We start from the raw sequence: 144,179 nt of genomic DNA, 5'->3' as shown, positions 1-144,179 counted from the left end.
ATTACATGGTTAATTTCTTCCTGTAATTATATCAACTACTGCTTTAAATTTTTAAGGTTTTTTTTTTAATCAGATGCATACAAAATTAAAATTGTTGCAGCATCTTGATGAACTCAGTCTCTCTTAATAATGTTTTTAGTGTTTCGTTTTTTATATTTTGGTCATGAAACCTATTTCAAGGCAGTGCGCTCAGAGGTCCCGCAGATCTGTCTCTTGCTTCAACAGTGTTTGGACGGAACACACCCAGGGAGGCCTCTTCCTCCAAGCCTCCGACTACCCTCCATCTTTTTTCCAGTGGCAACTTTCAGAACCAGCCCCTCAGTTATCCTCGGCCTCTGGGACCAGTCAGCACTGTTTTTCGAACTTAACTCCTTATTACCCATCAACCAGATTCCTCAGAATTATTCCATCGAGGTGGAAGCCGCCTTCACCCACCCGGTCACCTTGCATGGGCCGGCCTCCTACACCTACCTGTCTCTGGGCTTCTATTTCCACCACAGCTCTGGAGGGCTTGGGCCACGTTTTCCGCAAATTGGCTGAGAAGAAGCAGGAGGGCGCCAAGCCTCTCTTGAAAATGAAAAACCAGCGCAGCGGCTGTGCCCTCTTCCAGGATGGGCAGAAGCCATCTCAAGATGACTGGAATAAGACCCAGGACACTATGGAAGCTGCCATTCTCATGGAGAAGAAGCTGAACCAGGCCCTTTTAGATCTGCTTGCTCTGGGTTCTGCCCGCGCAGACCCTCAGCTCTGTGACTTCCTGGAGAGCCACCTCCTAGATGAGGAGGTGAAACTCATCAAGAAGATGGGCAACCACCTGACTAACTTCCGATGGCTCTCTGGTCCCCAGGCTGGGCTGTGCGAGTATCTCTTCCAAAGGTTCACCGTCAAGCATGACTAAGAAGGAGCCTCTGGAGCCCAGCGGCCTTTGAGGAGCCCTCTGGTCCAGGGCTTCTGCCTGAAGCCTCTCTGCAGCCACTAGGCAGTTTTTTAACCACCCTGGAGCCCTCCCCTAAGCCTTGGACCAAATGGAAACAATAAAGCTTTTTTCAGAAACAAAACAAAACAAAAAACTGCCCCCCCAAAACAAAACCGAACCCCCCCCATTTCAATACTAACATGACAACAAGCTTTCTTTTGGTTACTATCTGCCACATATGTCTTTTCACTTACTTTTACTTTCAACCTTTCTATGTCCTTATGTTTTTTTTAAAAAAATTATTTATTTATTATTTTTGGCTGCGTTGGGTCCTCATTGCTCATTGCGGGTGTTCTCTAGTTGCGGCGAGCGGGGGCTACTCTTCGTTGCGTTGCGCGGGCTTCTCATTGCGGTGGCTTCTCTTGTTGTGGAGCACGGGCTCTAGGCGCATGGGCTTCAGTAGTTATGGCACGAGGGCTCAGTAGTTGTGGCACACGGGCTTAGTTGCTCCGCGGCATGTGGGATCTTCCCTGACCAGGGCTCGAACCCATGTCCCCTGCCTTGGCAGGCAGATTCTTAACCACTGTGTCACCAGGGAAGCCCCTGTCCTTATGTTTTATGTCCCTCTCTATTAAACAGTATTTAGCTGGATTTTTAAAAATATAATTGTATAATCAGTCATTTAACTGGTGAGTTATTTTCTTTAACCTAGTATACCCAAAGTATTAGTTCAACCAGGTACTCTTTTAAGAACTTTACTTTCATGAACTCATTTAACTCTCATTTTACTGATTAACCTTGTTTTACAGATTAGGAAACTGCAGCAAAGAGAGGTCAAAAAATTTGGCCAAGGTCACATAGCTAGGTAGATTTCTGAGCTGGGATTTGAGCTTGAGTTGTTAACTATACTATAAAGGAGGGATAAAACCAAAACGTTTTTGGCAAAAGAAAATTTTATTTTTGCTTTTTTTAAAAAATAAATTTATTTATTTTGTTTATTTTTATTTTTGGCTGCATGGGTCTTCATTGCTGCGGGGGGGGGTGCTTTCTCCAGTTGTGGTGAGCGGGGGTACTCTTCACTGCGGTCCACAGGCTTCTCATTGCCATGGCTTCTCTTGTTGCGGAGCACAGGCTCTAGGCGTGTGGGCCTCAGCTGTTGTGGCACGTAGGCTCAGTAGTTGTGGCGCATGGGCTTAGTTGCTCCGCGGCATGTGGGATCTTCCCAGACCAGGGCTCAAACCCATGTCCCCTGCACTGGCAGGCGGATTCCTAACCACTGTGCCACCAGGGAAGCCCTTGCTTTTTTATTTATTTATTTATTTTTTTGCGGTACCTCTCACTGTTGTGGCCTCTCCCGTTGCGGAGCACAGGCTCCGGACGCGCAGGCTCAGCGGCCATGGCTCACAGGCCTAGCCGCTCCACAGCATGTGGGATCTTCCTGGACAGGGGCACGAACCCGTGTCCCCTGCATCGGCAGGCAGACTCTCAACCACTGCGCCACCAGGGAAGCCCTCCCTTGCTTTTTTTAATGCTAGTGATTTTCACGTTTTTTCATGTAGTACTTGGCTTTTTGCATTTCTACTCTAGTCTATTTTTCATATTCTTTGTCTATTTTTATCTTGGAGTCATAAAGCCTTACCACAATAACATGTATTTTTATTTAATAAAATTTTCATTTTACCAGAGATAATTTCCCAGTTAACCTTTTAATTTCCTAAGGAAATTCATCCTCACTATCAGGAAATTCTCAGCTATTATTATACAGTTTCTGAGCTCAAATTTCCATAAGGATAGCATGGAGAAAGAAAAAAAAAGCATATATTCTTCTGTTATGTATATTATATAAAATATCATTTCTGGATGGCTATAAAATTAAATAAAAAATATATTAGATATAACAAAGAACTAAATTTATTTAATATGCCATAAGCATCATATGGTATAATGAATAAATGGACACAACTATTATTTGCGTTATTTTAAGGAATAAAACAAAATTTAAAACAAAATTTTAAAGGTAGAGATTAATGATCATGCAAGATATAAAAAGGAATACTTTATTTTCAAGAATGAGCCACTATAGAGATCCTTTATGGAGAGATCCAAAGTCTTATTTGATTTTTACAACAAACAAACAAAAGTTTAAGAAATTAAATAATCATTCAGTCCCATTTTGAGGCTCTCAACATTTGTCCTGGTCAGAAACGTTTCCTGGGAAAACAGCACAGTTTAGGAAGGTTGCCATCTAGTGTTCACTTCTAGAATTGGTCCCACAAAATTAGTGTAACCTGAACAGATTATTTCAAAATGTAGTTAGAGGAAAACATAGGAAAAACACTCTTTGACATAAACCACAGCAAGATCTTCTTTGATCCACCTCTTAGAGTAACAGAAATGAAAACAAAAATAAACAAGTGGGACTTAATTAAACTTAAGAGCTTTTGCACAGCAAAGGAAACCATAAACAAAACAAAATGACAACCCTCAGAATGGGAGAACATATTTGCAAATGAAACAACAGAAAAAGGATTAATCTCAAAAATATACAAACAGCTCATGGAGCTCAATATCAAAAAAACAACCCAGTTAAAAAATGGGCAGAAGACCTAAATAGACATTTCACCAAGGAACACCTACAGATGGCCAAGAGGCACATGAAAAGATGCTCAACATCACTAATTATTAGAGAAATGCAAATCAAAACTACAATGAGGTATCACCTCACGCCAGTCAGAATGGCCATTATCAAAAAAGCTAGAAACAATAAATGCTAGAAAGGGTGTGGTGAAAAGGGAACCCTCCTGCACTGTTGGTGGGAATGTAAATTGATACAGCCACTATAAACAGTATGGAGGTTCCTTAAAAAAAACTAAAAGTAGAACTACCATATGACCCAGCAATCCCACTACTGGGCATATACCCTGAGAAAACCATAATTCAAAAAGAGTCATGTACCACAATGTTCACTGCAGCTCTATTTACAATAGCCAGGACATGGAAGCAACCTAAATACGCATCAACAGATGAATGGATAAAGAAGATATGGCACATATATACAATGGAATATTACTCAGCCATAAAAAGACACGAAATTGAGTTATTTGTAGTGAGGTGGATGGACCTAGAGTCTGTCATACAGAATGAAGTTAAGTCAAAAAGAGAAAAACAAATACTGTATGCTAACGCATATATAAGGAATCTAAAAAAAGAAAAATGGTACTGATGAAACTAGTTGCAGGACAGGAATAAAGAGGTAGACACAGAGAATGGACTTGATGACATGGGGTGGGAGGGCGAAGCTGGGACAAAGTGAGAGTGGCATCGACATATATGCACTATTGAATGTTAAATAGTTGGCTGGTGGGAAGCAGCAGCATAGCAGATAGGGAGGATGGGAGGGAGGCTCAAGAGGGAGGGGATATGGGGACATGTGTATGCATATGGCTGATTCACTTTGTTGTGCAACAGAAACTAACACGGTATTGTGAAGCAATTATACTCCAATAAAGATCTATTTTTAAAAAATGTAGTTAAGATCTTGACTCTTTGAAACTGGAGCCAGAGATCAAGAGAGAGTTTCCTGAGGTAACTGAGAATTTTTTAAATTAAGGAAAGAAAGGAGGAGGTTACTAAAGATGTGTGTACATACGTGTGAGGACCACAATAAATGAGGATAGACAATGGAAAGAGAAAATGGCAAATGCCCAGGACTCTTTAGGGAGAATAAAGAATGTGAGAAGGCTGAGGGTCAAATCTTTGAAGCAGTAGAAAAATAGTGAAATTAGTCTTTGAAATGTATTAGATGGGAAATTTTAAAAATAAAATGTATTAGATGTTTACAACTTTTGAAGGATTTCTGTTTTAGATAATAAAAAGTTACCATTTATTGAGTATTTAGTGAGTACCAGATATTCTAAATGCTTTGCATGTAATACATACTTGACTTCTGTAATTACTCTGTTACCCCCATTTTAAAGATGAGAAAATTGAGGTACAGAAAGGTTACAAAGCTGGTAAGTGACAAAACATTGTCATTTGATTTTTCTAAACCAAGAGGCTGGTTCCAATATCCATGCTCTTAACACACATGCTATACACTTCCATCTAAAATAAGTACAGAACTTGGTCTGGGGTCACCATATAACATTAGATAGAAAGTTTAGTCAACTATCCAAATAATGCTGACAAAATCTTATTATTTTTATTATCTGGATCTGGTGCTTGAACCGATAAACTCATCTAACAATTGTTCAGTTTTCCCTTTTACACCTGTGCTACGTTTTTGATAAACTTTAGTACATACAAGTTTAAGGAGAAAATAAAAAGACATTTCCTAAGGAATATTAGATAGCTCAGAGAATCTTTGGAGAACTAGAGAGCCAGGTTTGGAGGCCATGCAGTGAGAAACAATGCCCAAACCACGTTGAGAGATTGTGCCAGTAAAGGCTCCAATGAAACCAGACACTGCATTACACACCACTCACTGTGGACATGAGGTGCCAGGACTTTCACCTTCTGACCATGGAAGATAACATCTCAGAGCCTACCTGTGCCCCCAAAATGGATTTCCTGCAGCCCTGTATTGCCATGTAGCTCATTTGTGGTCTGACGTCTCTAGTGGGTGTGTGAGATTTGGGGAGCCTAGGTTCTGTGCCTGCAGCCTAGCTGTGAGTGCGTTGGGAGAGTGAGCTTTCTGACTCCTGCCGTGTGCAGGTGGATCAAAAGGCAGGAAATTGTCTAGACAGGGAAAGGGTGGTGGTAAACCAGAAAAAGCACATAAAGGGAATCCGTTTTAAAACCTCAGTAGTACGAGTCTTTGACCAGCTGCTCTGTTGGTACATTTCTCTGAGACCTAGTTGTCATTTCCTTAGTTCTTATACTCTTCTTGAATTTATTTTTATTTTCATTGGATAAAAACTCTCCCTTGTCTAGAAATCAAATGACTATCGAGCACAAATAGCTGGACCCCTCACCCCACCTTGCTGTCTACCTTTGAAAGAAAGAAAGAAATTAAGCAGGTTGATATGGAGTTGTTGCTTGCCAAGTAGTTATTCCTCCTTAGGCTGGTCAAAGAATCCCCAGTTTTCCACGGTGAATCATCCCTTCCCCCTGTCTTTCCCTATAGTTTCTGTGGGGATAACATTCCCTACTCTGCTGCTCCAGCCCAAGTTGCAGAAGCCTTAGGCTCAGTTTGGCCAATCAGAACATACACATACCAGCCCTCCTCCCCGGCCGTGTGATTAGTTCTAGAATAGGCAGGAAAATTGTCCGGGACAGACTCATGAGACTCAGTCTAAGGATATTTCCTAGAAAGACAAACTTGCCTCTCCTGGCTCCTCTCTTTCTGCTGTGGTTGCTAGGCTAGGACACAAGCGTGGAGCTGTTGTTGACTAAACTGATACTCCTTGATGAGCACTTTCCTGAGAGTAAAATCGACACAGTGGAAAGTAGAGACAAAAGATAAATAGACACAGTCCTAATATCCCTTGAGTACCTAGAACCAGCTGTGCTTGAAGCTTGCACTGCCTCTGGACTTCTCAGTTCCTTACGCCAGTAAGGTCACTTTCCGCTTAAATCCATTTGAATGTCTTCAGTCACTTGCAACCAAAAGACTCTTGACTCATTTTATTGGTTAAATAAAATAGTTAATTACTACAGATTTTCCTCTAATCATTCTGATTAACAAACATTTATAGTACCTCTAATTTGATGTCCAAACAAAAAAAAACTTGGCCTTGTTTTTATATAAGTGTGTATACACCACATATGCACACACAAACACACACAGAGTAAGGAAAAAATGGAGTAAATATATCAAAGATTTTATTCATCTTGGTTTCTTTCTCTTTAGATAAAATGACCTTTTTAGGATTTGATGAGAGAGAAAACATACTTGCATATATTTTTCTATACTTTTTTTGCTCTATCCAGGTTTTCTCTTGAATGCAACAGACAATTATTTTGCTGTTTCTTGCATCCCAGTGTTTGGAGGTCAGCATAAGTTTAGCTGCATTAATTTTGTTTCTTTTTAACATGCTGGCTTCACTTTCCTCAGGTTTGACCTTTCAATTTCTTTCCTACATCTGACTATTCCAGGTTAAATGCTGGGATGTACACACACATTTAATAGAGGAGTACTGTAAGTTCAGGCAGACTTTCATCTCTCTGTCTCCTGTAAGAATTTATGAGCGCTATCAAGTAACAATAGTACCCTGCTTTACTTTGTTTCATCTTTTAGCTTTCAGTGCCTAGTTTTAACTGTCCTTCCTCTTCTAATCATAAATCAGATCCCACTGTACTTATCTTAAGAGCAGCTGTTGTATTGAAGGAAACAGAGCAGTATCACTAATTTAAATCTAAATTTACTTTGGAGGAAATAGTTCATTAAAGTTACTGTATCTAGATATATCAAGAATCTAGTTCTCAAGTTTGTTTCTGCATAAATTATGAAATGAGACATAAATGAGTGCCCTGGAGAAACTATAGACATAAGCACTGTCTTAGTCTGTTCAGTTAGTTGTAACAAAATTCCCCAGACTTGGTGGCTTATAAAAAACAGACATTTATTTCTTACAGTTATGTATGGAGGCTGGGAAGTCTAAGATTAAGGCGCCAGCAGGGTTGAGTTCTCATGAGAGCCCTCTTCCTTGTTCATAGCTGGTGTCTTCCCACTGTGTCCTCACATATTTGAAAGGTCTAGGGATCTCTCTGGGGTCTCTTTTATATCCCATTCATGAGGGTTCCACCTGTGGAATTAATTGAGGAAGCTCAGCTAAAACTGGAATCAGGACAGGCCTGTAGGGGGAGCTCTCACATCCTGCCATACATCATCAATCATCACTTCAACTAGGAAGAGATTTCTGCCTATATTTCCAACAGGAAGGTGCCTCTACCATCCAGTAGGAAGAAGAAAACTCTCTGCCCTGTGACAGCCCAGCCAATCTGAGACAGTGGCAGCCCAACGAATAAAAAGCCTCCATACTTTGGACTCCAATGGACTCTTTGGTTACCACAGCCCCTCCCAACTCCCACCTTTCCCCTATAAAGGCAAGTTCCCCTTCCCCGTTCTCTGGATTTGCCTGTGCTCTGCCATGGTTCACGTATCCTGGATAGCGATTCCTCTGCTATTTCTGAATAAACTCAGTTTTTCTGGTAATATAACTGGCTATTATGTTTTTAAAGTTGACTACCCTTATGACCTAATTACCTCCCAAAGAAAGGCCCTCCCTCCTAATACCAGCACTTTGGATTCAAAATATGAATTTGGGGGCGGGGGACACACAAATATCAAGTCCATAGCAAACACTATGACACACTGGTTTGAAGAGCAGAAGCTTTGTCTTTGAGGCTCCATGATGCCTTCCTTTCTTCTACCTTTTCTTTTAACAACATTAACTTTGTGTTTTATTGGACTTAATGCTATTAGTGTGTCTTTTCATATTATCTTGAAATGTGTTCTTATAATTCCAAAATAAACATTTACTCTTAAATATTGGAATTCTTGTTCTACAACTCTTGCTTTCATGAATTTCATGTACTAAAATATCCAAGTGGAATAATTTTTGTGTGACTCTCTGGAAGCCATGCCCAATAAAGTTAACCAAGAATACAGCTTTTATGGAAGGAGTGAGGAGCTTGATTTGGGATCCTGTGCCTCTTATGTTGCTAGATTGCTCAACCTAGAAAGGGGCAAATCCTAAAATGGGGACGATTTTTCAGTATTACAACATAACACAGCATGGGCTTCTGACTGGCTTGTGTGAAATGACCCTGTGGGTTTCTCAGAACACCACCTCACAAAAACTCAGACCAGTGTGACCTACCTAGTATCCTGGACATCCGGGGAGAAAAGAATTAGGGGTGAGGGGAGGGCTGGGCGGAAGGGAAGGGGAAAGGAGGAGGAGGAAGAAAGAAAGAGAACTGTGTTTAACATTTCATCGTCTTAGGGCAAACCCTGAGTATCCGCAAACTTGTAAATAACAGGATAATGTTCCCTCACTGAAATTAGGACCTTGTTTTTATGTTATGAATTTATAATTTCCTAATTGCTATTGATGTATGTTGCAACTTAAAACAAGCAGATATTCTTGTAAATCAGATTTGCCTGTTATAAACTAATGGATGTCTCAGGTTCAATACAATTTTTGCTTAGTTCCTTATTGTATGAAAGTATTTTAGTTTTGTTTACTGTAAGAAATATGCATAATTAAATTGGCTTCTCTGTGATTAAATATTTCATAACTTCCTTTATTTGATTTGTAATTTTTACTGATAAAGTGGTTATTTTCAAAAGTAAATGAAGGCAAATGATTGTAGTAAACAGTGAAATTATTTAAGTATTTGTAAGTAAATATCTAATGTATTTCCTCTAAAATGGGTCATTTCTGAAGCAGACACATGTTTATAAATATAGTTTAGGCACAATATATTAAGTTTATGCAATATTTTTTCCAAAACAGTTAATATACATCTTGTTAACCTACTGTTGTTTAAAAAAATTACTTCAAAACTTATTGGCTTAAAAGAACCACAACTTTGTTATGCCTCACAGTTCGTGGATTGGGATTTGGCTGTGGCTTGTTGATTTCTCTACTTGGACTAGACTGGAATGTCCAGGATGGCTGCTTCACTCACGTTTGTCACTTGGACTAGGATGGATTGAATGATGGGTCTTACTGGAATGGCTCTCCTACGGTCAGATATTTGGGGCTTTGGTTCCCCCTGCTGGCTGCATTCCTTGGTCTTCTCCAGATAGCATTAGAACCTCTATTTCTCCACGTGGCCTCTCTCTAGTTCTTCCGGCAAAGTAGCTTAGACTCAAGTTGTCAGGTGGAAGCCTGGAACAGATACACGGTTGCTTCTGCCACATTCTGTTGGCTAAAGTAAATCACAGGGTCAGCATGAATTCAGGGTGGAAGAGAACTACACAGGGTGTGAATACCAGGATAAGCAGTTCATCATGGGAGAGGAGGTACCTTGTGGAGTTTAGCTACTTCGGTCCATGTGTCCCTTGATGGCATCATTTCCTGCATCCTCAAGGGTAAAACTGAGTATTTCTCCGGATGTATCCTTTGTGTTATCTGAGGCTTAAGAAATGCCTTTCAGAAAAAGAGCACTTAGTTTAATAATTTGGGAGACAGTAGAAATGATAGCCCTTCTCTTGGGTTTATAATGGCTTACTAAAAACAGTAAGGATTTTGCAGTATAAAAATATATGTACTTTGTTTAACCTGGCATTTCCCAAACATTTAAGTGCATAGAACTGTGCCTGGCACTTCGTAATCACTTATAAATATTTGTTGAATGAGATTTATCCCCTTTTCACAAAACATACATGTACATTACAAAGAATTGGTGTTTCCAGAAAAGAACCTTGTGAAAGGAGTATGTGATTCTGGGTTTCCTCCTGATCTACAGCCCCCATCTAGGTGCTTCCTAATAATTAATTGTTGTACTTTAGTATGACCCCATCTCCTGGCTGCAGGTGACTAGACTCGCATGGGCACCTGACTCAAAGGCAGTTGTCTACAGGCTGGCTAGCAACTGGAAAGATAGCCTGGCAAAAGAGCTTTCACCAAAAGTAGTCTGAATTGGATTGTGATCGGCAGAGTAAATTGGATCCTGTCACTTGGGTAGTTTGAATGTGGGAAAATCAGTCAGTTAGTTGGCCAGGGTAGGAGCCGTAGAAGCAGAAGCAGAGCACACATGCGTTTCCATTGTACGCAGCCCTAGGTTGCTGTTTCTTCATGGTCCTGGTTTCGTGGCTGCTGAAAACACTTCCTATTTCCCTTTCTTCCTCCATCTTTAGAATAAAACCCATTAACTGTGGTAGCCCAACTATGTCCCTATTTCTTAGTATCTGAAAGAGTCTAATATGTGATGTCAGGGAGGCCTGATGCTCTCTTATTCAGAATGAGAAAACACTCTATTCAATTATCTGCTCAGGGAAGAAATGCCACTATGACATGCTCTCTTCAAAAGCCTGTAAACACAGTGGGAACTGCTACTAGTGGTGCCAATAATAGGTAGAATGGTAGGGTAGGCTGGCACACAAATTGCTCAGGAAGTTCTTTCAACTGTTGTAGGAAACTCTTTGGCTAATAGCTTCAGAAGAAACACTTAACGAACAAATACTGATGTATTATTATTAACTAAAATCCACAATTTATTCAGATTTTCTTAGCTTTTACTTAATTCCTTTCTATGCTCCAGGTTCCCATCCAGGATATCGCATTGCATTTAGCTGTCGTGTCTCCTTAGGCTCCTCCTGGCTGTGACAGTTTCTCAGACTTACCTTGTTTCTGATGATCTTGACGGTTTTGAGTACCGATCAGGTATTTTGTAGGTTATTCCTCCGTTGGTATTTGTCTGATGTATTCCTCATGACTCGACTGCAGCCATGGGTTTTTGAAGGAGGATCACAGAGGTAAAGTGTTATTTTCATCACATCACATTAAGACTGCATACCATCAACCTGACTTACCACTGTTGATGTCGATCTTGATTACCTGGTTGAGGTAGCATTTGTCAAGTTTATTCACTGTAAAGTTGCTCTTTTTCTCTCCGTTTCCATAATGTACATTTGGAAGGAAGTGTGCACAGCCCATATTTAAGGAGTGGAGATTTATGGTCCCTCTCCTTGAGGGTTAAGTATCTACATAAATTATTTGGAATTCTTCTCCATGGGAGACTTGTCTCTTCTCCCATTTATTTATTCATTCAATCATTTATTTATATCAATATGGACTCACAGATATTTATTTTATACTTGTGATGATTCAATACTACTTTATTTTGTTGCCCAAGTTGTTCCAGCTTTGGCCATTGGCAACTCTCATGTGGCTCTTGTGCTCCTTCGACAGAACCACATGAATGTGGTATTTTGTTATATTCTGTTTTGTTTTGTTGTTCATTTTTGTACTTCCTTACTTTCTGACACTACAAGATGTCCCAGGCTCATCTCGTTTATTTCTTACCTAGTCCTAAAATCAGCCATTACTCCAAGGAGCCCTGGTTAGTTATTGGAACTGGCATTAGAAACCAAGATCTGGGCATTAGGTGTACTTGTTACTAGGAGTGGGGCATTGTTTCTCTTGAGTCTTCTCAGCTGACAGAGCAAAGAAATATACATGTGCATATCACTTACATATATACACATATCAATAAATATTTCTATATGTAATCGTCTGTATCTATAATAATTTACACATGAGTTCTTACGAGTGTCTGCAATTCTAATCCATTACCAAATGAATCACTCTAGCCTCTCCTCAACCCCTACCCCTTGCTTATCTGAATCCCACTCCAACAGTGAGAAAGTTAGCTCTCATTCTGTGCCATCCATTTACTTAATTGTTCAATTCCATTGTACATGTACAGTAGCATCAGAATTGTTAACCAGTACACTCATGGGAATGACTTTATCAACTAGAGTACAGTGCTTATGTGAAGTTCCTTTTGCGTTTGGTTTTACAGATCCCGCTCTTCCAAATTTACTTAGTTCAGCACCCACTTACCTTTAGTGACGCTGTGAAGAAATGAAAAGGATGGAGAAGTAAATTTACAGATTAAAATAGTCTTAAAGACAATATCATACTTTTTAAATTGGTAAGAATTAATTACACTATCTAGAGATGTACATTGAAATGGTGAAACAAACAAACAAAAAAGCAAAGAAGTTATGACTATAACAGTAACCACATAAAAAGTAACTTCTACTTCTGGGCAGATAAAGTGTCAGAGATTGGATGTACTATCCCACCTGAAACAGGCAAAAAACCCAACAAAATAATACGTGAAACAATGATTTTCAGACATTAGATACCAGGCAATGCAGGACAGTGAGATGGGGAAATTAACAAGGTAAGCCCTACAATTGCCTCAGCTTACTACCTGGAGAGAGTTTTGAGGCTACAGTGCAATTTACATGAGGGAGAAGAAATTAAGTCGAGACCCCAGGAGCAAACGAAATTTTACTGTTGTTGTCTGAACAGGCTCAGTGGATGGTGAGCCTTTGGGTATTTAGTGCACGAGAGAAACATGTTTGCTCTAGGGTGTCAGGATTCTTTTATTTAAAAAAAAAATAGTCTCTATTTTCAGAACAATTTTATATTTACAGAAAAACTAAGGAGATGGTACAGAGAATTCACAAATACCCCACACCCAGTTTTCCCTATTGTTAACATTTACCTTACTGTGGAAGGAAGGGGGAACCCAAGCAGAGACCAGGAGTCCCCCTGAGTTTAGGAGATAGAGCTGGGAATCAGAGAGACACAGTGGAGTGCAGGAGAGGAGATAGCTACTACAGAGAAAGCTCCAGAGATGGCAGAATGTCCACCTGAGCAGAGGCAAGTGAGGAAACTAATGTAGGCCAGAGAAAAACACCACCCAAAAGGAGCACAGGGGAAAATGCCGGGAGCTCACACCAGCAGAAATAGATAGCGTTCCCACTGACTAGAGTAGAAAAACTTGGCCTTGGGCAAAGTATTCAAAATCATGTTCTGAGTGGTAGGGCACACTTAGTCATAGACTAAAGGCTGCTTGGGTACCACCTAATGATGCTAAAAGCAAGACTTGAAAGTATCGAACTGTTTCCAAGTAACTTAACTGTGACTCAGGATAAAACTCAAGAATATTTATAGGAATACAAAAATATGCAGCATTCAACAAGGTAAAATTCACACTATCAGGGGTCTAATAAGGAGGAGGGAAGAAGTGGGGGAAAGGAGGAAGCTATGACACATCATGAGAAAAAAATGAATCAATACAAAAAAGGTGTAAACACAAATAATAGAATTAGTATATAAGGATATTAAACAGTTACATTACATACATTCAAACAGGTAGAGGAAAGACTTCTCACGTTAAATGGAGGCATGGAAGACATATATTTTTTTTTTGGCGGTACGTGGGCTTCTCACTGTCGTGGCCTCTCCCGCTGCGGAGCACAGGCTCCGGACGCGCAGGCTCAGTGGCCATGGCTCACGGGCCCAGCCACTCCGCGGCACGTGGGATCCTCCCGGACCGGGGCACGAACCCGCGTCCCCCGCATCGGCAGGCGGACTCCCAACCACCGCGCCACCAGGGAAACCCGGAAGACATATTTTTTACAAAGCCCCGTGTTGAATTTCTAGAGATGAAAAGTAAAATGTTTGAGATGGAATATATATATATATTATTCTTAGTAACAAGAGAACAAACAATTCAGTTAGAAAATGGGCAAAGATCTGATCAAACCCTTAACCAAGGAAGATACACAAATAGCAAATAAGCACATGAAAAGACATTCAACATCAGTAGACATTAGGGAAGTGGAATTAAAACCACAATGAGACACCACTGCGTACTACAATCATGACTAAAATTGAAAAGACCAGCCATACCAAGTGTTGGCAAAGATGTGGAACAACTACAGTTCTCATACACTGTTGGCAGGAATGTGAAATTGTACATCCACTTTGGAAAATGGTTTTGGCAGGTTTTCAAAAAATTAAACATATACCTACCATATGGCTCAGCCATTCTTCTCCTAAGTAGTTACCCAGGGGGAAAGAAAGCATATGCCCACACAAAGACTTGTATATGAATGTTCATGGCAGCTTTATTTGCAAAAGCCCCAAACTGAAATTACCTAACCATTCATCAACAGACGAATAAACAAATCATGGTGTATCCATGTGTTGAGAGTTTAGCTAAGCTACTCAATGGTATTGCTGTTTCAGCATTATTTTGTGTGGCTAAGAGGCTTTGGGGGGAGAGGGGACTTAAACTGACACTAGCTCCATCATGCAAGTATATGCCCTAGAAAATAGCCTGCAGAGTCACAAGCAAGTGAACATTCCTGAGGCGACTCCCCCAACAGCCCCTGTGATCAAGTCTTCCCGGCCTCCCGAGACTTTTCCTTGTGTGCCTCTTAAATAAGACCCCCTCACAGGGCTTACCAAAGCCTTACCAAGCCGCATTAACTTTGGTTTGAATTAACCAATACAATACAGTGTTAGCCCCAAAGCACTCACCCACAGACCCTAATAGAGGCATGTGCCCCAGGTCCTGCCTCTCTCTCGGCCTGCACCCTGCTTTGATCTACCAATGTGGTCCCTCAAGGTGTGCCATGTACTTTGTTCAGGATCTGTGAGTAATAAACTTCTCTATTTCAATTTCTCTCTTTTTTTTTTTTTTACATCTTTATTGGAGTAGAATTGCTTTACAATGGTGTGTTAGTTTCTGCTTTATAACAAAGTGAATCAGTTATACATATACATATGTTCCCATATCTCTTCCTTCTTGCATCTCCCTCCCTCCCACCCTCCCTATCCCACCCCTCCAGGCGGTCACAAAGCACCGAGCTGATCTCCCTGTGCTATGCGGCTGCTTCCCACTAGCTATCTATTTTACGTTTGGTAGTGTATATATGTCCACGCCACTCTCTCACTTTGTCACAGCTTACCCTTCCCCCTCCCCATATCCTCAAGTCCATTCTCTAGTAGGTCTGCGTCTTTATTCCCGTCTTACCCCTAAGTTCTTCATGACATTTTCTTTTCCCTCAGATTCCATATATATGTGTTAGCATACCATATTTGTCTTTCTCTTTCTGACTTACTTCGCTCTGTATGACAGACTCTAGGTCCATCCACCTCACTACAAATAACTCAATTTCATTTCTTTTTATGGATGAGTAATATTCCATTGTGTATATGTGCCACATCTTCTTTATCCATTCATCCGATGATGGACACTTACGTTGTTTCCAACTCCGGGCTATTGTAAATAGAGCTGCAATGAACATTTTGGTACATAACTCTTTTTGAACTATGGTTTTCTCAGGGTATATGCCCAGTAGTGGGATTGCTGGGTCATATGGTAGTTCTATTTTCAGTTTTTTAAGGAATCTCCATACTGTTCTCCACAGTGGCTGTACCAATTCACATTCCCACCAGCAGTGCAAGAGTGTTCCGTTTCCTCCACACCCACTCCAGCATTTATTGTTTCTAGATTTTTTGATGCTGGCCATTCTGACCGGTGTGAGATGATATCTCATTGTAGTTTTGATTTGCATTTCTCTAATGATTAATGATGTTGAGCATTCTTTCATGTGTTTGTTGGCACTCTGTATATCTTCTTTGGAGAAATGTCTATTTAGGTCTTGTGCCCATTTTTGGATTGGGCTTTTTGTTTTCTTGTTATCGAGCTGCATGAGATGCTTGTAAATTTTGTAGATTAATCCTTTGTCAGTTGCTTCATTTGCAAATATTTTCCCCATTGTGAGGGTTGTCTTTTGGTCTTGTTTATGGTTTCCTTTGCTGTGCAAAAGCTTTGAAGTTTCATTAGGTCGCATTTGGTTTTTTTTTTTTTTTTTTTGCAATACGTGGGCCTCTTACTGTTGTGGCCTCTCCCGTTGCGGAGCACAGGCTCTGGATGCGCAGGCTCAGCAGCCATGGCTCACGGGCCCAGCTGCTCCGCAGCATGTGGGATTTTCCCGGACCGGGGCACAAACCCGTGTCCCCTGCATCAGCAGGCGGACTCTCAACCACTGCGCCACCAGGGAAGCCCCTGGGTTTGTTATTGTAGGTCTTTTCCTTCTCTTGTGTTTCTTGCCTAGAGAAGATCCTTTAGCATTTGTTGTAAAGCTGGTTTGGTGGTGCTGAACTCTCTCAGCTTTTGCTTGTCTGTAAAGGTTTTAATTTCTCCATCAAATCTGAATGAGATCCTTGCTGGGTAGAGTAATCTTGGTTGTAGGTTTTTCTCCTTCATCACTTTAAGTATGTCCTGCCAGTCCCTTCTGGCTTGCAGAGTTTCTGCTGAGAGATCAGCTGTTAACCTTATGGGGATTCCCTTGTGTGTTATTTGTTGTTTTTCCCTTGCTGCTTTTAATATGTTTTCTTTGTATTTAATTATTGACAGTTTGATTAATATGTGTCTTGGCCTGTTTCTCCTTGGATTTATCCTGTATGGGACTCTCTGTGCTTCCTGGACTTGGTTAACTATTTCCTTTCCCATATTAGGGAAGTTTTCAACTATAATCTCTTCAAATATTTTCTCAGTCCCTTTCTATTTCTCTTCTTCTTCTGGAACCCCTATAATTTGAATGTTGGTGCATTTAATGTTGTCCCAGAGGTCTCTAAGACTGTCCTCAGTTCTTTTCATTCTTTTTTCTTTATTCTGCTCTGCAGTAGTTATTTCCACTGTTTTATCTTCCAGGTCACTTATCTGTTCTCCTGCCTCAGTTGTTCTGCTATTGATCCCTTCTAGAGTATTTTTCATTTCATTTATTGTGTTGTTCATCATTGCTTGTTTCATCTTTAGTTCTTCTAGGTCCTTGTTAAATGTTTCTTGCATTTTCTCTTTTCTATTTCCAAGATGTTGGATCATCTTTACTATCATTATTCTGAATTCTTTTTCAGGTAGACTGCCTACTTCCTCTTCATTTGTTAGGTCTGGTGCATTTTCATCTTGCTCCTTCATCTGCTGTGTGTTTTTCTGTCTTCTCATTTTGCTTATCTTACTGTGTTTGGGGTTTGCAGGCTGCCGGTTCGTAGTTCCCATTGTTTTTGGTGTCTGTCCCCAGTGGCTAAAGTTGGTTCAGTGGGTTGTGTAGGCTTCCTGGTGGAGGGGACTAGTGCCTGTGTTCTGGTGGATGAGGCTGGATCTTGTCTTTCTGGTGGGCAGGTCCACGTCTGGTGGTGTGTTTTGGAGTGTCTGTGGACTTATTATGATTTTAGGCAGCCTGTCTGCTAATGGGTGAGGTTGTGCTCCTGTCTTACTAGTTGTTTGGCATAGGGTGTACAGCACTGTAGCTTGCTGGTCGTTGAGTGAAGCTGGGTGCTCGTGTTGAGATGGAGATCTCTGGGAGATTTTCGCCATTTGATATTATGTGGAGCTGGGAGGTCTCTTGTGGACCAATGTCCTGAAGTTGGCTCTTCCACCTCAGAGGCACAGCACTGACTCCTGGCTGCAGCACTAAGAGCCTTTCATCCACACGGCTCAGAATAAAAGGGAGAAAAAGTAGAAAGAAAGAGGATAAAAGAAAATAAAGATAAAATAAAATAAAGTTATTAAAATAAAAAATTATTATTGAGAAAAAAAATTTTTTTAATTAAAAAAAGAAAAACGGACGGATAGAATCCTAGGACAAATGGTGGAAGCAAAGCTATACAGACAAAATCTCACACAGAAGCATATACATACACACTCACAAAAAGAGGAAAAGGGGCAAAAATAATAAATCTTGCTCTCAAAGTCCACCTCCTCAATTTGGGATGATTCGTTGTCTATTCAGGTATTCCACAGATGCAGGGTACATCAAGTTGATTGTGGAGATTTAATCTGATGCTCCTGAGGCTGCTGGGAGGGATTTCCCTTTCTCTTCTTTGTTCGCACAGCTCCCTGGGCTCAGCTTTGGATTTGGCCCCGCCTCTGCGTGTAGGTCGCCTGAGGGTGTCTGTTCTTCGCTCAGACAGGACGGGGTTAAAGGAGCCACTGATTCGGGGGCTCTGGCTCACTCAGGCTGGGGGGAGGAAGGGGTACAGAGTGCGGGGCGAGCCTGTTGTGGCAGAGGCCGACGTGACGTTGCACCAGCCTGAGGCACGCCGTGCGTTCTCCCGGGGAAGTTGTCCCTGGATCCCGGGACCCTGGCAGTGGCGGGCTACACAGGCTCCCCGGAAGGGAGATGTGGAGAGTGACCTGTGCTCGCACACAGGCTTCTTGGTGGCGGCAGCAGCAGCCTTAGCGTCTCATGCTTGTCTCTGGGGTCCGTGCTGTTAGCCGCAGCTCGCGCCCGTCTCTGGAGCTCCTTTAAGCAGCCTCAATTTCTCCTGTCGGTAGTGGAGCCACACAGCTCACCATCCAGCACCCTATGCTCCACTTCACAAATGTGATTTGATCAAGTCATAACAACATACAATGAAATATTAACCATCAATGAAATGGAATGAACTATTGATACACAGAGCAACATGGATGAATCTCAATAACTACGGTGAAAGAATGTAGGGAGAAGAATATGTGCTGTGTTTGGTGATGTATCCTATTACTTACTACTTAGCTACTTTAACACACAGAAATTATTAACACAGTGCTTTACATATAGTAAGGTACTTAAAGACAGTTTGTGGTTTTGATTAAATTATTATTTACATGTATAGATGACACAAATTAAGAACATAGAATAATTTTAGAGGAAGAATCCTTTGGGATAAATGTATCCAACTGCCCCCGCCAGAAGTTATGTGATTTCCCCAAGGTCATATGGGCAAAGTAGAAAACGTAGATTTCTAGCAAGTTATTTCCAGTCACTCTGAAGATCTCCTTTGAATTTTGAATGAACCATAATTTTAAAATATAATCTTTTTTTTTTTAGTAACTGGTCTTATGCAATTCACTATTTGGAGACTTTTTTCTAAGGAAAAAAAAGACAACGTTAGCCAGAAGGAAATGCTTCAGATGAAATTGAATGATGTTTCAAGGATTCTTTCAGTCCTTTCTTTATTCAATCAAATCCCCCTAGTGGAGAAGATATGCCTTTACGTATCTTCATATATCTTCAAACATAAAATGTGGAGAAAATGGAACCACCTTGACTAGAGGGGTCATTTTCTCTACAGACTGACTTAGAAATCTTCTGGCAAGTCCCAGAGACTTGAGGGGAACTTTCCTGAATCTATGGTGATTCCTCCCAGGTGGAAACGAAATATCCGTGACTGCTTCCAAACCATCACACCAGTTTCTCAGCTGGTGGCGATTTAATGAGGGAGTACGGAGGTGAATGAGATCCTAATGACCATTTATCTCTGACTTGTGTGGCATCTTTTTAATTCTCCCAGGTGAACTTCTGAGACTGATGCTCCAATAATACCAAGGTAAATGACTTACAATATTACCAAGCTTACTTACCTATTATTCTCCTACTGAGAATACCTGTGTACCCAAAGAGTTAAAATACACATTGCTCTGGGTTTCCTAATTTTTATAGCTCCTCAGTTTAGCTTAAAATATTTAATTTTTTCTTTTCAATTTTTATGGTGTTTGAAATATACAGTTAAATTACGAGAGAGATCTTAATGCCTAAGGTTAATTACTTAGTTATAGATATTTAGGAATGCCCATCCATTATTTACAGCAATAGTTCTCAAAGTATGGTCCTCTCTCACTAATGGCCTTGCTTCATACTAAGTGAGAAAATAAAAACCTTCAATGGAAATTCCCTCATCTTTCCACTACCTATACAAATGGACTGGCATCTGTGCACATCCTCTCCTTTTACTTTATTTTGCAGGAATTACTTACTGCTCATTAAAGGCCCGTCTTATGCTCTGGACTCTCAGCCACAAGGACCTCCATCCATCAGTTACCCTCTCTCTCTGTTGGATCATTCTCATCAGCATACAATTTACTCTAGTTTTTCTCCTTTCTTTTTAAACTATCCTATCTTGATTCTGTATTATCCTTCAACTATGTCCCATATCTCTGCTCCTTTTTTCAAGCCAAACATCTTCAGGGTTGTTCTCACATGCTAACTTCATTTGACTTCTAATTCACTCTTTCCAAAAAAAGTTTTTTTGTATGTGTGTCAAAATGATAATATCCAAATAGTTTAGAGTCAAATAATTCAATAAGGAATTTTAAAACAGAGAGCAATTTTCCTTCCCTGGAGGCAACCACTCTTAAGTCTTTTAGCAAATTCTCTTGGTATATATCTCCATATCTTGAAACAATGGGTGTATTGCTATTCTTGGTCTTTATGTTTTAGACAATATCTCTTGTTCTCTCACTATGGAAAATGAGGATTTATCTGTTTCCTCTCCTATTATCATCACACACACACCAACACAGACACACTCATTGTATCCCCTCAAACTCTCCAGCTAGTCATACTGCAATTTTGTTAATGTTTATATTCACAGTTTACATTATTATGACTAAATATGTGTGATTTAGAGTGGAGCCATGTAGTAAAACTATTATTAGCCCTCCTTTCCAGCATGATATTTTTCCTCTGGAGACAGTTTCTTTTCTTTTTCTTTTCTTTTTTTTTCTTTTAAGTGGGCTTGTGTGGTTTTCTTTGAAAAATTCTTTGTCTTTTCTCATCTTAAAAAAAAGTACTCTTACATAAAAAAGAAATAGTATAGAAATATGCTTTTTTTAAAAAAAAAGAATACTTCATTAGTGGCTCTGGCAAACACTTCTGGTGCCCATCCACATCCACCTTGCCCTTACTGCCATCTCTTTGCATGAGGGCTTTCTTTGGGACTAGTGCCCTCTCTATAGATGTGCATTGCAATCCAAAAGTACCAGAGAATGAACACTGCCTGGTAGTAGTCCTTGAATAATGACTGAAGGGAGTTGTATCAATGCCCTAGTTCTCTCCCTCAGGTGAGATACTCTGAAGGACATGCTCTACACTGTTTCTCAGAGTTCCCTGGTGGGATTTAGCTCCAGTTACCCACCATGGCTGCTTGAGAGCACACTCTTTTTTTTTTTTTTTTTTTGCGGTACGCGGGCCTCTCACTGTTGTGGCCTCTCCTGTTGTGGAGCACAGGCTCCGGACGCGCAGGCTCAGCGGCCATGGTTCATGGGCCCAGCTGCTCCGCGGCATGCGGGATCTTCCCGGACTGGGGCACGAACCCGCGTCCCCTGCATCGGCAGGTGGACTCTCAACCACTGCGCCACCAGGGTAGCCCGATAGCACACTCTTTATTGACTTCCTTCTTGTTCCTGTATAACTCCACTAATGGTGTTTCCTGGGATAACCTCCCAAATAAATGACTTGTACTCGAATCCTTCTTTCCATGCCTGCTTCCTCAACAACCCAAACTAAAACAATAGTGCTGAGTATTTCCTGTTACTTCACATTTTAAGGTACAAGATATCTGCTGTCCCAGTTTTAGAGATGCTAAGATTAACAAGTGGACGCAGGTGGTGTCAGCCTGATGTGTCCATTATAAAATTCCCTTTCCTACCTGTATTAGTCAGGGTTCTCTAGAGAAACAGAACCAATAGGATAGATAAACAGATAGATAGGAATTGGCTCATGTGATCGTGGATGCTGAGAAGTCCTAAGATCCGCAGTCAGCAAGCTGGAGACCCAGGAGCCAACATTTCAGTTCAGGTCTGAAGGCAGGAAAAGACCAATGCCTCAGCTCCAGGAAGTAAGGCAGGAGGAGTTCCCTCTTACTTGTGGAAGAGTCATCTTTTTTGCTCTACTCAGACCTTCAGCTGATTGGATGAAGACCACCACATTAGAGGGGCAAGCTACTCAGTCTACTGATTCAAATGTTAATCTCATCCAGAAACACAGACACACCCAGGATAATGTTTAACCAATATCTGGGCACCCCATGACCCAGTCAAGTTGACACAAAATTAGCCATCACACTACCTTTCACCTAATACTTTTATCAGTCGCTAATGGTTATTGCCTATATCAATTACCCCCTCAGGTTTATTTTTGGCCATGCCACACAGCGCGGGATCTCATTTCCCAAACCAGGGATCGAACCCGTGACCCCTGCAGTGGAAGCTCCAAGTCCTAACCACTGGACCGCCAGGGAATTCCCTCGTCAGTTGTTTAAAATGGTGATTTTTAAATGCCAACATTTCTTCTGCATTTATTAGCTAAAATTCTATCAGTCTGAACTTTCCCTTATCAACTATTTGATTACCCTGAAATACAGTTTGTACAGAAAGGGTGCGATAAATATATCCTTTTTTTTTTTTTTTAATTTGTTTATTTATTTGGTTGCATGGGGTCTTGGTTGCGTGGGGTCTTAGTTATGGCAGGCGGCCTCCTTTGTTGCAGCACGTGGGCTCCTTAGTTGCGGTAGTCGGGCTCCTTAGTTGCAGTTTGCAGGCTCCTTAGTTGTGGCATGTGAACTCTTAGTTGCGGCATGCATGTGGGATCTAGTCCCCTGACCAGGGATCGAACCCAGGCGCCCTGCATTGGGAGTGTGGAGTTTATCCGCTGTGCCACTAGGGAAGTCCCAATGTATCCTTTTTGATGACTTAGTTTTCTAAGTAGTTATCACTAATTTAATCCCAAACTCTGTCACCTATCTAAATTATTTTCAGTATGGTCATTCCCGTCAAATGCTCTATCAATTTCATCTTCCTAAACAGGGCTCTCCAAGGGCTTCCTGACTTCTTGGAGAGGCTTCTGAATGATTATCTTCTAGACCTGGTACACTGCCGTCATCCTGGGATCTCCCTTCACTAGAACTCCCTCCAGTTGTTTCCTGTGTGGGAACTCCTATTCTCTGGATGCCATGTTTTTCTCTTCCTATTTAGGTGAAGCATATCCTCTAATATTTCTTTAAGAAAGGGTGTATGATAATTCTAGATTCTAAATTGGAAATATTTTTCTTTTTCCCTTTTTTTTTCTTTTGCGGAAATACCTTTTTTTTAGAGCTCTGAAGCTACTGTTCCATTTGTCTTCTAGCTCTTGGTGTGTTTCTTGATAGCTTCAATTCATTTATACTCCTGATTCTTTCTTTGTGAACTCTCCATCTTCTCCTTGGAAGCTTGTAGGATTTCCAAACAATTTCAGAACACTGGGGAACACGGTTTGGAAATTTCATAGTGCTGTGCTTTGATTTTTATCTGTTGAGCTGGACATTCAACGAATGTCTAAAATCCTTCAGTTATAGGAAATTTTGTTGAATAATTTCCTTGGTTATTTCCTCTGGTGGGTTTTCTCTTTTTGGAATTCTTAATATTTGAATCTTAAATTTCCTAGACTGTTCTTTCTTTTTAAAAATTCTCCGCTATTTCTCATCTTTTGGGGTTTTTGCTCTGCATTCTGAAAGATATCTTCACCTTTTCTTCCACTCCTGCTATCTTGTTTTTAATTTCCAGGAGACGAATTTTGTTTCCTGAATACCAGTGGCATTGCCATTTCATTGGTAAATCTTTCAATACCTATCTCTAAAATTACTCCTTTAAAGATATAATAACAACACTATTATTATGCCAAAAGAATGTCTTTAATATCAAGAGTCTAGGGACTCTCTAAATTTCCTGTATTTAAAAATATTTTTTTGTTTGAAGCAGTGTTCAGATAAGTTCATGTATTTCAACTGCTTGATAGTTCTCATAAGTTACCTTTTAATCTTTAGTTCTTTAGTTGTTCCTATAAGTCAGGTCATTTATGATGTAGTTTTTCACAGTTTGGACTTGACTGATTGCATTTATGGTGATTTTACATCTTCCTCTTTCCTCTGCATTAGCTATAAATTGATAATGAAACCTGAAGACTTAAGATCAGTTTTAACTTTTTGGGGGGCATTAATACTTCATCAGGAAGCAGGAAAGTTCTAATGTTCTTTATTTTCATGATTTAGCAGCCATTGAGGACCATTGTCTTTATCCATTTATTTCATTTAAAGTTGTAAAATGGTGACATAAAATCTACCTTTCCTTCCTAATTTATTAGCTGTATGTCTACAAAGAAAAAGTTCCTCTCATCAGTGTAAGGCCAACTGGCCCGAGGCAGGGGAACGCAATCAGACTCACAGGTTGAAACTGACCTGGAGACCTTCCGGACCACCCAGTTCCAGGAACTGACCTGGGGACTTTCCACCCGGCCCAGCCTTCCCGCCTTTCGAGGGGCGGGACTAACAGTCCCCCATGATACCCGAAAAGACCACCAAATAAGGAATACCCAGCGTCCTCCCGGATTCACCACACCCCTTTCCCTTCTACCCCTATAAATTCTGCCCAAACCCTCGCCCGCGCGCGACTTTTCTGGCCCCTTTCTCTCGGACCAGTGAAGCTCGCCCGGGAGCGTTCCCAAATAAAGCTTGTTTAAGCTCTCCTCCGTTTTTGGTGCCGTTCCTTACAATCAGCTTTTTCATTACCTGACTTACAGTTAGTGATGGAAGCCAGGGTAAATGCTTAATTCTTTCCTTTTATTTATAAGTTTTCAAAACAATGAGTTGGTTTGTTAGCATCCTCCAAGTGTGACAATTAGTTCTTTTTAAATTGTCATCATTATGAACATTTAGATTTAAACATTCGATTTGTTTCTATACCTTATAGATATTATCCCTTTAGTGCTCTAATTGTGTAATTTTGACAGGGGAGAGCTTCAGTTTGGCTTCTGAGTCCTTTTGACATAATCCTAGTGGTTTCTGATAATTCCTTGTTTTGGATTTGACAGGATGTTTCAGGCTCATTTGCATGAATGATGTCTGAAATAATACATTTGAATTGATAGTATCAAGGTAAACTCATGATATATTTTACCTGAAAAAAGTCTTTCACTGAAAAAGTCCAGAAATATGGACTGACTCAGAAGCACTAAACAGTTTTAGAAGCCCAGATTGTGATATCTAAATACCACTCCCTTCTGAAAACCAGGAATCCTGGGACTCCTTAGAGAAATGGCTGATTCCAAATGTGGTGCTGTGTTTTCATTTGAAGCTTTGGATCCTCTTCTAAGCTCATTCCGTTATTGGCAGAGTTCAGAAATATACTGAAATTAAGTTCTATATACAGACTGCAAATGAAGAGTCCCCAAAGAAAAAGCTACAAGGAAACCATTGACAGTTTGAGGTCAAGTAACAAGATTGAAGTTTTAGAAATAACACTCTGACAGCAATGTTAAGAATGGAGTGTGTGGGCAGCAGACGCACAGGATGCCCAGATACGGGGATTAGTTGTGATTCATCCTGGATACAGGAAAGGCCTAATATTAACACAGTAGCAGTGGGGTAAATAAACAGGGAACTGATTTGCTAGCTATTAAGAATGTATGACTGTTGGGACTTCCTTAGCGGTGCAGTGGTTAAGAATCCACCTGACAACGCAGGGGACACGGGTTTGAGCCCTGGTCCGGGAAGATCCCACATGCCGCAGAACAACTAAGCCCGTGCATCACAACTACTGAAGCCTGTGCTCTAGAGCCCGCGAGTCACAACTACTGAAGCCCGCGCACCTAGAGCCCATGCTCTGCAACAAGAGAAGCCACCGCAATGAGAAGCCCGCGCACCTTAACAAAGAGTAGCTCCCGCTCGCCACAACTAGAGAAAGCCCATGCGCAGCAACGAAGACCCAATGCAGCCAAAAATAAAAATTAAAAAAAAAAAAAGAAGAATGTATGACTGTCAGCATGACTGATGGCAACTTGGGCCTGTAGAAGTTCCTCCTGTCCTTCCACTGGCCCTACCCAGGACTGCACTCTGCAGTAAATCACTTCTCTTGTCAAGGGCTTTGAAGTTAATAGATATCGTTTAATAATCATTAGGACCCAGTGGCTTCTATGCTATCTTAGTCCCCAGACAATGATGAAGACCTTTGCTGACATATTCCCAGTGCCCAGGAGACTACTTACCCATCCAGAAACCTTGACTTAGGAATGCACTTCCTGTTTCTAAGCACTACTCCAATACCCTAGGTTAGCTATAAAACTGTCCCAATGTCCCCTCAGCGGCGTGGATGCAGCCGTAAATGCTTCTGGATCACAGTCCTCCATGATCTCACCCTGTAAGTTACTGTATAATAAACGGATCCATTGATTACATGGAGCCACCTGCTTCATTTTCTCAGTCTCAAGATACCTTCTTAGTTTGCTGGGCATTTTTCATTCCCTCTTGTCCTCCAGCAAAGAGGCAGTAATGTCAGGTCTTTGGGATTGGTGTGTATTTGTAGGGTAGGGCATCGGGTTATGGAGGAGAAGCACTTCAAACAACTATCTTGGTGCCAGGGACAAGCTATGGAAAGTCCCTTAGGGTACTGGGGGTGGAAGGGGAGATAACTCCTAGAGCAGGCTCCCCTCCATCCCCAGCCCATCCTCCCGTGAAGTAGCCATGGTATACTTCGGTGAATTTGAAAATGTCCTTCACACATGGACATTCTACTCTGTGGTAACTAAGGGCCCTCCTGCAGCATGGATTTCATTCCTCTAAGGATTTCCTGAGAAGCTAATAAAATAGAGGTCTCTTTCTGGCTTACCGGGTGAGGGGTATCCGACAGAAATCTCCTGAAGAGACATCTGCAAGTGGGGAAGGAGGCACCTTGCAGATAACCACTAAAACCTGAGAGGTTACTGATGTCCAGGGATGGGGTATTGACTTTTTTTTTTTTTTTGAAACTGTGCGTTGAGCAGAATTTTAAAGCTAAGTGGAACGTGTGGAGAATGAGCTGTTTAGCAAATCTTCCCTCCGCGAAGCTGGAAAATTCCTTTTTAAATGTGGCCAAGGAGAGGAGGGCACAGATATGGAGGATAGGAAACTGGTGGCCGGGTTTACGGAGTAAAAACCAGAGGGCCGGGAGACCACGTTAATGTCTTCTGCCATCTAGTAAACAGCAGCAAGCACCCAAACCCGCAAAGAGGTGGAGGGCTAGTATCTTCCTCGTCCTTCCAGGTCGAGGCCTGGGACGCGTTTCCAGCCTCTGCGCATGCGCAGCGCAAGGCGGCGAGCGGGGGAGGGACCCTGGAAGTTCCACGACTACCTTCTCAGGCCCCGCCCCTACTTCAGAATCAAGAGGGAGGAGCGTCGTGCGCGCTCGCGTCGGTGCGCGCCCTGGAGGCCCACTCCCACCCCCTGCGTCCGGTTCTCGTCCGTTGCTTCGCCCCACCCCACACACCTCTGCCCCGGACCCATTTAGGAGGCGGGGCCGAGGCGCCGCTCAGTCGGAGCCGCGAGCACGAGCGCGTGCCTACGACAGCGCGTGCCAGCCCGGTCGCGAGGAGACCCCGCCTTCCCGTCCCGCCCCCGCCGGCCTCCAGTCCTCCGGCTACTCACTGGGCGCTGAGAACGCGGGCACCCGCGCGCTGAGCAGCCATGGAGGTTCCCGGTAGCCTGTGCAAGAAAGTCAAGCTGAGCAATAACGCGCAGAACTGGGTGAGTCGGAGCAGAGGTGCGGAGGAGGCTCTGGGAGGCTCCGGCTGCAGCTTGTTTCGTAGCCGCTGCCTCCCTTCCGCCTCCTCTGTATCCTCCCTGGAGAATTGGGGGTGGTACCCGAGGCCGCGGCGCCTTCCACCTGGGGCGGTGGGTTGTGCCGGGTGGAGTGGCGCGGCGGGGGCGGGGGTCCGATCCAGGGTCCGTGGGAAGAACTCCCCCTTCTCCAGCTCCTCGCCTCAGAGGAGACCTCGAGGACGCTCTTTTCGGCAGTGAGCTGGCGGCTGCTGAAACCTGCATCCCTCGAGGGGGTGCTGCCCGCATCCCCCTCCAGTGGCCTGAAGGTCTGCGGAGGAGGCAGAGGCAGGCGTCTTTGGTACGTTTCCTGGTTTTTCTTGGCTCTGCCAGTGCAGTGAGCCCAGGTTTGGGTCCATCTCCACGTCTTTCCATTTCTGACTTTCAGCGTGAAGGGAGAGTACCCAACAATGCGGCCATTCATGAGCTGAGACTGCCCTGAACTGAGGTTCTTTGTGATTCGGTGCTAAATCGGAATATCCAGCAAATAACATGGAAACAGTAAAGTGTGGGGAAACTAATGGTTTATAACGTTTAGCAAGGACTGCCAGTTTGCTTTGATGGTTAAGCAACCTCGGAAGGTTGCTTGCTTCCTTAATTATTCTTGGTAAGAAACAGCCTTAAGCTAAGATTTTGTAAGTGTAGAGGGGGTGGGGTGGAGCAGGTGATGTCCAGCTCTGGAGGCCGGAAAGATACTGGTTTTAAGTTTGGGTGGAAATGTTTATTTCACAGTACAGCAAGATAATGAGGTTTAAATGCAGCCTTGTAAATCGTCATTACCCTTGGTGAGTCAAAGAAAAAAAAAGCCATTTCAGACAAATGTTCAAGTCATTAATTTACCACATCTGTTGTTACCAAGTATTCTCACCCGATTCCTTTCCCCTCTTAGTTATTTAACTCTTCCTTAGGTGGTAAGGACGGAGAAGAGATAAAAGGGGAATTAGACCATTGGAAAGAGCGCTGGACTAGCGGCCTGGTCTCTGGTTCCAGCTTTGCCGTGTAGTAGTTGTGTGATCCTGAGTAAAAACCCTCGACTTCTTTAAACCTCAGCTGACTTAAAGGTATAGTAGTGGTACTTCACTGGAGAGTTTTGAGGAGTAAAGAAGATAATGACTTGGAGAGTGCAGTGATAACACTGCTATGAAACTATTGATACTGCTCCTGTTACCTTGAGGTGTTTCCTGGTTAGGGAAATACGGTTGGCTGAATTAGGGTATTTACATGTCATTTCAGCTACACTGCAACCCATTTACTGTTCCATTTGCCAAATAAGTGCGTGTTCTTTGTAGAGGCATGTGCTACTCACGGGGAAGGTGAGAAATGAGGGACTCAGTGCTTGCCTTCCAGTTGCTCAGGGCCTGGTTGGGGTTGTGATTGGCATTTGCCGAATGATGAATATATCATTATAGACCCCAGTGAGTGGGGTAAGACAGCTGTTTTATCACAGTTTAGAGGGGAGATTAGTTTAGTCTGGGTGTGATGGAGGAGAAGTGTGCTCAGATTTTTGAGGCAGAGGGGAACTGTATGAATAAGGTCTAATAATAATAATAATTTATATTATTTATAATAATATATAATATTATGATATTATTATAAATAATATAAATAATAATAATTACCATTATTTACTCCAGGAACAATGAAGAGACCTGTTTAACCACTCTGGAGGGCTTTTGTTGACTGGAGATAAGATTGAATGAGCAGGATGGGGCTAGGTTGTATAGTTGTTAATGTTTGGTTGCTGAGTTGAAACTAGATTCTGTGAGAGATTTTGGATGAGGCTAGAATTTTTAATTTTCAGGGCCTTGTAAATCTTTCTTTGCCCCAGTAGGGAACACCCATCATCTTTTCCTCTCACATACATCAACTGATAGGGACACATGTAGCGAATCCAGACACCTTTAAAGTTCCCATCTCATGATGAAATTGGTATTCCAGGAAGACAGGTCTGCTAAAGAAATTAGACACTGTTAGAGCCCAGATATAGAAGTCCTGGAGAACAAACAGGGTTATGGTAAGGTTTAAATGAATTAATAGACTTGAGGAATGCCTGGTACATGAGCACCAGTTAAGGTCTTTGTCTTGTTACTGCTGTTAATTCATACAGTTGTGAGGGTGCAGAGTACTGGACTAAGGTGGTAGTGGAAAAGCAGCATAGATGCGTTAAGAGCATTCAAGGTTGAGTAAGAAGGACCTGACAAGAGTTAGGGAATGAAAGAGGGACACGTATTAAAAGAGGATCCTGAGGTTTTAATCCTGGGAAATGAGGAGAAAAGTCACGGCATGCAGGGAATTTGGGAAGTAGGTTGAGGGCTGGAGTGATGGTGATAATAGTTAAACACTGAAGGAAAGTTTACTATGTGCTGGAGACAGTTTGAAATTTTTTACCTAAATTGACTTGTTGAATTTCTGTACCATTTTTGAGGTGGGTATCATGAGAGACAGTGGTTTAAAGCAAGGACCCTGGAACTGACTGCCTGGACTCGAACCTGGGCTTCACTGTTTACTAACCGTGTAACCTTTAGGTAGTCACTTAATTTCTCTGTGCCAGTTTGCTCATCTGTAAAATGGGGGTGATGGCCTCACAGGGATATTGTGAAGATTAAAGGAGTTAATATATGAAAAATGCTTAGAACAGTGTCTGGCATATTGTAAGTGTTGTGTGTGTGTTAGCTGTTAGAGTCTGAGTATTATGTGTGTTAGCTGTTATTGTTAGTTATTCTCTTTATTCCAATTAGTATCTCCATTTTATTGATGAAGAAGCTGAGGCACAGAGATGTCATAGAGCTTGTAAAAGGTGGACCCAATATTAAGTATGCTGCATGTAAGGGACAGATGGCCTTAGTATAGATAGTCTGTAGAACAAGGCTATCCAATAGAAATAAAACGTGAGCCACATAATGTAATTTAAATTTTTCTAGAGGTCATAGTAAAAAAAAAAGTAAAAGGAACAGGTTGAAATAAATTTTAATATTTATTTAACCCAGTATAGCTAAAGTACTGTCATCTCAATATAAAAATGAGTTTAATATTATCATAATCAATATAAAATTATTAAAAAATATACATAAGTATATATTTTAACTTAGCACACATCTCACTTCAGACTAACCACATTTTATTTATTTATTTATTTTTAATTAACAACTTTATTGTAGTATAATTGCTTTACAATGTTGTGTTTCTGCTGTATAACAGTGAATCAGCTGTATGTATACATATATCTCCATGTCCCCTCCCTGTTGTGTCTCCCTCCCTATCCCACCCCTCTAGGTGGTCACAAAGCACCAAGCTGATCTCCTTGTGCTATGCAGCTGCTTCCCACTAGCTATCTATTTTACATTTAATAACCACATTTTAAAAACTCAGTTGGGACCTGTGGACAGCACAACTATAAGGATTGAGTTAGGTTAAGGTCGAAAATAAAGATTTGATGGTTAAATTCGAGTTAGAGAATATACTAGAGAGAAGGGAGGTGTCTCCATGTACCTACAAGAGTAGTAAAGAAAATCAAGAATGAACATGCCCCTTTAGTCTCCTCTTATCTCATTCTGACGAAGCATCAGGTGTAATGAGTTTCATTTAACGTCTGATTGAACCTTTCTCTATTGGGACTGGTTTTCATCTGCCTTCCGTAAAACATTTCAAACTGTGGGTTAGCTGGCCCTCAGTTCAGACCCAGGTGTCACTACCTATTTTGTAGACTCATGTTGGGCCAAATCCCTGCTTGGACCCGGTTTACAGTGGAGCTGGACTCTACTACCCACAGAGTAGTCTGAGATCTAGCATTGCCGTTCGGAAGCACATACGACAATTTCATTCTGGTTTGCCGTTCCATTCCCCTCTCTCCTCCACGCCCCAAATTCCCATACCTCCATATCTCCAGCACCAACTCTCTTTCTTTCTGTTTTTTTTTTTTTTTTTTTTTTTTTTTTTTTTTTTTCGCGGGCCTTCCCTTTTTTTGGGTTCTCCCGTTGCGGAGCACAGGCTCCGGACGCACAGGCTTAGTGGCCGTGGCTCACGAGCCTAGCCACTCCGCAGCATGTGGGATCTTCCCGGACTGGGGCACGAACCCGTGTCCCCTGCATTGGCAGGCGGACTCTCAACCACTGCCCCACCAGGGAGGCCCCAACTCTCTTTCTATACCTTGCATCCTCAGGGTTTTTACACAAGCCTTTCCTTCTGCCCTGATGCCTGTTGACCTTTATCACTTGTGGAAATCTTAAGAGCCTTGGGCTCCTGTACTGAAACTGTGGCCTCCTGTGTCCACACACTGTTGCACATAGGCTGAATTCTTTGTGCACCTCTGTGTTATGTTGCAGTCTGCTATTATCGTGTATCATGTAATCATACTTCGTTATAGAGGTTTTGCATCTACACGGAGCTTTTCCTTATATAACAGGATGGGGATAAGGGTTAGGGTGCTGAGTAGGCCTCGGTACTTCTGTTATTAAAAGTCTTAGATAACTTACTAGTAACTTAGCACAGCTTAAGCAAGAGAATAAGCTCCATACGTGGTAGAATTAAAATTATGGTTTTGTCACTTACTACCTGTGTGATCTTGGGCATGTTGCCTAACTCCTCTGTGCCTCACTGTCTTCAAATGTAATAATGTGGATAATGAAACACAGCTTGTAGTGGAGCTAATAGGGCATAGCTCATAGGGTTATAATGAGGTTTCAGTTATTTAATACATTTAGAGCACTCTAGTGCTGGCACATGAGCACTGTTTAAGGTGTTCTTATTTATTACGTCATCGAATATTTGACACCTGCTTTGTGTGTGCCTGTGTTCCAGGTGCTGGGGATGCAGTGGTAAAAAGACAGCCAACGGTCCTGCTCTCATGGATATTACATTCTACCTGGGAGAGGGTTAATCGAAAAGCAAATAAATGAATGAGATATTTTTCCTTTTTATCAGTTCTACCTTTTCTGAACAATTTGTCCCTCATACTGTTCGATGCCTTTCATAGAAGGCCAGCAGCCCGTTCTGGATTTGGGGGAAGACTGAGGTGGTCCAAAAATGAAGCAAGCATGCAGAAATGGAACACACAGCATATGGAAAGCCATATATTCCTCCTTCAGAGCATTGGCCTGGCTGTGTGCAGGGGCAGCTACTGAGTTTCCTTCCCTGGAAGCTAGGGAGATACTGCTGGAAAAGTTGCCTAAAGGAGAAGGAGAACTGGACTTTACCAAGAATGCACTCCGTGTTGACTGAAAACAAGAACGGGAAGAATGACAGCGGGGTCTGGATCCGCATGGTCCAATCTGGTAGCCACTAGCCACCTGTGGCAACTTAAATTTAGTTAAACTAAGATGAAACGTGCCATGTTTCAAGTGCTACATTTCCATAGGAAGCTCGTGGCCACTGTATTGGACTGTGCAGTATAGAACATTTTCATCATCTCAGAAAGTTATACTGGACAGATCTAGGTAGTAACTTTGGGATGGCTGCTGACATTTTTTCATAGTTATGTGTATATTTCTGTACTCGTGTATTTGTTCTTACTTTCTTCCCCGGGGAAGGAAATTTCGAGAGATGGTAGCAACTTTGGAATCACGGTTTGGGGCAATTCTGTAGTCCTGGCTCCGGCAGGGTACCCAGCTGTCAGTTAGCCTCCCCTTTAGCATAGTGGCTTCTCTAAAGTTGAAATATGAAATAAGCTTCCCCAACTTGGCTCTATTACATTGACCTTTGAGGAGTAGTTTTCTTCTCCAGTGATTTTAAACCAGGTAAAAATTTACTTCCCCCGGGGGGTGTTTGGAAAATATCTGGAGACATTTTTGGTTGTTACGTGTGTGTGTGTGTGTGTGTGTGTGTAGGGGGGGTTGCTTCTGACATCTGTTGGGTAGAGGCCAGGGATGCCACTACAAATCCTGCAGTGCCCAGGACAGTCCCCACAGCAAAGCATTATCGTTAATGCTGAGGCCCAAAAGTCATTAATGCTGCGGTTGAGAAACCCTGTTCTATCCTTCACTTTGAGTAAGAAAAAGGGGAAATAAGGTAACTCTGAAATGCAAAACTAGTAATTTAACATAAAATCCGATACTAGCATTTTCTCCTCCACCAGCTAGGATGTTACCATCTTTTGCTCTGAGATGGATCAATTACCCATAGCATACCAACAACAAAACAGTAAAATCCAACCCTGAATTGTTTTGAAAGCGAATTACTAAGTAATTAGTTCAAATGAAGAGACTGTTTTTTTTTTTTTTTTCGCTTGTTGTTTTTATTTTGGTATTTACCTAAGTGGTAGTTATTTCCGTGAAATATCCTTTCCTAAGGACACAGTTCTCTACCAAGCAAGTTTTAGCTGAGTAAACAGTGGAAATATTGGACAGTACATATAGAAATCCAGTTAGATGACTGCAGCCATTGTTCTTACTCTTCTCTGTAGTTTCTTTGATGGTTGCATCCCTTTCCTCTGTCTTTATTTCTCATATGTTTAAGTGTTCAGTTCATTGTTTTTTTAGTATATTTACAGTTTTATAACCATCACAATATCTACTTTTAACATTTTCATCACCCCAAAAAGAAACCCTGTACCCATTAGCAATCATTCCCTATCCTTCCCCTTTCCCTCTCTGTAGCACCTGCCAACCAATAATCTACTTTTTGTCTCTGGATTTCCCTATTCTAGACTCTCCTATAAATGTAATGATATAATATATGGCCTTTAGTGTCTAACTTCTTTAACTTAGAATAATGTTTTCAAGGTTCATCCATGTTGTAGCATGTATCAATACTTCATTCCTTTATATACTTGAATAATATTATGTTTTATGGATGTATCACATTTTGCTTATCCTTTCATTAGTTGATGAACATTTGGGTTGTTTCTCCTCTTCAGTTGCTATGAATAATGCTGCTGTGAACATTCATGTACAGTAAGCCTCCTACATATGAACGAGTTCCGTTCCGAGAGCGCATTTATAAGTCCAATTTGTTTGTAAGTCCAACAAAGTTAGCCTAGGTACTCAACTAACACAGTCGGCTATATGGTACTGTACCGTAATAGGTTTATATACTTTTCACAAAAATAATAAATAAAAAACAAACACAAAAAATAAAACATTTTTAATCTTACAGTACATACCTTGAAAAGTACAGTACAGTACTGGGTACATCACCGCTGCTTTTACGCTTGCTTCTGGACATCCTGGGCTTGAAATAAAGATACTGTGCTACTGTACTCTATACAGTCCTGTACAGTAAAGTACACGAAAGCACAACCACTTGTAGAGGACACGTCCCCATCATGTTTGTAGGGAAAGCCCCGCTGTCACCATAGTGGGAGGCAGGGGCCTGTCATAGTGTAAAGGTGTCTTTCTCTCTTTATTGTTTGTCTCCTTCCCTGAAATGTTTTTTGATCCGTTTTACTCCCCGTATCTAGGAGGGATCCATCAACAAATGATGAATGAACAGGTAGTCTCAGGCTCATTTCTGACTTCTAAGAATCTCTTCTGGCTGGACTTCCCAACTGGAGGCCATTCAGGGCCCCTTCCATTAAAAGTATTGACAGTTTAAAATATCCATTAAGTAAATATTTAAGTGTTCTTTAATCTTTAAAACAGAATAGTCGGAGAGCCATAATGTATATGCGGAGTGTATGCATGACAATTGGTGATCGAATAGGCATGCCAGTATCTTAGCTCTGATTCAGGAGATCTGGGGTAGGGCCTGAGATTCACTTTCTGAGAAGCAACCAGGTCATTGCCAGTGTTGCTGTGCCCCATGCTTTGTAGCAGCAAGGTTTTAAGTGTAGCCTTTTCAAGTTGTTTTCTTAACCTCCAGGAATGTATGAGCCTCAGTTTTGCTGTTTGTCTTTGGCTTGTTAACGTTAATGTTCAAAAGATTAACTTCAGTTATCAATAACTCTGTGAACTAAAGCTTTCTTCTCACTGTATTCATTTCAATTTTATCCACGTGGTACTCTACCATGTCTCCAGTTTACTCACAGTATGTCTTGGGATATAAAAGACACACCCGTGTTACCATTTCAGGTATTCTCTTTGGAAGAATATACTGTTTGGCAGTCAGTTTAAGATGGGTGGTGGGGTGAGTGATAGATGTTGAAGTCCAGAATTACGCTTGATATTTGGTATATTTTCTGTGCCTTTACAAATTTCACTGAAAAATGCAGAGTTCTTCATAAAATCATCATAAACTCACAGACCATGAAATTCTCTAAGTAGCATCATAGGAGAAGTTAATTTGTCCCATACGGAAGTGGATAAGATAACAAAACAGCCCATGTGGAAGTTAAGGTGGGTCAAAAAGGGGCACAGGGCCACTTGTGTGGGTGTTGAGGACAGCAGTTTGTAGAATGTGTAGGAAATGTACACCACACATATGAGAGGCCACCTGACGTTAGCTTAGTAACAGGACTGGTAGTCATTTAGTCCCAATCGTAGAAAGAGAAGGAATTCTTTTGAAATGAATTGTCCCAGTTCTGCTATTCTTAAGACTTCTGAATGTCAATCATCATTTCATTTGCAGGTTATACAGAGAACACAAATCACGCTTTAAAATAAATGCCTTATATCTAACTTTTACTGAGCACTGACTAGGCACAAGAAAAGAGGTTGGGTGTTGTGAAAAACACAAAGAACTATAACTCATAGTACTTGACCTATTCTCCCAAGGAAGTAAAAATTATATACAAAAAGACACCGTATAAAACGGTCCATAAATAACAAGACAAATCCTGTGGGCGGTAAATGTTACAGGGACTGCCTTGGATATATGTACAATAAGCCAAATATTACTATCAACCACCCAGACTCTTAGAAAAGAATAAGCCTGATTTCATTGTTCTGTGAATAGAAACTAGAGCATTGAAGACTCTGAGAACAGGAATGGAGAGTTGGAAGGAAATAACTCCCTGATGCACCCACTAATGTCATGTTTTCCTGGCGGGATTATAGGAAGGCTTTGGCTAGAGTGGGTGGAAAAGGAAAAGAGGGGAAGGGGAACTAGAAGATTACATATGGAAGTGACCTTTAGAGTTTTAGTAAAATTCAGGCATACACCCACCACCTTGCAATTCTAAGAGTTTTAAAAAGTGCTCTTTGATTTATTCTGAAAAACCAGGAGGTAGGAGATTGTGGCAAATCTTTTTTTAAGTTTGTGTTTTAATATGGAAAATATCAAGCATACATAAACAGTAAGCCTCCTTGTACCCAGACTGCCATATTTACTGCCAGAATTTTTTTAAATGTAGGAGGCAGGAAGCCCGGAGGGAGCATACTTTTCTAGTGATTAAAACAATCTCTTATGCTATATTTTCTCTCAACCACAGCCTCAGCATTTTGTAGCTTCTCAGTTTTTATACATTCTACTCAATTTAAAAAGAAAAGCAGAAGATATTTTATGGTGCCAAAATGAATTAAAACTCATTAAATACATGTTTCTTCTTGCCCCAAAGCAAAGTAACTTGGAAAAAAATCCCGAAACAAAATGACGAAGTCAAACAGGTTCTGCAAGTGTAGGCAGCTAATGTGTATAGCACCCTCCTTGTCCCCCTATCCCTGCCCTGTCCCCTTCCAGCAGACCCAGCTCCTGTCTCCTCTCCTCCCTGGGAGCTAAAACTGGATACCTCAGGAAAGAGGGGCCGCTGCTTCCCGGGAGACACAGATGTCTGGGTCAGACACCCCGGGTTTTGTTTAAAATCCTGGAAATTCAGAGCTGGAAAGTTATGTTTGCTTCATCAGTTTAATTGAAAGGAAATGGTTTGGGAGACCCATAGTAGAATTCTTTGTGATTATTGGAACTATGGATACATCTGCTAATGAGATGGTTAGTGGGGGAGGGGTGCAGCTTTTGTGGTGGGCCTATTAAAAGAATTGTCCAATTGTCCCTTTGGCTCCCGAGGACACCCCCAGGGCAGTGAGTGAGAGTAAGATGCAGATGGGCAGAGATGCTTTCTCCTGTACACTAGGGGAATTGTGCAGGGAGAGGGGGAAAGAGATCCTGAACCTCAGGCACCTTCTCAGGCCAACCAGTTTTAGAAAAGAACACATCTGGAAGTTGAAGATCTGGATAGAAATGGTCCCTTGACCAAGTCCATGTTCATGTACCTATCAGGGTGTTTGTTCCCCATTTTGAAGACCTCTGGGTCAAGGGTGAATCAGTCTGACTATTTCGTGCCTCAACCTGAGCCACTCACGTGGCTGCAGAAAACATGGTCATGGCCACGGCTCTTGTTTTAGATGTATGACCGTTGCCTCCAGACGGCTTGTTTGGACTGCCCAGCAATCATTCTGGATTTCCCCAGTTACTTTTTCACTTTTCTTTGCACTTGCTATTCCCTGTCTGGAAGGTGCTTCCCTCAGAGGTCATCAGAGATCTTAAATATCCTCTTTTTGCTGAAGCCTTCTCTGGCCACCCTGTCTAAATATCATACTTCGTATGACATTTCTTCACTTTTTTTGCTTTATTTACTTTTTCCCCCTCTTTGATACTTATTTCTAACTTACATAATTTCCTTCTTTATCTTGGTGTTTTCTTTTCTCACCTCTGTTTTTCCTGTTAGTCCAGTGGTTCTCAAACTTGAACTGGCATCCGAGTCACTTGGAGGCTTTAAAATGCAGATTATCAGGCCCCACCCCAGAGTTTCTGACTTAGTCTCCTTGGGGCAGGTCCTGATAATTTGCATTTCTAGCAGTTCCCAGGAGATGCCAAAGCTGCTGGTTAGGGACCACGCTTTGAGAACCTCTGCCCTGGGAGGGAAGACTAGAGAAGCCCCAGGAGGACGGTGATTTTATTGGTATTGTGCACTTCTGTTTCATCAGCAGCTAGAAGAATGGCAAGATGTCAAGCATGTAGTGTGCATTCAGTAGATATCTTTGAGTGAATGATGAATAAAACTCTCTTAAAAAAAAATAAGAGCTATACGCAGTATCAAATACGAACACCCTATTAAAAGAATGCTGACACTTACCTATTTTATAAAGGCATAACTTGTTGAAAAGAATCTAAATTATGTTTTTGCTCCATAGGAGGAGAAAATAGAGGCCATGTGATTCATTTTTTTAATTTTAGAAAACAGCTTTATTGAGATAATTTGCCTGCCGTTCAATTTACCCACTTAAAATGTACAATTTGATAGTTTTGATTATATTTACACAGTTTTGCAACCATCACCATAGTCAATTTTAGAGCATTTTAATTACCCCAGAGAAGAACCCCATATCCATCAGAAGTCACTCCACATTCCTCTCCCAACATCCCAGCCTGAGGTAACCACTAATCTGTTTTCTATCTCTTTAGATTTTCCTATTCTGGCTGGTTCATGTATATGGAATTATGCAATATGTGGTCTTCGTGACTGGCATCTTTCACTTAGCATGTTTTTTTTTTTTTTTGCGGTACGCGGGCCTCTCACTGTTGTGGCCTCTGCCGTTGCGGAGCACAGGCTCCTGACGCGCAGGCCCAGCGGCCGTGGCTCACGGGCCCAGCCGCTCCATGGCATGTGGGATCTTCCCGGATGGGGGCACGAACCCGTGTCCCCTGCATCGGCAGGTGGACTCTCAACCACTGCGCCACCAGGGAAGCCCAGCATAATGTTTTTGAGGTTTGTCTGTATTGTAGGTTGTATTAGTACTTCATTCCTTTTTATTACCATATAATATTCCACTGTATGTATATACCATACAATTAAACAGTTTTGTTTATCTGATTATTAATTGATGGACAAATGGGTTGTTTTCACCTTTTGGCTTTTATGCATCATGCTGCTAGAACATATGTGTACAGGTTTTGTGTGGACATGTTTTCGTTTCTTGTGAGCATCAATCTAGGAGTGGGAATCATTTGGACATACGATAATTATAATTAATGTTTTGTAGAACTTCTCTTTTCCAGAGTGACTGTACACTCCCATCAGCAAGCGTACGAGGATTCTAATCTCTCCATATCCTCACTAGCGCTTGTTATTTCCTGTCTTTTTGATTATAGTCATCGAGTGAGTGTGCAGTGGTATCTCGTGGTTTTGATTTGCATTTCTTGGATGGCTAATGATGTCGAGCATCTTTTAATGTGCTTTTTCACCATTTGTATTGTTTTCTTTGGAGAAACGTCTATTAAGATCCTTTGAGACCTATGTAATTTTATGCCCTTTTTGTTTAAGGAGAAGAAAATTTGAGAGAACAACAATTACCTTCCATTTTTTTCATCATGCATTTCACAATACCTACAGACATCCCTTCCACACTTCATTCAGGAATCTGCTCAGATGCCACCTTCTCAGAGGTTTTTCCTGATCATCCTGCCTAAAGAGGCACTCATCCCCTATCTCTCTTTCCATTCTTACCCTGTTTTATTTTCAGAGTGCACTTGTCACTCTCTGATTTAATAATTAAGTGTTATTGGTCTGTCTCCTGCCAGTGGAATGAGCTCAGTGAGAGTAGGGACCCTGTTTTGTTTACTTGGTGTACTTAGTAGGGCCTCAGGAAACAATGGTTGAACGAATGAATGAGTGAGAAGACTGGGCTCTGGAGTCTGCCACTTACCAGTCAGGGGAACTGGGGCAAGTTATTTAACTTTTCTCAGGTTTAACACCTTCATCTGGAAAACCACAGTAGTAGGAGTTTCTGCATCCTTGAGGGGCTTTGCAGACTTATTAATTGGTGTTTGTAAAGAACTGAACACCGTGCCAGGTACTCTAAAGAAAGAAAAAGCTGTTAGTTTTCATCTTTTTCCTTTCTTTTGGCATGTTACATAGGGCAGTTACTGTATGTTTGCAAGGAATATATGTTTACCTTTTAAGGGACTCAGGTAAACCAGAATTCTTTCTTTTTTTTCTTTTTTCCAGGGGATGCAGAGGGCCACTAATGTCACCTATCAAGCTCACCACGTCAGCAGGAACAAGAGAGGTCAGGTGGTGGGGACCAGAGGTGGCTTTCGTGGTTGCACGGTTTGGCTAACAGGTATGGTCTGGAGAGACAAGCCAGTCTATTTCGAAAGCAGTGGTGTAGACAGCCTTGAGCCAGGAGTAAGGATACTTACACTTTGAGCTCTGTTCTTGTATCTGGAGCACCATAATATGTAACTGACAAAGTTGCTTAATAATAACATATTTTCTTTTGGTAATTTCTTTCGTTCTTTACAAAATTGCTGTTAAAGGGGAAAAATCAGAATGCAGCTTAAAACTGCTTTCTAGTTGATAACTACCGTACATTCTATAAAATTCTGCATGCAAATAGGACCTGGATTCTGCCTTCAAGATGGCTAATAATGTAGACCATATGAAGAGAAAGAATGAGTGGTAAAGAATTTCACACAATCAGTTTCTAATGATTCTTCTTTTGCTTTGGCTTCTGATTGATTCTTGTGTTGATTTTCCCAGAATCTCTCTTTGAGAGGGTAAATTGATCCAGGTTTTGGAGGTGGTTTTAAAAATGATGGATCTTTTTTCACTTCTAAGAGTTTGAAATAACATTTTGTTGCATCTTGCCAATTTACCCATGCTGGAGGACAGAGGGAATGAAAAGTGCCCACTGAATTGAGAAGGAATCTTGAGACTGAAAAGCAAGGCAGGCAGCTCCATATAATCAGTGGATCAGTTTATGTTATAGGGTAACTTATTCACAGGGTGGGATCTGGCAAACAGTGATCTGGAAACATTCACAGCTGCACTCTGCACTGCTGAGGGGCCACTGGGACAATTTCATAGTTAACCTAGGGTACGGGGGTACGTGCTTGGAAACAGGAAGTGCATTCCTAAGTCAGGATTTATGAATGGGTAACTAGTCTTCTGGGCACCAGGAATATATTAGCAAAGGTCTTCATCATTGTTTGGGGACTAACAGAGCATAGAGGCCACCTGGACCTAACGAACATTAATCTGTTAACTACACAGCCTTGATGACAAAGAAGCGCCAAGTTGGCATCAGTTATGCCGACAGCCATACAACCCACTAAAATTTATACCTATTTATTTTCCAAAGGTGGATGAGGGTCCATTTTCCAATGTCTCTGTCAACATGGATATTACCCATCCTTAAAACTTTTGCTGATTGCCAAAACACAGCATTCCCATTTTCTGTTTTTATAAATTGAAAATTTCAACTGTAGATAGGTCTGTGTGTTTCTGTATGAAAGAAGAGAGCATTTTTGAGTTCTTCCCATCTCCTCATTCTTAAGTCTAGATTGATGTCAAATTGTTACATTTATAGTGTCTAGGCTTGTGACACATTCTGTTCCAAATCTTAAATTTCCATAGGTGTTTGTATTTGAGTTCTGTAAGTAAATTGATTCAACCTTACCACCTTCCCATCAGTTCTTTTATTACAGCATGCCCACTCATGAGCTCTTTCTTTGAGTCAAGTTTTTATGGTCTGTACTTTTTGTTCAGTGGTTTTTATAAGATGGCTTTCCGTTGGATTCTGAATTCCCTGGGTTTTTATGTTGGAGTAATGTTTTAAGAATTCCAGGACAAAGAAAGTATGAACCAAATATATATTTTACCCAGCCAAGTTGTCATAAGAGGCAGACGTTTCTTCTATTAAATGTTGTGACTAATCCAGTTTTTTTTGCTTCTTCTAAGGAGCTTCCCTTTTTTCATCTGCATGCCTGAAGAATTATTTCTTTTCATACATTTTCTTTCAGAGGTTTTGCTTTTCTCGTTTAGGCCCTTTTCCTTCTGCAATTGATTTTTGCATGTAGTGTGAGGGACGGATCCATTTTCTTTTCTTTCCATATGGATAATCAGTTGTCCCAAGATGAGGGTATCCTTTTTCTCTGATCTGCTGTGCCAGCTGTCATAGATCAGGTTTCCACTTATGTGTGGATTTGTTTCTGGGAGCTCTGATCTATTCCGCTGGTATACTTGTCTGTTGCTCTATTATTGCCACACTGTCTTAATTACTATATATTTGTAGAGTCTTGAAATCTAGTGGAGTAAATCCTCTTACCTTCTTCATTAGGAATATCTTGACTTTTTTTTTTTTTTTTTTTTTGGCTCTTTGTATTGTATAAATTTCGTAATAGGTTTAACTAATTCCACCAAAATCCAGTTGGGATTTGATTTGGGATTACATTGTATCTAAAAGGTCAATTTGGGAGGAAATTGATCTTCAGAATATTGGGTACTCCTTTTCTTAAACATGGTATATTCCATTTATTTTACCACTAATGATGCTTATAAATACTTTTATCAGATTTTTTTGGTACTTGCTTTACAGTGTAGGATGTAATCGGTTTCATAAATGTGTATTTGTAAAGAAAATGTGTTCCCCTGATGTGGGCGATATTCTATATACGTTCATCAGATCAAGGTTGTTAATTATGTTGTCAAATTTATAGCCTTCACTTTTTTTTTTTTGATATTGTTGGAAACGGAAGTCATGATTTCTTTCTTTTTCTTGCAATTCAGTAGCTTAACCAGATCTGTCCAGGTATGGAGTGGTTTGTATGTCATTTTCTTGGAACACTGTTTTTTCTTACATCTTATTTCGGATAAACTTTCTGGTTTTGTATTTTTACATTGATTGGTATATGAGTTTCCCAGGGCCACTGTAACAAATCACTACAAACTGAGTGGCTTCAAACAACAGAAGTTTATTCTCTCACAGTTTGGGAATCTGAAATCAAGGATGGTTCCTTCTGTCAGCTCTGGGGAAGCATCTGTTCCATGCCTCTCTCCTAGCGTCTGGTTCTGCTGGCAATCCTTAGCGTTCCTTGGCTTGTAGAGGTACCACTCCAGTCTCTGCTTTCGCCTTCAGATGGCCTTGTTATAAAGATTTCAGTCACTGGATTTAGTGCCCACCGTAGTCCTGTGTGACCTCATTTTAATTTAACTAATTACATGCACAGAGACCCTGTTTCCAAATAAGGTCACATTCTGAGGTTCCAGCTGTATGTGAATTTTGGGGAGGACGCTCTTCAATCTAGTACATTTGGTTTCTCTTTGGTATACCAGTTTTCTTTATCTTAGTTTTGGATTATCTGTCTTGCATTATCTATTAATTTTCTCTAACCACTTTGATTTCCTAGCCTTTTTGTCTACGTTCACTATAATCATCTCAGTGAAATTTTGTGTCATTAGTTCAGTTTTCAGCAGTGTCTGTTCTTTGTTTCAAATTAATTATATACGTAAAACACGTACACATGTATGTATAAACAGACACTTTAATTGTAGTTTAGGTTATCTTTGTGTTTTTTTTAATTTTTATTTTATATTGGAATATAGTTGATTAGGTTGTCTTTGTTGTATAAGAATTTGATGTTTTCAGTTTTTTTTCCCCTGATACTTAGTGTTCAACTGGTAGTTAAAAACAACAATAACAAGGAACAGAAAAACCTAGTCTCCCCAACATCCATCTCTTTGTTCAGTCATTGTTGCTATGTAACAAATTACCCAAAACCTAGTGGTGTGAAACAACCATTTTAACTTGCTCACTGTTTTGTGGGTAAGGAATTCAGGAGTGCTCCGCTGGGCGGTTCCCCCCTGGGCCTTGCTTGGTTGCAGTCATGCTGGCTTGGGCTCTAGTCATCTAAAGCCACAAGTGGCTGGGTGTCCGCAATGACTCCCCAGTGGATGCTGCTGGTCAGCTGGGAGCTTAGCTGGCTAAGGCTATCGACAGGAACACCTAATTCTGATTTCTCTAGCACGGTGGTCTCAGAGTATTTGACAGCTGGCTTCTTCCCAATTAAATATCCAAAGAGAAGCTGAATGGCCTTTTCTGACCCAGTCTTGGAAGTCATGCTCATCATTTTCACTATATTGTTTTGGCTACAGGCAACTCCTAAGTCCAGCCCAGATTCAAGGGCTGAGAAATACTCTACCTCTGGGTGTGACAGTGGCAGTGTCACATTGTAAACAAGCTTTCAGTCAATCTTTGGAAAATACTACCTGCTGTACTCATGTTAATATACATTTTTAATGTAGAAACCATATAACACTATATTGATCCTCTTAACATATCATCCTTTTTAAAATTGATTTTTCAGTTAGCCTTCTATACTAGCATGTCAAAGTATCAGTACATTAGGTTTCAGTGTTTTATCTCTTGTCTCATAACTATCTTAATTTTTTTTTTTGAAATATCTATCTGTGTATTTATACATTTGGCTGCGTTGGGTCTTAGTTGTGGCATGTGGGATCTTTAGTTGCGGCATGCGAACTCTTAGTTGTGGCATGTGGGATCTAGTTCCCTGACCAGGGATTGAACCTGGGCCCCCTGCATTGGGAGCGCGGAGTCTTAGCCACTGGACTACCAGGGAAGTACCTATCTTAGTTGTGAATTCTGATACACTCACCAGGGTGGCAAGTATTAGTGCATAAATGTACTCTTTCCTTTTCCTTTATTCCTCATCGTTTAGTGACTAAACATTGGTAGAGGAAGGTGAAATGAGGATATTCTTTCAAGGTTAATTATATTATAAATTGGATTCCCAGGTGCTTTTGGGAGGTGTTGATCCTGAGATATAGAGGTAACTTTCTAATATTTATTTCACTTACTTTTGTCCTTTCTTCTTCTTTCCTCACCAGAAATAATTTGGTCATATAACTTTCTTTTAAAATTGGCATGCAGCTTTAGAATAGTGGTAACAAGAGGACAAAGTGAATATCTACCCAACCATGTGTAATACTAAAATTGGTTAAGCCTTTGTAGCTCAGTGATTTCTAGGATACCTTCGGGGTTAGACAGAAGTTACTAAAAAGATAAATGCTTGGGCTTCCCTGGTGGCTCAGTGGTTGAGAGTCCGCCTGCCGATGCAGGGGACACGGGTTCGTGCCCCGGTCCGGGAAGATTCCACACGCCGCGCGGAGCGGCTGGGCCCGTGAGCCATGGCTGTTGAGCCTGCGCGTCCGGAGCCTGTGCTCCACAACGGGAGAGGCCACAACAGTGAGAGGCCCGCGTACCGCAAAAAAAAAAAAAAAAAAAAGATAAATGCTTATTATATTTAAACTACAGATGTTTTTCTAGGTAAGATGTAGTAAAATTTTACAGAGAACTATTAGACAAGAATGTTGCTAAGAGACTGCTCTGAATAATGAATATAATTAAGCCTGTGGTTAACATTCTTTATTACTTATCCCCCTAACTTTATGTATGGAATCTGTTTGGACTGTTCACTTCTAGGCTTATCGGGAGCAGGAAAGACCACAGTAAGCATGGCTTTGGAGGAGTACTTGGTTTGCCATGGTATTCCATGCTACACTTTGGATGGTGACAACATTCGTCAAGGTCTCAACAAAAATCTTGGCTTTAGTCCTGAAGACAGAGAAGAGAATGTTCGACGCATCGCAGAAGTTGCTAAGCTGTTTGCAGATGCTGGCTTAGTGTGCATCACAAGTTTTATATCACCTTATACTCAGGTATGTGGCTTTTGCGCCATTGCTGTTCTCATTACGTGTATTGAGGATATGGTGTCAGGCAAAGCGAATAATTTAGACACTGACATGTACTTTGGGGCTAAATCCAAATTCAAACAATTAACCTACAACGTTTTTGTGCCGCAACTTCCTGAGTAAATTCATTTTTGAAAAGCTTGCTGTAACCCACACACCCACCGCCCCCCTCAAAAGTATAATCAAAGTTGTTGAACAAGTCAATGGCCAAATTATTTCAAGTTTGACTTTTCAGTTCAGAAATCCTATAATAAATGCTCAACATGTATCAAACACCAGGGAGAATCTTAGGTTTCTTAACATGTGTCCTGTCGTGGCTTCTTTGCTCACAATTCTTGAGTTTCATCTTTCATCACACTGTTTCTTATTTTAGGGACCATAGAGCACTAGTTCACTCTTTTGTATTTCTCTGAAAAAAATCACGTTGTTTCTCACCACGAGAATTTTGTTTCCCTCTGCCTCGAAGGCCCTCTTCTCCTTCCTCTTAGCCTCCCCTCAGCATCCGTTGACACCTGTTCATGCTCTGAGACTCAGGTTGGGTATTTCTTCCTCCTAAGTCTCTCAGGCTTTGTTGGGTACCTGCCTTTGGTGCCCTTGTTATTGTACCATAGCACATTGTTTTATCATAAATACCAGTTCTTTGGTTGGTGGTGCTGATAGCAGCAGTAATAATAATGATAATAATAGCAGCTAACGTTGATTGAACACTTACTGTGTACTGGTAACAGTTTTTTGTTTTTTTTTTTTTTTTTTTGCGGTACGCGGGCCTCTCACTGTTGTGGCCTCTCCCGTTGCGGAGCACAGGCTCCGGACGCGCAGGCTCGGCGGCCATGGCTCACGGGCCCAGCCGCTCCACAGCATGTGGGATCTCCCCGGACCGCGGCACGAACCCGTGTCCCCTGCATCGGCAGGTGGACTCTCAACCACTGCGCCACCAGGGAAGCCCTGGTAACAGTTTTAAAGTGCTTTTATGTGAATTAGCTCACTTTGTTCTCATCACCCAGTGAGGAGGGTGGAGGTGAGGAAACAGAGGTGTCAGTCACCCCACCTCACACGCTCTACGTGGCAGAGCAAGGATTTGCACCCAGACAGTGTCAGTGGAACTTGTGCTCTTGCCCAGTGTGCTCTGCTGTCTCTAAACCCCGCTGGCTCTTTGAAGGCTGGGACTACATCTGATTTATCTCTGTAATCTTGATGCCAAGCCCAGATCCTGGAACACGGTAGATATTTAGTGTTTGTTAAATGATAGCATAGCCCCTTAGGAAGCCCAGATATGAAAGGACAGGTGAGTTAGTGTAGTAGTTAAACACAGCGGCTTTGAAGCCAGAAACAAGAGACTGAAATCTCGGCTCTGCCAGTTACTGTTAGGACCTTGGCCGATTTACTTAACCTTCCAAGCTCAGATAATACCTACCTCGTAGGGTTGCTCTGAGGATTAGGCAAATCATGCATTCACAGCTTTCAGCATAGTGCCTGATGTGTGTTAGATATTCAGTAAGTGTAGTAAATAATAGTGCAATTCTAGTACTGTATCATAAATCTGTCTGGTTACTTAGACTTTTTTTTAAAACAAAAACTAAATTTGAGCTGTAAGGGTTATAGATAAGTGTGAGACTGAGTGTTAATCATACAGGCTCACTCATGGCAGGAGTCCTAAAAGGTTCTTTGAGGACTAGGTACCTTTCATTTTCCTGAAACACTGGGATTGGTGTCAGTATGTCAGTTTAAGGTATCCTGAATGATGAAGTGTATGAGAGTTGTCAGAGTTCCTGAATTCTAGGATATAAACAGTTTTCATAGTAATATAGTAACAGTGATTTTCTTGCACTTTCTGGGAAGCTCTGCAACTCTTGGAAAAAGAGAAAGTTAGTAACACCTGATTTGGAGAGCGAGCAGCTGAGACCTGGGTATTGAAAAGTATACGCTGATCTGTTTTTTTTTGGCTCCGTTGTTTCCGTAACACGGAGCAACGCTTTTCTTGACCTCACCCCCAAAAGCACTAAGAATGAAAATGAGGTTCGGACTATGCTTAGGTCACGTCAAAATTCATGATAGGGCTTCCCTGGTGGCGCAGTGGTTGAGAGGCCGCCTGCCGATGCAGGGGACACGGGTTCGTGCCCCGGTCTGGGAAGATCCCACATGCCGCAGAGCGGCTGGGCCCGTGAGCCATGGCCGCTGAGCCTGCGCGTCCGGAGCCTGTGCTCCGCAACGGGAGAGGCCACAACAGTGAGAGGCCTGCGTACCGCAAAAATAAATAAATAAATAAAAAAATTCATGATAATATTTGGACCAAATCATATATTATAGGATATGTGTATTCTCTGTCACCACTAACCTTGGGCATCTTGGTTGTAAAAGTAAACCTGATAGTTCTTATCCTTGAAGAGTCAGTAGGTAGTGGGAGCATAGAGATGCGAACAGTTGCAGTATCGTGAGGCAAGTGATTAGGTACATGTATATAAAGGTGCTATGGACGATTCATAGAGGAAGTGCTGCTTGAAATGCGTCATGAAAGATGAGTCAGTTTTCTCGCAGGAGAAAACTATTTCACAGAGGAGATGCTACAGGATTTGCAAAAGCATGGAAATGTGAGGGACTTAGGTCTTTGGGGAACTGTAGGTAGTTTGTTTTGGCTGCTCTTCCGGATGAACGTGAGGGGAGATGAAGCTCAAGCGATTTGCAGAGGTCTGATGGTGAACTCCGGACTGCTCGGGACTTTGCCCCACAGGTGGTCGAGAGTTTGAGATTGTACTGGGGAATAGTGTCTCTGGTGCCTTTGTATTTTAGTGAGGTCACCCTTAAGGCCTGGAATGGGAAGGGTCTGGATTTAGGAGACTAGTCAGGAGGCTTTTGGAGTGAATTGAGGTATCGGCCATGGGAATAGAAAAGATGGGGCATATTTGAGGGCTCTTGAGCCTGTAGCATCAGTGGAACGTGGTGCCCAGGTTGATTGCTGAATTTGGGGGTGAACATGAAGGATGGTGCTTTCAGAAGAGTAGATGGTATGATTGAGTTAGAAAATATAGGGTAGGAAGGGAGAAGATGACTGTTTGATTTTAGCTGGGTTAGGTTTGAAATGCTGGTGGCGTATCTAGGTGAAGATGACCACTGGGTCATTGGGAAATTGGTTCTGGAGCTCAGGAACGTTGTGTAGAATTGAGATAAAGATTTGGGAATCAGGGGCTTCCCCGGTGGTGCAGTGGTTTAAGAATCCGCCTGCCAGTGCAGAGGACACGGGTTTGAGCCCTGGTCGGGGAAGATCCCACATGCCATGGAGCAACTAAGCCCATGCGCCACAACTACTGAGCCTGTGCTCTAGAGCCTGCAAGCCACAACTACTGAGCCCATGTGCCACAACTGCTGAAGCCTGTGCACCTAGAGCCCGTGCTCTGCAACAAGAGAAGCCGCCACAGTGACAAGCCCGTGCACCGCAACGAAGAGTAGCCCTTGCTCGCCACAACTAGAGAAAGCCCACGCACGGCAACAAAGACCCAGCGCAGGCAAAAATAAATTAAAAAAAAAAAAATTGGGGAATCATTAACTTTATTGTTGAAACCTTGATGAAGTTGAGTGTACAAAAGAGTATATAGAATGAGAAGCGAGTCACAGATGGAAACTTGGGGAACACTTTCATTTAAAAGGACAGCTGGAATAGTAGGATCACGACTTAATCACTCTGCCAGATACTAAGGCTATAAAGCTACTGAAATTATTTCAGTATATTGGGATGAGATCTGTGACAGAGGTATATGGTGGGTACTCTGAGAACCCAGCAGAAGTGAGGCCTCAGTCGGCCTGGACATGAGGGTAGGCTTCCTGGAGGACTTAGCATGGAGCTGTGCTGTGAGGGGACACATTGCTGTAGCCAGAGGAGAGAGGTGGAGTGTTTTTGGCGGGGGGGATGGCAAAGGCATTAGGCCCAAACAGCCTGGTAGACCAGGCAGGTGTTAATTATCAATAGAACATCAGGTGCAAGACTGAGAATGGTGGGGCCAGGTGGAGAAGGCCTGACAATTCACACTGAGAAGCTTGGGTTTTACCCTGATGGTGCTGGGCAGTCTCTGAAGAGTTTAGCGACGTGGTTGAATTTGCATCCTCTGTCATCCTGGGGACAGTGTAGAGTGTGGCTTTGAGCAGGTCAAAGCTGGAAGCCAGCAGATGTATTAAAAGGGTGTTGTCCAGGCAGGAAAAATGAGGTTGAACCAGGAGCTAGGGAAGAAGTGCAGACTGGGTTAGTGTAATGTCTAGAGGTAAAATCTGAAGGACTTTGTGACAAAATGCAGGGGGTGGGACGGCAAAGGGAAGAAACCAGAACAACTCTGGGGATTCTGGGTGAGTAGTGTCGTCATCCCTTGATTTGGGCAGTATAGGTGGGAATGCAAGCTTGGGAGAAAAGAGAGTGGGTTCAGTTTTGGACATGTTAAGTTTGAGGTACCTGAGAGATCTCCAGGTGGGTGTATTTTGGAGGAAGTTGGAAAGGTGTGTTTAATTTCGGGAGAGGTCAGAGTTCAGGCTTGAGCGTTGGTTTATATGCTGTAGTTTACAAAGTGAAAGCAGTTGAGAAAAGTGCTCAGGGACTGTGCAGTGTGAGCAGTGGTCTCCTGGTAGAATGTGGCAACACCAGTGCCGCATGGGAGCCTGCATAGGAACGACGGGAGAGTAGCACGATTTCAGTACACAGGGTTAGTAGTATAAAATGTGGCAGAATGGCCTGGAAAGTGCCAGGATTGAGGGAATTTTTGTATGATTTTTTAGCTCATCTCTTTTTAATGGAAGAGAGTGACTTTCACTTGTTTGTTGCCAGTGGAGAAGGAGGAGGTTGAAAATTCCAGATGCAACAGCAATAATGGATTGAGCAAGGTTCATTAGCAGGAAGGGGATTTTTTTTTCTTATGTACAATTTTTAAGAGTTACTTTCCATTTACAGTTATTACAGAATATTGGCTCTACTCCCCATGTTTTACACTACATCGTTTAGCTTATCTTACACCTAATAGTTTGTACCTCTGACTCCCCACCCCTATGTTGCCCCTTCCCCCCCTCCTACTGGTAACCACTAGTTTGTTCTCCATCTCTGTGAGTCTGCTTCTTTTTTGTTATATTCACTAGTTTGTTGTATTTTTTTTTAAATTTATTTATTTTATTTATTATTTTTGGCTGCATTGGGTCTTCATGGCTGCGCGTGGGTTTTCTCTGATTGCGGCGAGCAGGGGCTACTCTTCGTTGCTGTGTGCGGGCTTCTCATCGCAGTGGCTTCTCTTGTTGCAGAGCACAGGCTCTAGGCTCGCGGGCTCTAGAGTGCAGGCTCAGTAGTAGTGGCTCACGGGCTTAGTTGCTCCACGGCATGTGGGATCTTCCCGGACCAGGGCTCGAACACGTGTCCCCTACATTGGCAGGTGGATCCTTAACCACTGCACCACCAGGGAAGTCCTGTTGTATTTGTTCAGATTCCACATACAAGTGATATCATACAGTATTTGTCTTTCTCTGTCAAACTTATTTCACTTAGTATAATGCCCTCCAAGCCCATCCGTGTTACTACAAATGGCAAAATCTCATTCTTTTTTATGGCTGAATAGTATTCCATTGCAGAGTAGGGGATTTTGGATCCGTGAAGGGAGGAGCGGCAGGAGGGAAGGAGATAAAGGTGGGGGATATAGGTAAATTATATGGCAGAGGGGAGATTGAGAGCGTTTGTGTCTGGGGATTTCCTTTTCTTTTCTTTCTTTCTTTTTTTTGGCCATGCTACACGGCATGTGGGATCTTAGTTCCCTGACCAGGGATTGAACCCACGCCCCCTGCATTGGAAGCACGGAGTCCTAACCACTGGACGGTCAGGGAAGTCCCTGGGGATTTTCTTTTTGAAATTAGAAGTGTGGCCATCTGATAAGAGTGGAAGTAGGCATGGGTTGAGGGGCCGTAAGAAAGGTGGTAAATGATAAAGTGAGCCATGTGGGGATAGGATGGAGGAAGGTGCAGGGGCTAGCTTTGAAAATGGTGGCACTGCCTTGTCTATAGAATATGATTGTGGAGCCTGCGTTTGAGAACAGGAAGATGAGTGAATCCTCAAGGGAGAACTTGGTTTCAGTTAAGACCAGAAAGAAGAAGAGTTTCACTTACAAAGGAAGCAGTGTTCCAGAGAGAGTTTAGGCTGAGCAGTGAAGGTATTAGCAGAGTTGGGGGTTAGGAGCCATGCAGAAAAGTAAAGTTTTGGGAATGCTAGAGATGTGTAGCGGCTGCAGGGGTTTGTGTTTGGCAAGTGAATAAACTAGCCTCAGGGTTCTGAATGGATCCCTTGTGAAGTTACTTTCACGCTAGCTCAGGCTGAGGTTGAGCCTGTTGTTAAGAGAGAGGCCTGATGACTGACATCTGCATTTAAGCTGGACTTTGGCTCAGCTTCCTCGTAAAATTTAGGTGAAAGTTTTAATGGGGCATCCATTGTTCTCCCTCCTGCAACTTGCCAGTATCTCAGAATAGCAGGCCTTTTGAGGATACGGGGAGGGGGAAGGGTAAGCTGTGACAAAGTGAGAGAGTGGCATGGACATATATACACTACCAAACGTAAAATAGATAGCTAGTGGGAAGCAGCCGCATAGCACAGGGAGATCAAGTCGGTGCTTTGTGACCCCCTAGAGGGGTGGGATAGGGAGGGTGGGAGGGAGACGCAAGAGGGAGGGGATATGGGAACATATGTATATGTATAACTGATTCACTTTGTTATAAAGCAGAAACTAACACACCATTGTAAAGCAATTATACTCCAATAAAGATGTTAAAGAAATAAATTTTAAAAAAATCCTTAATGAAGAATGGGTGTGTTAATCTAATAATTTCTTGGGTTTATTCTTTTTCCGTTTACATTTTCAAAATATAAATTAAACTTTGTTGTCCACTAACACAGCTGAAAAGCACTTTTACTTGTCCTTGACATTAATATAGTACCCTTGATTCATATGAGCACTCTTTATTACGTTTCTGTATGTGCCTTTTTTCTAAGGATCGCAACAATGCAAGGCAAATTCATGAGGGTGCAAGTTTACCTTTTTTTGAAGTGTTTGTTGATGCTCCCCTGCATGTTTGTGAACAGAGGGATGTCAAAGGACTCTACAAAAAAGCACGGGCTGGAGAAATTAAAGGTAAGTAATATTTTTTTCCCCAGTTTGTCTTTCCTTAGATGTTTCATCTTACCATATCTGAGTCTGATAATCTTTTCTAGGAGGTGGAAGTTTTCGAACAACTTGGAGCTCCTTGAGAAGAGAAAGCAGGTCTTGTTAAACTGTTGTATCTCTCAGGCCTCCCAGTAGTACCTGGCACTGTGTACACTCAGTATCATCAATCAGGTTGAAATCCTACTCACAAGGCAGTTTTAGAGGATTGGGACTTTGGGAAGCCTATTTGGTATAATTAGGTACCTAGCATTAGATTGGCTATTAGTTGGATAGTTGCTGCCACTTCTGTTCTCTTTGTTCCAGTGAAGATGTGGGACATTCCATAGCTGCTGGGAAAAATGCCTGAATTATAAGCATCTTGAGAGCAAGGAAAATGTCTCATTCTTATTTATATCATAGTGCCTGGAATGGTCTGAAATTCATTCTCTGTATGATTGTTGCATTAGATTAAATTAACATATCTGTGATTTTATCAAAGTACATACAGCTTGTATTTTCGATTTCATGGTCTGCTCCCAGAGTTTCAATTATGATGAAAATTTGGACATAGAAAGAGAATTTAGAACCCGTTCTGCTGTCGCCCTTGATACCAGTCATTCTGTTTATCTTTTAGACATCCTTCGACATTAGCCCTGGTCTATTACCGGTATTATTATTAACAGTAACAGAGGGCACGTAGGTTCAGCATTGTTTGGGATCAATTCATGCCCCTAACTTTTGTTTGCCTTCCCAGCAGGGAGTGTGATAGCCTCAGACTCCAGGAGCTCCCAGGAGCTCTATGAAGTGTAGATTTTAGCTGCAGCTTCTGGCCCTAGAAAGGAAAAGGTGGAACAGGAAGGAAAACGCTGGTTATTCTGGGCTCTTCTGTTTGGACCTGGGAGCCCATTAGCAGTTGGGGCAAGTTCCACTGGCCGTGGTGAATCTGGTTCCTTGGGCAGGGCTCGTATCCAGTCTTGCCATCATGGAGACTCAAGTTTCACCCATTAAGCCTGTACTTTCTTGACTCAGTGAGAATAGGCTGCCTGACCTGAATAATATATGACAACAGGAGGGAAAACAGTTTATCCATTTAATTTCTAGGTCACCCTCTCTCTGTTGACGGCCAGTGTGCACTTCTGCAAAGAGAAGCAGAACAGTGTGTCCAGGATCCTGAAGTCTGAATCTTCTACTTATTTTAACTGTAGTTGCTTTTGTTGTTTTTGCAAGGATGGATTGGTGAGGGAGGTAGATTTGTTTGCTCAGCTGGAGTAAGCACCCTGTGAGCCAGGACAACATCTTTACCATTTTTGTATTTTTAGAATTTAGCACAGAGCGTGGCCCAAAGCGTAATACTTGGTACACACACACAGTAAATGCTTCTCGAATGGATTAGAAGGCGGAGTGGAAATTGGATGTTCAACACTTCGATCAATGCTTTCTATTTGCAAGGTTTATATCTGGTGCTGGGGATGCAAAGATGAATAATAAGACTGAATCCAAAATACCTTGAGTCACTTAACAGTTTGCATTCTGTTTCTGGGAATGTGCTTGTACTAGTTCAGTTTTCTATGTTTTACTTGTTTACCAGGTGTTTCGTAACTCCTTTGAATAGACATTGATAAAATGTTCTTAGGTTAATGTATACTTGTGTGTACACACGTTTATTTATTTTAGGTTTGCCATGGTTCTAGAGTTCCTGACTGGACAGTTTTCAAAATCATTTACTCATTGTAAGAATGGTGCTTAAAAAGTTTCCTACCAATGCTATTTCAGAGCCTTGATGGTAAACATTTCAGGGACAGGTGAGATTGCATACATTCAGCAGACTTCAGGCTTTTATAGGCCTTTATATGGCATTTACTAAACTGTAAATATATGCCTGTGTCAGCTACTCTTAAATACCTGGATTATTTTCATGAGTAACGCTCAAGTAGTTATTATTTACTGAAATATAAACGTTTTTCTCACAGTATGCATTTACTGTAATCACTTATGGGCTAAATTAACTAGGAAGAGACTTCCTGGGCTTTTAAAATGTTAAACCAAGTCTTCTAACACAGTGATCCTCAAAGCTTTGCTGCACATAAGCATTATCCGGTGGGATTTAAAAAATCTAGTGCCAAGGCTGTACCGCAGACCATTGAAATCAGAATCTCTTAAGGGTGGGACCCAGTGATTCCAGCGTGTAGCCACATTTGAGAATCAGAACTTAAGAACTAGTGTTTTAACCAAGTTTGTTTTTTCCCCACCTATTTTACTGTGACTCACCACTAATACTGTTGGGAATATTGATAATGCAAAAATTTCTTCTTGGGTTCAGAACTTCATGTGATACTTAAAAAGATGAAATAGAAAAAAAAAAAAGAAATAGATGGGCTATAGACTTGTAGTGTTTATTTTAAAGCTTTTTGGTAATGATTTTAAGTTCATGTTGACCATTCTAACCCAAGAATGACTTGGCATTCCAAGGCAGACAGATCTCGAATGACTTAGGTATGGAATAATATGAAAGACAGGAATAGCATATCTTCAGCTCAGCCAGCCCATTCTGTGGTTAACATCATGTGTTCTTCCTCTTCTAGGCAGTTACACGGTAGCACGTGTACAGATAGGGAGAATGGAAATAGTGGTTCATATCTGATTTGGTTACATTTGATTGTGGAACATTTTTGGTGATATAACAGGATTCCTTACTTATGTTCTGCTTAAGCTAGTAGTAGTTAATCTGTCTTGCCTGAACACTTAGTGTGATGGCAGAAGGACCCTGCAGAGCTTCAATTCGGCTGTAGATAATCCTGGTGAATATAATGGACAGATTGACTTGGCGTTGGTTTTTGCACTGAGAGGGAAAGAAATCCTGTCGAGTTTGGATTTATGCCCAGGGTTTCGGCACTATATCCTGTGTTCCTGTGGAGAAATTGGATGCTCTGGATTACTTGGTACTCATTCCTGTTTTCTTCACAGGCACTGTAGGCATTTACTTAACAGAAGAAAGGAAGGGTGATAGAAATATCATCAATCTTCATTATTGGACGATTCCAGATTTGCAAATGTGCCTACTCACTAAAATTTGTTACCCCACATCCATATACCCACTGTGCTTTGGCTGTCACTTGTAGACACACGCAGAGAAGCAAAATTTTAGTCACCCGGAATATACATTCCCAGCTGAAGTTGAACAAGGCTTTTGTGTTTCAGCTCTCATACTGTAAAGAGTGTCCTTTTTTTTTTTTTTGCGATACGCGGGCCTCTCTCTGTTGTGGCCTCTCCCGTTGCAGAGCACAGGCTCCAGACGCGCAGGTTCAGCGGCCGTGGCTCACGGGCGCAGCCGCTCTGCGGCATGTGGGATCTTCCCGGACGGGGGCACGAACCCGTGTCCCCTGCATGGGCAGGCGGACTCTCAACCACTGTGCCACCAGGGAAGCCCAAGAAGTGTCCTTTAGTGCCATGTGTTTTACTTTTTTTTTTTTTTCTTTTTGTTGGGGATTTTGCTGTTTAAAATGGCCCCCCCGGCACAGTGCTGAAGTACTGTCCAGTGTTCCCAAGTGCAGGAAGACTGACCTGCCTTATGGAGAAAATACATGTGTTAGATTAGCTTTGTTCAGACATGAGTTCTGGTGCTGTTGGCCATGAGTTCGGTGTTAATGAATCAGCACTATATATGAAATAAGGTGTCTTTAAACAGAAACACTCATAAAACAAATATATTAATTGGTTGACAAAAATTTGGTAACTAGAGGCCCACAGGAAACCAAACCCACATTTCTCCTAGAAGCAGTGGTTCAGTATTCACTAATTTTGTGTGTGTGGCAACTTATTGAAGAGAACTACTGCGAATAAGAAGGATCAACTGTTTGTGTTCAAAGAAGAAACAAAAGTTTAATTAGAAATCTTCTCCCAGGAAAGAAGTTTCAATATTATAACCCCGTAACTTAGAAGGGGCAGCATAAATATGAACTTCAGCATAGCAGAGACTTGCACTGAGGAAACAAACCTATTTTAATTTCCACTCCCTCTATTATCTTTTACCTTTTATAGGTTTCACTGGGATTGATTCTGAATATGAAAAACCAGAGGCCCCGGAATTGGTGCTGAAAACAGACTCCTGTGATGTAAATGACTGTGTCCAGCAGGTTGTGGAACTTCTACAGGAACGGGTAAGAGGAGGTCCAAGAGGGAATCCCCAGAGAATAATTATATCCATCTCATAACATTCCCCCTCCAAAAAAAGGGTGGTGGTAATATGGAGTAACATTTGTATTTTATATTCTTTTTTTTCTTCCAATTTTATTGAGATACAATTGACATACAGCATTGTATAAGTTTACAGTGTACAGCATAATGATTTGACTTATGTACATCACGAAATGATAATCACAATAAGTTTAGTGAACATCCATCATCTCATATAGGTACAGAATTTAAGAAACAGGAAAAATTTTTTTGTGTGTGTGATAAGAACTCTTAGGATTTACTTTCTTAGAAACTTTCATATATGACATACAGCAGTGTTAATTATGTTTATAATGTTGTACCTTACATCCCTAGTACTTATTTACCTTATAACTGGAAGATTGTACCTTTTGACTGCCTTCATCCAGTTCCCTCTCCTCCCACCCCCTGCCTCTGGTAACTACAAATCTGATCTCTTTTTTTGGGAGTTTGTTTGTATGTTCATTTGTTTTCGAAGTATAATTTATAACACTGTGTTAGTTTCTGTTACACAACATACTGATGTTTTATATACATTTCAAAATGATTACCATAATAAGTCTAGTTACGTTGCCACAAAGATATTACTTAGTTATTAACTGTATTTCCCACACTGTATATTTCATACTCGTTGTACCTCTTAATCACCCTCACCTATTTCTTTCTTCCTCCCCCAGTCCCCTCTCTTCTGGTAATCTTTTTGCTATCAGTAACTCTGTTTCTGTTTTAAGTTTGTTCATTTGTTTTGTTCTTTAGATTCCACATAAAAGTGAAATCATACCATATTTGTCTTTCTCTGTCTGACTTATTTCACTTAGTATAGTATCCTGTGGGTCCATCCATATTGTCATAAATGGCAAGATTTCATTCTCTTTTATGGCTGAGTAATATTTCATTATATACATATACCACAACTTCATTCATCTATTGATGGGTACTTGGGTTGCATCCATTTCTTGGCTGTTGTAAATAATGCTGCATAGGGGTGTGTATAGCTTTTCTAATTAGTGTTTTCTAATACCTAGGAGAGGTATTGCTGGATCATATGATAGCTCTATTTGTAATTTTTTGAGGAATCTCCATACTTTTTTCCATAGTGGCTGCACCAGTTTATATTTCCACCAATAGTGTATGACGATACTTGTCATTTGTTGTGTTTTTGTTAATAGCCATTCTGACAGGTGTGAGGTGTTATCTCTATAGTGGTTTTGATTTGTATTTCCCTGATCATTAGTGATGTTGAGCATCTTTTCATGTGCTTGTTCACCAACTGCATGTCTTCTTTAGAAAAACAGATCCTCAGATCCTCTGCCCATTTTTTAATTGGATTGTTTTTTTTTATTTTTTTGCGGTACGTGGGCCTCTCACTGCTGTGGCCTCTCCCATCGTGGAGCACAGGCTCCGGACGCGCAGGCTCAGCGGCCGTGGCTCACAGGCCTAGCCGCTCCGCGGCATGTGGGATCCTCCCTGACCGGGGCATGAACCCATGTCCCCTGCATCGGCAGGCGGACTCTCAACCACTGTGCCACGAGGGAAGCCCTGTTTGGTTTTTTTGATGTTAGTTGTGTGAATTCTTTGTATATTTTGGATATAAACCCCTTACCAGCTATATCATTTGCGAATATCTTCTCCCATTCAGTAGGTGGCCTTTTTGTTTTGTTGATAGTTTCCTTTGCTGTGCAAAAGCTTTTTAGTTTGATGTAGTCCCATTTGTTTACTTTTGCATTTGTTTCCCTTGCCTGAGGAGACATAGGCAAAAAAAAAATACTATTAAGACCAAAGAGTATACTGCCCATGTTTTCTTGTAGAAGTTTTATGGTTTCAGGCCTTACATTTAAGTCTTTAACCCATTTTGAATTTATTTTTGTATATGGTGTGAGAAAGTAGTCCCAATGTGATTCTTTTTTTAAAAAAAATATTTTTTCTCACACACACACACACACACACACACACACACACACACACACGCTGCATTTTATTTTTACAAGAGATAGACTGACACCAAGCATTGTAAATGGATGGCCACAACAAAAGCAACAATGAATGTAATTACCAAACACGAAACACACCCATACTGTGTCATAATATTGACATTCAGTCCAGTAATCCTCCACTGTAACAGCTCCTTTACTTTGCAGTGAAAATTGATTTGTATATTTTTTGCCTCTGAGTCCTTGTGGGATTTTTTTTTTTTAATTCAGACAGAAAGTCACAAAAATTATAATCATCCTCATCAGTTCACTCAGTCCCATGTAATTAATTTTTTTTCATCTTGATCTTCTGTTAGCACTTTTATGAATTCATCAGTTTTTCATTAGAGTTCTGAAAATGCTTCTTCATTCAGTTCAGCAGTATAGTCAGTTACCAGAAACCTGTACCTGTCAGTCTTTTCCATGAATTCCTTGAAGATGAAACCCTTTTATAGGAACATTTTTGCAAAAGCCTCAGAGTACACCCAGAACTGTCTGTGAATGACAAAAGACTTAAAAATGACCATGGTTAAAGATTTGATGAAAGTTCATAATAATGCAATTGACAAGGAAATTTAGTTATTTCTGAGATATACATTTTAAAGTAATAACTAGAATTATGACTTATAACATTATACCAGAACATATAAGATTTTTAGAAATTTCATGTAATTTCTGAAACATTTATATTAACATATATCCATACAAATAACCCAATGAAAGTTTAGTTGTTTTGTTTGTTTTTTTATACTGCAGGTTCTTATTAGTCATCAATTTTATACACATCAGTGTATACATGTCAATCCCAATCGCCCAATTCAGCACACCACCATCCCCACCCCAACGCAGTTTTCCCCCATTGGTGTCCATATGTCTGTCCTCTATATCCGTGTCTCAACTTCTGCCCTGCAAACTGGCTCATCTGTACCGTTTTTCTAGGTTCCACCTACATGCGTTAATATATGATATTTGTTTTTCTCTTTCTGACTTACTTCACTCTGTATAACAGTCTCTAGATCCATCCACGTCTCAACAAATGACTCAATTTCGTTCCTTCTTATGTCTGAGTAATATTCCATTGTATATATATATACCACAACTTCTTTATCCATTCGTCTGTCATTGGGCATTTAGGTTGCTTCCATGACCTGGCTATTGTAAATAGTGCTGCAATGAACATTATCGTGCGTATGTCTTTTTGAATTATGGTTTTCTCTGGGTATACACCCAGTAGTGGGATTGCTGGATCATATGGTAATTCTATTCTTAGTTTTCTAAGGAACCTCCATACTGTTCTCCATAGTGGCTGTATCAATTTACATTCCCACCAACAGTGCAAGAGGGTTCCCTTTTCTCCACATCTTCTCCAGCATTTGTTATTTGTAGATTTTCTGATGATGCCCATTCTAATTGGTGTGAGGTGATACCTCATTGTAGTTTTGATTTGCATTTCTCTAATAATTAGTGATGTTGAGCAGCTTTTCATGTACCTCTTGGCCATCTGTACGTCTTCTTTGGAGAAATGTCTATTTAGGTCTTCTGCCCATTTTTGGATTGAGTTATTTGTTTCTTTAATAATGAGCAGCATGAGCTGTTTATATAATTGGGAGACTGATCCTTTGTCCATTGAATCATTTGCAAATATTTTCTCCCATTCTGAGGGTTGTCTTTTCGTCTTGTTTATGGTTTCGCTTGCTGTGCAAAAGCTTTGAACTTTCATTAGGTCCCATTTGTTTATTTTTGTTTTTATTTCCATTACTCTAGGAGGTGGATCAAAAATGATATTGCTGTGATTTATGTCAAAGAGTGTTCTTCCTATGTTTTCCTCTAAGAGTTTTATAGTGTCCGATCTTACATTTAGGTCTCGAATCCATTTTGAGTTTAATTTCATTCTTTTACATGTAGCTGTCCAGTTTTCCCAGCACCACTTATTGAAGATACTGTCTTTTCTCCATTGTATATCTTTGCCTCCTTTGTCACAGATTAGTTGACCATAGGTGCATGGGTTTATCTCTGAGCTTTCTATCTTGTTCCATTGATCTACGTTTCTGTTTTTGTGCCAGTACCATATTGTCTTGATTACGTTAGCTTTGTAGTATAGTCTGAAGTCAGGGAGTCTGATTCCTCCAGCTCCGTTTTTTCCCCTCAAGACTGCTTTGGCTATTCGGGGTCTTTTGTGTCTCCATACAAATTTTAAGATGATTTGTTCTAGTTCCGTAAAAAATGCCATTGGTGACTTGATAGGGATTGCATTGAATCTGTAGATTGCTTTGGGTAGTATAGTCATTTTCACAATATTGATTCTTCCAATCCAAGAACATGGTATATCTCTCCATCTGCTGGTATCATCTTTAATTTCTTTCATCAGTGTCTTATAGTTTTCTGCATACAGGTCTTTTGTCTCCCTAGGTAGGTTTATTCCTAGGTATTTTATTCTTTTTGTTGCAATGGTAAATGAGAGTGTTTCCTTAATTTCTCTTTCAGATTTTTCATCATTAGTGTATAGAAATGCAAGAGATTTCTGTGCATTAATTTTGTATCCTGCAACTTTACCAAATTCATTGATTAGCTCTAGTAGTTTTCTGGTGGCATCCTTAGGATTCTCTATGTATAGGGTCATGTCATCTGCAAACAGTGACAGTTTTACTTCTTCTTTTCCAATTTGTATTCCTTTTATTTCTTTTTCTTCTCTGATTGCTGTGGCTAGGACTTCCAAAACTATGTTGAATAATAGTGGTGAGAGTGGACATCCTTGTCTCGTTCCTGATCTTAGAGAAAATGCTTTCAGTTTTTCACCATTGAGAATGATGTTTGCTGTGGGTTTGTCATATATGGCCTTTATTATGTTGAGGTACACTTTCTGGAGAGTTTTTGTCATAAATGGGTGTTGAATTTTGTCAGAACCTTTTTCTTCATCTACTGAGATGATCATGTGGTTTTTATTCTTCAATTTGTTAATATGGCGTATCACATTGATTGATTTGCATATATTGAAGAATCCTTGCATCCCTGGGATAATTCCCACTTGATCGTGGTGTATGATCCTTTTAATGTGTTGTTGGATTCTGTTTGCTAGTATTTTGTTGAGGATTTTTGCATCTATATTCATCAGTGATATTGGTCTGTAATTTTCTTTTTTTGTAGTATCTTTGTCTGGTTTTGGTATCAGGGTGATGGTGGCCTCATCGAATGAGTGTGGGAGTGTTCCTTCCTCTGAAACTTTTTGGAAGAGTTTGAGAAGGATGGGTGTTAGCTCTTCTCTAAATGTTCTATAGAATTCACCTGTGAAGCCATCTGGTCCTGTACTTTTGTTTGTTGGAAGATTTTTTTTTTTTTTTTGGTACACAGGCCTCTCACTGTTGTGGCCTCTCCCGTTGCGGAGCACAGGCTCCAGATGCGCAGGCTCAGCGGCCATGGCTCACGGGCCTAGCCGCTCCGCGGCATGTGGGATATTCCTGAACCGGGGCACGATTCCGCGTCCCCTGCATCGGCAGGCGGAATCTCAACCACTGCGCCACCAGGGAAGCCCTGTTGGAAAATTTTTAATCACAGTCTCAATTTCGTTACTTGTGATTGGTCTGTTCATATTTTCTGTTTCTTCCTGGTTCAGTCTTGGAAGGTCATACCTTTCTAAGAATTTGTCCATTTCTTCCAGGTTGTCCATTTTATTGGCATAGAGTTGCTTGTAGTAGTCTCTTAGGATGCTTTGTATTTCTGTGGTGTCTGTTGTAACTTCTCCTATTTCATTTCTAATTTTATTGGTTTGAGTCCTCTCCCTCTTTTTCTTGATGATTCTGGCTAATGGTTTATCAATTTTGTTTATTTTCTCAAAGAACCAGCTTTTAGTTTTATTGAACTTTGCTATTGTTTTCTTTGTTTCTATTTCATTTATTTCTGCTCTGATCTTTATGATTTCTTTCCTTCTGCTAACTTTGGGTTTTGTTTGTTATTCTTTCTCTAGTTGCATTAGGTGTAATGTTAGATTGTTTACTTGAGATTTTTCTTGTTTCTTGAGGTAAGCTTGTATAGCTATAAACTTCCCTCTTAGAACTGCTTTTGCTGCATCCCATAGGTTTTGGATTGTTGTGTTTTCATTGTCATTTGTCTCTAGGTATTTTTTGATTTCCTCTTTGATTTCTTTAGTCATTTCTTGGTCAGTTAGTAACGTATTGTTTAGCCTCCATGTCTTTGTGTTTTTTACGTTTTTTTCCCTGTAATTCATTTCTAATCTCATAGTGTTGTGGTCCAGAAAGGTGCTTGATATGATTCCAATTTTCTTAAATTTACTGAGGCTTGATTTGTGACCCAAGATGTGATCTATCCTGGAGAATATTCTGTGTGCACTTGAGAAGAAAGTGTAATCTGCTGTTTTTGGATGGAATGTCCTATAAATATCAATTAAATCTATCTGGTCTGTTGTGTCATTTAAAGCTTCTGTTTACTTATTTATTTTCATTTTGGATGATCTGTCCATCGGTGTAAGTGAGGTGTTAAAGTCCCGCACTATTACTGTGTTACTGTCGATTTCCTCTTTTATAGGTGTTAGCAGTTGCCTTATGTATTGAGGTGCTCCTATGTTGGGTGCACATATATTTATAATTGTTATATCTTCTTCTTGGATTGATCCCTTGATCATTATGTAGTGTCCCTCCTTGTCTCTTGTAACATTCTTTATTTTAAAGTCTATTTTATCTTATATGAGTATTGCTACTCCAGCTTTCTTTTGATTTCCATTTGCGTCAAATATCTCTTTTCATCCCCTCACTTTCAGTCTGTATGTGTCCCTAGGTCTGAAGTGGGTCTCTTGTAGACAGCATATAGATGGGTCTTGTTTTTGTATCCATTCAGAAAGCCTGTGTCTTTTGGTTGGAGCATTTAATCCATTCATGTTTAAGGTAATTATCGATATGTATGTTCCTATGACCATTTTCTTAATTGTTTTGGGTTTGTTTTTGTAGGTTGTTTTCTTCTCTTGTGTTTCCCACTTAGAGAAGTTCCTTTAGCATTTGTTGTGGAGCTGGTTTGGTGGTGCTGAATTCTCTTAGCTTTAGCTTGTCTGTAAAGATTTTGATTTCTCCATCGAATCTGAACGAGATCCTTGCCTGGTAGAGTAATCTTGGTTGTAGGTTCTTCCCTTTCATCACTTTAAGTATATCATGCCACTCCCTTCTGGCTTGTAGAGTTTCTGCTGAGAAATAAGCTGTTAACCTTATGGGAGTTCCCTTGTATATTATTTGTCTTTTTTCCCTTTCTGCTTTCAATAATTTTTCTTTAATTTTTGCCCACTTGATTACTATGTGTCTCAGCGTGTTTCTCCTTGGGTTTATCCTGTATGGGACTCGCTGCGCTTCCTGGACTTGGGTGGCTATTTTTCCCATGTTAGGGAAGTTTTCGACTATAATCTCTTCACATATTTTCTTGGGTCCTTTCTCTCTCTGTTCTCCTTCTGGGACCCCTATAATGCGAATGTTGTTGTGTTTAATGTTGTCCCAGAGGCCCCTTAGGCTGTCTTCATTTCTTTTCATTCTTTTTTCTTTAGTCTGTTCTGCAGCAGTGGATTCTACCATTCTGTCTTCCAGGTCACTTATCCATTCTTCTGCCTCAGTTAATCTGCTATTGATTCCTTCTAGTGTAGTTTTCATTTCAGTTATTGTATTGTTCATCTCTGTTTGTTTGTTCTTTAATTCTTCTAGGTCTTTGTTAAACATTTATTGCATCTTCTCGATCTTTGCCTCCATTCTTTTTCCGAGGTCCTGGATCATCACTATCATTATTCTGAATTCTTTTTCTGGAAGGTTCCCTCTCTCCACTTCATTTAGTTGTTTTTCTGGGGTTTTATCTTGTTCCTTCATCTGGTATATAGCCCTCTGCCTTTTCATCTTCTCTGTCTTTCTGTGAATGTGGTTTTTGTTCCACAGGGTGCAGGATTGTAGTTCTTCTTGCTTCTGCTCCAGTTTGATTCTTTTGCATGTAGCTGTCCACTTTTCCCAAAATCATTTATTGAAGAGGCTGTCTTTTTTCCCATTGTATATTCTTGGCTCCTTTGTCATAGATTAATTGCCCATATAAGTGTGGGTTCATTTCTGGGCTCTCTGTTCTGTTCCTTTGATCTATGTGTCTCTTTTTGTACCAGTACCATACTGTTTTGATGACAGTAGCTTTATAGTGTAGTTTGAAATCAGGGAGCATGATACCTCCAGCTTTGTTCTTGTTTTTCAAGATTGTTTTGGGTGTTTGGGGTCTTTTGTGTTTCCATACAAATGTGTTGTTGAATACATTAAGTGCTGAATACATGCATTTTAAATTCTTTATAGCACTGACGGTTTTCTGTGCATGTGCATCACTGTGTTAGGTGCTGTGGGGGGCACCATATATGTATCACATGTGAAATATTCCAGTCAGTCTAAACCACAGGAGGCTTGAGAGACTAACAATCTTTTATTTTACCTGTAATTTTAACACTCAAGTGCTTTATAGAGGAAATTCAGCCTTGGTTATTCAGCTCTACAACTTGGCATCAGTATATTTTTAAGTTGAGTTACATAATGTATTTAACTTTTCCTAAGCATTTAGGGAGTCCAGATTTCCCCTGTGATAACTTGATGACATCTTATGGTTGAATTTTAGGGAGGTGAATGTTCCAGGACATAACGACCTTTGTCTCGTTCCTGAACATATGGAAACGTAAAGAGGTTTGATGTTATCCAGAACGCAGGCCCACTGGGTGTGTGATTCTCTGAGTTTAGTTTAATCTCAGTTTTTAGAAGTTGTTTTTCTTCCCTTCTCTGCTCCTTTCTCCATACTTCCCCTTTTCCAGTGGAGGGTCACAGTTCATTTAGCTGAAGAGGATGTGGCCTTCACGTGGGAGTCAGTAGTTCCTTTCTCCCCAGTCATGGGGTTCCTGCCTTTGCTGTTCAGTGCTGCTCAGGAACTCCTGATATGGTGGTACACAGTCGGCGTTGTATCATTGCTCCTTATCCTGTCCTAACTGTGGCTTGTGATTTCTGAATCCACTCTTGACTTTTAAAATCCTATTACCATAAAACTCTTTCATCTAGTATATCTTACTGGATATACTAGGCATACAACTTTTAAATAAAAATTACCTATATCTGAATATACTATGAATGTTTAGCCTTTGAATTTTTCCATATTATAAAATGTTTACCAGATGATTAGTCTGGGACTTGCTTTCCTAATTTATTTCCCTTACATAAGCATTTTAGCTGAATAAATAGAAACAAAATGAGTTGCTAACTGCCCTGCTCTGATGTTTTTCTTCATATATATTGATGTACTCTCTGCAGGTCAATGAGACCTAATCCCAGAAGGTTTCGTACTTCATCTTTCTGCTCTTCTTCATTTTTCTGTTGGTTAACCAACTTCTGAGCTCTTGAGCTAGTCCTATTGCTCTGCTTCTGGCTTCCCTCTCATCCCTTCATTATTCATTCTTTCATTATCCATCATCAATCCAATATCTGTTAAAAGCCCGCTGCTGTAGTTAGTCACATTCTAGGGCACTGGCACTACAGAGCTTAACCAGCTGTGTTTTCTGTCCTTGAGGAATTTACATTGTAGGTGATAGAAATTAGAGTATATAACTCCTAGAAAGTGTCCTAGAAACCATAGTTTCAATGTACACATAGCATACTGGGAGGCACAGAGGACTGAGTTTGGAAGGGCTTTGTATCAGATCTTTCTCATCTGTTTGTTCATTTTTAAAAGATTTTTTGGGGGAGGGCATAGGATACATTTTTAAAAATTGTATTGAAGTACAGTTGATTTACAATGTTGTGTTTAATTTCTGCTGTACAGCAAAGTGACTCAGTTATACATATATATGTTCTTTTTCGTATTCTTTTCCATTATGGTTTATCACAGGATATTGAATATAGTTCCCTGTGCTATACAATGGGACCTTGTTATTAATCCATCTTACATATAATAGTTTGCATTTGCTAATCCCAAACTCCCAGTCCTTCCCTCCCCCACCCCCCTCCCCCTTGGCAACCACAAGTCTGTTCTCTATATCTGTAAATCTGTTTTTGTTTCGTAGATATGTTCATTTGTGTCGTATTTTAGATTCCACGTATAAGTGATGTAAGGTGGTATTTGTCTCTCTTTCGGACTTAACTTTGCTTAGTATGATAATCTCTAGGTCCATCCATGTTGCTGCAAATGGCGTTATTTCGTTCCTTTTTATGGCTGAGTAATGTTCCATTGTATGTATATGCCATATCTTGTTTATCCATTCATCTGTCGATGGACATTTAGGTTGTTTCCATGTCTTGGCTATCGCAGATAGTGGTGCTGTGAACATTGGGCTGCATATATCTTTCTGCATTATAGTTTTGTCTGGGTGTATGCCCAGGAGTGGGATTGCTGGATCATATGGCAACTCTATTTTTAGCTTTTGGAGGAACCTCTATACTATTGTCCATAGTGGTTGCACAAGTTTACGTTCCCGCCAACAGCATAAGAGGGTTTCTTTTCCTCCACACCCTCTCCAGCGTTTTATTATTTGTAGACTTTTTAATAAAGGGCATTCCAACTGGTGTGAGATGGTACCTCACTGTAGTTTTGATTTGTATTTTTCTCATAATTAGTGATGATGAACATCTTTTCATGTGTTTGTTGGGCATAGAGTTCTGGGTTGACAGGTGTTTTTCTTTTAGTACTTTAAAGATGTTGTTCCATGGTCCTCTTGTTTGCATTGTTTCTGATGAAAGTCTGATGTGATTCTTTTCTTTTTTCCTCCTCTCTTTATAATGTTTCTTTTTTTTTCTGCCTAAATTCAACATTTGCTCTTAATCTTTTTGGTTTTCAGCAGTTTTAGTATGAAGTTTATAGGTCTTTCAGTATATTTAGATCGATTTCTTTCAGTTCAGAGTTCTTTTACTTTCTTGGGTTGGTAGTTTATTCTTTTATTGGTTTTCGAAAACTCTTGACCATTATGTCTTCAAATATTTCTTTTGTCCTATTCTCTCTCCTCCTTATGGGACTCTAGTTACTCATATGTTAGACAATATAATATTTTCCTGCAGCCTAAAGATGCTCTGTTCTTTCACCCTTTTTTGTCTTAACTTTTCAGCTTTATTAATTTCTATTCACTTATTTTCAAGGTTACTGATTCCTTAGCTGTATCCAATATATTGATTTGCCCATAGGAAGAATTTTTAAACTCTGATAATTAAAAAATTCTATCATCATTTGGCTATCTTTTTTGTTTTTAGTATAGTGTACATCTCTCTGTTGAAATCCTTTGTCTTTTTAGGCATGCGGTCCGCTTTTGCACTAGATCTTTTAACATAGTAATTTTAATTATTTTAAAGTCCTGCCTGAGATGGTTCTAACCTCTGGGTCATTTCTGGATCTTGCTGTATTTCTTAACAGTGGGTGTTTTTTCTTGCTCTTTTTGATGTGTCCTAATTTTTTATTGAATGCTGGGTGTTGTGTCTGGAAGAACAGTGGAGATTGAGGTAAGTGGTATTTATGCTTTGGGCATTTATGCTTCTTCTGTCACACTGTCAGTATAGTGAGTTGAGTTAGTTTAATAAGTAGTTCAGCTGGGTTAGGGTTTCCTTATTCTATAGTTATTCTTCATGCAGCACCCGCTTCACATTTCTCCAGGGGTGAGCTGTTTTCCTTGTGCTTAGTGTGGGATCTGGCCTGCTGGAGGGTTTTCCCCAGTGTTTCTGCTCCGTCCTCAGCTTTTAGCATTCCCTATGTGCCTGTACCGCAGAAGGGGTCCCCTTCCAGGCTCTTGCTCCTCTCTCACAGCAGTAAACTACTGTTGCTTATTACTTAGTGCCAAGCTCACGATGGGGGAGCAGTGGTGGTTTTCCGTTCTGCTGGTCCAGATTCAGCCTTAAGCAGGACCTATGCTTCTGGATCTTGGAGTGGGTCTTTCTCAGTGTTGCTTCCCCTCCCTGCATGGTAGCCAGCCTCTCTTTGAACCTGGGAGGTCTTGGAGGGTGAGTTTTCTGCTCCTCACGTGCAGATCCCTGGTTTGTATCGGTTCAGGATCCTGGGCCAAGAGAGTTTCTTCCACCTCCTTTTGGCAGACCATACTTGCTTCTACCCCTCCCCCAAAACAGCAGACCCTGGGAGGCTAGGGCTCGGGTGGGGAGCGGTTTCCTGCCGTCCCCCATCAGCCTAAGGCTTTTGTCTTGGATGAGACAGTGCTGCAGGGAGTGGGCAGAGCTTTGTGCTGTGCGCCACCGAGGGAGCGCGCTCTGGTCTCCAGACCTGCTCTTCACGTTCCTTCTGCATACCTCCTGTAGGCCTGCTTGTGAGTGAGCGCAGAGCTCCTCACGTCTGGGTTCCCAGGGATACTCACCTGTCACACTAGTCCACACTCAGCCTTGAAGAATTTTCAAAACTTTAAAGCTGTTTTCTTCTTCCTGCTTTTTTGCAGCCATCTCTTCCTCCCAGGCTTTACTAAAGGGAGATAATTCATGTGTCTTGACTTTTCTTGGTGGGACTTGTCACTCTTTGGAAGCAGCTCATGTTACTGCTTTAGGACCTCAGCTCTGTGATGGGCTCAAGAAAGTTTGATTTTATAGATGAGCAGCTGGCCTTTCTGCTTGTTAGGTGGCGGTCTATTGTGTAATCTCTGTTTCGTTTTCAGTGAATTGTCTGTCCTTACTCTACTTTTACTCTGTTGGGGCTGTTTATAGTTTTCTTATAAATTTGTATGAAATCAATAAATATTAATTCTATGCCATTTTCATTGAAACTATGTTTTCAGTATTTTTCCTTTATATTTAGATTGTAGTTTTGCTTGCATTTTTTATATGTTGAACCTATCTTTTTTTTTAACTTGAGATTTGTCATATCAATGTTAGAAAGTTATACTTAGTTCTATTTTCTTTTGCTATTTTTGGCCACACCATGTGGCTTGCAGGATCTTAGTTCCCTGACCAGGGATCAAACCCTGGCCCATGGCAGTGAAAGTGCAGAGTCCCAACCACTGGACTGCCAGGGAATTCCCGATAGTTCTATTTTCTGTTAGTTTGGATTGTCTGTTTTTTATATCTAATTACTGATTCTTAAGTGTTTTACAAAACTTCAGAAAAATACACATAGATATTCTCATAAAATTTTAGGGGGCTCATGAATCTCAGAAGCCATTTTATGGGCTATAGATAATTCCAGATAGTTCAGACACTTAAGGGATTATTAAACTTAGAGTGTGATGGCTACCCTCCTTCCATTCTTTCTTTCCTTCAATTCCTGAATACTTCTTTGGGGCCCTACTCAGAGTTGTGTCCTTTGAGTTTGACACTTTTACCTACATAGAGGCTTTCTTCTTTCTTTCTTTCTTTTTTTTGTAGTGGGAAGATGATGTGTTGTTTTTCAAGAAAAATTTATCTTGAGAAAATTTGGCAATTCTTCTGTAAATCTAAAAATATTACAGAGCGTTCTTGTATATCCTTCACCCAGCTTCCTCTCAGGTTAATAACTTACATGATCATAGACCATTTCTCAAAACTGAGAAATTAAGCTTGGTACTTTGTACTAAAGCACAAACTTATTTGGATTTCACAAGCTTTTCCACTATTATCCTTTCCTATCCTTGGATTCAATCCAAGATCCCTCACTGTATTTAGACTTAAATTATTTTTAACCATGATTCTGTAAAATGAAAATGCAGGCTCATGTGGTGTCTGTTATGCACAGGACTTTGCCTTTTTTCCCCCCTGTAACAGTGAAAAATTGAGTGTTGACTGCCACTGTACAGTTGGTCACCCCACCTCCAGTCCTGTCTGCCTTTTATTCCATTTTATATTGTTGGCAGAATCATCTTTCTAAAGTGTAGTCTAATCCTTTCCTTTTTTTACTCTAAAATATATATTGATTTTTTTTCCCATTGTTTACAGAATTAAGGTAATTTGTGTTCAAGCTTCTCCATAGTTTGGTTTCAAGCTGCTTTTTTAAAAATTATTGTCCTTATGCATTTCACCACAGTGTTTACTTTTTTTCTTTTTTTGATGCCATGGCTTGCCTTAGTCTCTGGTCTCTGTGGCCTTAATGCCTTGCTCCCAATTTGTTTGTTCCTAATTAATGATTATACCTATTATTCTTCCTTTTATACAGATATTAGTCTATATTATTCTTGCTAGACAATCTGATAATTGGACAGTTTCATTCAAGGTTTTGAAAAAGAGGGATAGATAAACTAACATCTAGTGACTACTTACTGTAAGGGACATGTATGTGGGGCTTTGTGTCTTTTAAAATATTTGCTTTGATTGTTAGAATCTCAGGGGAAGTGGTCTTTTGTCCTACTTTAGCTTCTAACCACCTCACCCTTGAATTACTTTGGTGGTTTCCTACTTGGTCTTTGCAGAGTACTTTGTGTATGTTGTCTAGTTTTATTCACAGAGTAAACCTATGAAGTATTTCAGAGATATTAACTAACTTGTTCATGAACTTACTGGACTCCATACCTAGGATTCCAGGTACATGAATTCCTAGAATTCATTTTCATATGCCTCTGGCTTTTACTTTCAAGAGTGTTCTTATTACAACTCAAGTACAATATAATTAAATTTATGGCCAGAAAGGTATTCTGGTTATGTTAGTTTAAGACAGGGAAATTTTCTTTTGAAAATTACTCATTTTTATTCTAAAGCTGGGTGGTGACAAGAGAATAAATGTAAATGCCTCCTTAATGCAATTGCTTTTTTGGGAACCACGCTCTTTTGGCGAAAAGATTTCAGTTATATGCTTTCCTAAGTAAATGACTTCACTTCCCATTGAAAATATGTATTTCTGTTAGTACTGGTTGATCCTGTGAGTTAATTTAACAAATACCTAGTGCCATACATGCTAGGCACTGTTGTAAACCACTGTGGATGTGGCAGTGAATTAGACAGTACAGATTCCTGCCTCATGGACCTTAATTTTTGGTCCTTACTACCATTATTTATAAACTAGAATGACTATATAAATTCTTTTTTTTCTTTTACAACATGATATAGAATTTAAGAGTACAATTGAAGGAAGAAATATGCACACGTACCCAACTACTTCTGTTCTGGCATATTCTCCTTTGATTTTCTCACAAAGTTGAATCTCAGATGAACATTGGGATACGTGGGGAAACCGGTGCATACCTGACGTTCAGCTCAGAGTTTATGGTCAGTTGGTGATACAAGGAGTTTCTTTGCCTGCTGCACCCTTATCGCAAGGTGACTTAGTGTAATGTGCTTTTCCTAACAAGCTCCTTCTCCCTGGTGGTCCAGGGGTAGCCAGTGCAATTCAACTTCATTGTTATCACAAAGACATTAAAAAAATATTTTATTTATTTGTTTATTTATTTTGGTTGTGCCAGGTCTTAGTTGTGGCAGGCAGGCTCCTTTAGTTGCAGCTCGTAGGCTCCTTAGTTGCGGCATGTGAACTCTTGGTTGTGGCATGCATGGGGTATCTAGTTCCCTGAGCAGGGATTGAACCCGGTCCCCCTGCATTGGGAGCTTGGAGTCCTAACCACTGCACCACCAGGGAAGTTCCACAAAGATATCTGTTAGGTTTTCCAAGGGTGGGTTATGTGAGCTCACATGGTAGAGCTAATATCACAAATACAGATTGCGGGTGGAGGGGATGAAGATGTCGAGTGCAATGGTGTTTTCAGGGAATAGTAACTAAATCTCCATAGCTTTCTAGTGTGTGCTTTGAGTGGGGATGTGAAGATTAGAGGTTCTTCATTGACTAGCATTATGTCTAAGAATATAATTGTGAGTGCTGGCAGGGAATGGCACAGGTAGAGATGGAAGAGCAGAACTCTTAGCATGTGCAAAGCCTTTGGTAGTCCCTTCAGTAGCATTATTGCATTTAATTTTTGTTAAAACTCTGAGAAGTAGTTATAATTTTCCTCATTTTACTGATGAGGAAACGGATTCAGGGAGGTGAAGTTGTTTGTCTCAGGATAGTTCAGGTGTTTGACAAGTGCTGCCTCCTCTGGTGATAAGTGGAATTTTTTCTGTCTGATGCTCCGTATTACTTTGGAGAGGCTTTTCTGAAATGAATTCTACCAGGTATTGTTTCTTTAACATTCTTTACTGTCGAGAAAAAATTAATCCATCTAAGAAAGAAATGGAAAACTTTATTCGAGTCAAATAGAGTATTTTAACCCAGGAACAGGCCCTCAGCAAGCTCTGAGGACTGTTCTGCCCTTAAAGGTCAAAGCACAGTTATATAGGTTTTTGAGACAGAGGGCTGTACATTAAATGACGTAGATAGTTTGCACAATCCAGATCTGTGAGTACAAAGTGGGGGTCATTGTGGCCCCTTACAAGATCATGAAGGAATGTTATCTTCTTTTTTAAATTAATTAATATATTTATTTTTGGCTGCATTGGGTCTTCGTTGCTGTGCGTGGGCTTTCTCTAGTTGCGGCGAGTGGGGGCTGCTCTTCGTTGTGATGCACAGGCTTCTCATTGTGGTGGCTTTTCTTGTTGGGGAGCACAGGCTATAGGTGCGTGGGCTTCAGTAGTTGTGGCTCGCGGGCTCTAGAGCGCAGGCTCAGTAGTTGTGGCACATGGGCTTAGTTGCTCCGTGGCATGTGGGATCTTCCTAGACCAGGGCTCGAACCCGTGTCCCCTGCATTGGCAGGCGGATTCTTAACCACTGCGCCAACCAGGGAAGTCCCCAAGAAGGAATATTATCTTTTAAGGAGTTGTCTTGTTGGTGCTAGGAGAACATTGCTCTTTATGATTGAACATGAATTTCTGCCAGTGGGGAAGGTTAGGCCAGTGCATAATGCAGATACACAATGCACAGTAGAGGGGAGAGAGGTCAAAGGGCAGTGAAAAATTTTCATGTTTAAATTTTCCTTGATTTGCCTTAGAATATGAAATTTTATCATTATTAAGATATGGAATTGATTTTCACTGTCCAACAAAAAAATTTTTTTTTTTTTGCGGTACGCGGGCCTGTCACTGCCGTGGCCTCTCCCGTTGCGGAGCACAGGCTCCGGACACGCAGGCTCAGCGGCTATGGCTCACGGGCCCAGCTGCTCCGCGGCATGTGGGATCTTCCCGGACCGGAGCACGAACCCGTGTCCCCTGCATCGGCAGGCGGACTCTCAACCACTGCACCACCAGGGAAGCCCAGGAAAAAATATTTTTAGTGTGGTCTACAGTGGGTATTTTAGGATGGTGGGTATTTTGGTTCTGTCATCTCTGGATTGTCATATTTCTCTTTTGATCTGGCTTACGTAGTATAATTGGTATAGGCAGTGTGGTCATTTAAATAAATACTTAATTTCTCAGTATTTTGTCAGAGCATCTTTATTTTCTCAGTATGCTTCAGTTGGCACATTTTTATCCAAGAAGATAGAAGACACTGGAAAATACTGAGGGTTTTTTATTTAAGTTTTTTCCTAACCCTTGAATGGTCACTAGATGGCCTGCTGGTATTGCATTTTAACTTGGCGGGTTATGGCATAAAGAAGTAGGCTTCTTGCTGATGGTTTTAATCTAAAGTGATATTTTAAATACTGTTTTTAAATCTACTAGGAACTCTAGGTTTAGTAGTGCTATAAATTATTTAAGGGTTTGTCTTCTTATGAAATGGTGATTTAGTGCTCTAAATGGGGTTTATACTGCATGTAAAACCAGACTTTGCAGCTCAGTTTTAAAGTGATGCCAGTATGTCGTTGGTGTTCATGCTTTGCAGACATGTAGCTTAGATAATAGAAGTTTAATAGTTTCATAAAAAGATGATTGAGCTCTAGTATTCAAATCTGTTGAGATTTGGCTCAAGAAAAAGTTCAGAAAATACTTAAAGGAAAAATTTAAAATGTGAAGTCACTGTCTTTATTAACTTATTCACAGTTCTTTAGGAAGATTAAAAAGAGAAGGCGAGAACTACTATTTTCAGGTAGTGAATGTTGTTTGTTCTGCCGGCCAGTTTCCAGGAAAAAAACAATTTTCTCTTTGAACAAAGATATGGATACAACATATGTTAGGTCTTAGATTGTATTTAGTCAGTCAAGCAAAAAAAAAAAGAAAACGTTTTGAGTATCCATGTTACATTTTAAAATTAAATTTTAAAATATTTCTAGACCTACCTCATTAATGGTAGCATGTGAATTGTTTACTGACCCCCTACTCAGGAGAACTCCTAGGAGCACCCCGTTTCCTCTCTACGCTTAAATACTTGGCGACTATGGAGCTCTTAAAACTGGAAGTAAGGGGTTAGGTACATGAACACTTGTTCCTGACCTGGCTTGTGATCTATTTTTGTTTTAAAGGAAATTTCCTGAAATGAAGGGTTTCATTTGTACAGGTTTCAGAAGAACACATTATTTTCTAACGGCTGACTGTGTCTCTGGGAATCCAAATGAATCCCAACTAAAATGGGTAGCTCGTGTGGCAGGGACTTCATGTTCTGTTGTCCAGATCTCTTGTCTCACTTTGAGGTGGTTTTGACTCTTTTAGATGTTCAGTAGTGGGTTTGGAAACGAAAACTATTTGTCAGTAGAATGTGCTAGGAACTGGCTGTGTCTGCATTTTAAAACCTTTTTGTCTTCCTGATAGTTGTCCAGTCCACAGAGAACTCGCTTCCTCTGAGTATGTGTTCCATGTTCCTGTTGGCTCCTGCTATGTTTGTGTTAATTCCAAAAGTGCTCACTTTATGTACCTTTTTAGAAGAGAAAAACAGTAGCAACCTCTTGAACCTTTATTTTGCCATTGGTTAGATATCAGAAGAATTTTATATCTAAGTTGTGAGGTTAAAATTCAGTTTAAAATAATTGCAGGGTGTGAATTTTGAAAAGGGAAGAATTTTGTGACATGCTTGTAATGAAAACAGTTTTATACTTAAATTTTTTTTTTTTTTGCGGTACGCGAACCTCTCACTGTTGTGGCCTCTCTCGTTGCGGAGCACAGGCTCCAAACGCGCAGGCTCAGCGGCCATGGCTCACGGGCCCAGCCGCTCCACAGCATGTGGGATCTTCCCGGACCGGGGCACGAACCCGTGTCCCCTACATCGGCAGGCGGACTCTCAACCACTGCGCCACCAGGGAAGCCTTTTAAATAATTTTAATAAAATTTTAATTATAAATATTAAACAATAAAATTTTATGTAATTTAAAATTATTTTCTCGAATGACTTCCCTCCATTTTGAAAAGAAAGTGATTATAGGGGAATTCCCTGGCGGTCCAGTTGTTTGGACTCCACACTTCCACTGCAGGGGGCACGGGTTTGAACCCTGGTTGGGGAACAAAGATCCTGCAAGCCATGTGGCATGGCTAAAAAAAATTAAAAAAAAAAAAAAAAAGTGATTATAGCCTGTAAGTTCATGCATACAAAGCAGCACATTACTAACATGCATTACTAAAGCTGTGGCATTATTAGTGTACAGAGCATAAAAAAATAATTTGGTTGGATTTATAATATAGATACCACTCTTTCATGTTCAAACTAGTTCTCTTGGATTTGCTCACAAACTGTTTGTAATCTGTTTTTTAACTTAGGGTGTGGTTGGAAAGAAATAGACACGATGTATAGAAAGAAACATTTGTTGGTTCTCAGTTCTTTCTTTGAACAGAGTCTCTTCAGAGGGAGCAGATTCACATACCTGAGTGTACACTCCAGTGTCGTGGTGTTCTACAGAAGGGGGGATTCCAGGGTGGAGGCAAGGCGGAGACACACCCAGCCTTGTGCTGGGAGCGTTACAGTGGGCAGTGTGCACTGCTGCCATTCATTAGTATTTGTGAGCTGACTCTAGTGATGATGGCTTAGGAAACCAGCTAAAAATGCCCTGTTGCGTCCAACAGAGATGAAAAGATTGTCTGTTGGATGCGCTCCTCTGACCCTCCAAGATTGTTGACAGCTATTAGTGGTAAATGGGGGGTGGGGGAGAGTAGTCAACACCCATCACAAAAAAGGCATCTCATCCTTACAAAATAATATAGGCTTCAGAGATGGCAAAGAAAGTTTTACGTAGAGTTGTTTGTATCAGTGAAATTCTTCTCTTCCCTGGAGTTCCTGTGTCATTTATTCCCAGACTGTGATTCTGGTTTTCAAAGTTCTAAGGGGTCTCAAGTGGTGGAAGTGGAGGTTTTCAATTTATTCACAGTGATGGAGTTTGAGAAAGTTGGTTGAACATCGTTCACTTGTTATTAATAGAAATGTTTAGATGTAACTGAAATGTTGAATATCTTTACTTTTGTCTAGGACACAGAAAGATCACACACTGACCAGAAACCCTGGGAACTGTAAATGTTTAATAAAATCATGAAAGTAAACTAAGAACAATTTATGAGGCAAAATGTTTCATAACTTAGTTTTATGGGAAAAACAGTAAAGGTTTTTCTTTTAATTTTTATTTTTTAAAATTTGTTTTCTTATTTGGAGGAGAATAGTATTGGGACCTGAGTTGGAATCCCAGTTCCAACACTTATCAATTAACTGTACGACCTTGGAAAAAATAACCTGATTTCTCTGGCTTCAATTCTCTCATCTGTGAAATGGGAAATAAAAATAGTACCTGTCTCAGAATTGTACTGAGGATTCTATTAATAAATGTAGAGTGCTTAGGACAGTTCCTGGCATGTAGCAAGCACACTGTAACTATTATTTATTGAGTATTTATTTGTGTGGTAAGCACGTTGGAACACAGTACAACAGGGATTTGGGGCACGTTATTAACGTCTCCTGAGCCTTAATTTCCTCATCTGTAAAAGGAGGATAGCAATAGCGTCTTCTATTTTCATAGGTAGGATTGCATGAAAATTAAATGAATTAATTCACGTGAAGCCCTTAGAACATTGCTGGTATTGTTGTTAGCATCCAGTAAATGTGAGCCCCGCAGTTTACATACTTTAAGTCATTTGTCACAGCAGCCCTGTAACTACACACACACGCACACACACACACACACTTTTTGGTGGCAGTGTTGTTAAACAGCTGAGACGGAGACAAGGTGAGAAATGTTAGATAACCTGCTCAAGGTTGCACTGTTAGAATCTGAACTCAGGTCTTAAGTACAAAAATCAGAAATAACTGACCTATAGACCTGTGTTGCGTTCTTGTAGCTCTTTTTGGTTTTGAAAATGTTGTGTGTCTGATGTTTTGTGATTAATGTAGATATTTAATTTCAAGTGTGTTTTGTGAAACTACCATATGCTCTTTCTCACAAAAGCCCTAATGAATGCCTGACTTTTTGTGTAATTTAATTTAGCATTTGTTCCTAGTGTGGAGGACTTAAATTCTTTATTTTACGAAAATGTGTGTTCCTCAAGGTACCTTTCAGAGCTTTACACGTCCAAGAAGCTAATTGCACATATAGGGAGTGTGTGCAGTTCCCTTAATGCACATCATACTGTTCTGGGAAAAGTTGATTCTGAATTTTTGTTTTCTGGTTGATGGAGTAATAATAGCCTTTGTAAAAAATGCTGAAACTACCAGTTGCCCTGTAATGCCCATGGGTGAAAAACGCCTGGAGGGGAATATACAGCAATGACAATAATAGCCATATATAGGGTGATGGGTTTTTCTCCTTTCCACATTCTCTTTATTGCTGTTTTATAATTTAAAATAAATGTATTAAAAATAATTCCTGGAGTTAGAAGGTACAGAATGGACTACCTTAAGCTATTTCTCTTGCTAGATTTAAAAAAGAGTCTTTACAAGGTTGCATGGTCGTCTACAAAGAGAAAATTGAGGCAGCCAGTGGAAGCTGTCTCTCTTCTTCATCATTATTCTTTGATGCCCTCATGTCGTGTTTACCGTTAGTAGATACAATAAATAGCGTCTGCTGTGGGTACCTACTGCAGGCTTAATTGCAGAAGGCGGTCTGGAAGGTTTATGAAGTGCCCTGTGCTGTGCGGAGTTTGTGCTTAACACACACTTTCTACTTTCCCGTGAGTACTGGGATGCTCAAAGGACAAAGGGCCTCCAGAGACCTAGCTGAACGTGGTGTGGTAGTAAGCCGTGCTTCTTTATTTATGTCTTTTAATTTTATTCTTTCTTTCTTTTTTCCTTCATGTTTACTCTTCTTATTCATTCTTGGGTTTTTCATGAAAAAGATCAGAGGCCTTGAATTTACTGGTAGGAGGAGCTTGATTTTGGTACATGATTTAGCCAGTGCTCTTCCATCTCTGAGGGAACAGAATATCAGAAAAATGTAGTAGAATAATTCTTTCTAGATTCTCAGAACCCATACGGACTGCTTGAGTGGTAGCACTCAGGCTTTCATGAGATCGTCTAGCTTTGAGACACATATCTGACTCTGCTTTTTTCCACTACTGAAGATATTAATGAAAGTCCGAATGTAAGTTGAGGTTTCTTCCCAAACATTTTCTTTCTAAAAGTAGTAGGTATTGTCTTTAAACACCTGGTTCTTCCATTAATATTCATTTTGAATTACTTTTTCTGTTGTTATGCATTTTTTAAAATGGGTTTTATTTTTTAGAGCAGTTTCAGGTTCACAGCAGAACTTGAGTGGAAAGTATAGAGAATGAACTCCCATGGCTCCCCTCCCTGCCGCACACAGCTTATCCTGCTACCAGTATCCCTCACCAGAGTGGTACCTTTGTTATAATTGAAGAACCTACATTGACACATTGTTATCATCCATAGTTCATAGTTTACGTTAGCATTGAACCTTCTATGGGTTTTGACAAATGTGTAATGACATTTATGCACCATTGTAGTATCATAGAGAATAGTTGCACTGCCCTAGAAAATCCCCTGTGTTCTTCCTATTCGTCCCTTCTCCCCTCCCCTGTAACCCTGGGCAACCACTGATGTTTTTACTGTCTCCATAGTTTTGCCTTTTCAGAATGTCACATAGTTGAAATCATACAATATGTAGCCTTTTCAAACGGGCTTCTTTTACTTAGTAGTCTGCATTTAAGTTTTCTCCATGTCTTTTCATGGCTTGATAGCTCATTTCTTCTTAGTGCTGAATAATTAATATTCCATTGTCTGGATGTACCACAGTTTATCCATTCATCTACTAAAGGACTTCTTGGTTGTTTTCAAGTTTTGGCAATTATGAGTAAGGCTGCTATAAACATCTGTGTGCAGGTGGATGTAAGTTTTCACCTCATTTGGATAAATACCAAGGGGCATGATGGCTGGATTATTTGGTGAGAGTATGTTTAACTTTGTAAGAAATCACCAGATTGTCTTCTAAAGCAGCTGTACCATTTTGCATTCACACCACCAGTGAATGAGAGTTCCTGTTGCTCCGCATCCTTGTCAGCATTCGATGTGGTCAGTGTTTTGGATTTTGGTCATTCTAATAAGTATATTCTAATAGTGGTATCTCATTGTTGTTTTAAATTGCATTTCCTTGATGATATATGATGTAGAGTATCGTTTCATATACTTATTTGTCATCTGTATATCTTTTTTGTGAGTTGTCTGTTCAGGTCTCTGGCCCATTTTCTAATAGGATTCTTTTCTTACTGTTGAGTTTTAAGAGTTCTTTGTATATTTTGGGTAACAGTCCTTTTTCAGATATGCCTTTTCCAGATATTTTGTCTCAGTCTGTGGCTTGTCTTCTCATTCTCTTGAGAATTAATTTATTTTGCATAAGTAATTGTTGCTTGGATACATATGGAAAACCCTTAATCAGTGCCAGTTTTGTATGCTTATAGAGATTACTTGATTGATTTGACTGGAAAGTTTTAAAGTAATTAAACACATTTGGTAGGATTTCCCAGGTGGTCCAGTGGTTAAGACTCTGCCCTTCATATGTATAGCTGCTTCACTTTGTTATAAAGCAGAAACTAACACACCATTGTAAAGCAATTATACTCCAATAAAGATGTCAAAAAAAAGAAGAAAAAAAAAAAGACTCTGCTCTTCCACTGCAGGGGGCGCCGCTTTGATTCCTGGTCAGGGAACTAAGATCCTGCATGCTGTGCAGTGTGGCCAAAAAAGAAAAAAGAAAAAAAAGGAAAACCCCAAAAAACACATTTACTAATTATTCCTAGGTATATGACAAGTGTGAATAGGCCTTGTAAAGATCACTGGATGAGCAGTGTATAAGAGCAGTATATAAGTTTGTGGTAATTACAGACAGATACTTGTGGGACAAATGAGATAGAACTGTCCCAATGTGATATAAATGAATACTAGGAAGTTTGGTTAAAATTTCCGGACTACATTTCGTAAGACATCAGAGAGTACTGTTTCTCAAACTGCAGTGGTGGGAGTAGAGCTGACGTGCTCTGGAATACTGTGTTACATGACTAAGAAGGTGGCTTTAGTGACAATGGTGACAAAGAGGCATGTGGAAGCTGGAATGAAATGGTTTTATAATATGTTACAGAAAATAATGATTATGTTTAGAGTGCTTTTTTTGTTTATTTCTTTGTTTCCAAATTATTTTTATCATTACCCCTTACTTGAGGTTACCTCTTCTTTGTCGTTGCCTGATCTTGACTTATATGGCATATTCCAGGAATTTCTGTCTCACTAGATAGTGGGAGATTATGATTAATGAAGTCTTGCGTGTGGGATGTTACCTGCTTGCAAGTAGACCAGCTGTCACTAGGAACATTGATTGGGAGGTACAGCATTAAATCCCTGTCTTACACTTCGTTTTTTAAGTCTCATTTTGAAATGTTAATTTTCTTCATTAAGATACCCTTTGAGGAAAGCTAAATTGTTGAATCAAACATTTAACTGTACTTTTGTGGATGTATAGGATATTGTACCTGTGGATGCCTCTTATGAAGTGAAAGAACTGTATGTGCCAGAAAATAAGCTTCATTTGGCAAAAACAGATGCAGAAACATTACCAGCATTGAAAATTAATAAAGTGAGTGCTTTGTTCCTTTTCCTGCTGAGTGATTTAACCTTATGTATAGTGGTTAGTCTATAGAATTTGTGATTTTATTTTTGTGTTTGAGGGTGTGGGTGATAGTGGTAGTTGTGTATATCACAATTCCCCAGGGATGGGAAATATGTTTAATTTGTAAAACCATATTTCCAAATTACCATGGCTTTGATTTCATTTTAGTCATAACATTTATTTATTATGAAATATCAAAGAACAAAGATTATGTAAGGTTTTTAGGCTTATCAGAAGGAATGGGTTCTAAAAGGTTAAAAACCTTTAATAATTAAATAATTAAAATGAACATTTTTTCCCTTTAAACATGTTTCCTAATCCCTTGTCAAAACCCTGACTTTCCCTTTCTTATATCGTGAAGAATAATTCTGTTGTGTATGTTAGCTCTAATAATAGCATTAGGTGTTTTTCCCAATAAAAAACTGCTAATTTAAACTAGATATGACAATGGTGACTATAATTTATCACTTTCAAATCTTAGAGAATTTTAAATTGTGTCATTCAGATATACTTTAAAAATGGAGAGATTTAGGAATAAGAACGTGGACCTGGACTAGAATTTCCCAGCCTTTCTTTTAATATAGTTAAAATCCCGGACACCCAGGGAGGTGCCAAATGTGCAAGTAAGGAGAAAGAAAAATAACCCTCCAAGCCTTCTGAGGTCAGAGGAAGACTCTTCAAAGACTTACTCACATTCCTGATAGGAGTACATTATCTAGGTGATTTGTGTGATTGGGTTTCTGACCAGGGGCTAAGACATGCTGCAGGGGAGCAGAGAGAGGGAGAGTTGGAGAGCAGAGACACTCAAAGCTGACTTTGCAAAGGCACAATAGATTTTGTCACTGACAGACTGTGCATCAAATGAACGAACACACACACACACACACACACACACACACACAGGGCAGGGAGGAGGGAAGGGGAGAGAGAGAGAGAACGAAACTGAGAATGAATGCATATGAATCCAGGTCAGTTAGACTCAATAACCCAGAAAAACAGCTGCCTTTTCTAAATGTGATCTTTTTTTCAATACGGTAGTTTGTTCTTTGCACAGCAGTATGCAAAGTAATTAATTAAAAAAATTAGGTTACATCATATAATGTATGCTAGGCTGCCATAACAAATACCATACCCTGGATGGCTTAAACAACAGAAATTAATTTTCCCATAGTTCAGTAAGTTAGAAGGTCCAAGATCCAGGAGCTGGCTGATTTGTTTCCTGGCGAGGCTCCCTTGCTGACTTGCTGTCAGATGCCTCCTCACCTTATCCTCACAGGGTGTCCGTGGGAGCTCTGGTGTCTCTTTCTCTTATGAGGGCACCAGACCTATTGGGTTGGGACCCACCCTTTAGACCTCATTTATTCTTTATCACCTCTTCAGGGCCCTGTCTTCAAATACATTCACATTGGGGGTTAGGGCTTCAACATATTTTCAGGGGGACATAAACATTCAGTCCATAATAGATACCATCTAGAATTAGATTCCAGTAGAGAAGAGTAGTGGCCATTGTCAAAGGTTTAGGAAAAATTAGTAAGAGGAGAACTTGAAAGTGAAACAATTTGGTGCACGAATATAATTTTTTCCTGTGAATTGAAGGAGGGGAATGCTTTATTTGATTTTTCAGTGGAACATGCCAACCTAATACTTTGGGTATACATGGTAAGTCACATCATAATGCACACCTCTTGGCCAGGTGCTTTATCTTTTCTCATATGAGAATCACTGCTCCGTGTATGTGTGTATATATACATATATATATATATATATATATATATATATATATATATATATGTATATATACATACACACACACACACACACAGTTAAAAAATGAGCATATCCAGCTTGCGTTAATTCATCAATTCTTTAATATTCTGATGGGATCTACTAGAAATCTTAAAGTTCAAGAAATAATATAGTGTTTGTAAAATGAAGGGTACTCTGTCATTGGTGAGGGATTTTTTTTTGGTAAATATTTTATCTGAAGTTTGTTTTAGTTCAGGACAGTGGTTGTCAGAGTGTAGTTTCCAGACCATGATTGTTAGCATTTTCTGGGCACCTGTTAAAAATACAAATCCTTGTGCCACAGCAAACTAGCTAAATCAGAAACTGGGGGGTGGAGCAGTCTTCATTTAACAAGCCTTCCAGAGGTTTCTTAATACATATTAAAGTTTGAGGACCACTGGTTTAGGAGATGCCCTTCTTATGGGAAGCCTAATGTTATTCAGATTTATTAAGAAAAATACATACTTTCCTAGTGACCTTATTGTTTATTAGATTTGTAAAATCTATAAACATTCTTGAGAAGTTCGTTTCCATTGCTTTCAAAATTAAACTCCAAAAAGCCATTAATGCTTTTGTTCATAAGTACATGAAATAAAGCATTTTTCTTTACTGTCTCATTTACTAGGTGGATATGCAGTGGGTGCAGGTTTTGGCAGAAGGTTGGGCAACCCCGCTGAATGGCTTTATGAGAGAGAGGGAGTACTTGCAGTGTCTTCATTTCGATTGTCTTCTGGATGGTAAGACATTTTAAAATATTCAAGTACATTGAGTATGGAAAAAAAAGCACACAGTTGCAGGGATTCATCACTATTTATAGAGAGTACTGGTAACATCTTAACGGAGATAGCACTTAAAGGCTAAATTATATCAGTACTGAATATTTTAAACGTATCATGAGATCTTTCCATTTTTAGTTTTCTTGATTGTGACTTATTGCAGGGGGAGAAGGACAACCTGGGGATTAAGGCTGAAAATGGATTTAAAAAACAAATACAGTTTCCCTATGCCATATCTACCTGATCACGGTAAAAAGCCTCTCCCCAGGAAGTGTACATACTTACTAATTGTGCTGTGCTGAAGCCCATGCTTTCTTAAGCCAGGTGCTCTAACAAGGAATCAGGGAGTCCCAAGTTAAGGAGTCCTGAAGTAGGTGGTTAAAAGGATGGTTCTTCCTACTCTTTTAAAACACTAAAAAAAAAAAATTTGCCACAGAAATTGATATTTAGGGTATTGTAATTACATTCCAGCTACCTTAAACTTTGTATATTGTTGGTAAGATTAATGTACTACAATAAAGAAAATATTGCTAAATGTTAAAGAACTATGCCGTATGATCCAGCAGTTCCACTTCTGGGTATTTATGTGAAGAAAACAAAAACACTAACTAGAGAAGATATATGTTCACATATGTTCATTGCAACATTATTTACAATTGCCAAGATATGGAAGCAACCTAAGTGCCCATCAATAGGAGAATGGATAAAGAAGATGTGGTGTGTATATATATATATACACACACACACACGATGGAATACTATGCAGCCATAAAAAACAATGAACTTTTGCCATTTGCTGCAACATGGATGGACCTGAAGGGTATTATGCTAAGTGGAATAAGTCAAACAGAGAAAGATAGATACCATATGCTTTCACTTATATGTGGAATTTAGAAAACAAAACAAAAGAACAAATGAAACAAAAACAGACTTGTAGATACAGGGGACAAACTGGTGGCTGCCAGAAGGGGGTGGGGGTAGGCTAAATAGGTGAAGGGGATTAAGAGGTGTATAAACTTTCAGTTATAAAATAAATAAGTCACAGTTATATAATATACAGCATAAGGAATAATATGGTAATAATTTTGTATGGTGACAGATGGTTACTAGACTTATCATGGTGATCATTTCTTAATATGTTTAAATGTTGAATCACTATGCTGTACATCTGAAACGAACATAATATTGTACGTCCACGATAATACTTAACTTTTAAAAAAGAGTCATAGAACCCTGCAAAGTTGCGACCACGTTCTTCTGTGTTATAACTTCTTTTGACTGGGGAGTAAAATAGATACTAGAAAATGTAATTCCTACTCATTGTTCTCAAGAACCTTTAACATAAGAATTAAATTTTACTTCTTGATTTTCTTCCTTGGAAATAATGGTAAAGTCTTTGTGGACTGCCTCCTTAGTTATGACTTAGTCTTGGGTGTGGTGTAAATCTACCTATTAATTTTCCATTTTGAACTCCACCTTACAGTGGTAATTTTAAAACAACCAAACTGTTATCATTGATTTTGTTGACGTCTTTTGCCCAAAGAAGGCATGCCATGATTTCCCAAAAAGTGTGGTTTCTCTTTGATAACGTAAATAATATCCACATATGAATCTGAGAGTGTATTTTATTTTTCTAACTTGCGCATGACGAATAGGAAAGAAAAAAACACTTTCAGAGCTTGAAAGGTTGGGAACTGAGAATGTGCTTTTGGTCTCACTGGCAACATATTTTGGTTTAAATGGAGCCACTGATTATTTACTACCTTTGTTTCCTGACCAGTGATAGCTGGCATCAGTTCCATTCTGATTAAAAAACAAAAAACTTTTTGAGTGTTTTCGTCTTCCTCTCTCAAGGATATCAAGGTATACCAAGTATACTCAAGTTACTTAACCAACTTGCCACTCAAAATGCAGTTGTCAGCAGTATCAGTTATAATATTTTTCCTGTAAAGGCCCTGAAGCATAATTCTTTGTCTTACTCATATATTTTTGGTGATGTTAGGCTTAACCCCCTGATTCTTCCTTATTCAACAGTTGCTTAAACTTCTGCGATTCTTCCCCCTAAAGACAGTTTCATGGGTGGTTGTGAGGAGTATTGCTGCACACAGTGTTGATGTTCTTAATTTTTGCTGTTTTGTTTTGTTTACAACTCTGGGTTTGTTGCTTGTTCTCTCCAGGTACCAGTGGAACACTGTCACTGGAGCAATAAATCTTTTATTATTTGAAGAGTGTCTACTGAAGTGTGAAAGGTAGATGTCAGGCCCGCTGAGTAATGCAAGCTGTGTGCTTTATGTTCTTTTGTGCCCTGCAGGGGGTGTCATTAACTTGTCAGTACCGATAGTTCTGACAGCTACTCAGGAAGATAAAGAGAGGCTGGACGGCTGCACAGCTTTTGCTCTGATGTACGAGGGCCGCCGCGTGGCTATTCTTCGCAATCCAGAGTTTTTTGAGCACAGGAAGGAGGAGCGCTGTGCCAGGCAGTGGGGAACAACATGCAAGAACCACCCCTACATCAAGGTCCTGAGTAAACCTTGCCGCATTTTATCTTGATTTGCCAATAATGTTTTTGCTGAAATGTGAGGCATTACCTGTATATCAACTATGCCATTGGAACTGTTAATATTTTGCAGAATCAAGGCTGGAACTTAGTGTGAACTTTTAAAGAAACTAAGCGAAGGAGTTCCCTGGCAGTCCAGTAGTTAGACTCAGCGCTTTCACTGCCAGGGCCCTGATTGGACCCCCGGTCGGGGAACTAAGATCCTGCAAGCTGCACGGTGCAGCCAAAAAAAAAAAAAAAAAAGAAAAGAAACTAAGTGAAATTTTAGTAGCTTTACCTAGAAACTTTATATAGCAGCTGTTTAGATCATGGAAGTGTGTTAAATTTCATTTCGTTGTCTTATGTAGGACAAAAAAGTGATAAACTTAAAAAACAGGTAAATATATTGTTTTATAAAATAAGGAGGTTGAACTAATGGTGTCAGACATTCCTTCAGCATTAAAATTCTACAGTTATTAATAACAAATAACATAGTTTACAAACCATGCTTATGTAAATTTTTTGAACCACATAGCAGACCTATAGGATGGGTGGCATTTCCATCTTACACATGGAGAAATTGAGACTTTATGGGGGATATATGTTCTTGGCCAAAGTTAGGCAGCTTATGGTTGGGATGAGGGTCTGATTTGAATCCAGGACCTTGGGCTTTAAAGCCATCTTCCATAATCCTTAGCAGAAAGTCATTATTGGCTTATGTAGAGCTTCACGTACTCTGTAATCCCTACCACTAGAGAGTACGTTTTGTATGAATTCATTGGAGGAGACATTTTTTAATCACTGAACATATGTGAATGCTGTTTATATTGTGTGCCACTTTTATTTAGAGCAGTCTGTAAGACTTCTTAGGTTAGTTAGTACTTGGTGTGCAGCCTTGAGGGACCAGTAGGATTTGGATAGGAGGGAGCTGTAAGAAACGGCTTCCCAGGTTTCTGCGGCAGGGGGAGCAAAGACTCGGTGCGTTTGAGAGAGAGTTGGTGGTTCGAGTGGGAGAGAGGACCTTGGGCTTCAGTTTCTACTCCAAGGTGTTAAAATTTTGTTCAGTCATAATAACAATTTACATGTATTTATGCTTTTCAGCCACGTTTCTGCTTTTCAGTCCTTACAGTGACCCTTAGAAGTAGACAAGGTTATTTTCTTTATTCTGAGGAGTCTTAGAGTGGGTTCAACTTGCCCAGAGCTGCAGAGGTACCTGTGAGGTGTCAGGATTAGAGTCTGTCTTAGGTCTTCTGTGTTCTTTCCCCTATGCTGCTCTGCCTTCCTAGGAACAGAGAGGTGGCAGGCAGGTTTGACAGGGTCACAAACGACGTGGTGATTTAGGAAGCCAGCCGGGTGGTCCAGAGCAGGGTGTCCCTCTTCCAGCCCCATGCCCCCCGGTACCGGCCATGCCCTCCCGGTCTCCTGTCTGGAGTCCAGCTTCCTGTCATACCCATTGAAATCCATTCTCCTTAGTGCAGCCAGAGTGAGTCTTTTAAAAATATAGATCTGAACATATCACTGCCCCCTTTATAACTCTCCAGTGGCTGCTCATTGTAATCGGAATAAAACCTGTGAGGCCCTGTGGGATCCGGCCCTGGCCTTCTTCCACCATCTCTTCCACTCCCGCTGCCCCTCTCCTTGCTTTGGCCTTTCTGACCTTCTAGCCACATTAGCTTTCTTTCTGTTCCTCAAAGACAGAAACGTGTTTCTACGCCAGGACTTTGCACTTGGTGTCCCTCTGCATGAACTACTTTACCTCCGTGACGAGTTCCTTTTCATCATCTCAGGTTAAATGTCACCTTCCTCAGAGAGGCGTTTACTAACTCCTTTCTCTTAAATGCCATTCACTCTACTCCCTGGACACTGTGTTCCAGTGCCCTGTTTGTTTTCTCTGCAACGTTTATTTATCACTAGCTGATAGTTCTCTGGTTTCTCCTCTGTCTCGCCCACTAAAATATAAGCTCCATTGGAGTAAGATCTTTCTCTCTCATTTTCTGCTGTATTTCCCAGTGCCTAGCACAGGCCCTGACACATACCAGTGCTCAGTGAATATTTGTTGAATGAGTGGTTTGGTGGATGGGTAGAGACCTACTAGTGAGGGAGACCAGGCAGGAAGTGACTACGCAGTTGAGGTGCATTGTTAGCAGGTAAGTTGAAGCCGTGGGGGAGGAGCTTGAGCTGCATTGCAAAAATGGATGGGTCCTAGAGGGTATATCTTCTCCTCTCAGATGCAGAGAAAGGACACGAGTGGAGCCGAAAGAAATTTGAGATGGTGTGGAGATTGGAAGGCATGAATTTGTGTTCAGCTCCATCATCAATACTTTAATTGCTCAAAAGTTTAGGATTGGAGAACACAAGAGGGCGGGGTGACCCAGGCTCACACACTTTTCTGTTAATCAACATACAACAGCAATGAAAAGAATGTTTTGGTTGCTTAAAAAAGCCGTAATTATTCATTTTGATTTTGTTTGCGTTTCGTATGCAAATATAATAGCTGCGTCACAAATCCTTTGCAAAATTATAAAATATATTCTAATTCTCCAGCATCTCTAATGCCAGTTCAGTTGATAAACCAAACAGATTTACCATTGACCTTAAGATGAGAGTAGTTTACAGGTATATTTAGCTTGTATGAGAGAAATGTTCTTACTTATTTTGATATTGGTTCCTGTTAAAAAAAAAATATCTCCTTTCTCTTGCCATTAGATGGTTATGGAACAAGGAGATTGGCTGATTGGAGGAGATCTTCAAGTCTTGGACCGAATTTATTGGAATGATGGTCTCGATCAGTACCGTCTTACTCCTACTGAGCTAAAGCAGAAGTTTAAAGATATGAATGCAGGTAAGACATGGACCTAATTATCTAACATGGGATTACTTGGAGCTTCTCCTTGATGGGGAGGTTCTTGAAGATTTTTTCCAATGCTTGCTAAAATGTAAGACAGAATGAGGAGTAAAGATAAATTTAGTTAGCAATGGAATATGTAAGGAAAGGTAGTCAATCTGAATCAACCTGTGTAGTTCACTCATGTCAATGTGCCTTATATCCCAGAATGTCTTATTGGAGTGGAAGGTACCACTGCAGAAAATAATAGAACAACAGTATCACATTTGCTATTCATTCAGCAAGTGTTTGTTTTGCATCTTTATATGCCAGAGTACCAAGTGCTGAGGATTCATAAATAAATAAGACAGGAGTTTATGGTGTAGAAGAGAGATACTGTCAACAAGTAGCAGAAAAAGTTGTTGAAGAGTAGGTTAATAATGATTTCAGATTTCTGGATTAGGAGGAAATGGAGCAGTAAATATAGAGAGTTTGTAGAAACTGTTCTTTATAATACTGTCTTAGAAAGTGCCCCAGGACAGGGATTTTTATATTAGACATCTGTGATTAGCAGATCTTTTACACAGAAGTAGGTAAATGATGTGTTTACACGGGTGCACCCACACTTGCAAATTCCGGGTGCCTGCCACAGCATTCGCTGTAGATTTTAGGAGGCTGTTTTTTAAGGTCTGAAGAATTTGAAGCCTCCTACAATCATGCTGCTAGTGAATTCTCACCCACTACAGAAATGGTTAAACACTAAGCATTGGTGCTGCTTTTAAAAATATCTTCTGTGTACAAATGGAGGAGATGTGGCTGAGAAAAGTCAGGTGGATATGGATGCCTTTTAAGGAACTACCTGGCCACCCAGCCGTATTTATTAAGCAGAAGCCCGCCTTCCCAAGTGACTCCAGAATCTGGGCAAGAGCTCCCATTTCATCAGTTGTGTTTAGGTCCTGTGACCTCTCAGATCCTTGGTAGTCATTCAGAGTCCTGTGTGCACACTGCCCCCTACTTTACCACTTAGAAGTTACGTGGCTGTGGGGAAAGGGGTTTCCTCTCTACCGCTCAGTTCCCTAGTTGTACAAATGAGGACAGTGATGGTACCTGACACATAGGTTTTTATTTTTTAAAAGTGAAATGAGCTAAGATGCTTGGGCACCGTAACAGTACCTGGCACACAGCAAGAGGTTAAGGTGTCATTATTTCTGTTACGTGAGTTGGAAGCTAGTTTTACCAGTAAGTAAAGGGTATACAAGTAAAGGGAAGAGAAAGAGTATCTGTTTTTTCTTAAGCTGTGTCGTAATTAGCTGATACTTGAAATGATGTGAAAGGGATCAAGAACTGGAGGCCCGAGATGGACACACACACACTCTTCAGAGCTCCACAGTCCCCACCAGCCTGCCTCGTTCATGCACAGTTTTTCCTTGGCCCCCTTACGGTATTTGATAGTGTGGTGCCCCATTCCTCCTTCCGAATTTTATTCCTCTCCTCTGAATTTGAAGCACATATTTGGCTTAAACTACTTGTGCAGGAATTTCTCCGAATATTACACTCGGCGCTTGCTTATACAGCAGCTTGTTTTCTTCTTTCTTGCTAACACGTTTTGGGCCCAGTCATACAGGACTGTATCATGAACTGTATCATGACTGCTATAAGTCAGTGATGGTGTCGCATTCTCTTCTGTCACTGTGTGACTTAAAGGTCCGTGTGTAAGTCAGTTTTGACCTTTGAGATGTAAGCAAGTGGGGCTTCTGGGAAAGGTTTTCCTTCCTGAAAAGAAACTGGCTTAGGACAAAAAGTTATCCTTTCCCATCCTTCCTCTTCCTCCTGCTTTGGATGCTGTCATGTAAGGGTACAGTGTTTGGAGCTCTGGTAGCCATTTTGTACCATGAGAATCCATAAGAATCTTATACTGTTTGAGTTTCTGATCCAGCCCTTGGGTCCTCTGTATCCAGATTTGTTATTCAAAGACCTAATGCATGTTTGAGTTGTATAAGACACTTCTAGTTGGGTCTTTATTTCCATCCAGAAGTATCTGATAGTTTAATATGTGTAGACTTCTCTCTTTTTTTCTGGTGAACAGGACATGTTTCACTGAGGACTTGCTGAGACCGCCTTGCTTACTTTAATTTGTTTTCAAAATAATTTATATCTGGAATTCGTGTTACTAAATAAATTTTTAGCACTGTTGAGGGGTCTTATCAAGAAATTATCATTCATAATCCAAGACTTTGTATTACGTCTGTTTTACATTCTTCCTTGTGTACCAAACATTTTAAATCATTTAGAGGATTTGTTGCATAACGAGTGATTGCAACTTTGTTTAAAGTAGCTGAGAGCTGGTTATTAGCCTTAAATCCAGCAAAAAAGATGATGGAGTGTTATTTTGTTTACTTTTCCATTTTAGACTAAGGCAAATAAGCAACAGACTGAGGAGGTCCCTTTATAGTTCTTATTCAACTCTTTCTGGAAGCCAATAACAAGTCATCTACTCTTGTGTACAAATCATAGTTCAAGGGAGAGAAAACAGGGAATATTTTTTTTCTTTTACTTAGGGTTTCTTTTCTTACCTCTCCCTCCTTCTCCTTCCCTCGTCTTAGGGAATATTAGGTAATCTTTGATTACCCTGTGTGGGTTGTTGTCCTGTGCACATTGATATGATCAGTTTTGCTGTTTCTAGACCATTCTGTAGCTGGAAGGATTGAGAGGTCTTTAATACCCACGTCAGTGATTGCAAGGTGACACGGTTCCAGGTGGCAAGTTCTTTGAACCACCGATGATTGACCACTATCCTGGAAGGAAAGACTGAATTTCACTTTAGCCAAGTAAGAGCCAGTTAGCGTTTATTACACGCAGAGGACTGGTGTCCTGCTGGGTTACAAAGGGAAACGCTGACATCATTCCTCTCAAGCTGGTATGTGGTAGCACGGCGTTGAATAAATCTGAGAAAGCTTTGTCAAGTTGTCGAACCACAGGCTGTATTTTAAGTGGATGGATAGAGGCGGTAGATGGATATATTAGGCAAAGTGGGGACGACAGATGCCTGAGAAAGCTGAGGTGGAAGCAGATAGTTTGCCCCTGAAGGCCCTGGGCCTTCTTGCCTGTACGTGGCAGTGGGCTGGAGATGCTGTAATCTGAGACTGGGTGATGGAGCCTCTTGTCAGTCAGGTCAAGGCCCACTCAGATGAGGCTCTGAACATTATCTGACAACGTGAGTGTTTAAAGATGGGCGGTCAGGGCTGAGGGAACCGCCACAGAATGATGAGGCATCCGGGGACGGGCAATTTGGGGTAGTGTGACCATTCCTGCAGGGCGTCGGAAGGCAGCGTTGTTTCTGAAGTGGGATAAGAGGAGCTGGAGCTGTGGCAAGGGGCTGCCGGGCAGGAGCTGGTTGTCCGGGGTGTAGACCCCACTGGGATCCCAGCGCTGAAGCAGGATGCTACTGGGGCGAGACTTCTGTCCTCCGTCCTCTGGTTGCCTACTGGTGTCTCCCGTATGGAGGCAGGAGTACAGCACTCCCACCCCCAAACACGCACACACATGCCCATGTGCACACGCGCACAGAGGCACGAGACAGGACTGGACAGGAAGGGGAGTGGAGAACAGGCAGTACAGTGTCCAGCTGGCAAAAAAGCTTTATATCCAACATTATCTTTCACTTTAATTTGAAAGCATTTCTAGCCCTGAGAAAGAAAAACAACTTGGTGCTGTACTGTGGGGTATGAGAGTGCCTGTTGGTGAAAAATTCTAGTCTCTTCATATTTACTCAAGTAGCCTAGCCCTGTCTTGTTGATTTCTTTTCCCCCCTCATGAGCAGTTTAAGTAAAAGAAATGACAGTCCGGAGGGAGGAGGGGGATCAAACTCTTTCTCATTTCCAGCTCTCTTCAAAAAACTCCCACAGAAACATAGCGTGCGTGCACCCCAGCCTGCCTCCCAGCAACGCTAGAGCGATTGTCAGGACCCTCTTGTTCAGCTACTGTATTGATTTGGGGAAAATCAGAAATGCCTGTACTTAGAGCTTTGGGGTAAAGTGGCAGATAATAGAGCTTGCGTAGGACTGCAAGAGAAGATTTATTAATTACTGCTGTATGCAGGCCAGTTTTCAGAGAAGTTGAACGGAAGACAGCAGGCGGATGTTGTAATTCTGGGTCTAGTGGTTGGGATGCAGGCCGGGGCTCTGCCTGTGGGCTGGGCAGCGAAGCGCAGGTCTGAGAAATCTGGGGGAAGGAGTTAGCAGCGCTCCCCTGCTGACCAGCTCATTCGTTGCCCACAGCTACCCTGCTGGGGCGCTGCAGTTGTCCCCGGACCCCTCGCTGAGAAAGTGCAGTACAGGGGTCCAGCCCAGGTGTTTGTACTGTGCCACATCAGGGTTCCGTGGCCGTGGCGCTAGATTAGGCAGCCTGTGTCCTGCACGTATTCTGGGGGTCAGGGCCCAGCCTCCTCCCACCACCAGAAAACACTCACGGTTGCCGTTCCTTCCCCTGCCAGAAATCAGCGCACCCTGAGAAGAACCTTCTTCACTGTCTTCTTCCCCTTCCGTCTGCTGGAGGGAAAGGGATCAGACCGTACTTGTTAACATGGTGTGTTGGCTCCTGGACTGGATGGTGTCGAATCCGGAGGAGAGGGAGAGAAACTGTAGTCTGGGGCTCTTCCTTTACTTAGACATGAGGTATAGGAGAAGGTGCAGGTTTCAGCAGTGGGACCTGCTTCTGGCTTGAGATGTGAGGGTGGTAAGTGAAGGTGAAGGAATTGAGGGGTGGGGTGGTAATGAGCAGCGTCTATTGAAACATTGTTAGCAATAAGTCTCTGTAACTGATGAGCTGGAAGCTCAGGACTTGGGGATGCAGCTAACAGAAGCCATCTGTATGCGCGTGGTAATTGAATCCAGGCGAAGGGGTAAGTTTCCTGAATGAGTACGTAAAGAAGGAATTTCCTAGGACCCAGCAATGAACTCTGTGGCTCTGAGAGGACTACAGGATGTCAGAAACAGGTGACTAGACCAAAATGGGCCAGGCAGAATATAAAACGTCATACACATTTGATCACATCTGTGTAAAAACGTGTGCATAAGGAGAAAAACTAGGAGACTATGCAAAACCCCAAAAACAGTTATATTAAGATAGTGCATTTGGGGTGGGTTTTCCCCTCCAAGTTTTCTTCAGTGTTTCATGGTTTTTACTAAAGAAAAAGCATAAAGAGGCAGATGAAATAGAAAAGGTTGGTGCCATGGTTAACAGGCCTTGAGGCTATGAAGACAGTGGCATAGCCTTTTTTTTTTTTTTTTTTTGATGTCAGAGGCAGCAGGGAGGTCAGGACTTTAAAACAGGAAAGTACCTTTTGGGTTTGGCAGGGGTTTCATACTCACCATGTGGCAGAGCAGGAAGGAGTTAGTTGAAGGAGTGACTCCATTCCTGTTCTTTTCTTCCATCACTTTATCCTTCACATTGTCACCAGACTTAGCTTCTGAAAACAAAGATCTAATCATGTCCTCTTGGAGCTGAAGGAAGTATATTCCTTCTAACATGGATTTATTCTCTGATTAGTGAATGTTTGCTTCTCCTCCTCTGACTAGATTGTAAGCTCCTGGGGGCAGGACCAGTTTCACTGTCCCCCCAGGAAAGTGTATCTAAAACAGAGTTTTCATCCTGTCCCAACTCCTTTCTTCCCTGCCCCTCTGCCTGCTTTGGCTGCTGGATGGAGGCTAGATGGGGTTGTGGGGGGGACCAGTTGTCTCATGAAGCAGGGATGAAGGGCTGATGTGGGCACAGGGAGTGAAGAAAGCAAGGTTTAGTGAGGTTTAGGGAGCAGAGTGATGCACTGCGTGTGGAGGATGGCAGTGGTCCTCCAGAGTCTAAGACTCTGCAGTGGGTAGTGGTGCCTGCTCTCAGAGGTCGTGGAGGAGGACCAGAGGTGCAGAAGGAGGCTGGCAGGAGGTGATTTGAGGTGCCCGTGGAGTGCTACGAGGCAGGTGGAGAGACGGTCTGGAGCTTAGGGGAGTTTCGGTCAGATGACGTAGATCTGTGAGTCAGTAACACATAGAGCGCTACTCAGTGACCTCAGCACCGGGGAGGGGTTTGAGGGAGCGGGCAGCGCCAGTCTCTGCCGTTGTGACCCCATTCCCACTGTGTAGGTTGTGATTGGTCAGACGAGCCTGTCTGTATCCTGGGGGAGGAATAGATTGTGTGAGTGGGGAGAATGGAAGAGTTGGTGGATGGTTTATTTTATATGGAAAATATGGGAGCGCGTTTCTGCGCCGCAGTCTTCTGATTTTGCTGTCTCCCCACTCCACCCACTGACCCTCCCCCGCCTCAGTCCCGCACAGTCTACTAGCCTAATTTTCTGGGCAACATTACTGATTAACTCACAGCCTCTGTTTGGAACACAGTATCCCTCCTAACCTATCATTCAAAATTCTGCGTGATATCACGTGCTAGGCTTTGTATCCATCTTTGACAAGATGGATGATTCTGTGTCCTCAGACGCATCTGCCTTGCTGCCTCCACACTTCTGCTCACACCAGGCGTCATGGTTGCAGTGCTCTTACTTCCATCACCCGAATTTCATTTGTCTTTCAGAGGTTGGTAAACCACAGCCTGCACGCCAAATCTGGCCCACTGCCAGTTCTTGTAAATAAAGTTTTACTGGGAAATATCCACAGTCACTTATGCATCGTCTGTGGCTGGTTTTGCATTGCTTGGCAGGGTTGAGTAGTTGCAGCAGAAGCCCCATAGCCTGCAAAGCTTAAAATATTCACTCTAGCTCTTGAAGGAAAAAGTTTGTTTTGTGCACGGCATCAGCAGCTTCACAGTGTAATTTCTGTAAATCACAATTATGGAGTTCCTGGTCCTTTCCCAGGGATGGCGGCAGAAGGCTAGAAAGAAATGGAAATCATAAATGTTAATATTAAATTCCAGTCATTTTGAAGATAATGTCCCATTTTCAAACACGGTTGAAACCCTGATCTTAGGTAAAGCAGTCTTAAACTAATCCATAAAGAGTTATAAGCGAAAAGACAAGTATTTTCTACCAGTTATGGTGTGACAACGGGGAATTCACTTGTCCTTTAGAAAATGGGGATGAGAATGTGAAGAATTACTGAAAGTTGCTCTAAGTATCAGTGGCCCCAGGTCCATAGTGGCCCATTATTCTTTTTCCATCCTTGATGGAAAATTGTTGGAGGAAAATATAATGGTGATGCATACTGGGTTATGTTAGTTGGGACAGTACCTTGGGAATGTAAGCTTCCAGTGGATCAGGTGCTTCCATTACATTGTTCATTCACATAAGTTCTCTAGTGGGGAAACCAGATGGTAGGGATGAAAATGCAATCTGGAGCTATAGGCAGTTAAAGCCATTTGTGTAATTCATTGATAAATAGTTACAAGGGATTGAAAAGGCTGGAAGTTTAGGAAAGACCTGGTAATATTGGCAAGAAAAAATGGGCAGACAGAGCAAATGATCATTGGATTTCTGAATGGAACTGATAATAAGGAAATAACTCTACCTGGAAGAAATTTTGGCAGCAAAATCCTTTATATGCTGCTAATGTAAACTTTTAATAAGTCATTCGTCTTAACTTTATCTGTTAAATGTCCAGTGTGGAGCTAGATTAATTCTTTTTGGAAAGGAAACCTAGGTAGATGAATTATTAGAATCTGTGAAATACGTATATTTGAGACAGAATTTATTTATATTTCCTTTTGCACATGCTGTTCGTATAAATAATCTTGCTAAATGGCAATTTTACAAAATCAGGTTTGACCTGATTGGAGTCTAGGAATGTAGTCGTCATACACCTGAGATGTATTACCCAGGGGTCCTATTCACAGTTAGGCACCTGTTCCTGATTAAGGAAGGCAAAGGCTGCATATTGCAGCACAGAGCTAATGCACCCTCATCTTGGAAACACTCACTGGAGTGTTAGTTCGTACTAGAGTAGACCTTGAGTCACCAGTAGAACAGTGGGTTCAGTTTCCTGCCAGGAACTTTTAGATATGGTGCTTTTTGTTTTTTTTTTTAATGAATTGTCTTAAGGAACTTAGATTTTTAAGTGACTGCACCGTACATCTCACCGTGCTGGGTACTTTATATTATTTTATCTTCATAACAGTAACCTTAGTATCATCCCCACTACGAAGATGTCAAAAGTGAAATTAAGTCCTTAAAGACCACAGTCCATGGTTAAAAATTGTTAGACCTGTAATTTGAACCTGTAAATATCATGTTCCAAAGCAGTGCTGCTTCTACATGTATCTTCTCTTTTAAAAATTATTAGGGAAAATTTGAAACATATGCTACTTAATCTGTAAGTAGATACAATAGTGTGAATGAATCCCTATATACCTCTAACCCAAATTCAGTGGTACCAACTCTTGGCTACTCTTGTTTCACCTGTACCCCTACCTACCCCACTGCATCTCTGCATATCATTCTGAAGCAAATCTCAAACCCCATGTCATTACCATCTAAATATTTCAGAAAGTATTTCTTAAAGGTAAGGACTTTAAAAAATACAACCATGATATCACTGTTGCACCTAAATAATAATAATATCAATAGTTTCGTAATACTATCAAATATCTAGTCAGTGTTTATATTTCTGATAATTTCATAGTGGTCACATTTCTTTTTTTTATAGTTTGTTTGAATCAGGATCTAAATAAAATCTACATGTTATAACCAGTTCATATGTCTCCTGTCATAATTTTTTACTTTGTTTTTTAACTTTTTATTTTGAAATAATTTTAAATTTACAGAAAATTTACAAGAATAGTACCAAGAACTCCTATATATTCTTCACCCAGTTTCCATAATTAACACTATATTTCTTTGCTTTCTCATTCTCACTTTCTTTGAAAGTTGCAGACATGATGCCTCATTACTCCTTAGTTATTTCCATATGTATTTCCTGAAGATAAGGACAGTCTCCTGCCTAACCTCAGTGTGCTCATCAAACTCAGGAAAATACCATTGATAAAATACTGCCTAATCTGTGCACTTCACTCACATCATGCCATTGTCCCAATAATGTCTTTTATCACAAAATCAACAATGACAACTAAAATCTTCTCTTTGCCACCTTTCCTTCCTGGTTCAGGAGGTCAGTCATGCCTCTTTAGTCTACTTCATTCGGAACAGTCGCTGAGTCTTTGTCGTGTCTTTTACAACTTTGGCATTTTTGAATAGTCATGTCGTGTACTTTCTTGACTGTCTCTCAGTTTGGGTTTATCTGCTGTTTCCTCATGATTAGGTTCCAGTTACACATTTTTGTCAGGAATCCTGCAGGAAACAATGCTGAATTCTTGGTGCATCATATTTGGTGGCTCACAATTTTGATTTTGTCCTATTACAGATGAGGTTAACTTTTTCAAAGTTAACTTTTATCATTTAAGATCACGTTTACCAGGTTTTTTGTGCTGTAAAGTTAACAAATTATTTTGTATGTACTAACAGGTGTTTTGGGGGAGAGATCTTGAGACTCCATAAATATCCCCTTGTCATCAAACTTTTATCTGCTGGTCTTAGCATGCTGCAGATGCTGCCAAATGGTGATTTTTCTAATTCCATCATTCCATCTACGTTTATTAGTTGACTTTCTCCTGTAAGTTAGAGTTTCCACTTCTCCTCCGTTGGTTTTTTCATTTATTCTATTCTTTCTGGATTTACAGGTTCCTATTTTACTCGGTGATTTACAATCCATTAATATTATTACTTACTTGATATTTAGCTTGTCCTAGGTTGGCCTTTGGGACCGTGTCAGACTGGTTGCTGTATCCTTTTGACAAGTCCTCGTAGTTCTCTGAGCACTTCCTTTCCCTATGACACAAAAGGCGTTCCAGCTTATGTTGTACTTTCCGTGCCCTAGCCCTAGAATTGGCCATTTTGCCAAGGAACCCTGCTTTAAGTGAGGAATAGTATTTAGAATATAAGATTTGGGCTTTAGTTTTGCTCATTGCCACTGGGTAGTCATTGCTCGTAGGACCTTTCAGGGGACAGAACCAAGAAATGTGCATAAGCACATACACTCACACACATTTATATCTGATCCTGTGTATATCTGTCTGTGTAGCTGAAAACCATGAGGTCACGCTGCCATTTTCAACCCTAATCCAATACCACGCGGTCTTTTCTAGCCTTTCTTCTTTTTGGTATTTTTGCCTCCTCTCCTACAGTGAGAATCCTGGCTGCCATTCTCCTATTTACTTATTTGTTCTTATTTGCTCTGTTTACGCTCCCAGGCAAATGAGCTGTCTTCTCAGCCTTGGCCCTGTTTGCCCGTACCACGCAGGCATCTCCTCGGCCCTGGTGCTACAGGCTTGTGCTGGGCCAGAGTCCTCTTACTCTCTTTCCTCCCCGTGGTGCGAGCCTGGAGCCACTCGCCCCCAACCTCTCCATCAGTGCAGTAACTCACATTAGCCCAGTAGTAGGATTTATTAATGCTTAGTAAGTGTCTCTGTTGTGCTTCAAGGCTGTTTACAAAGAATGGGCAGTACAAAGGGAAGGGAAGAGCGGGGAGAGCACTAAACTTGCTGATGAGACTTAGGCCGGAATCAGGATGCAGGTTCAGTTCAGGCAGTAATCGCCCCTAAATGGAGCAGCCTTAGTGCTCATATGCAGGAGACAGCCTTCGTCTGTTCTTTTTTGGAAGGACTGGAGTATAATAGAGTCAGGAAGTAAAATTCCTTCTTGGTCTTGGGGAAGGGGAGTTCTGGAGTTCTACTTAATGGCTAAAAGGGATGTTTTGAAATCTTTTGATATCCGTATACTATATCCAAAATTTGAAGTGATTTCAGAAGGATAGAGAAACTTTCCGGTCTGTACCCCTCCTCCCCTTTCCTTAAAGCAGCATAATTTTAAATACTCACATATTTGTATCAAGACTTCTTTTTTGTACCTTATGTCATATAAGGAGGAGAAGTGGAAACTCTAACTTATAGTAGAAATTCAACTAATAAATGTGGATGGAATGATGGAATTAGAAAAAAATCACCATCTGACAGTATTTGCAGCATGCTGAAACTAGCAGATAAAAGCTAGCAGCTATTTCTTTGGTGAAAACCAGCCTTGTTTCTCAAGAAAAGGTAACTTGAGGACTTCAAAGCATAGTGAAAATGCTCTAAATCTTGGAATATCACAGGATGTGTCCCCAAAACTCTCCTGGTCAAGTAGGGTGCCATAGTTTTCTTTCTGTGCCTTTTGTCACGGTGATAGAAGAGGGTCAGAACTGAGAATAGATTGGGGATGTTGTACTATTCGGCTTAAAATTATGCAGGAAGAGGAAGTTGTTCCTCTCTGAGTCCAGATTGGATCAACACGGCGTGATGATGTATCAGATACTGTGAGGGCATCAAATACAGAGCTCCCCTAACTGCATTGTTACTCTGTTCTGTGAAATTACTCTATGACTCCAAGGAAGCATGCCTTCTAAGAAAGGTCTTCTGATAGCAGGAGCCCCATGTAGGAGCCAAGCCAGGGTTGTAATCAGATGTTACATAGTTAACCAGTTTAATTAATCCAGCAGTTTTCAACATTTGAGTAATAGCAATGGTCCTTGTAAGGGATATTGTTGTTGCTAAACTATAATCCAAAATCGAGACCTGGCATCACAAAACAACATTGGGTTCCAGTCAAGCAGAGTAATCAGTATAAATGAGCTTACTTTGTAGTAAGTAAATTTTTTAAACTCGACATATCTCTGTCTTTCTGTCTTCCTTCAATAAAGGAGTATCTTAGATCCAACGGCAGGATTGACTTGATGGGTAATTAAGGCATAGACCAAGAATTTATATCCACTGCAAGCAGTTGAACCGAGATGTTAGGGCCAGAAAGTCTGATTATCATCCTCAGGTTGCCCATGAATTCAGAAAGTAATTGTTATAAATCCATCACTACTATGTGATACACGCTCAGGCTTGTAAGATTTGTAAAGTAATAATTACTGTATCGTGTTGCCTTGGAGTAAATGGTCAGCGCGGTACATGTTTTTCACCAGTTTCTGATTCTGAGCACGCGTGTTTGCTTTGTCCTAAGCATCAAGCTTCAAGAAGCATTGCTTATCCTTTGGAAGGTAATCTGTTAGAAAAGGACTATTATTAACTCTGAATATTCTCTTTCAGATGCTGTCTTTGCATTTCAGTTACGCAACCCGGTACACAATGGCCATGCTCTATTAATGCAGGATACCCATAAGCAACTTCTAGAGAGGGGCTACCGGCGCCCTGTCCTTCTCCTTCACCCTCTTGGTGGCTGGACAAAGGAAGATGATGTTCCTCTGATGTGGCGTATGAAGCAGCATGCTGCAGTGCTGGAGGAAGGAGTCCTGAATCCTGAAACCACAGTGGTGGCCATCTTCCCATCTCCCATGATGTATGCTGGACCAACTGAGGTATTGACGGCAGCAGTGCTGAACCACTGTTACTGACACAGCAGGTGTCAACAACAGACCTGACTTTTGATTTTTCTGTCATCTGTAGGTCTATTCTAAACACAAGGCATGCTTGCATGGGCGAGCTTGAGAAGGTGTGACACAGGCTCTTGTCTGACCATGTTATACAGATCTGATAACACTCATCTTATCCCTTTAGCAAAGTCCAGAGTTACTCTTCCCAGGGGACAGATTTGGTCTGACTTTTGCTTCTGGTATTTCAGTGGGAAGGAAAGCATGGTATCTTTTCAAAAAAACATTCAGAAGACATTCTTCACCTGTTCTTTATTGAAGGACTAATAGGGTTAGGAAGTAAAATTGCTTCTTGTTATGGGGTGGAAGAGAGTTTTCGAGTTCTACTTAGTGGTCAAAAGGGAGGTTTTGAGATCTTTTTATAACCATATGTAAGGAAGAGAAGTTAATTAGGTTTTTGCTTCAAAGTAGAGTTGGCTTTCCAAAAATATTTGTTTGAATAAATGAATAAATGACCTAAAAAACAGTGTGTGGGAAATTCCTAGCCAGCTTCTTGTTGAGTGTTTAAGATAGAGAATGGAATGCATGTTATTATTGCATTCTTTTTCATCCCTGCCTTAAAGGGAGATGAATTTACTTAGATTTATCTGAGAGGCAAACCCTTTTAGAAAGAATTAAATAATTTAGTTGTATATACTCTGAGATATTTTCCTTCAAAAAAAAAGTTTAAAAGGAAATACAAGTGTGTTTGGCTATTCTTTGGGATCAAGCCTAAAATTTTGTGGTTTTTTTTAACATCTTTATTGAAGTATAATTGCTTTACATTGTTGTGTTAGTTTCTGCTGTATAACAAAGTGAATCAGCTATACGTATACATATATCCCCATATCCCCTCCCTGTTGCATCTCCCTCCCACCCTCCCTATCCCACCCTTCTAGGTGGTCACAAAGCACCGAGCTGATCTCCCTGTGCTATGCAAGCCTAAAAATTTTTATTGGACCTTAGTTGTGGGGCTGTGCAACTCTTTAAGAAATACTGACAGAAAACTACAATAACAACAAGTTAAAAGATTACAATGTATTTGACTCTTACTTGGATCCAGCCTAAATAATGCATTAGAACTTCCATATGAGGTGAAACTCCTCATATTCTTCCCTGGTTGTTGGTATAAAATGTTCATAAGAATTGGGCACCAAAAGCCCTTTTAGTTTCCCAGAGACCACCATGGTCTTTAGTTCTTACATCTCAATGAACTAAATTATTTTGGAAATAAAGTAACAATTTTGTTCCAATAGTTTCTCAGCTGTTTTGGTGCTGTCTTCATCATCATCATTTTAAGGGAATCATTTGGACTGAAGTTTTCCAGAATTATAGGGTGAGTGCTTTTCACTGTGGGAATGATGTAGGTGAATTTAGGGTCAGGAATGAGTTTATCAATAATCTCATTAAGAGCCAGTGAAGAAAATGAAGGAATTTATCTTCCCTATTGAGGACATATTTTGTCCTGTTTGTGTTTTTTATTCCCTATGTAAAAGGGGAAGATGTGACATTTTATTACCTGAATAAACTAAAAGCTGCTTTTGAGGAGGAGGCAATGAAGGGATAGATAAATAATAAAAGCAGCCAGATGGCACTTCCCTGGTGGCTCAGTGGTTAAGAATCCACCTGCCAGTGCAGGGGACACGGGTTCGAGCCCTGGTCTGGGAAGATCCCACATGCCGCGGAGCAACTAAGCCCATGTGCCATAACTACTGAGTCTGCGCTCTAGAGCCTGCGAGCCACAACTACTGAGCCCCTGTGCCGCAAACTACTGAAGCCCGCACGCCTAGAGCCCATGTTCCGCAACAAGAGAAGCCACCGCAATGAGAAGCCCATGCCCACAACGAAGACTAGCCCCCGCTTGCCGCAACTGGAGAAAGTCTGAGAGCAGCAACAAAGACCCAACGCAGCCAAAATTAATTAATTAACTAATTAAAAAACAAAACAAAACAGACAGCTATGGTAAGAGAGAAAGGCCTTTCTTGAGATAACACCACAAAGGGTCAAGCATGCTGTTTTGTCTACACTAGAAACATTTTTAAGCGTTCTGATTTCAGAGCCAGGTGTGTTTCTCAAGATTCAAAGGTGAAGGTACCTAAAGGTGCCTTTGGGATGCTTGCATTTCGGCTAACCTCAGAGTCTCCCTCCTTGCAAGGCAAAGCTGACAGCGAGGTGAGCCGGCTGCAGCAGGCCTTTCCCCGGCCTCGGATTTGACTCCTGTTGCTACCCACAAGAGTGTGGTCTGGTCAAGACAACACAGGCTGTTGTCGAAGCCTGGGCCTGTTCTTGGCCTGGTTTGTCACCAGCTGGTCTGTAATAGCAGGTTAGACTTTGCTGAGCTATGTTTAAGTGCACAGAAGAGGGTTATTTAAGGGATGCACAAGGAGGTGAGACTAAATATTCTTTAAGGTTCTGTCCCATTCTCATCATTTTCTTATTTGCCTTATTTTCTTTTAACTTTGTATTGAAGTATAATATACGTAGGAAGAAGTGCATATTTCATAGGTTTACAATTAAATGAATTTTTCCCATTTGAACAGTCACAGGACCAGCACCCAGATAGGTAAAAAGCCTTTTACCAGCACCCTAGATGGTCTCCTTCCTGCCGTCTCCTGTCATTACCTGCTCTCCCCACGGTAGTCGTCACTGTTCTCGCTTCTCACATCATAGATCGCATTTGCTTGTTGGATACTTTGGGAGGCAGACTCTAAGAGTGAGAGATTAGCGTTCAGGAAATGTATCAGGGATGGCTCTTGGTATCAACGCTTGTGGAAGAGAAGAGATAGGAAGGGAGCAAGATTGGGCAGGGGGAGAAGTTGAGCTGCAGTTCAGTCTCAGTGGAAGCCTCAGTTGACCCCATGTGGAATTCTGGAAAGGCCCTTCAGAGATGTTCTGAGTTGCACAAGAAGGGCATGATGCCTTTGGGCACTGCTGCTCTTTTCCACAGAGGCAGTTTCTAAGGAGGGCTGACAGCTGCTGGGCGTTGTGTTGGCAACTCCTAAAGCTAGGGGAATAATCCTTCCTTCCTGGGGGGACCAGGGCGTTGCATCACAGCATCTAGTCCAGCCTGTCCTAGTGCTTTTCATAAACGAAATTATACAGTGTATATACCCTTTGGCGTCCGGCTTCTTTCGCTTTACATTATGTTGGGGAAACTCACCCTTAGTGTTGTGTGTAGTTAGTTGTAATTGGTCACTCAGTACTGTGGAGTGCCCCATTGTGTGACTGCACCCAGTACTGTTGATGGGCGTTTGTGCAGTTTTCAGTTGTTTGCTGTTAAGAATAGTGCTGGTACGAAGATTTTAATGCATGACTTTTTGTGGGCATTTATGTTGGTTATATACCTAGGAATTCTAGACAATTTAGGGGTATGCCTTTGTTCACCTTTAGTAGATGTTGCCACTCAATTTTCCAATGTGGTTGTACCATTTTATATTCTCGTCAGCAGTGTGTTTCTTCATCTAAACTTGATGACTGTTTTCATTTTAGCCATTTGGGCCCTCTAGCCCTATTTAACCAAACGTTCTGTAATACTTTTACTATTTCTTAACGAACCTCAAGATTTTTTTCATTGAAACAGTTTCACTGAAGAGGAAATGGAGAAGTAAATTATATACCATGATTGAGAATATAAGAATAGCCTATTTTTATTGCGCTCTTACTGTATTTGCCAGGCAATGTTCCAAGTGCTTTACATGTATTAGCTAACTTCACCCTTAGGACGACACCAAGAGAATAGATACTATTATTATTATTCTCACTTCAGAGATGAGGAAACGGAGGTAGAGGGGTTAAATAACCTGTTCAGGATCACACAGTAGTGTCGAGATAGTCTGGCTCCAGAGCCAGGTACCTATAACTGCCACAGAATATTTTTTATCTTATCATATAATATTAAAATATGTGGCTGCAGATTTTTGGAAAACAGACTGGAAATAAATTCTTAAAATATCCTGTAGGAGTTCCAGAACACTGAATTAGGATGGCCTTGGCTGACATTCATTAGAGGTGGAATCTCTAGTACAGGGCCTTTCAAACGTATTTTTTGTTTATCGTAGCCTAGAGTTGTGGGTTGTGATCTTTGTTTAGTCTGTATTCATCCCCACAACAGCTCAGTGAGATAGGTTTTATTTCAATTTTATAGCTGAGGTTACTGAAGCTCAGAGAGACCAAGTAACATAACTTTGGTCTGTCCAAGAAAACCAGAGCTGGATAGTAGTTAAAGCAATAAAAACAGATTTTCATTCAGGAACTACTGCAGCAGGGGAAAAGAGACCTCAGCAGAGAACTGGGCTCAGTTGAATACATCGTGGTCAAGTGGGGATTTATAGCCAAGGAGCAGAGTGGGAGTCAGTGGATGGAAAATTACTAAGAGGAAACATCAGAAACAATGGGCATGGGATAATTCTAGTTAAACAGACCTAGCAGGATCCTTGTGGAAGGCAGGACAGCCTCATCAGATATCACTTGGGGGGTGGTGGGGATGAAGAATTTGATCAGATATCGAGGATGGAGGGTTTCAAGACTGACTTAGATTTTTGCTGCAACTGGGTGGTACAGGCCCTACAAGGATGGACACTGAAGGTCGAGGCATAGAGGGCTTGGAGTTAGGTCAGGGAGAGAGTCTTGCTCAGATCTTACAGCCAGCAAGACACAGAGCTGGAACTGAAACTCAAGCCTTTCTGACTCCAAGGCCTGTGTGTTCTTTGCACAAGGCTCCTTGCTGCCTGGAAGCCTCAAAGGGGCCTTAGCAGTTGGTGGGAGGGCAAAGAAGTTAAGGATCCCCTGAGCCTACACAGAGCTCCCAGGTTTCCTAGAAGGGTATAAAGGTGTGTTAGAGTAGTTTCTGTCCGTAGATCTCTGTTTGGAGTGTCAGTTACATGCTAAGAGGTGTAGCTCTTCTCAGGAAACACCGCATCTGGTGCCTGAGCAAAGGCCATTTTTAACTTCTGAACTTTTATAGAACAAACTTTAGAAATTCTGATAAACGGCTTCCTTTTTTTTTTTTTTTTTGTGGTACGCGGGCTTCTCACTGTTGCGGTCTCTCCCGTTGCGGAGCACAGGCTCCGGACGCGCAGGCTCAGCGGCCATGGCTCACGGGCCCATCCGCTCCGCGGCATGTGGGATCTTCCCGGACCGGGGCACGAACCTGTGTCCCCTGCATCGGCAGGCGGACTCCCAACCACTGCGCCACCAGGGAAGCCCACGGCTTCATATTTTAAACCATTAAATATATTAACGTTTATGAACTGGCAGGATTTAAACTGTTAGATTGAGTGGATTTTGAAAACTATCCATTTCTTTTTCTCAAGTGCCTCACTTGTGTGTTTGACTTACTTGGCTTATTCACAGCCTCAAGTGAAGGATTTTTTTATAGTTCAAAAAAAAAAAAACCAAAACACAACACTCATTTTGTAGCTGACCCAGTGACATCAGGAAAAAGTCTGCCAGTAATGCTCATTTGCCAACTAATAATAATAAAATAAAAAACAGTGACTCTTCCTTTAATCGTTTTCTGTAGGTCATTTAGAAGGCATTGGTACTAGATTTGCTTCCGCAGCACAAATGCTTCTCAGAACAATGAGCAGCTGTTAGTCTGATTATCAACAGGATGTCCCTGATTTTTCAGTCTGTAAAGATTTAATGGCTTGATTCCTAAATTCCGTTTTAGGAATTGGATAGGTGGGGTGCAGGGCAGCATGTGGGAGAGCTACTTTTCTAATGCTAAAAATGTGTCATACATGTACTTTTTTTTTGAGGCATTAATCTACTATGTAGAAAATTGTCCCATCTCACTAAATGCTAAATCCATTTCTGTAAAGGACAAATAATACTTTTTAAGACATGTTATGTGAAAGTGCTGAAAGTAAGATATATCTTGGAATGTGGATATGTACAAATAATAAGTTCTGTCTTGGGCTTAAGGCATTTGAGTGAAAATTACGAGCTGAATTTTGGAGAAAATGCATTGTTAGAAGCTGGGATTTTTCTTTGCCATGAAAGTTATCCGTGCACTTGGTAAATGACTCCTTAATAGCAACTGATTGTATTTAAGTGAGCAGATGCCCTTAAACAGCTACAGTAGGAACATATTGCCACATGATGCCAGTATATTTAATTAGTTCCTGCTTTACACCAGTATTTGGAGTAGTAAGTAGGATGTCTGTTAGGGTATAAACCCTGTTTTTCCCCTTAAACACTTTCAAGAGCTTTAACAACCTAAAGGGACACTCTTAGGGTCTGAGCCTAATTATAGGAGCCATAAACTCCCAAGTTTTAATTGTAACCTTTGACTCTCTTTGAGGTCTTTGATAATTTTGTTTTCTGCTCATTTATTTTATTGATGTATCTGGAATAGCGTAACACAGATTCACAGTCTCTTATCCAAAACACTTGGGGCCGTGTATTACTACTTAATTCTCCTGATGGTTCTGAGACATAAAACACATTAATATTTCTGTAGCAAAGTGAATGACTTTCCACAGTAACTGGGATCAGCAAAGGCCATAGATAACTTCATGTCAGTTTTGATCAGGTTGTGCTAAGTTAGTTAAAAAACTGGGCTTTTGGATTTCAGACGGATGTGTTAAGTAGTCTTCTTATGGTAACCACTTGGTAGCATGTACCTGTATCAAATCATCATGTTGTATACTTTACACTTACATAAAGTTGTATGTCAATTATATCTCAACAAAGCTGGAAAAAAATTGAACTTCAGATTTTCTGGTAAGCAGTTGCGGATCTTTATCACAAAAACATTTAGAGTCTGTTGGTTTACTTAAAAAATAATTTGGGGATTCCTATAGTCTGTTCTATATACTTTTAGCTTATATGTGTCTTAAGAACTGAAATTACTAACTTAATTCAGAAACATTAGATTTTACAGGTGTTTTAGGATGCTTTTCCTGGGGGAGTGGGAAACCCTGTTTTTCTCCTGACTTTTCTGTAGATTTCCAACTCAGAATCTCTTTCTGCCTGTTTCTTACTCAGGCAGCATCAAGTTCAGATACTGTGTTTTAGTTTGGCTTTTCACTTTTTTTCTGCAATTGTAATCTATGCTGTTTCTTCCTTAAATGTAGTACTAACTTGTGTTTCCTGTCCTGCTCTGATGTCCTGTGTTGTAGGGCGTGACGCAGTGTAAGTAGCTCCATAAGAGTAGGTATGCATGGACTTTGGGGTCGGAAAGACCCAGTTCAAATATTCCGTCTCTTAGTCGTTCGTTTTGCAGCTTTGAATGTGTTATTGAAAGTTTTCTTATTTGTGAAACAGAAATATTATCTTACTGATTTGCTCTAAACATTAAATGAGGTATTTATAAAACACTTTGTTCTCATATTAGGAAGAACTCAATAACTGGTACCTATTTTTTTCTTCTCTCACCCCTGGAAGGGATATCATGAAATGCTTTCCAATGACACACCACCATGGTTGCCTTCCTTTGCTTCCTTAATAATCAGTGAGGGGGTGGAGAGACAGAAGATTATCAAGGACTTTTGGCTTTTTTTTTTTTGCAGTACGCGGGCCTCTCACTGTTGTGGCCTCTCCCGTTGCGGAGCACAGGCTCCGGACATGCAGGCTCAGCGGCCATGGCTCACGGGCCCAGCCACTCCGCGGCATGTGGGATCTTCCCGGACCGGGGCACGAACCCGCGTCCCCTGCATCGGCTCAACCACTGTGCCACCAGGGCAGCCCTGGCTTTTTTTTTTTTTTTTTTAATTTATTTTGTTTCTTTTTGGCCGCGTTGGGTCTTCTTTGCTTCTCACGGGCTTTCTCTAGTTACGGCGAGCAAGGGCTACTCTTCACTGCAGTGCACAGGCTTCTCATTGTGGTGGCTTCTCTTGTTGCAGAGCACGGGCTCTAGGCACGCGGACTTCAGTAGTTGTGGCACGCGGGCTCAGTAGTTGTGGCTCGATGGCTCTAGAGCGCAGGCTCAGTAGTTGTGGCGCACAGGCTTAGTTGCTCCAGGGCATGTGGGATCTTCCCGGACCAGGGCTCGAACACGTGTCCCCTGCATTGGCAGGCGGACTCTCAACCACTGCACCACCAGGGAAGCCCCTTGGCTTTTATCAAAAGCAAATTTTGTGGTCCCTGTGCTTGGGAGGCAGGAAGAGGGAGGAGGATACTGGATTTGCTCTCTATCCCATGACCCTCTTCACACCTGCTGGGGGCCTGGGCTCAGCCAGGGCAAGGTAATTTACAAGAATAAAATCAGTTTGGTTGCTGATGGTTCTGAGCAAATACTTCTCTTACATTTGAATTGTGTTATTTTGAATCCTGAGACAGCTGAGGTTTATCCTTGAAGGTAAAGGAAATCTTTGGGAAAGTCTGTATTTTGTGAGGAATCAGACCTCAGATTCCTGGCGTGCAGACTGAAGGGTTTGGATTCCACAATCTAAAATCCCTTTCAACTCTTAAAATTCTCTGATGGGAGTAATTATAAGGTATGTCTAATTCTCTCCTACAAGCTGGAGAATGGAATGTCTAAGTAGATTTCATAATTTTTGCAAATCAGAAATGTGACTCTCATGACGACTGAATACTGTTGAGTGCCTGTACAGAGGGATGGAAATTCTAGAAGCATTTAGAATACTTAGTTGTACAAAGATTGAAAGTCATAAGTACCCAGAATCTACATGATGGGAAGGATGAACCTTGTCTTTCATTTGCCTCTCTTGATTTTCCCAGTCAACTTGAAGAGTTTAAAATGGTTCCTACCATTGAGAAATCAAGAGGCAGACCATTAAGATTTGGGAATTTCAAGAAAATAGGTTAATACTAAAGTGATGTGATAATGTACAACCAAGTATTTTAATGTGAAATTCATGAGATGAAGATATAGATTTTTTTACCCAACAAAAATAGATAATTTGTTTGACCTTCTAAAGAATTTTCGTACATTAAAACAGGTACAGTTTTGATGATTTAGAAAAAACAAATTTGCACATTTACAAAAAAAAAAAAGTCCCTGTGCCTGACGTTCTTTCATAAACCAGTTGAGTATATGAGTTTGGGTTTATGGAATGTTGACTTTAATAAAATTCATTACACTTGAAGAAAATTTTGATGTGAAATGTATAAAGAAATAGGTTATTTAAGTGGGGACTTAAATAACTGTTCTATTTATTATCTTCAGTATTTTTAATTAAACAAAATTGAAAATATTACATACTTAACCAGGCTTCTAGGACAGTGGAATTTCTCCATTGTGGGGTACGAAGAAGATGGTGTAGTACTAGTGGTGTTGTATGTAAGTGTATAGTCCAGTTTTATAATTTTATAATGTAATATTTTAAATTTGGAAAGTAATTTGTTTATTTTTCTCTCAGAAACTACTGAAAATAAAATTTACCAAAATCCTTGTTAGGTTTGCAAGTAGAGAGGTAAATGATAGGTACTATTTTCTAATGGAGTCAGGGAGCAAATGAGACTTTTATGTTTATAAAAAGGGGCGTAAATTAAAAATGGGGGAGAGACACACTCCGAGGTAATATGCCATAGTGGGATGATTCAGGAACAGTTCTAATTCTAAAGAATTTACATTATAAATATTATGTGTATGGAGATGGGTAATTTAGGTTTCTATATATCAATGATTTTTGGTTTGTTAGTCGCACAATATCTTTTTTTTAAGAATATTTATTTTTAATTAATTTTATTTATTTATTTTTGGCTGCGTTGGGTCTTCGTTGCTGTGCGCGGGCTTTTCTCTAGTTGCAGCGAGTGGGGGCTACTCTCCATTGCGGTGCGCAGGCTTCTCACTGCGGTGGCTTCTCTTGTTGTGGAGCACGGGCTCTAGGCACGCGGGCTTCAGTAGTTGTGGCACATAGGCTCAGTAGTTGTGGCTCGATGGCTCTAGAGCGCAGGCTCAGTAGTTGTGGCGCACGGGCTTAGTTGCTCCGCGACATGTGGGATCTTCCCGAACCAGGGCTTGAACCCGTGTGCCCTGCACTGGCAGGCGGATTCTTAACCACTGCGCCACCAGGGAAGTCCTGCACAATATCTTAATCTGTGATGGCTGGCAGGGAGAAGCCATTATAGGATTTGCATAGATCAATCTCATTTCTTTAAGAGTTGATTATAATTTGAATCATGAACTACTCCCCTGTTAGCACTACTGGGTAGCAGAACTTAATTCTTACTTCTGTTACATTGTGGAAGTTAAGAGTCAAGTAAACATTAGCTGCAAAAATGTATTTGGGGAGGAAATTCTGAAACAAATATTGATTTATTTCTATGACTTATTCTGAGTAGTCATTATTCTGGCATCCATTTTATTTTATTTTACTATAGTTGATTTACAATATTGTGTTAATTTCAGGTGTTCAGCTTCAGATTCTTTTCCATTATAGGTTATTACAAGATACTGAATATAGTTCCCTGTGCTATGCCGTAAATCCTTGTTGTTTATTTTATACGTAGTCATGTGTATCTGTTAATCCCATACAGTACTCTTAATTTATCCCTCCCCCTCCCTTTTCCTCTTTGGTAACCATAATATTTTCTGTGTCTGTGAGTCTGTTTCTGTTTTGTAAATAAGTTTATTTGTATCATTTTTTTAGGTTCCACATATAAGTGATATATAATATTTGTCTTTCTCTGACTTCACTTAGTATGATAATCTCTAAGTCCATCCATGTTGCTACAAATGGCAGTATTTCGTTTTTTTGTCACTGAGTAATATTCCAGTGTATAAATATGCCTGTTGAGCTGAGAAGGCAGAGATTGGCTTTTAGGGCTGCTGGAGCAGCTGAGACTTGCAGTATAGAGCTAAGGCAGCAGAAGACTGTGAGGGTGTTCCCCATGGTTCCTTGGACTGCATTCGTGCAGGGCAAGACTCTGAGGCCTGGTAGAGAGTGGCTGCAGTAAGTTTGAGAGTGGATTGAAGACACCAGAGGTTATTCATTGTTGGAAGATGACATTCGAGCTCAGCTAGAGTGGAGAAACCTTGCTAACACCCTTGGCATTCAACTAAGACATCAGAAACACATGCTTTAGGAACAAAGACCACACCCTAGAGAAACAGTGTATCAATTTGGGTACAGTCAGGAGGTGGGAAATCACACAGAATTGGACATGGGAAGTTTAAAGAATTGTTAAGCTTTAATAGAGAAGTAACTATAAAAATGCAGAGTGAACTCTAAAGGGTGTCCTGGGGCCGAGGGAGATTACCAAAGGAAAAATAGATACACTTGGAAAAGGGATCCTCTCCCCAAAGCTGGGCTTCAGATCTCATTGGAAAAGGTATGGTTTCATCCCACTGGATGGTGAAGTTCAGTGGATTGCCTGGACCGCACTGGTTCACAGATGCCACATAGCAGGGAACAACCCTCTGGTTCACAAGCTAGCTGGGGCTAATAGACTGGGCTCAGTGGGGGTCAGGGCGTTGGGAGCTGGCTTGCTGCCAGATTGGTGCACAGTGTGGTACCCATGTTGGAATTAATGCAGGAAACAACCCTCTGAGGCACAGGTGAGCACAGGGTGGTGAGTGAGTGAGCAGAGGGAGTCTGGGAGCTGCTGGTGGTAGGCTTGGAGCGCACTGGTGTTTGCATTAGGAGGGCTGCAGCAAGGTGGTCACTGGACTCAGGCTAGGGCTCTGAGGTTGTTGAAGGATTGTGCACTTTGAGTTTGCTGCTGGACCAGACTGCCGCCAACTATCCCCATACTCAGGTACCACTACACACCCTTCCTTCTACAATGTCTCTCTACTGATAAAACTTAACATTTTGCTCACTGTGAAGGGGAAATGCTTAGTTTTCAATCCGTTATCTCAGAGCAAATACTGATGGTGAATTTGGATTTGAAAGGCAGTGGGTTGATAATTGGCCCAAAAAGCTAGACTGGACCTGCCCAACAAGGTTTAAAACTGAGCCTCAAAAAGATAAGGAGAGGTGCCAGTACCTGCCTGCTAGAATCAGGCTCTTAACATTCTAAAGGAAAAAAGCACCATTCAGACTCCTTAAAACAAGTCATTCGGGCTTCCCTGGTGGCACAGTGGTTGAGAGGCCGCCTGCCGATGCAGGGGACACGGGTTCGTGCCCCGGTCTGGGAAGATCCCACATGCCGCGGAGCAGCTGGTCCCGTGAGCCATGGCCGCTGAGCCTGCGCGTCCGGAGCCTGTGCTCCGCAACGGGAGAGGCCACAACAGTGGGAGACCTGCGTACCGCAAAAAAAAAAAAAAAAAAAAATTCAAAGGAAAGCACAATTAAGCACATAGTAGTCAATCTGCTGAAAATTTATGATAAAGAGAGGAACCTTAAAAGTAGAGGGATGGGGAAGGTGAGAGGAAGAGGGAACAATAGGGAAATAATAGGAATGATGGCTGACTTCTCAAGAGCATTATGAACTAGAAGCAACGGAGTAACATTTTTAAGCGAGAAAAGAAAGTAAAAACAAGTCTGTAATCTAGAATTCTGTATTCAAGCAAAAATAAAGGTGAAGTAAAGACATTTCAGATAAATAAAAGTTGAGAATTTTATTAGGGAGGAAAAGTTTTTCAGAACCCTCCAGCAGACTTCCCAAGAGATTCTATTATTTGCTTAGATGCTCATGCTGTAGGGCTGTATGTCAAGGGAAGGCTGAAAAGCAAGGACCCGACATTTTCATCATTTAGGGTGCCGTTTCTGTCATCAAGGAATAGGGAGATCAGGGCAAAGAGAAATCAGTTGTTGTGGAGGCAACTAGCAGTCTTTGCCACCTTTGAATTAAATTACTTTTATAATCAGAAAAAGAATGACAAAGCTATTTGTTATTTGCTACACAGGTGCAAGTAAAGCCAAAAATAAGTCATTTGTTGTTCAGTTGGCCATTTACAGATTCTTAGAGGGGCTTATAGGAAACTTTTAGGTATCATCTTATGTTCCTTCTTCACTGTGCATTCAGTTTCCCGATAATGATGTTAGCCACTGGGCATGAAAAGATAAAGAATACATCTTGACCTCAGTCTGCTGGGCAGATAGATAGCTCTTACTGATTTTTAGCAGCCGTCTTCTGGGTAGTATGTCACCTTTAGAGAGTGAGTGAATTTTCTTTAGAAACACTGGTTAGGAAGCAATTAATTCAACTGTGATTGACAGAAAATACTTTACAGGATAATACTAACAGCAGCAATATTTGTGACTGTCCTCTATTGAGGGCCGGGTGGTGTCCTGAATATTTTCAAAACTCCCAGCAATCTTTTGCATTAAGTATTATCATTCTCATTTTTATAAACTGGGAGACTGAGGTTTATATAAGGAAGTTGCCTAAGGGCATTCCATCACCAAGGGGCAAAGCTAGGATTCAAATCTAGGACAACCTGACTCTAAATAAAGCCTGTATTCTTAACCAGATACTGATGGCTGTGGGCTGACTTGCATTCTCTGGATGAAAACATATTACCTGTTCAGTAGGTTGTAACTTGACTCACACTAGGCATTCTTGGAAGAGTTACGTGTGATTTGCCTATTCATGGCTGTTAAAATTTAAAAAGTATTCTCATAAGGGAACCATTCACTAAAATGTACATTGAAATCATTCAGGTCACCTGCAGGAGAATGCTGACTCCATGTTTGTTGTGTTTACATTTAATTTACTCATATACCTTCTAAAAGAAGTCAGAGAAGCAGTTTAAATTTCTGGCAATTTTACAAGACAGAATTAGCACTGGCCCCTGTCACCAATATGCTTTTGAAAAATATTCCTAGTTTAATGGCCATTTGGCCCTTGAATGATTTAAGCATCCAGACATAAATACTTAATGAGAAAAGTAAGTTCACCTAAATTCAGAAAACTTAGACTGCCCTTTTAATTTAACTCTGTAAGCAGTAGCTATTTTTCCTGAGGCAGAAAAGATTTTCCATTTAAGTGGAGTTGCAGAGTAGTTAATTGATGATTTGGTTCTGACCGACCCCTTGATAAAAATTCTGAGTGTGAACTAGCAAAGGTCTCCTGTGGGTCTGTTGTGAAGGGGCAGAGGGGAATGAGCCGAAATTTCATGAAGAGCTGAATCTGGGATGGGTGGGCGTATCTGGGGAACAGAGCATCATGCTTTGCCATCTTGTTCATACAGAACCGTTGCAGCTCAATGCAAGCAGAAGTAATACTGTAGTAGGAAAATAGGTAGTTTATTATAGGGCCTTAGGGTCCTTTCTATTTAGTTGGCTTATGGGGAAAGCAAACTAGGATAGCGCTCTGGAGGCTTTTTAATGGTCTGTGTTTGGAAGTGGCACACATCACTTGGGCTCTCATTCCTTCCGCCAGAACTCAGCCATATGGCCACACTGCAAGGGAGACTGAGAATTGTATTAAACTGTGTGTTCAGGAAGAAGAAGGATGGTACAAGGTACATAGAAACACAGGTATACGGAAAACTAAGCAAGTGGAAGAAAATCAAGACAATTATTAACTCTAGGAAAAGCAAACAGTTGTACAAGGAGAGGAATAAAATAAAGATGATAACAGCTAACATTTGTTGTGTACTTACTTGATACCAGGTACTATTCAAAGTCCTCACATGTTTCATGTGTTAATTTTCTTAAAAATTGAATGCGATAAATATTATTGTAATTCCCATCTTACAGATGAATGTTTATTTCACCAAAGTATTGGTATCACTGTATTTCTTGAATAAATTGGATAGGGAATGAGATAGTGGAGTAAGAGCCAAATATCTTCTTCTTCTCTTTTTCTAAAAAATGTATTTATTTATTTATTTATGGCTATGTTGGGTCTTCATTGCTGCTCACGGGCTTTCTCTAGTTGCGGCAAGCAGGGGCTACTCTTCATTGCGGTGCGTGTGCTTCTCATTGCAGTGGCTTCTCTTGTTGCAGAGAACAGGCTCTAGGTATGCTGGCCTCAGTAGTTGTGGCTTGTGGGCTCTAGAGCACAGGCCTCAGTAGTTGTGACGCACGGGCATAGTTGCTCCATGGCATGTGGGATCTTTCCGGACCAGGGCTCGAACCCACGTCCCCTGCATTGGCAGGCGGATTCTTAACCACTGCGCCATCAGGGAAGTCCCCATATCTTCTTTTACTGTAGGAAATATAAGTAATGTGGGAATAATGGCTATGTTACAGTTGATCCTTGAACAACACAAATTTGAACTGTGCGGGTCCACTGATACGCAGGTTTTTTTCAGTAAATACCTACGGTACTACATAGTTTTTGGTTGATTGAATCCATGGATGCAGAACCTTGGGTGCAGAGGGCTGACTGTGAGACATGAGCATCCACAGATATCGAGGATGACAGTATATAATATCTAAAATTAAGCAGTCAAGATACAGCAGTGTACACATGCTGCTTAGAAATATAGAGGTAAGGACTTCCCTGGTGGTCCAGTGGTTAAGACTCCACACTCTCAATGCATGGGGCCTGGGTTCAATCCCTGGTCAGGGAACTAGAGCCTGCGTGCCCCAACTGAAGATCCCGCGTGCCGCAGCTAAGACCCGGTGCACCCAAATAATGAAATAAATATTTAAAAGAAAAAGAAATACAGAGGTAAATATCTGTAGAAACAACTAAAAAAGTTGAAACTCCTCAGGGTGACCAATTCAAGCGTAGGGTATGGGATTGCCCCTGTGCTCTTGCACTTTCTGAACTATGTTAATAAACATAAAGTACTTGGTATAAGAGAAACTGTCAAGAGAGATAAAATGAAAGTGATGTGTAGTGGTCATCATTTATACCTCTTTTCACACAGAACCGAGGTGGTTTTGTAAATCACTAAATAATGGAGCCATACACTGAAAGGGAGCTAAGACCAAGTTTGTAGACCTGGGTTTGTCCTACACTCTATTGGCCGAGTCACTTAACCTTTGAGGGTTTACTTGCTTGGAGTTTTAATGAGAACGATGGTCTCTTAGTTACCTTCACTTGTAACGTTCTATAGTTCTAGGTGTTGGGCTAACTAATTTTTGTTTTTAAACAGTATTAATGTGAAAGTATGGGCTACAGAGGTAGCTTTGGATGCAGCATGGCTATTTAGCCACGACCAACACCTTGTTTTATTCTTACCTAGTATCTTAGGTAGTAATCATTTAGGTGACAGGATTTTCTCAGTACCGGTTTATGTAAATATTCATATAACTTAAATAATTTTCATCCAGTTTTTCTTTAACCTATTAAAGTATAACGCAGAGAAAAGTACATACATCGCAGTGTACACACAGCTCAGTGAGCTCTCACAGTGAGCGTACTCTGAGACCAGCACCCGGATTGGATCCTGGGTCAAGAAACAACATTACCAGGGACTCCTAGAACTAACATCGAAGTGGTTTAGGTACAAGCTCTGATTTCCAAGGTTGGTCAGAGTATTCAAACTTTCAGTTATAAGATGAGTAAGTTCTGAGGATCTGTTGTACAGCATGGTGTTTGCGGTTAATAATACTGTATTGCATACTTGAGATTTGCTGAGAGAGCAGATCTTAAGTGCTCTCACCATAGGCACAAAATGGTAACTGTGCCGTAGTGAATGTGTTCATTAACTTGATTGTGGTATTTCACGATGTATATGTATATCAAATCATTGCGTTGTAGGCTTTAAATATAAACAGGTTTATTTGTCAATTATACTCAATAAAGCTGCGGAGAAAAAAAGAACATTATCGTTACCCCAGAAGCCCCTTTCAGTTGCCTGTCTCAGAGGATCAACCACTAGCCTGATTTCTAACCAACATATTAGATTTTGAACTATATATAAATGACATCTAGTAGTTGTATGAAATCCTACACATAGACACAGATGTACATTCACATATCCCTTACCAGTAAAACAAATATATAGATACGTATACGTAAACATCCATACCACATATACTTTTAGATTTTTTGGAAGGCGAGGGGTTGCCAGTTTTGTTTTTCGCTTCCCAAAGTGAACATTTTAATCTGTTGAGATTTCCTACTGATACTGACTGTATAAGAAGTATGTGCATTTATTATCCACTTATTACTCCTAAGTGCCGGTCATAAAATCATGGTTATCTAATAGGAAAATTTTTGTTCTAGGTCCAGTGGCATTGCAGAGCACGGATGGTTGCAGGAGCCAACTTTTACATCGTTGGACGAGACCCTGCTGGCATGCCTCATCCAGAAACAGGGAAGGGTCTCTATGAGCCAACTCATGGCGCCAAAGTGCTGACCATGGCCCCTGGCCTAATCACCTTGGAAATAGTTCCCTTTCGAGTCGCGGCTTATAACAAGAAAAAGAAGCGGATGGACTACTATGACTCTGAGCAGTAAGCTTTACAGTCTCTGCACGAATCTGTGAAACACTTTGTGCTCTAAGCTGCTCCGAGGGCTTTAACGCATTGTCTCATCTTTACTATAACTTATCAGTGACAAGCTTTGTTGTACCCATTTCAGAGAAAGGCAAACCAGGGAAACGAATTTCTCAATATTTCAGAAGTTAGAAGTAGAAATAAAAATTGAATCTGGTTTCATGGTTCATGATCTCAGGAATTTTGTTGTGAAGTGTTTATTTAAGGGCAGTAATGACATTTCTGTCTGCCATATTACTGAGCATATAGAAGTGCTTAGGACTTAGTACCAAGGCCTAGTGATGATTTTGCTGGTAAGCCCAGGGGATCTATGTAATGAGAGTGAGTTTAACTAATATTTGTATAATCGTTGGGTGAACAGGCACTGTCATAATTGCTTTACAGGTATTAATACCTGTAATTAATACCCCATAATAATCCTGTGCAGTAGGTGCAATTATTATCCCCCTTTTGGAGGTTGGTAGTAAGCTGAGGGCTACAAAGTTCAAATAACTTGCATAAGGTCACAGAGCCAGTAAATGGCAGCTCAGCACTTGAACTCAAGCAGTATGGCTCCAGAGCCTATGCTCTTGACCACGAAGAGTGCAACTTCTTTCTTCAAAGATCTTAGAAGGAGCAAAAAAATAACCTTTTAATACAACTTATTGGTAGTATTGAGCATGCATCTATCTTCCTTTGACTGACAAACTTTTATTGCTATCTATAGATAATATCGGTACGGACATACCTCAGAGATACTGTGGGTTCGGTTTCAGACCACTGTAATTAAAGCAAGTATCTCAATCAAGCAAGTCAGACAAATATATTGATTTCCTAGTACGTATACAAGTTGTGTTTATACTGTAGTATATTAAGTACGCAATAGCCGTATTTCTAAAAAAACAATTTACATACCTCAGTTAAAAAGTAATTTATTGCTAAAAAATAAACTTAATTATCTGAGCCTTCAGTGAGTTGTAATGTTTTTGCTGGTGGAGAGTCTTGCTTAGGTGTTGAGGGCTGCTGACTGATCGGATGGTGGCTGCTGAAGTGTGGGGGGCTGTGGTGATTTCTTAAAGCGGAACAGCAGTGAAGGTTCTTCCTTCCACAAATGGTCTCTCGATAGCGCACAACACTGCTTAATAGCATTTGACCACAAGAGAGCTTCTTTCAAAATTGGAGTCAGTCCTCGCAGACCCAGCCGCTGCTTTTTATCAACTAAAGTTTATGTAATATTCTGAATTCTTTGTTGTCATTTAAAAATCTGTACAGCATCTTACTGGGAGTAGATTCCACCTCAGGAGACCACTTTCTTTGCTCATCCGTTAGAAGCAGCTCTTCATCCGTTTAAGTTTTATTGTGAGATTGCAGCAATTCAGTCACATCTTCAGGCTCCACTTCTGATTCTAGTTCTCTTGCTATTTCCACCACATCTGCAGTTTTTTCCTCCACTGAAACCTTGAACCCCTCCAGTCATCCATGCGTGTTGGAATCAGCTTCTTCCAAACTCCTGTGAATGTTGGTATTTTGACCACTTCCCAGGAGTCACAAATGTTCTTAATGGCATCTAGACTGACGAATCCTTTTTAGAAGGTTTTCAGTTGACTTTGCCCATGTCCATCAGAGGAATCACTATCTATGGCAGCTATAGCCTTATGAAATGTATTTCTTAAATAAGAAGACTTGAAAGTGGAAATTAGTCCTTTATCCACAGGCTACAGAATGGATGTTGTGGTAGCAGGCATGAAAATAACATTAATCTCGCTGTACATCTTAATCAGAGCTCTTCGGTGACCAGGTGCATTGTCAGTGAGTCGTCATATTTTGAAAAGAATCTTTTTTTCTGAGCAGTATGTCTCAACAGTGGGCTTAAAATATTCAGTAAACCGTGTTGTAAACAGATGTGCTGTCATCCAGGCTTTGTTGTTCCATTTATAGAGCACAGGCAGAGTAGATCTAGCATCATTCTTGAAGACAGTAGGATTTTTGGAATGGTAAACGAACATTGGCTGCAACTTAAAGTCACCAGCTGCATTAGAGAGGCCAAAGGACAAGAGAGCCTGTCCTTTGAAGCTTTGAAGCCAGGCGTTGACTTCTCTTTAGCTGTGAAAGTCCTAGGTGGCGTCATCTTCCAAGAGAGGGCTGTTCACCTGCGTGGAAAATCCGTTGTTTAGTGTAGCCACCTTCATTAATGATCTGAACTGGTTCTTCTGGACAATTTACTGCAACTTCTACCCCAGCACTTGCTGCTTCGCCTTGCGCTTGTATGCTGTGGAGATGGCTTTCCCTTAAATCTCATGAACCAACCTCTGCTGGCTTCAGACTTTTCTTCTTAAACTTCCTCACCTCTCTCAGCCTTCATAGAATTGAAGAGAGTTAGGGCCCTAGGCTTTGGCTTAAAGGAAGGTCATAGCTGGTTTGATCATCCGTGCAGACCAGTAAAACTTTCTCCATATCGGCAGTAGGGCTTGTTTTGCTTTCCTGTCGTTCATGCGTTCACTGGAGCAGCACTTTTAATTTCCTTCAAGAACTTCTCCTTTGCACTCACAGCTTGGCTGTTTGGCACAAGAAGCCTAGCTTTCAGCCTGTCTTGCTTTTCAACATGCCTTCCTCACTAATAAGCTTAATCATTCCTAGCTTTTGATTTAGAGTGAGACACGTGCAATTCTTCCTTTGACTTGAAAACTTAGAGGCCATTGTAGGGTTATTCACTGATCTAGTTTCAATATTGTTGTGTCTCAGGGAATAGGGAAGCCCAAGGAGAGGGCGAGAGACTGGGGAACTGCCAGTTGGTGGAGCAGTCAGAACACACACATTTATTGATCAAGTTCACCATCTTATACGGGCGTGGTTCACGGCGCTCCAAAACCGTTGCAGTAGTAACATCCAAGATTATAGATCACCAAATATAATAATAATGAAAAAGTTCGAAATATTGTGAGAATTACCAAACTGTGACACAGAGACACGAAGTGAGCAAATGCTGTTGGAAAAATGACGCTAACAGACTTGCTTGATGCAGGGTTGCCACAAACCTTCAATATGTGAAAAGTGCTACAAGATGAAGTGCAATAAATGAGATAGGCCTGCAGGTAGTACACTCTGTAAATTTAGAGTGGCAGTGTGAGGCTCTAGAATCAGAAGGTATGAGTGCTAGCCCTGTGCTTCCTGCGTGACTTGAGATTCCTGTGTCACCTCTGGCCTTGTTTCTTCCTCTCTACAATGATGGCAGTGGATGAGCTGATTCCCTTCTAGCTCAAAATCTGTAGTCATTTCCGGGAATCGTAGCTCCTAGTTATTTTTACATTAGTAGGTGCTTCATGCTTTGTTGATTGATGCTTATTTAGTACAAATTACATCTGCTTATTTAGTACCCCTGCTTTTTTAGTATAAATTGCAATTCATGTTCAGTAAGTAGTTGTCTCTCAGTATCTGGGGGGGGGGATCGGTTCCAGGACCCCCCACAGGTAACAAAATCTGCAGATGCTCGAGTCCCTTATATAAAATGGTGTATATAGTATTTGTATGTAACCTACACACATCCTCCTCTCTACTTTAAATTACGTCTAGAGTACTTATAATATCTAATACAGTATAAATGCTGTGTAAATAGTTGTAAATACAATGTAAATGCTATGTAAGTAGTTGCCTGCCCGTGATAAATTCAAGTTTTATCTTTGGCCTTTCGTGTTTTTGTGGCATCAGTTGTGCTTCCTCCTCATTCGTTTCTTATTTTGTTTATTTGGGTCCTCTCTCTTTACTTCTTGGTGAGCCCGGCTAGAGGTTTGTTGATTTTGTTTACCCTTTCAAAAAACCCGCTCTTGGTTTTTACAGGTTTATATTTTGGAACTTTCTGGAATTCGCCCCTTACCTCCAGATGTTTTCAGTCAGAGGTTGATTGAATCCTTGGATGTGGAAACCATGGATATAGAGGGTTGGCTCTATTTTTAATTTATGTTTTATCAGTTCACCTCTACTGGCAGGTGCTAATTAAAAACTGACTGAGTCTAATAACTTCTAATCTGAGAGCGCTCATCCTTTTTCCCTTGATACTGTTCAGTTGACTGCGCATTCAGGAATAATGCTGATCCTAACCCCGTGTCCTCATTTGTTGTAGCCTTTTTTGTAATGGTGCAGACAAGAAGGAAAAAGAAACTTTTTAAAAATCAGCACATTCTCTTGTTTCTGAAAGGGACATAAAATTTGGTGTCATTTAATTAAATGATAAGTTATCTGGATAAAGAAATACTACTGTTAACAATGGAGTTTGAGGCATTTGTTGGCTTCTCGTTTAATGATAATAATTCTGGAGAAAATGCGTAATTTTAGATGATAGCAGTCTTCTCTGAGTGATGGACTGTAGCAATATACAGGAAAACTTTATGAGTCAATGAACAGAAAGGCTTATTGGATAGCTGGTTTGGGGAAATATGAAAGAACTCCTGACTGTTCCCAATAGCCTTGGTGTGGCCACTCGAGACTGTTATTTTCTGAAGATCCAAGTTGTGGCCCAGGTTATAGTATACTTCAGAACCACACCATGAGAAGAATTTGCAATAAACCAGAATATTTTTACCCTTGTACAAAATCAGGGTTTGCCAATACCTAGAAATAGCTCTAAATCGTGGCGTGTTTCGTTTTGCCCTAAAAATAAATGTGTTTATGTATGTCTATATATATATATACTTATATACATACATACACACATTCTACAATTTCACTGTCTAAAAAAAAGTGTAGCTATAAAAGTGATGGGCTGAGAGCTGTAAATGGACTTTTTCTACCAAAGAGATGCCTTACAAGCTTAGAGAAAATTTCTTTAAAGAAAAAGCAATTAGAGTAAACCTTGAACTATATTACTGCAAAAGGTGATTGAAAGTACAAATTAAATGTTAAGGAAAATAAAAAAGTTTCAAATATAGGTCTGTCCTTCTGTGGTTCAAAATATGTAGGGCCACCATCAGAGATTTTAATTTCCTTAGTCTGGAGAGAGGATTACCCGTTGACAGTTCTTTTGAAAGCCTCCCCCTCCGCCCCCACAGAGGGTGGTAGCCTTGCCTTCCTACAAATCTGTAGACTGTATAGTGTCAGAGATGGAATCCTGGGCAGGGCAACCCTTCACTTCTCACCCAGCATGCAATTTATTTGTATACTTTGTGTACAAGATGTTTGAGCATAACCTTGTTCTGAAAGTAACAATCACTTACAGAGTGAGGGGTGAGAAATAGAATTGTTCTGCTAGTGGCCAAATGCTTAAAACTTAGGTGAGTTTCCATTTTGATGAGTTAAGGAAGCAAAACTAAATAGAGTTGAGCTTTTCTTTTACACTTCTTGTGCCGCTGTGTTTCCTTCCTGTGGTTTCTTTGCGTGATCAGCTGATTTAATCACGCACAGGATCCTAGAGCCCATCTGTATGTAGCTGAATGATGTGCTGGGAAGCCCTTGATAACATTCGTGTTTTGTTAAATCTGTGTAATATTTCTTTAAGTCTCTCTTTTAATCATTCAAAAGCTAAATAATTACATCAGTTCTCATAAGATTTTCCAGTGATGAATTCTATATTAGTTGCATAACTGGCGCATTTTCTTGGAATTTTTTTTGAGTTACCAAATCTTTATAAATTGTAACTTGGGAAGCTTTAAAACTGCCTTAGTTTTCTAATTTTTTATATTTACGTTCAGATATAATTAAGTTGATGGGGTGTGTTGGAAAGTGATTAAAATTTTGTGGAAAGGCGATAGTCTTTGATGTAGTGAGAAAACACAGTTATTAATTATGCACATATGAGGTTGTCGTATGTTTGATTAATGGATGTTATTCAATGCCAGATTTTATGTAATTAATGATTTTGTAGCTTTTGATTTGATTAAATACCAGTGTAAGGCAAGGCTTAGGGAGAAAGAAACAAACTTCATCAAGATTACAGGCAAGATATTGATAAGAATTATGATAAAAATCATCTGTTTATACTTAGGAAGTTAAGTAGGTTCATATTAGCTGTAATAATGACTCGAGGAAATTTAGTTTTAGGAGTACAAGATTAAAGCCCATTCTTTCAGATATTACAAACTTTTAGAGATAATTCAGCTATTTCTATTTTTTTCTCCTTTATGCAGTAAATCTTCTTTGTATTTGGATAGATAAATGCAAAATTTTGGTTGAGATTATTGAAGTAGCACCTCACCAAAAAGAGAGTGCACATGAGTGAGAGTGCCTGGTGGAAATGGGTCAGTGAAGGCACAGGTGGACATAAATGTTTGCTGTCTGGTTATTTCCATGTTATCAGTAGAGTACTTCTTTCACACTTTTTAATGCTAGAGTATACCTTAAATCATGTACTATTAGTGTCTTTTTTTTTTTTTTTTTTCTTGCGTCGTGTGGGCCTCTCACTGTTGTGGCCTCTCCCGTTGCGGAGCACAGGCTCCGGACGCGCAGCCTCAGCGGCCATGGCTCACGGGCCCAGCCGCTCCGCGGCATGTGGGGTCTTCCCGGACCGGGGCACGAACCCGTGTCCCCTGCATCGGCAGGCGGACTCTCAACCACTGCGCCACTAGGGAAGCACTATTAGTGTCATTTTTTAAAAGCATTCTACTTAGAGGCATCCTTCAAGGCTTTTCTCATATATTCTTAACTTCTTCTATTTACTTTCTACAGGAAAGCTCATTTGTTCTCGTGGTTTCTGTGTGGTGACTCTTAAAGCTATTCCTCAGTGTTTCCAAGTTGCTAATTACGTTAGTTTTCTATTGCTGTGTAACAAATTGACACAAATTTAGTGGCTTAAAACATTACTCATTTCTTACCTCACAGTTCCTTAGGTCAGAAGTCTGGGTGGGCCAAGCTGGACTCTCTGGCCAGGCTGGGCTCTTATCTGAAGGCTCTGAAAAGAATCAAATTCCAAGATGACCCTTGTTGGCAGAATTCAGTTCCTTACGGGTTTAGGACTGAGCTCCCCATCTTCTTACTGGCTATCACAGTGCGAGGGGATTGCTCTCTGCAGCTAGAAGCCACGTTGAGAGTCTTCCTTGTGGGCCCCCTCATCTCAGCAGTAGAACCTCCCTCAGGTCAAATCCCTCTCAGGCTTCAAATCTCTGACTACTGCTGTCATCTGAGAATATTTGCTTTTAGAGAGCTTTAGTGATTAGGTTAGGCCCACTCAGATAATTTCACTATTTTAGATCAATTGATTAGCAACTTTAATGGCATCTGCAAAATTCCTTTTGCCATATAAGGACAGATCATGGTAGCAACACCGTGGGGTGAAGGTCATGAAGGCCATCTTAGAATTCTATCTACCACGCTAATGGGTGTTTTCTGCTTAGATTTCTTGTTATTATTTAAAATACCCAGAAGCAACTTTACCTTTCCCCTCATATATCTCCAAGTCCTAAATTTCCTTAGTTACTTGTTCTCCCCGTTGTGTAGAATCTTGAAGTCCTTTATCCTTCCACCTCACTCTTCACATCCAGGTCTTGTCATATTGACCCCTGAAATATTTCTTGTGTGAATTCTTTTCTTTTTCTTTCTTGCTATGTAGTCTTTGCCATACATAAATATTTCTGTTAGAGTACTGGGGAACTGTCTTTTCCATTCATTAAATAAATTCCATTTATTAATTTTGATGTTTCTTTTAAAAACTTGTAGAAGTCTGACTGTAACTGCATGAACTTGCCAATGAATCTTGTCCTGTGTTTGTAGATTTTGCACATATTTTATTGCAGGGGGTTATTGCATAACCATTAACTGATAAGGTCTAATTTAAAATCTATTGCATTGTCTTTTCTTACTATACATTTTAATCATAATTAGGGACATAATACTATGTATATTTTTGAAGGTCAAATTATATATTTTATATGCGCTGTGTCTTGTTTTAAAGTCAACATGTTACATTGAAATTAGTATAAAACTTGCCAACTTTGCTATGCTTTATTCATTTATTAACTATTTGTTGAGTCTTTACTACATACATGTCATTGCTAAATGTGGGCACTGTGGTTGGAAACGAGCAGATATTGTTGTTGCCTTCATAGGACTTACATTCTAGAGAAGACAGACAGTAAACCACTTAAGGATGGCATGTGCTTTGCAGAAGACTTGTGGGAAGCTCTGCTAGCACTTATGTGACCAAGTCTGGGTTATCAGGGATGGGTTCCTGGAGCAAGAGACATATGAGCTGAGCTCCAAAAGATGAGTTGGCATTCCCTTGGTAAAGAAGGAGGTAATAGCATTCTGGACAGAGGGATAAGTGCATGCAAAGGTGCTGAGGTGAGATAGACTCAGAGGGTTTGGGAAGAAGGCCAGGGTGGGCTGGAAAAGAGAGTGAAAGGAGGAGGATGAGACGGGGACTAGATAAGGCAGTTCTTTGAAAGGTACACACTGGAATAGATTTTGAAAAGATAGTGTGTTGTTACCATGGACATTAAATATTGGGAAGTTCAGGTTTTTGGTAATTAGGTAAGTTGGATTATACAGGTTGATTCTCCTGAGAAATTAACTAAAAATTCTGGATAAAGGAAAACGTTTTCATAAAAGTATTGTGGTGCTGATAAGATGATAAGAACTGTGAGGCTAAGCCACTAAATGAAGGTTAGAACTTCAGGTAAGTTGAGTGTTGAAGTTGCTTTTGTCCTGGTTGACCTAGCAAATTTGAGTGTTGATTTCCATGGTCTTGACCGAGGTGGGGAGTCCCAACAGGAGACACTCCCATTAAGCTGATGCTCCCTCCCACCGTAGGTAGTTAAGAGAGAATCTGAAGTGAACCCCACCCATTCCCCTACCCCAGGAGACTGAGCACAGCCCTGAGCTTTAGGCTTCAAAGCTCAGAACTGTTCACATGGGCCAAACTCATACTACCCGGGTTGTATCAAAACAAAACAGATAAACAACCAAAAAGCCCTCAAGCCATGAAATTAGTTTTTGGTGGTTCTTAACTGGGCATGCCTCTAAATATTCAGCAGAAGCAAATGTAGACTGTCGCTAGAGCATTACTTCTTTGTCCTAGACCTCAGTTTATTCCCACAAATTATACAAGCGTAATTTATTCCCACAAATAATTATACAAGCCTAAGTAAAAAATGATAAAGTATACAAGGAAACATAGCACCAAAGCAAGGGAAAAAAAAAAAAGGGAAACTACAGTTGGCACAAGCAGACCTGCAGAGACTTCACATACTAGAATTACCAGACATGGATTACAAAGTAACTATACTTGCAGTGTTTATTAAAACAAAAACAAGTTTGAAACTACTACGTGGCACATAAAAGTATAGAAATGACCTAGCAGTATAGAAAAGAGAAAGATGGGAGGGAAGTCAGTGTGAAGGTGTGCATTAGTGCAGGCAAGAATTAATGAAATGATGGTTTAGGTTTAGGTAGCTTGCAACAGGGGGATTGGAAGAAAGATGATAGGCATTCCCTGGAAACTTCTTGTTTGACTGAATGTCTGATAGGAGTGTTCTCTAGCTTTTATTTATAAGATTTTTGAGGGGAGGAAAACATGATGAATTAAGGATTTTGATAAATTAGTTCGAGACAATTACATTTTTCATGTATTTCAGTTGGTCTTTGGTTTGGAAACAAAAATTGTTAAATTTGTCATGCATGATGCCATGCTTTTTGGCTCCTGGAAAGAAAGCCATAAATAACTAATTATCTGGTTTTGAACAGATGATTTGTATTTGAAGAGAATTCTTAGTGTTTTTATGTATACTGTATTATATATGAGTTTCTTTCGAGTTAAATGAAAGGTAGTTAGCCCCCAAATAGTTAATTAGATTCACTTATAAGTTACTACCATTATTTTTAGTTCTATCAGAGAAGAAGCTCCCCTTTGCGTCTCTGATTGCTTATCATCTAATTAGTGATTTTTAAGAAGCTGGTCTAATTGAATATGAACTTTTGAAAGATAAAATTGAAGGCCCCTGGGCTGACCCCAGCTTCTTGTCTGAACAGCTTGTGCTGGTGGCTCTGATGGCCACATATGTAGACTGAGAGACAGCAGATGATTTGTAAAGAATTAAAATCTTCAACAAGTGGCCAAGAGCCGTTGTACTTTGCAGTTGGTCAAGATGCTGGCCATATGTAGTCGTGTGTCCCACATGGAACAAGATGCTGGACCCACAGGGTCCCACATAGTGTGCTGGATGGTGTGCTTTTTCTGTCCTTGCGTTCTAACCCCTTCCCCTTAAGTTGTTTCTTTTTTTTTTTTGGTTTTGTTTTGTTTTTTGGTGTGTGTGTGTGTTTTAAGAGGAGGTGTTCTGTCAGCTGTGGATTGTAAGAATCTGTGACCAAGTGGTTTTGAAAAGGGAAGAAAAAAAAAAAACAGACTTGCATTTCCTTTTTCAGGTGCCATGGAGATGGGTTAACGAGTGTAATTAGATGGACTAGCTAGAATTGCTTTGTAGTGAAAGCCTAAGGTTTAGTAGCCTTTTCTGCTTCTGCCAGATTCCCGATTACTCACAGGTAAAGTTCAGAGCTAGTTTTAGGGCATTCCCCAAATGCCTCAGTTTTTACCTGATTTATTTTTTTCTGTAAAATGCTATCCATTTAAAGATGTAATTGTGAAAACTGTGATTAGATTACAGATAGTGACTCTAGTGTCAAGTCCTTGCACCTGACTTCTGATAAATAAAATCCTCATGTGAGGGATAGAAATACAAACTAAATGTTTTCCGTAGCCAGGGTGGAGTGGAACCACCAGCATGTGGCAGCAGAAACTCCCGTTTCATGTGATGAAGAAATGCTTGTGGCATGCGGGGCAGATAGAGTGTGAAATAGCGTCAGGAAAAGAGGTACCCAGGGACTTTGGTTTTAAAATTCAATTTCAGAAGGAATGCAAGCAGACTTCTGGATTTCAGACTGTTTGGCATTGTGAGGAAAGAAAGGACTTTAATTGGTCTGGCTTTTTCCCTTTAATCACAAAGTCAGGACAGAGTCATTCTACAAGCTGCTCCCTCATTTCTTTTTCATTGCCCCATCAGGAGCAGGTACTTTATGCATGGGACACAGGGTTTCCTTTCTGAATTCAAAATTTTAAATTGACATGGCCAGAAAGATCTACGGTCATAATTTTCCTTAATGACACTTATTTAGGGAATTGATAAGTGACCCTCCAAGGAACTAAAACATTCAAGCAATATTTGTCAAATGATTCTCAGCTGAACTAACCAGTTTTACATCAGGTTGGAATGAGGGTTTTTTAGATGCAATTGGAGAGATCTGGATCCCTCCACACCCTTGACTTCCTCTCCAGATGCTGCTTTGCTGAGCCCTGCCCTGAGGGGTAACCTCTCTAGCCTAGAGATAGTCACCAAACTGTGTTGATGGATCCTATTATCAGTTCATTCCCACACAGGTTGTTTACCCACAGGAGACAACCTTACATTTTTATTGAGAAGGTTGAGACCATCTTGCATTAACCGCCTCATCTTTTTCTAACTCCACGTCATCACTATTTCTTCTTTTCTTCATTTTACACCCTCCTTGTCAGAGCTCCTTTCTGTGTGTTCTTCATCCCAGACTTCTCCATCTTTCATTTCTTTCCTGTTACCCTCTCCTGGCTTTCATCCTTCTCCCTTTTCTCATTCTATGCCACTTATTTTCTTCTGCCTATACACATGCTAAGACCTCTCTTTTCTTGTTAAAAAAAAAAAATCTTCTCCACTGTGTGTCTCTGCCACTTTACCACTTCATCTCTTTCCTTCATCATCCACTGAAACTCCTTGATTAAAGAAAATTTAAATTCTGATGCGTTTATCCAGTGGATTTTTCTGCCCCCCATGGTCATCTTCCTTAGCCCCTCTGTGGCCTTCACATTAAAATTTTTTCTTTTTCCATGACCTGCATATAATCATCTTGGTTTTCTTCTTACTCTTTCGGCAAATGCTTTCCCTTTTGGCAGGTCTTCTTTCTTGGAGAACTTATCCATTTTCTCAAACTGGGTTTTCATTTTGGTGTTGATGAATTTAAAAATTATGTTTCTAATCCCAACCTTTCCTGAATTTTTTGGAAATCTCCTCTTATAGTCTTGCTTTTTTCCTGGGCCCATCTCACATGCAGTCAATTTCTTTTTCTCCCCTTAAGTTTCTAGTCATTTATGTAAGAGAAAGATGATAGCTTACTTCATATTTGAACTATTGTAACCAACACATCTGCATGGGCCAGTTTATTATAGTAGATTTGACTTTTCTTGCACATTGAACACATGATAGAAGTGGGAGATACTCCCTAGATTTAAACTACTTAAATCCATCTTGCTTTGGAGCAATATCTGTTAAACTTTCCTTTTCTTCGGTCATCTTTGAAAATGTGAGCAGACATTTAAAAGATGTTTTACCTAAGAAGATGAGAGCTGTTGAAATATCAAGTTGAATGTATATCTTCCTGTCTCTCTGGTAGTGCAGGGAATAGAAGAGCAGACAGGTGGCTAGGGGAAGGTGTCACATGCCTGAGTTAAAGAAGTACTGACTTCTGCTTTATAGCAAGAGATGGGATTATAAAGCATTAACGTTGATTTTCCTGTGGCTGATTAAATGAGTTACACTTTTTTTTTGCTGTACGCGGGCCTCCCACTGTTGTGGCCTCTCCTGTTGCGGAGCACAGGCTCCGGACACGCAGGCTCAGCGGCCATGGCTCACGGGCCAAGCCGCTCCACGGCATGTGGGATCTTCCCTGACTGGGGCACGAACCCGTGTCCCCTGCATCGGCAGGCGGACTCCCAACCACTGTGCCACCACGGAAGCCCACTTTTTAATATTCTTATCCTGTATGTATAGCATTCCAGAATAAAACTCTCAGACTCTTAGGTGTTTCAGAGTGGGGTAGGACATTCATTAAAGTCTGGGTACCTCACTGGGGAGTTGGAAAGGCCAGAATTAGGGACAGCAGCAAATATGAGAGGGAAACCTAGATCCAGGACCAAGAGTCAAGTTGATCTTAGGAACTAACAGTAGTGGGCAGGCCTAAGGACAGGCCAGATGCAAGATACGTAGAGGCTGGTGATAATATAACCAAGTCCAATGTTCAGAAGACCAGTGAGCAGTTGGGTCATTGAGCTCACAGACAGTGCAAATTAGAAAAGCAGGAGAGGCCAGAAACTGGGGCACACTGGATCATGAGGAAATCACAATAATTCTTCCTTGGTCTGGAGCTCAGTCCTACCAAGTGGACAACCCAAGAGCTCATAGATAGACTAAGTGAACCAGGTTCCCCCAAATAAAGTGGAGGTGAGCAAGGTCAAGAGAGAAGCTAGATCGGAAGATGACTATTGAAGAGGTCATGAAGGGCATGTAGAAACCTCTAGTGTGAATAGTCCAGATTTAGAGGAAAGGGAATAATATATAAGGAGCTCAGATGAACCACAGCAATCAGAAACCCCTTCTTACCCTTTTTTGGCCAGAGGATGGAGAGTAGTGACTTGTATAAAACTCTAAATGGTTCTATATTGAATAAAAATTTTCTGTACATATACCTTTTCATTCTTTCATATTTCACCAAATATTTACTGAGTTCCTAGTTAGAAAGCTAATAAAGTACTTGATCACTGGTCATTATTTACTGAATATGCTGTATGTCCCAGCACTGTTCAGATATACTGTTTACTGCTGATGTCTGTCATTTAGGGGTGAATTAATGGCCATTGTAACTCCTGTTGGGCCAGAATAGGGAGTGTAATGCTATGTCAGCATCCTGTTTATCTGCTCTCATCAGGGCAGTGTTCTAAATGATTGAGGTTTCAGATCAGTTAAAGGTCACATTATTTAAAATTATTTAAATCACTTTTGGATAGAGATTTTAAAAATAGGCTCTTATTGATAATAATATATTATTTTAAATTTTATTTTGATATTGATAATATAAATCATCATTGTAGAAAACTGCAGAAAACATCATGACAAAACTAAAAGCACCTGTGATACCACTTCATAGAAATAACCACTATTAACGTCGGGTGTATTTCTTTATGATCTTCTCCTCCCCGCACCCCCTTATTTTAACAGAATTGCATTGGTATTGTATATAAAGTTTTGCGTCCTGATTATTTCACTTCCCATTATTACATCGTGAACATTTTATCCAATCTTTAACTATACTTTAATGACTATGTAATTCTGCTCTGGACTGTACCACAATTTACTTAGACCTTCAACTGTTAGATTATTTACAACATTTTAACCATCATAAAACAGTTTTCAGACAGCTATCTTTATGCATAATGTTTGTTGGCATCTCTGATTATTTCCTTTACGTAGATTCCTAGAAGTGTGATTATTAGTTAAAACATACCTGGCATACCTCTAGAAACAAGGGGCATTTGCAGTTTATGGTTTCACTCAATTCTCAGATTAACTCCACAAATAGCAAAGTGGGGATGGAACATAACAGTCGCTGACTAGGAGTAAACAGGGGATGTGATCTGGTGACTTGAGTGACCCAGAACTCTTGCTCTGTTCTTGGGTCTGCTATCTAGTCGGTTCCCTTGTTTGAGGGAAGAGGTTGAAATTACCAATAGACAGTATGTGTCATAGCCATAGGTGCTCTGTGCTTAATGGTCTAAGGGCTTTTGCGTGTTTTTGTAGGTGTGAAGGTGAAAAGAACTAACACTACCTTTGTGTAATAGCTTATCAATGGAATAATATTAATTATTGCTACTTACGTGCTGTTGTTATTTTTTAAGTTCCAGTTTTTCTCTTAATGTTCCAAAATGCATTTAGCTTTCCAGATTCAGACTTCCTAAAAAGTTTTCAATATGTGCATCTAAATTAGATGTTTTTCTAAAAAAATTTCTGAATTATTAGTTGCCAGGGGTTGGGGAGGAGGGAGGGAAATGGGTATGTCTATAAAAGGGCAACCTGAGGGATCATTATTGTTTTTTTGTTGGTTTTTTTTGGTAAGTTTTGATAGTGTGGTGTTTTTTGCTCAATGACAAACTTAAAATCAGGTTGATATTCATAAGTAGTACATTTCATCCAGATATTTTTTTTCATTAAGCTTGTCTTCCATGAACAGAAGGAACGAATGTTTTTATAAAATTTCACTATAACTAAGTTTTTAAAAATGTGAAATTTTTTTCTCTCCCTTTCAGCCATGAAGACTTTGAATTTATTTCAGGAACACGAATGCGCAAACTTGCCCGAGAAGGCCAGAAACCTCCTGAAGGTTTCATGGCTCCCAAGGCCTGGACCGTGCTGATGGAATACTACAAATCCTTGGAGAAAGCTTAAGCTGTTAACCCAGTCATTTCACCTTTGACACCTCACTGAGTAACAAGAGGGGACCATGTAGTTACTGTTGGCATTTCTTTGTGGTGGTATCTGTATGGACATGCTTCCTAAAAACAGACCCTTTTCCTTAACTAGCATCAGTTTTGGTCTGCCTTATGAGTTCTGTTCTGAACTAGTGTAACACACTCCTGGTTTTAATGTATCTTTTCCACTTACTGTAGTTAAATATTCCTACAATACAGTCTTTTTGTATTATATTTATGCTTCTGTCTCATTATTTTTCAAGCTGTTGTATCAGTTGTAACCAATATTATACACATTGAATCTCACTTTTCATCTCTTGAAAAAAGAAAAAAAATCCACTAAACAATAAACTTGGCTAGACCTTGTTTTGGGAATTTTACAAGACGTCTGTAGCATTTAGATTTTTTTTTCTACATTGAAAGTACAAACTGCTTTCTTCCTTCCTTCCCATCAGCTATTGATCTCTCAACTGTTATAATCTAAAGTATATTAATATCTATGTAAGACCTGAATGAACTTTATTCAATAAAATTAAACTTTTTGGCTTCTTATTTATGTGACTTTTTAAAAATATTGTTTTGTTTACGCATACCTTATCCTCCTTGTGAAGAAGTTTCTCATGGGGAAGGGAAAATACAGGCGTCAGGCATCTTTCATTACTGGAATCTATTGATAATAATTAGTTCCAAGCACTGTTTCATAGTGAATTTTTAAGTGGGAAAATAATAATGCATTTTCATTCCATCCAAAAGCTCAACCTGTTTCCCCAAATATCTCTCTAATATTCTTAAATACCTAAGATGGTGGTACTAGTAATAGAGACATGATAGAGGGAGGTTAGTTCATGGCAGGGGGCGGGCAGCATATCAAGTTTGCTTTTGTAGATATCCTCAAGTAGAATATTCAAGAGGAGATGCTTATTTAGGGGCTGGATATTTAATTTTGGTTGAGATGCCAGCATTTTTGATTTGCAGTCATATTTCCTATGATGAAATAATCTTGCGTGATCTGGCCTTGAAAATTCAGCATTACAAAGACATGGCAGATTATACACAGAGATAGTGTATTGTCATTAAGGCAAATGGGAATAAAATACCACTAGGAAAAGAAATAGAAGGAAAAACAAAACAAAGTAAAAGCAGATCACTGAGGGAATCAATTAGAAAGTTGATAAATAGAAAAAAAATGGAGAATATGAGTAAAAGTTTCTAGTGGATGGATTTATTCACTAGTGGATACTGAATGAAAATATTCATTAGTGGACAATGTAAAAAGTATATGAACGCATATGTTGATGGGAAGAATTAGAGGTGATAGTTGATATGACTTTTTTGGTTACACATTATCTAGATCTCTTTTAGGGAGATCTCCTTTATATAAATCTTGTGTAAATCTTCAATGTTTATGTATATATAGAGGTTGAAAGATTGCAGAGCGGCTCTCCAACCACAGACAGCTAAGGTGTGACATAGCACTTCAGCTCAGCTAATTCAGAAACTCCAACCTGAAGTGTTGAATGTGTAGGAATGATGCAAAGATGTAAGGACAGAATGAGTCGTGGTTTCATGGTGGCAGCGACAGTCAAGATTCTGGGCGCAGTGGTGGTGGTGCTCGTGGCAGTGGGGGTCTCCTGTGCAAAAGTAGTACCCTATCTTGAATATTCCAGGGCATGACTTTGGCTGAGTCCTCTGCCACTCACCTCCTTTCGTTCCTGACCATTTTCCAAGCCTCATTCTTTTGCATTTTCCATCAATTCTGTAAGAGACCCAACAGCCTCCCCATATATTCCTTTGCTGCCTAAATTATCTAGAGTTTCTGTTGTTTGCCAAGAACCTGATTGTAACAGGTGATGTGAAAAAATGTATACTTCACATTAAAATCTTGATACTGCTAAATTCAAGGCGATTTTTACTGTTAGCATATTTTATTTATTTTTAAATTTATTTATTTATTTATTTTTGGCTGCGTTGGGTCTTCGTTGCTGCGCGAGGGCTTTCTCTAGTTGCGGCGAGTGGGGGCTACTCTTCATTGCGTGGGCTTCTCATTGCGGTGGCTTCTCTTGTTGTGGAGCACGGGCTCTAGGCATGTGGGCTTCAGTAGTTGTGGCACGTGGGCTCAGTAGTTGTGGCTCGCAGGCTCTAGAGCGCAGGCTCAGTAGTTGTGGCGCACGGGCTTAGTTGCTCCGCGGCATGTGGGATCTTCCCGGACCGGGGCTCGAACCCGTGTCCCCTGCATTGGCAGGCAGATTCTTAACCACTGTGCCACCAGGGAAGTCCCTGTTAGCATATTTTAAAAGTTTAAATATAGAGAAAAAATTTTAATACTTAGCACTCAGAAAACTTATCCTTCTAAAATTACAAAAATATACTCATAAAATCAAGCTGAGAACGTTTAGAACAGAAATCAACAGCATCAGGGTGAAATGTGATCGAAAAAGGAGCTTTGTGTTCTGTCACGTAATTGTCCTTTCTTAGTCCCATAGTGCCCCTTGTCCTCAACCCACCAGAGTGGGACGTGATGAGAACATGATTCTAAGCCCCTCTGCTCTTGGGATTGGCCACCCACTTGTGTGTTTTAGAGAGACGGAGAAGAAAATAAAAGTACCCAGTGATTTCTACCAGTCCACAGGTTGGTATGTGTGTCTTTAATCTACAAATAGGAAATATGTAGAAATTTTATTTTTCTTTCCCAGCTCATAAAAATGACCCCAAACCAATCTTTAAAACCTTCACCCCGGGCTTCCCTGGTGGCGCAGTGGTTGAGAGTCCACCTGCCGATGCAGGGGACACGGGTTCGTGCCCCGGTCCAAGAAGATCCCACGTGTCGCGGAGCAGCTGGGCCCGTGAGCTATGGCCGCTGAGCCTGCGCGTCCGCAACGGGAGAGGCCACAGAGGTGAGAGGCCTGCATACCGCAAAAACAAACAAACAAAAAAAACAAAAAAAAAAAACAAAAAAAAAAACCCTTCACCCCTTACACCAAACCTCTACTGCCAAGTGGTCTTGGGAATCTGAATGCCATTTTTATCTATCCATCAGCTGGAAAAATGAATGGAAAAATAATTATTTTTTAAAAAAGAAGGAGGAAAAGAAAGTGCAGAAATATAATGTTTTGGCAGAAATATAATGTTTTAAATCTGTCAATTCTGTATTCCACTCTGATAATCAAGACCACGTATTTGAGTTTCATTTCCATCCAAGAGGGGAACAATTATGTCCATATCTTGGAAGTTAGCATTTAAATACCTTATCAGGAAAAATTCAGAAGTCATGCTTCCCACATATGGTATATTTTTATTAGCACATATGTATCCAGGGGTGAGTTGGCTCACAAAGTAAGGAAGTATGTGCCGACCGGGCTTCTTTTATGTGTGGGCTCTATTTCTTAGAGGGCCTATAAGCCTCTTTGTATTTTCTGCGGATTCCATTTCCTCCTCCACACAGTCTTGTCCTGAATATAATTATATATAAGTTGTGCAAAACACATTCTGCCCTCCTCTCGGTCAGTCTTTTCTGGACTAAGGTAAAAGCTGGGCTCCCTAAAGGTAAGTACTTGAGGACTGTAATTGAGCCAGGGGTGTGTTGAGATCGGAACCTCTTTTTCCTAACTTCCTGTTTCAACAGATCCTCAGGAAAATGGCACTAGAGTTTAGGGCCTAGATCTGAAGAACTGAAATTAGAAACATGAAAAATCTCATCATGGACCTTTATTTCCCAGACCTGCATCAGCACTGAGCATCTATAATGATCTGCCTTTGTTAGGAAAAGAAATTACGGTTACCAAAGAGGAAGGCGGGGGGAATAAATTGGGAATCTGGGATTAACAGATATACTCTCCCATATATAAAATAGGTAAACAACAAGGACCTACTGCATAGCACAGGGAACTATATCTTATAATAATCTCTAATGGAAAAGAATCTGGAAAATTGAAAAAAAACATATACAGATATAGATATGTAAAACTGAATTACTTTGCTGTACACCTGAAAATTGTAAATCAACTATACTTCAATTTGAAAAAGGAAACGGGAAAACCTCTCCACTGAAATGAATTAGAACACCGACTCCCTCTCTGCTTTTCTTCCAACAGCTCTGGCTTGTCCTCTTTGAAAAGTGTCTGTTCTCTCGGAGAGCATAACCACTTCTATTGCCCAAGAGAAAGTAATTATCTGTTAAAAGTAAACTGGGGCCTTGCTGCACAATCAGGTCCTCAAGAAAAAGAAGCCAAGCGAAGGAGAGACTGAGTTCTGTCTGACCCATGACTGGTTCACCACCTGGCTGTCCAGAGCCTGCCCCGAATGACATTGAATCTTAGTGTGTGGCTAGTGCTATTTTGTGTGATCTATATGTTGTACATAGGTGCAGTTATAGCAATATGACTTTTGATACGTTGTGGACAATTCTAGTGGGCATTTGCAATCATTAGTTTTGAGTAAAAAAAGTTTATTTAAGAGCCATTTAGACTTAAACAGAAGCACAAGCGTAAAAGAGGGAGTATAGTTTTGTGGTTAAGAATTCAGGCTCTGAAGTCAAACTTGACCAATTCCTTGTTGATTATGTGACCTTCAGCTTCATGAGGCCTTGATTTCCTTATCTGTGGACCAAAGGTTATAGTCAGGAATTATATGAGGTAATGCTTGTAAAGCACTGCTCCTTTATTATTATTATTTTATTTAAAGATGTAGTCTTTTGGCCAGGAAACACAGTGATATCAATATTAATGAGACTATACCTTGTAATCTTTGCTTCATAAAACCATTCTCTAGCCCACTGAGCAAAGTGACTAAATACGGGTATATGTTAGATACAAATCTAAAGGCAGACACAGTATCCCTGTTTCAGCCATACTTTCCCCTCAGTTTTTCCCTGTGTCCAACTTCTCCTGTGTTTTCTAGATTAAGAAAACTAGTACATTTTTGCAAAGAGAAAAAGCAGAAAAATATACACATTTGCCTAAAGCAAGCATAGGCTAATCCTCTGAAAAAATGATAGTACTTTGGGAAAGCATCATCGAGGGGAAGATCAAGATTAGAAAGGTAGTTTATTCTCAACAGTAAGTTTACTGAAGAAGGCCTGCCTTAATGTGGTCATTACCTATACTAAAGCTGCATTTTACAAGTGTTACACTTTTCATTTAAAAGTTCAGCTTGTTGACACCTCTGATCAAAGCATAAAATCTTAAATATATTTAACTTTTAGAATTGAACTGTAAGTGGTGTTTCATGTACTAGAAAATTATTTGTATCTTCTATGGACATAACAGGAATAAAGGTATTAGGAATATGAAATACAAAATAGTATACTGTTTCCCAGAGTTTTCCACACAGGGATTTTTTTTTCCTGTTTATATAGTCAAAAGATCTCATAGCTAAGAGTAGGATAATGAGTAAAGAATAGCATAAAATTTAAATTTATCTTGAATAATCAAAATCATCATAATAGCTAACATTTGCTAAGTGCTTACTATTTTATTTGCCAGACACTGTGCTAAGTGCTTTACATGTATTATTTTGTTTAATGCTTATAACAGTAACTGGCATAGTAAGAAATATTAAGAAAGGAGAAGAAAAATTTTTTTCAAAGAATTGCAGTAGAAATTAACATAATTTTGTTAGAAGAGAAATTAACATTAAAAGTTAACTTTGATAGAGGTTGAGTATAAGAGAAACATGCAAAAACCAGTCACATAAATGTGCCAAAATCAAAATCTGTATTAACAACCATTGACTACAAGTGAAAATGTCTGTTGCAGGGGTCATCAAAAGGACATGACTGCCAGTTGACCTGCGAACTGGACGCAGGCAATCAGAGATTCCTCATCCCTCTCCATCCTTGGAATGTACATTCCGCTCACCATTCCCACAGCCAGAGCCATTTCAAGGATGCAGCCTTGAGAGATAATGTGTTGTTGAGACCATCTGGATGGTACGTGGGGCTGAACCCTGTTAAGGCTGCTATACACACTCAAGATTCTGACGGGTGGGTGTGGAGATGTACTCATTTTGCAGCCTTAGGAGACAAGCCTTGTAAGTTTCCCTTGCTTATTAAAACTGCCGCCTAGGCATCTGGAGTGGCTGCTTCTTTCTTTTCTCCCTGCCCTCTGTGTTCAGGAGCTGTTTTCAGATTTCACTGGGGAAATTCCTAAGTTTTGTAAACCAACAATGTCCCAACAATGACAGTCACACAACCTGTCAAATACTTAGGAACAGAATTAAGAAGAAAAGAAACGGTCTACTTGAGTAAAACTATAAAATTTTATGAAAAGACATAAAAGCAAGGTCTAAAAAAGTGGAACAGTATACCTTGGTCCCAGGTGAAAAGGCTTAATAGCATAAAAATGTCAGTTTTCCTAAAATTCATGATTTTGAGTCCATTAAAAGCTCAATGAATTTTTTTAGGGGGGGAATTACAATTTTATCAATTGGAATAACAAGTACTAAAAAGGCAAGATAATTATATGACCCAAAGACTCAGGAAAAATAATAGTAGTTGTTTTTAAGCCACTGAGTTTTGGGGTGCTCTGTTATACAGCAATAACTAATTAATACAGGCATTACAGCCCATGTATCAATTGTACTCACCAGCTGATGAAGGCTGGGGAAATTTGGGTTGTGGTAAAGGTAAAAAAAAAGAAGGGAAACTGGAGTAGCCCCTAGAAGCTTTATGATTAGAAAGATAAATGGTAGAACCAGTTAAAACCGCAATGGCAAGATAAAACAGAATTAGGCAACACTGTATATAAAAAAAGAAGTGAGTTACAGAGCTATAAAATAGAATATACCTTGATAAAATAAGAAAAAAACAGAGAAGCAGAATTCTCTAGACCAGGAGTTGGCAAACAGTGATCTGGCTTGCTGTCTGTTTTTGTAAATAAAGCTGTGTTGGAACATAGCTACACACGTGTAAGTATTGTCTGAGGCTGCTTTGTGCTTCAGCAGCACAGGTGAGTAGTGGAGACAGGCACCCTATGGCCTGAAAAGCTAAAAATGCTTTTCATGTGGCCCTTCACAGGAAGAGTTTGCCGACCCCTGCTCTAAGCTGACAATTACTTCTACAGCAGGGTTCCTACTAAAAGAAGGGGACAGACTTGGGGAATGGAGCAATACACTCAATATTTAGTCTGTATAGCTCACCCTTCTGTTCCCTTCTTCAGCTTGGATGGGAGTGAGATGGCAACGGGGAAGAGACCCAGACCCTCAGCAGGTTTAACCTGCACAGTCAGAGAAATCAGAGTGGTACATGGTCAACTGCCTCCTAGCATGGGAGTGAGATTGGATGCTTCTGATAGTAACATGTCCAAATAATTCAATTAAGTGTCAGACTTGCAGTCTGACTCGATTTGGAGCTATGTTGATTGAACTGTTCACTGAATAAAACAGTGTTTATTTTATTTTACTTATTTCTTTTTTTTTAAATTAATTTTTATTGGAGTAGAGTTGCTTTACAATGTTGTGTTAGTTTCTACTGTACAGCAAAGTGAATCAGCTATACGTATACATATATCCCCTCTTTTTTGGATTTCCTTCCCATTTAGGTCACCACAGAGCACTGAGTAGAGTTCCCCGGGCTGTACAGCAGGTTCTCATCAGTTACTTATTTTATACCTATAGTATCAATAGTGTATATATGTTTTCTGCTTAAAACAACACACATTTATTATCTTACAGTTTTGGAGGTTGGAAGTCCAAAATTAGTCTCATGGGCTAAAATCAAGGCATCCAGCAGGACTGCATTTTTTCTGAAGACTTTAGGTGAGAATATGTTTCCTTGCTTTTTCCACCTTCTGGAGGCCACCGGCATTCCTCAGCTAGTGGCCTCCTCTTCCTTCTTCAAAGCCAGCGGTGTAGCATCTCCTGATCTCTCTCTCTCTTTGACTCTGGTTCTCCTGCCTCCCTCTTATAGGAATCCTGTGATTACTAGAACAGAGTTTTTAGCATCATGTTGATCCAAAAACATTTTTTCTTTCTTCTTCTTCTTTTTTTTTTTTTTAACTTTTTTGCCGCACCACGCAGCATGTGGGGTCTTAGTTCCCCGACTAGAGATTGAACCCTTGCTCCCTGCAGTGGAAGTGCAGGGTCTTCACCACTGGACCGCCAGGGAAGTCCCCCAGCAGTATTTCTTCTGGTGATGGGAACTAAAAATTTGTGAATACAAATAGGTATATTTTTAAAATACATACAAGGCAGAGAATAAAAATAAATTCAAAATTTTAATAAGCAGTGGTTCCAATAGTAGTTCTTTCACTTTTATACTTACAATGACTGTCCAGGCAATTACAGATTCACAGTGATTGGTGACAGGAACATCAGGTTTAACAGCAGAAACACAAAATGTGTAGTGCTGACAGATCATCATGCGTGTGTTCAGGGCATATAAGCTGAGGTTCCTATGAGAACATTCACCTTTGCGTTTCCTGACTTCCATGTTTTAATTTGTATCCTGTGCATTGTATTAACATTTTTCTTTGCATTTAGTTTCCTTTTAAAAAATGAGAACAAAAGAAAAATTTTAATATCCCAATCTCTCAGGACAATCACCATATACCACATAATAGCTGCTTCGAGAGTCTTAGGTTTGGAACATTGGGAAGGGATTTGATTCCTTTTATTCATATCTCTAATGGATTAAAAGTATTGTGCTCAAAGCTTGCATAAAAATTTTTCTTTTACTGCCAGAAATAAACAAAAGAGAACAAAGGACCTCAATCAAGAAAAGAAAATGTAATACAGCTTAGAGACAAACCTGGAAACTCAGTTTTGAGTGATTAAAATGGAAACTTTTAAAAGGCTGTCTTTTTAGAAAAGGGACTGGGGTGATGACACTGTCTACCGTGATAACTCTGAGAGAGAGCAGAGGTGATGTGGTGAAAGCAAGGGACTTTGGGGTATTATGTTAACTGGGATTTTTAAAAAATGTGAAAGTACTTGATCCAGACCTTCCCATATAATAGGTATTCAACATATGTTTGCTTCCTCCCCTTTTGAAGTAGACACTACGTGTTTTCCAGACT

The 144,179-nt window shown here is 40.5% G+C and overlaps 1 protein-coding gene and 1 pseudogene across 3 annotated transcripts; both read left to right on the top strand.

Annotated features, from left to right (window-relative positions):
* Nucleotides 1-129: 129 nt before the first annotated feature.
* Nucleotides 130-898, top strand: LOC114902446 (annotated as a pseudogene).
* Nucleotides 899-27,321: 26,423 nt separating this feature from the next.
* PAPSS1 (3'-phosphoadenosine 5'-phosphosulfate synthase 1) lies at nucleotides 27,322-135,720 on the top strand. 3 transcript variants are annotated; one of them, XM_029235448.1, is made up of 12 exons: nucleotides 27,322-27,750; nucleotides 40,637-40,751; nucleotides 45,912-46,147; nucleotides 53,178-53,316; nucleotides 57,367-57,485; nucleotides 82,183-82,296; nucleotides 84,740-84,851; nucleotides 87,202-87,407; nucleotides 90,133-90,268; nucleotides 102,371-102,639; nucleotides 119,674-119,903; nucleotides 135,007-135,720. In XM_029235448.1, the coding sequence occupies exons 1-12, from the start codon at nucleotides 27,691-27,693 to the stop codon at nucleotides 135,143-135,145; spliced, it is 1,875 nt and encodes a 624-aa protein (XP_029091281.1). In that variant the 5' UTR covers nucleotides 27,322-27,690; the 3' UTR covers nucleotides 135,146-135,720. The 3 variants fall into 3 exon arrangements, with proteins under 3 accessions (XP_029091281.1, XP_029091283.1, XP_029091282.1); XM_029235450.1 differs by lacking the exon at nucleotides 27,322-27,750 and adding an exon at nucleotides 28,033-28,123 and having other exon boundaries at nucleotides 135,007-135,717; XM_029235449.1 differs by lacking the exon at nucleotides 27,322-27,750 and adding an exon at nucleotides 28,731-28,883 and having other exon boundaries at nucleotides 135,007-135,717.
* The last annotated feature ends 8,459 nt before the right edge of the window (nucleotides 135,721-144,179 follow it).

The sequence above is a fragment of the Monodon monoceros genome, unplaced genomic scaffold, assembly GCF_005190385.1.
Source record: "Monodon monoceros isolate NGI ecotype Baffin Bay Population unplaced genomic scaffold, NGI_Narwhal_1 Super_Scaffold_20, whole genome shotgun sequence".
NCBI lineage: Eukaryota > Metazoa > Chordata > Mammalia > Artiodactyla > Monodontidae > Monodon > Monodon monoceros.
This window is presented reverse-complemented; position numbering and strand designations above follow the sequence as displayed.

Excerpts from the sequence above, each read along its gene's own strand:
- PAPSS1 (XM_029235448.1), top strand. The coding sequence starts at position 27,691 with ATGGAGGTTCCCGGTAGCCTGTGCAAGAAAGTCAAGCTGAGCAATAAC. Across the intron at positions 46,148-53,177 it reads TTATATCACCTTATACTCAG|GATCGCAACAATGCAAGGCA; the intron begins GTATGTGGCTTT and ends CTTTTTTCTAAG. Across the intron at positions 90,269-102,370 it reads GTTTAAAGATATGAATGCAG|ATGCTGTCTTTGCATTTCAG; the intron begins GTAAGACATGGA and ends ATTCTCTTTCAG.